The 144,179-nt window shown below is 41.1% G+C and overlaps 4 protein-coding genes and 2 long non-coding RNA genes across 6 annotated transcripts in view; 2 read left to right on the top strand and 4 right to left on the bottom strand.

Annotated features, from left to right (window-relative positions):
* Positions 1-8,434: 8,434 nt before the first annotated feature.
* LOC103719549 (syndetin-like) lies at positions 8,435-101,699 on the bottom strand. Its single transcript, XM_039126810.1, is given in 25 exon segments — positions 8,435-8,784; positions 8,877-8,927; positions 13,478-13,555; positions 13,640-13,759; positions 15,648-15,720; positions 19,729-19,791; positions 23,367-23,437; positions 23,837-23,962; positions 27,808-27,995; positions 28,143-28,245; positions 28,339-28,402; positions 28,493-29,046; positions 31,603-32,093; positions 33,495-33,631; positions 58,143-58,171; positions 66,128-66,247; positions 69,708-69,791; positions 70,035-70,121; positions 70,250-70,339; positions 72,550-72,639; positions 72,797-72,861; positions 89,063-89,141; positions 90,328-90,402; positions 93,277-93,444; positions 100,958-101,699. Coding segments are annotated over 25 exon segments (3,327 nt in total). The 5' UTR covers positions 101,168-101,699; the 3' UTR covers positions 8,435-8,673.
* On the bottom strand, positions 36,634-36,968 carry LOC120110877. The gene is made up of 3 exons (XR_005512004.1): positions 36,927-36,968; positions 36,763-36,838; positions 36,634-36,670 (listed from the first exon to the last, which is right to left on the bottom strand). It is a non-coding gene; the product is annotated as an uncharacterized LOC120110877 (long non-coding RNA).
* Positions 45,056-45,626, top strand: LOC120110878. Its single transcript, XR_005512005.1, has 2 exons — positions 45,056-45,500; positions 45,575-45,626. It is a non-coding gene; the product is annotated as an uncharacterized LOC120110878 (long non-coding RNA).
* Positions 101,700-125,234: 23,535 nt separating the features above from the next.
* Positions 125,235-127,715, top strand: LOC103721461 (probable glucuronosyltransferase Os03g0107900). The gene is made up of 3 exons (XM_008811685.4): positions 125,235-126,169; positions 126,255-126,496; positions 126,955-127,715. The coding sequence occupies exons 1-3, from the start codon at positions 125,510-125,512 to the stop codon at positions 127,436-127,438; spliced, it is 1,386 nt and encodes a 461-aa protein (XP_008809907.2). The 5' UTR covers positions 125,235-125,509; the 3' UTR covers positions 127,439-127,715.
* An 8,841-nt stretch (positions 127,716-136,556) lies between these two features.
* On the bottom strand, positions 136,557-137,843 carry LOC103721460 (cytochrome c-type biogenesis protein CcmE homolog, mitochondrial). Its single transcript, XM_008811684.4, has one exon. It carries the CDS (start codon positions 137,702-137,704, stop codon positions 136,958-136,960), a length of 747 nt encoding a protein of 248 aa, XP_008809906.1. The 5' UTR covers positions 137,705-137,843; the 3' UTR covers positions 136,557-136,957.
* Positions 137,844-138,788: 945 nt separating this feature from the next.
* LOC120110939 overlaps positions 138,789-144,179 on the bottom strand; it is a 5,801-nt gene continuing 410 nt past the window's right edge. Inside the window, exons 1-3 of the mRNA XM_039126992.1 lie at positions 144,045-144,179; positions 139,518-141,915; positions 138,789-138,794 (exon numbers count right to left, since the gene is read on the bottom strand). The exon at positions 144,045-144,179 is cut by the window's right edge and continues 410 nt beyond it. Coding sequence (XP_038982920.1) covers positions 138,789-138,794; positions 139,518-141,915; positions 144,045-144,179 — 2,539 coding nt within the window. The remainder of the gene's footprint in view (positions 138,795-139,517; positions 141,916-144,044) is intronic.

Here is a 144,179-nt window from a genome sequence, read left to right on the forward strand (position 1 = left end):
TCTATACTCTATTTGCTCCCTATCCGGTGGAGTTGGAAGGGGCACGAGGTACTACCACTAGCCTCCCTCTTGTGCCGTCCCTAATATGCCCTACACCGAATAGTTGGGTCAAATAGTGTCGGGTACTACCACTAGCCTCCCCATTGACACCATCCCTATGATGAGCAATATAGAAGGGTTAAAATGTTCACTTCAAACTTTTCTTGTAATTAATTACGGATTTTATCTCTTCCAAAGGAATGTTCATATTAGTCTCACAAATGTGCCAAATATATTATGCTTGTCTTGCTTTTCCTAAAGATTGGAGCATTTGCCTTTACTTAGATTTTACTTTTCTTGAATAATTGTTCATTTTCTTTTCTTTATCTCTCCCTCTTTTTATTATTCTCAAGTAATTTACATGAAAGAGCAGAATAAAGAATTAATCTAATATGCTGCATATAAATGTATATCATGCAAACAGCATTTTCATTATGCCCAATGATTCATAGCTTATCACAAGTTATTTTGAATTAGAGATTTGAGGCATAAACTTGTGTATTTCATGGTTATGCATTATATAGAAAAAAATAAACTTCAATTTAATCACACCATGAAACAATTATCACTAGCATGAGAATGAAGCATGATATCAAGATGATCAGCAATTAAAGGTTTAATCATGCTACCATATAATTTCAGACTATTGATTTTGCTCAACTAACTCACAAGAGAAGAGTTTAGATTACCAGTGCATTTAGCATTCTTCAAGCCAAATACCTTTTAGATTCTTTACACCCTTGGCTGAAGAAAATCTCCTTTTTTTTTGTTTCCAAGGGAATGTTTATTGTATCTTTCATCGAGGTGTCCTTCAAGTTGAAATTTCTTGCTCATAAATCCTGTATCATTAGCAAAATCTTTTTTCTTTTCTTGAAGGCAATTCATTAGGTTCTTTAGGATACAAAAACATTCATACAACATATTTCTTAACTAGATGACTCAACATGATACATGACAATAATTGAATTTGAGTCACTTTACTCAAGAGATTGTCTAAATATAAGCAAGCACATGTCACTTGAACTAAAGAGATAGTTTCATTAACCAAGATGGTTCAAGAACAAGCATGTGAGGCAATAGGAAGATTTATCAAAGTCAAATCAATTTTTTTGTTTTCAGAATCAATTTAGCTTAGATTCTATTTGCTTAAGATAATTATCAATAAGACGTGCTAGCTAAGTTTTAATCAAATTATCTTAAACAGTTGTTTCTTTCAAAATTCAGATTGTTATATAGAATCAAAATGATAAACTATATTCTCAATAAAGGATCTAGTTTTAATAAGAATAGTTTGAATTGATATTTCTACAACTAGTATCTTTTCATTGAATATTCTATATGCATTGCTTGGAGAGTAATATCCAAAGAAACACTGTTTTATCAGATTTGGCATATCTTTCATTGTTGAGAGCATAACATGTACAATTGAAAAACATAAAAGTGTGCAACATTTGATTTTCCTTTTTTTTTGAGTTCACAAGGGGTTTTCTTCAAACATAGATCTAATAGAAACCTTATAATATGACAAGCTGTAATGATAGCATTAATTAAAAGTTACTATCACAAAGCATTGTTATTACACAAATTTTTCAAGAGTTCTATTTTTATGTTTTTATAACCCTATATGCAATGGTGTTCTTGGTGCAAGCACAATTGTATTCAATACCATTTTCTGTACAAAACTTATCAACAAATTGATTTTCAAAGCTGTTCATGAATTTTCACAGTTTGCAAACCTTTTTCATTTGAAACCTTTTGTAAGTTTGTGCCAAAGCAGAAAATATTTCAATTTAAGTGCCAAAAACCAACATTAGCTTTGAGAAATCATCCATAATTACAAAATTAGAGAGCTTATCTCCTAGGTTCACAATCCTAGAGATCTAAATAAGTTCTTATGGAGAATTTTCAAAGGCTAAAAGGTGGAAACAATGTTTTCAGATTTAGAAATGATTCTAGTTTATTTTTCTAGATGATATACATAGCAAACTTTGACCTTGCAAAAATTAATCTAAGTGAACCAATGACAAGGTCTTTTGAGATTAAGTCCATACTAGTATGAGTTGATTTTATATGCCAAAACTAGACTCTTTAATCTTGGTATTCTTAATGCATATATTTAAAAAATATACCAAGTAGACATTCTTATGTTTATGATCAATAGAAGATAATGCCATGGATAAGAACTCTCAATCAAGCATATAGAGAATTTAAAGAGTTATTCTAAGAGTATTTATTAAGCAAATTATCCATTAATAACTGAAGCATAATATAGAAAGATGGAGTGATTTGGATATATTTTCTTTTCATGCCAAAAGTATCACTTATATCACAGAAATGATTAATACTAGCTACAATTTCAATATGAGAGGATGCAAGGATTACTAATTTCATTATTTCTTCCATTTTAGTCACTCTTCTTAATTACATTTTAAGTTTCATTCTTTAACATGTGTTTAGAGAACCCATTATCTAAATTAACATCTTTTGTTGGAGCCTTGAGTGCTAGACACACCTACAGAAAATATTTAGATTTTCAACTTAGGAACCCAAGCTCTTTTGGATCCTTGTAGGTTAGCTATTATTGTTCCTTTTGGAACCCATATTTTCTTAATAGCTATTTTGTCCATAGGCTTGCAGATTTTAGGATTACAAGGAGTGTATTTCTGCATCCTCTTGTTAAATTTAACATCAGTAGTAGATAAACTTATAATTTTCTGTTTTTGCCTATTAGGTTCATCAGAAAAATTAGAATCTGTTTTAAGATAGATAGTGGAGGATTTAACACATATGTTATTAAGGAATTTTTGTGTGTACCAAGATTGATATCCTAATCCAGCCTTTTCAAATTCAGCTCTTTGATTATTTATCATTAAGTTCAGCTTTTCAGAGCTGATAGTAATTTTTTCAACTATAGGCTTAAATTTGTTAACTTCTTTAGTTAACCTTTCATTATCTTCTGAAAGCAATTTATTATTTTTCTGAATTATATCATAGCTTTCAGCAAGAGATAGATTTTTCTGATTTAGCTTTTTATTCTTTAAACTAAGCTTCTTATATTCTAAGTATAGATCAGAAAAAGCATCATGAAGTTCATCAAATGTAAAATCAGATTGAGTTTCAGCATGTACTTTATCTTGGAATGAGAAATCACTTTGTGTTCCAATACATACCTTATCTTCATGTGCCATAAAGCAAGAATTTTTAATTTCAGTTTGCTGCTCTTCTTCTTCAGAGCTAGTTGCAGATTCACTAAAAATGTTAGTGCATTCATATTTACCTTCAAGCATATTCCAGATTTCCTTAGCAGTTATGCAAAAAGATATGCTATTAAGTTCACTATCATCTAATGCACAATATAGAATATTCATGGCTTTTGCATTTTGCTGAGCCATTTTCTTATCATGATTAGTGTTTGTGTGTAGCCCGTTGACTATGATACTCCATAAATCATAGTCATGTGCTTGAATGAAAATGCGCATGCATGCTTTCCAATGTGTGTAGTTTATGCCATTAAATAGTGGAGGTCGATCAATTAACTGTCCCTCTCCTAGGAAACTGTCTATTTGAGTTGTCATGATCTTTGGCTCTTTGACGGTTAGGTCAAGATCAAAAAGGCAAGGAATTATAGAGCACCTGCTCTGATGCCACTTGTTGCCCAAGGTGACAACCCAAGAGGGAGGAGGGGGTGAATTGGGTTTTTCTAAATTTTTAGTACTTTAAAAGCATCCTTAGTTGAGTGCGGTGAATGCTTTCTTAAATTACTTCAATGAATTAAACTATAGCAAAGATGAAAGATAATGCAAGAACAATCACAAGTGAGTCCACAACACAAACACCACGATGTATAGTGGTTCGGTGCACCCCAAGGCACCTACGTCCACTCCCCAAGCGTCCCCTTGGGAATTTTACTATAACCCCTCGGATTACAGTAGGATTGGTTTTTCGGGATCACCAAAAACCTATGTTGGTTTTACGGGCTCACCAACGAACCTTCACAATTGGTTTTACGGGTTCACCAACAACCTACGTTGGTTTTACGGGCTTACCAACAACCTACGTTGGTTTTACGGGCTTACCAACAACCTACAATGTTGGTTTTACGGGCTTACCAACAAACCTTACAACAAGAATAAATAACAAGGAACTAAAGCTCCTAAATGAGCAAATAAAACAATTATGAGCTACAAAGAAGAGTTTAGAATATAGTTATCCCTTTAATAAGGCTCTTCTCTTCTTTGTCACGATTGCTTCACTCTTCAAGGGTTGGTGGAGCTTTTAATGCCTCTTGGAATCTGCTCAACCACTTTCTTTTGGCTCTTTGAATGAAGCAATTGAATGAAGCTTGCCTTGCTAGAGTTTTCTCTTGAATGCACTTGATGTCTTTTCCCAAGCTTACTTCCTCTGATGAATACTCCCTCTTAAATACTTCTCCAACCTCCAAATAGTCCTTTCTAACCGTTGGATTGAAGAAACTAGCCGTTTATAGCCGTTGGGAGTCCAAAAAGCACTTCTGCACAACTAGCCGTTATGCTTCTGCCCGTGCTTGGGTCGGCTCAACCTGTCCTTGGGTCGACTCGACTTTCACTTGGGTTGACTCAAACATTCCTTGGGTCAACCCTCTCAGAAATACAGAAACTTGCAATTCAGCCTTCCTTCACTTGGGTCGACCCAACCTTTCTTTGGGTCGACTCAAGGTTCAGTTGGGTCGACTCAACTTCTTCTTGGGTCGACCCTAACAGGGTTTCCAGAGAACCTTTTCTGTCTTCTGTTCTGTCTTGCCTTTGGGTCGACCCACTTAGGGTTTGGGTCGACTCAAGCTTGGGTCGACTCAACTTCATCTTGGGTCGACCCTCTCAGTAAATCCAGAGAACCATTTTCTTGAGTTGTTTTGAGGATCTTGATGTTTGGGTCGACTCATGCTTTTCTTGGGTCGACCCAACTCACTGTTCATCTGTGCCATTTTTGCAGAAGTGTGCCAAATACTTTCTTGATGTGCCGGGGTCGACCCAATCATCCTTTGGGTCGACTCAATCCACACTTTGCTGCAACTCAAGGTTAGATCCATCTATATAAACAATGAAATGCATCTTTATCTTATTATACCAATTGTACTGAGAGTAACAGACTTATAAATGATGTATCAAGTTAATTTGCATTTCTAATTTGATATAGCCTCAATAGTTGTGTTAATCATCAAAATAACATTATCATCCTCACGCATTTAGTAACATCTGCATGCGTGCCAACTTAGAAACAAAAGAAGAGAAAATCTATTAGAATTTAGAAAAAAAAAGAGTTTGCAAAATGAGCTAAAAATAGAGCTGGTAAAATATAATCTAATCCATTAATTTGATCTATATTTGATTTGTCATAAGCATATTTGAATTTAAGCTAAATGAATTCAGGCTGTAAATAGTTCGACTCGTTTAACCCGTTTAATATTCGGCTTAAGTGTTTAACCTGTCTAAATCTATTTAATCCGTTAAAAATCTACTTAACATGTTTAACCTATTTAATCTGACTTGACCTATTTAATAAACAGATATTACAGATCGAATCGAGTTTCCTGTTTAATAAATAGTTGGGGTTCAGATATGAATTTTTGACCTATTTAATCCGTTCTTTTCAATTCATCTGAAGATTCATGATATCATGTTTCTCTAAATGCCACTTTTCCAGAGAAATTTTGAAGAAATTTAAGACAATTGCTGGTGTTCAAGTGTGCCCTGGTTCCTAGAAATCTTTCTAGAGAATTGGAACATCCAAGAGTGGAGGAACATCTTATGACTCCTTTCGTTTGTAGGAAGAGGATGGAGAGTATGGCTAGCAGAAAAATGAAGAAATATCTTTTTTTTTAATTAGAGTTTTCAAAAAAGAGACAGCGAATTGGCTTTTCTATGAGAATAAGATTACCATATTTTATAGGAAAAAAATCCATGTGGAACATAGAAATCTCCATTTTTCACCGAATAGAAATTGAGATAATTTTATTTCTAAAAATACTATTAAGCTTTTACATAGAATAGAATAAAATTTCTCTTTATCAAAGGCATAACTGGTATTTTATGCAACCTTTCTAAGAAAGTAGATGTTCAACTAAACATAAGACACTCTGTAATGTATCACTTTCTCATGGTCAACTAAAAATGCAAGAACCATTTTTTTCAGATATCATATATCCGGATATTAATTTTCTAGAAAAAATATTTCAGTAAAAAAAATTCTTTTCTGATGAGAGAGCCATATCTCAATGACCTCGCTGTTCTCCTCCAGGGTACAGTCTCGGCACTAGCAGTGGACCTCCGAGGTGTGGAACGATGAAGTGGTGACAGGGGAGGAGCGGTACAACGTGCTGTGCTCCATGGGGGATGCGAGCATGGAGGCCTGCATGGATATCACCGCATGTTTGGATGGAATATGAGATGGAGCTGTCAGTCTTCAAGACCACCTTAGATGCTGGTCCAAGCCCTTCTTTAGATAGCCGTTTACCAGTAAACACCTGGTCCAATATAGCCATCAAACTAGAATGATCCATATATGATATTAGATCCGAACCACCGTCACCTCTGCTCTTACCAACATTGAGCATGTTCCATTCTTGCCTTTCTCCCTAAAGGAGAGAAACATGAACTAGCCCAAAATAAAACTTTATCTATGTTATATTAATAACCAAAAAAAAGTGTGTCCACTTATGTCCATGTTTCAACTTACATGCACAATGCTTAGTGCATTAGACATGCCAAACAATGGGACTTAAGCAAAACCAATCAGTTTAATAATTATATATATATATATATATATATATATATATATATATATATATATATATATATATATTCCTTTTTTTTCATCCAAAAAAAATAGTTCTTTCAATTCTATGAGCCTTTCTAAAATATTTTTCTCTTGAATATCACTCAAAATTTTTTCAGATTTTCCAGTATTCCACCAATTAGTAACCCAATGTTTCGGACATTTATTAGATGAGAAAGACCCACCAGGGCAAAAAATATTATGGATGAAATATGCCCAAGGCTTTTCTCTCTTTTTTTCATGTACATATATATATATATATATATATATATATATATATATATATATATATATATATATATATATATATATATATATATATATATATATATATATATATATATATATATATATATATATATATATATATATATATATATAACCACCTGTTGTCACCTTAAGTAAAAAACGAACTCTGCATTGTTAGCATCAAGATAAGTCATGCATGTGTATGCTAGTAATGAAAGAGGCTCAAGCTCCCAAACCTGGTGACCATAGTCTTAGAATTTGATCCCAGGTCTCTGTGTGACTACCAAAGACTTCACCAGCCTAACCACCTGGCACCTTCAGCGGTTAGAAACATTTAACTTTTTGAGGTGTGTGTAAAAACATTTTATTGAACATATCCACACATATATATCCTCAAAGGCAGAGGAAAATGACCTACGAATTCCGCAGAATATGAGAGAGACTTTTCCAGATAAATACTGTATTTTGCGTAGTCTAGTCAAACATCTAAGTTTCAAAAATTCAAACTATGAAATTTTTTTTAAAAAATCTTTAATTTAAAATCTAGTTCCACAATAGCATGCTGCTGCAAGAAAAAACGAATTCAACAATAGTATTTGGCTACCTCAATCATTATACCATAACACCAGATTCAACTGAGACTTTGCATGATTCATATCATCACATAGGCATCAGGTCTCATACCTCGTATCTAATGCAGGACCCAACTGAGCCCAAGATGCCATTTATTTGGCTAGGTCGGATGCAGAATCGACCAATTCCTACTTGTACATGCGTGCGGATCTTCCACAAACCAGGGACTAACCATGCTTCAATGTCCTGTGGCCAGCTTTTATAGAGAGGCTAACAGGATAATGGATTAGCTAACCAAGTTAGACTTCATATCAGTAAACGGAGATGCATAAGGACTTTGCTTCATTCATCAGTCATCACATTGGACCTCAGCATCAAGCATAAACAACAATGTTGCAATAAATGACAATACCTGTGACCCAACTTTCAAAAAATGAAAGGGGAAAAATAGGCTGCTCCTAAATAAACACATCAACCAGTTTTATAAATGTTTAACAATTATAAATATTAATTTTATGCGGTTATCTTTAGTTTAAACAGTCACACATATTCTCATTCATTTTTTTAAGGGGAAGAACGAATCCCTTAACAATAAATTTTTTTTAAAAAAAAATTACAACTAATGCACCAGCAGGGAATCCATTTTAAGAACATAGATCTTTGCTCTAATTCAAAATATCATATCCATTCTCACCTCTGTGAAACGATAATATAAGTGTTTTTTCTCATACACATTTTATGTAGTAGTTCTCTGCACAAACAGTTTAACAGCTAATGTGAATGGGAGTAATCTATATTATTGACTGACAGTCCACAGTTAAATACACCTGATATTTCTCTTTCAAGAAGACTATAATACAAAATTATAGTTTGGAAAAAAAAAATAATACAGCTAAGAACAATGAGACTAGGAGATACCTATTTCAGATCTACAGAAGAAATAAGAGGAAAACCAATAAATCACAAAAGACTTTACATGCTGCAGAAAATTGCACACCAACTCTAAATGCTGGCTTCAATTCTCTCTAGAACTTCCAACCTCGTCTTCCTTTTCCAGCTTTTCATAGTAGCAACAAGGTTAATTAACCCTACAATTTGGCTTTTACTGTATTCCTGCAGATTAAAAGCAACATACTATCAAGCTACAAGAATGCGACAATCATTGCAATGTAAGAATAAATAATAGCAAAGAAACACCATCTTACTGGATGAGATCGTGCCCAGTGCACATATTCAGTCTCGGGAAGATAGTAGGCCTGTTTGTGTGGAGAAAACAACAGTAGCTTATGAATAGCCAGGTAATATTGGTGACATGTAATAACGCGGAGCAATGTAAACAAAATGCTGAATTTTGGATGCAAGCGGCAAGGCCTAACTGAAGAATAACAAAGCAACATGAATGTTGAATTAGGTTACATTAATACCATATGCTATCAGGAGCATGTCCATTTGTTTGTTTAAGATTGTGTAACAGATTAAGTCAGAAGCAAAATTGAGACAAGAAGCATCCATGACACTTCTCCAGGCTAAAAATATGTCCCTATTCATGCACAGATATGAGGAACATCAGACTTGCTCTCCCTGGCCAAGATCCTAAATGGGAAACATCTGATGTTCTTGAAGACAGCAAAAGAAATTCAGGACGCCATGAAGAAGATATTGTATATGTGGTATAGATATGACAGATATTTCATCAATCTCCAAGATCCTAATTGGGTCCATTGAGTCATACGATTGTAGAAGGCTTGGACTGACAAGCGCAATGGTGTGGCTTTGTTTCCTGGGGAAGCCACTTAGTGCAAAAAAATGCCAAAGTGTTTCCCATTGGCCTGCCTAGCCTAAATTCTGCTAAAGGCCCATCCTCATCTTAGCCTAAATCCTATTTGTGGGCCAGTTGGCCTACAGAAAGCAAAAAAAAACCTCCATGGATCTTTTTTTTAACTCCCATAGAAATTGGGCTGGAAGGTATAGGATTGACATGGGCCTTCTCAAATAGACTGCCCACTCCATGAATCCAATACGAAATTCAGACCAATCCTGCTGGATTTTCTAAACAGGCCCTCATCGTTTCTTGCTTGTGTAGTCTACTGCAAAGTTCAAAATATGTTAATCCCATCAGATAATGAAGTTACGCTAACATTCACATAGCGGCCATAGTGCATGACAAGAATCATTATCATAGCAATAAAGGCTAGCCAAAGAATTCCTGTTTTTAATCAACCAAGCTCCATGGCAAGGCCCAAATAGACCAAGCTCCATGGCAAGGCCCAAATAGGCCACGCTCCCTGACATGTTTCTGATAGTGCAGCTGGTGTGAGAAGTATAAGTCTGCAGTCAATTTTCCTGTTCTTTTTTTTTTTTTGGGAACAAGAACAGTCTTGACCACCAAAGCCTCACCCACATCTCCTTGCAATTCTGGTCATCCTCTATGCCATAACCTTCATTATAGAATGGGCTTTTGATCTTGGTCCTCATCATCAGAATCATCCTCAATTAGTAGCTTCCTGCTAGGATGACTATTGTTTTTTCAACAATCCTTGGTAAGATGACCCAATTTTCCATGTTGGTGGCAACGAAGTTAGGTTGACTTTCTTATTGCCTCTTGTCTAACCCTTGGTTTGCAGTTCGAAAGGCAGGGGTTGGGCCCTTCTATTTTCACATTTTGAAGATCACTACCACAAAGCATGCAGATTCAGCGCGTCCTGGATTGATTAACAAAGGCCACCAATGTATCTAGCAACTTCTTGTTCCATCTCCATCAACTCGTTCTGTGTAACAAGTTGATTGAACTCTTTGGTCATGGTCATGAAAAATCAACTACCCTATCGAAGATTTTGTAGACATTGATACAATGTTTAAGTGTAACTGAAGGGCAAAAAAATTGCAGTGTCAACTTTTTCACGTGCTCCGAATCAGCATTTTATTTTCCTTGCATTGGTCTTTCTTAACTGATCCCATTAGGCAGAAGCTCAGACCTTTACTTAAAGGACAATGAGGTTTACCTTCCTGTCACCGAGCACACCCTCATATTTAAAGATGCACTCGACCATGTCCAACCAGTCAAGAAGTCCTCACCTATAGGCTACCAGCAAACCTGGATAGATCCACCTTGATGCTGGTATCCCACGTACTTGCAATCTGATTGGTCGGCTTGATCTACTTGAGTCAAAGGCTCCTTGCATGCAGCTCAGCCATGGAGGGAGTTCTCAAAGCCTAAATACTCAAAACCATGGTTATCATCACCATTGCGATCCTGAATCTTGACCATGCAGCTCAAGAACTTGACATCTCAATTTCTCGATCTCTCTGTCTCACAGTTCATGCTCTTGTGTCTGCAGCTTAAGGTATGCTGAACTGACCGGAACCGATCGGTTTAGCCTGTACCGAACCGGTGCCGACATATTAGTTTTTTTTTTTTTCGCGTCCGCGCACGGACGAGTAGTTTTTTTTTCTCGCGGACACGACGCGCAATTTTTTTTCGCGTCCCCGCGCGTCTCCAGTTCGGTACCGGTGCCCACCGGTACATCGGTACGGTCGGTCCGGCGAACCTTGCTGCAGCTTTTCATGAATAGCTGGCCTAGTTAGTTTTGGCTCTAGTTCCTCCTCCAACCACCTACCATTGTCTTCCAACAATGCACAACCAGCATCGAGCAATTAGGCTCTAACACTAACTGGTGTAGCCCTAAAGAGACATGTTGAAGAGAAAGGAGCACAAAGATAAAGAATTAAAGTGTGGAACAAACTATGCTACTAAGATTTCACAAAATCAAATTCAAAGTTCATCATCAAGCTAAGCTGAGGCCACCTTACATAGCGAGCCCTTACAAATGAAACAAAAGTAGAAAATTTCTCCCCAAAGTTTCTAGAAATAGAAAGCACAAACAACGTAGAACACATAGGTGAAATCCTAAGATAATTTGAATTTATTTGAAAAAATTAAGAAAATAATTTTTCAAAAATGGAAAGTTTCCATTTTTGGGCTTTTGTTGGTCCCAAATATAATGGAATTTCATGACAAAAAATGAGGCTATTGACTCTGTTTGTTGGTGGGAATGTTGAGATCTGAATATTGCTTCTGAATTGATGCCTCATGGCATTTTGAAGAGTGGATTGAAAGTCATGCCTAAATTAGTGAATGCTAGGTAGAATCAAGTATCTCGTCTATCAATCGTGCCTTTCTCGCTCCGATCTTTATTCCTCAAATAATCCACTACTATAATGGCCAATTGAAGTTGTAATTGTACTAGAACAAAATGAACTATTTGCACCAGTATTGATGTAACACAGGATGCAACCAATAGGTACTATGATCAGCTAGACCATGCCAATCTTCTCACGAGTCAGCAGATTCGCGAGCGAAGACTTCAACAAGCATTTGATTCAAAGTTTTTCACCAAATTTTCCTATAAATTTTCCATTGGCAACAAGATCTTTTTTTAGCCAGGTTTCTATATTTGTAGTGAAATAATTCCAGCATATCTCTTCATTGATTTTGTATTGGGTTTAATACCCAACCTATTTCTAAGTGTCTATTTGAATGCTAGAATCATCAATCTTTGGCCTTGAATATTCAAAAAGAGCGCATCTTGATCCATTTAAACAGCCAAAGACTTTTACACGTGTCTTCTTCAACCTAAACAACTTTATTAGGCATTCCTTGCATTCAGCCTTAGCATAAACTAGAAGTATGACATGATAGTGGCTCTACTCAAAGGCAGACTTGTACATTAACTTGTTGCCACTCTCAAGGGCAACATGAATGAATTTGCACTTAGTCCAACACATGAATAAGCAAGTAAAAATTTTCCTATTATTAACTTTTCCACTTCGAGATGGTTCCCTATGAGACTAGCTTCCTACAATACTAGTCATCTAACCAAAGAATTCCCCGAGATAAAATGTAACATCAATACTCTGAGCCAAATGCAAATCAAGATTTGACAAAGAATCAATTTTTTCTAGGGTCTTTCTCTCCAACACCTTGATACAACAAGGTAGTCATCATGGTATGCCCATGTTCTGCCAAGCAATAGACAGTTAATTATAACTCCCATTTAGAACTTTTACCTTTCAAACATCTCTTTCAAATCTGCACCATTTTCCGTGCAACCTCTAGATTCCACAAGACGTACATCAAAGTTAAGTCTTATGTATCCATAGGCTACAAATAATGTGTTAAATTATCGATCCATACAGTTGACTGGTTAATGTCACTGACTTGGGGGGCAATTTCGTCTCTTTACCTGTGTAAGTCAAGAAATGGAAGATTTTGATCTCTGCTGCAATATATTGCTACAACAAGTCATAGGGCTAGAATAAGAAATTCTAGAGTTGGCAACCCTTGTACTTTCTAAATGCTAACTCTGCCAAGCAGATTTTGAACTAATCTGAATCACAGAGCTCTTGCGAAGGATCCTAAGGAGTGTGACACCTAGCATGTTCATCTCTTCAACCTCAAGTAGAATACGAAGGGTGATGGAATTCAAAACCCTTGCAGAACACTAGCCCACCACCTCTCCAATTATATTATAAGTTCAAAGCATAGGAATTTGGCGAAGTTGTGAGAACTTAATGGAACGAATTGCACAATTACTACAAAATAAGAAGACAATTGTTCACTATGATCATGGTTCTCTAAATTTCTCACCAGCTACCAGTTATTATACTTACAAAATTTCATACCCAAACTGAAGATTCACCATCTTCATTTTCAAAATTATTGCCCTAAAGGACATACAAATATTTGTGAAACATAGGAAACTAATCAGACTAATGTACCAAACTCTAGAAAGAACACCAGGGTTACCTTGATAAATGTTTCAACAACTTGCAGCTTTGGCTTCACATTTATGGAAACAAAGTGCTGTAGTCCGTTAATTAAGACCTGGGAACAGCAGGGAGAAAAATGATGTTAATAACTGTAGGTTTCTGTTTAATTACAATGGAATATATGCATAGATTCTAAAACCTGAAGGTCTAATGACATTAAGACCCGTCCTTCATCTGTGCATCTCTTTACTCGTGATAGGCCTTCAATAAGTACTTCTGCAACATTTTCAAGTCCATATTCCAGGAGGAGATCCTGAACCTGGCACACGAATAGAATTGAAATGCTCATATCATAAAAGAATTTGATTACTGGAAAGTCTTATTTTTATAAGCAAGCAATAGTAAAGAACAACATACCAACTGACTTGCAGCTATTTAAAACAAGGTCTGCCATACCGACTCATACCGACCATACTTGAAAGATACCGATACAATACCAAAATTCGATTCTGGATATAGCCAATCCAGTTTGCACCAATCTGAATTGAGCGGAGCCACTTTGTATTGCCTAGTGTCGCCTGAACTAGGGTATGTACCATTAAGATTCGCCGTCTAAGTACCGGACCCTATACCGATACCATCCTTTAACAGTGTCGATATTCGGTACGGTACGAGATGGTGAGGCATACTGAGTGTCGGTACGGTCCAAGACTGCGTACCAGTTTAGTACCGATATAGTACGATACCGGCCAGAACGGTAAACCTTGCATACTATATTGTATTGACCTAGACGACCTAGGTTTGGGTGGTACCATGACAAAAGGTAAGAAAAGGGCCACAAGCTGCCTCAGTACGAGGTGTGTACCATACCGTACCGACTATATTGTATTGAATCGGTTGAGATTGCGGACCTTAATGAAAATCCATGTAGAAGACATAGAAGTGGTACTACTAAGTACTAACTATTATATAGATAACAGACAGTGCTAACGATATGGTCTTGCCATAGAACCTTGCGTTCTTTTCCTTTTGTTAATATTTATTTTACATTCTAGAAGGTCTTCTAGTAAAATCATGAACAAGGCATTTCATTCTCAAAGAGCAAGCCAAATTAAACTATTTCAGCAAATCGTCTACCAAAAACAAGCACAATTATATTAATTTTAAGACTTTCAAAAAATATTAAAAATTTGGTCCTTTTTAACTAATGAAGACTTCTAAGTAGATTACAATTCCTCAGCAAATTTATTAAACTTACTCGAGCAATTAGAAACAAATCACTAAAGTTGAGAATGTATAAACTATTTAAACCATATGGATGTTCCCATTACTTTAACTAAGGACTTAACTTTTAAAATGTAAAAGAACATGCATTTCAGACATTTGTTTCATTAGGTAAAATGAATTAAAAGACTCTTGCAAAGATATTTCTCCTTAAATTCTACTGTAATGGATAACAATTAAAGCAAGTTTTCTTCCGCAAACTTGATTTATTACTCACTGACCTACAAAACCTTGCTCCAAATTACCACGTACCTTATGACAATGATCATGAGCCCTAATGCAGTCAAGCTCGTATAATAAACATAATTGGCGATAACAACATTAGCTATCATTAAATCGCATGAAAATCCTTTCCTTCACAGCAAACAACCTACAATGGTTTTATTTTCACACAATCTATTAGACTAAGATGGTCTGATCATAAATTTTCAGTTAGCTAAAACATATTCCAGAATCAGGCCAAACAAAATTTGGCAGTTCACCAAACTTTGCTTGTAAACATATTCAAATATCCATCTAAATGGCTTACCAAAAGCATGCACATGATATTGAAAATCAAGTGAACAGACCTCCACAGCACCTTTTCTTTTGCCCAGGTCTAAATCACATACTCTTTGTTTTTATCCTTTTCTTGTAGTAGGTTCTCTTTGTCATTCCACAAGATTTGTACCAAGGGTACTTATTTTAGTGTTTCACAGTCACTACTTTCACTGATATGAAAGAACAGTCTTAGGAGCCAACCCATTAAGTCATTGAATGTGATACTTTGAATGTGATGCATGGTATATATTTACTAGTTAAGAGACATGCAAAGATGAAATTAGTTTATCGTAAATATTTTTTATGCACAAGAGACATGAAAGTTGATTGTCATTGACCAACATAGTTTGAGCTGTGAAACTTGGAAAGGTAGATGTTATTACCTCCTTAGAGATTCCACCATGTGCAAGCCTTGTTTTATAATGTTTAAATTCTCCCAACAACAAGTCAACATACCTATTAATGAAAGAAAATTGCCATGCACATTACTGTAGAATCTCAAAATAATCACAATAACCAAAAGCTACATAACAAAAAAAAAGGGAAATGTAAGCAAGCAACAAAAATTCGTAGCATCATTATAATAACTTTAGTTGTCTCTCAGTAGCAATGATACAGAATGGGTCTGTGTAAGCCTTAACTATAAAGTTGAGACAACATTAGCGCAGCATACTGCTAAAGTACACATCTCTATACTAGATATGAACAACACCAAAACTAATTGAATTGATCAAACAATGGGTTCCCAAGGATATTTATGAAACTTTTGAATGTCAAATACAACGTTAATGATGTTGAAACCTGCGAAGTATTGCAAGAGTTGAAGATGCACAAATATACATTCCTATATGCAATTATCCAATATATGTAATCATGTTATGTAGACCACTTCCTATAACATGCAAATGCAATCCATGAAAAAAATTACATGTACATACAAATACAACCTTTTTGATATTATCCTACCACTATATAAAAGTTGGAATAGCTATCAACTTTTGAATTTCCATAATAACCCTAATTAGATTTTTCCATTAACGATGTTCCCACTCTCAATGTCGGCGTGCTCTTCCTAATCCTGCATCCATTATCACTAGAATTTTAGCAATCCTAATTTGCCTCTCCGCCCATCCAATTTATAGTCATAAAAGCCCCTCAATTTTATTGTCAGTTTGGTAACACATGACCCTTCGCTCGATTAACCCATTGGAGCTTCTCTCTAGCTATTTGTAGAGAGAGAAGCTCTGGGATCTCCATTTGGACTCCTTGGATTCTGGCAAGGGAGTCCCCCTCCTGGTTTCCCACCCTTTCTCTCTTCTACCTTTTCCTCTGAACCTCTTTTCCTTTCCCTCACCTTCCCTCTTCTCCCTTCCTCTTTCCCCCCTCTTTGCTTCCCTTCTCTTCCCCCCCCCCCCTCCCCTCCTCTCTCTTTCTCTAACGCCCTCCCTCCCATCATCTCTCCCCTTCTCCTTTTTCTTTTCTCCCTTTTACCTTTGGCATGCGTTGTTGTCCAATGTCATTCATCAGCAACCAATGAGGGGCAGCATCTAGAATATGGTGATCACCTAGGCAGTCCCACTTGTGACTAGTGAGGGCATAGCAGATGCTAAGCAAACTTTCTTGGTGTAGGTGTTGGTGGAGATGAAGAGGAAGGAGAGGAAAGGCATGGTGGATTATGAGTGGCAATGCCAAGAAAGATGTGGAGAGGACCATGACAGACTGAAGATTCTTGGTATAGGGGTTGTTGGTGATCTAGTGGAAGGAGAGGAGGGGGATGGTGAAGAAGGAGATGAAATGATTGAAGATAGAGCACCTATTCAAGATAAACAGGTTTTTGAATTTGAAATTCAAATCTCTAGTTTGGACATAGTTGGGTATTTGGATGGGCCAAGTAGACCTATGCTACAGATGGGTTTATTTGGTATATCAGCTGATTTTTTGTCGGGTTGAGCTTTGGTGTTTGGGCTGGATATGTTCCCTAGAGCCCCTCGCAGGTACTAAAAGTTGGAATCGCTTTTCTTTTCCCCTCAAAATAGTATCTTCCCTGTCTTTTCGTTTCTTCCTTTGTTTCTTCTTCTTGCTCTTCTTTTCTGATTTTTGTTTCTCTTTTCGTATGTGGTTCTTGACTCATTTTGCTGATCAATGAAATGTCAGATGGCTTCCCATATGGCTCAAAAAAAAGGACCCCTCGCTCAATCATTTTTTTAAAAAAATTAAAGCTTAGTTAGCTTACATTTAAAATCACTACAATCCACATGCATTTGCATGTCTATATCATTAAAATACCCCAAAAATTCACCATGGATCACAGACTTAAGTTTTGCAGAATGTATAGTCAAAGAAAACAAAGGTTCTTTGTGAAGAAGCCCACAAGATGCTTTTAGATTGTAAGGTAATGATACGAAGTAGATTATAAATAAAGTAGCAATCAATCTTGATGCTTTCTGCTTTTGCACAAAAATCTAGTCCAACAAAGTAAATACTACTTGATAGTTTGATTATATTAACTTACAGAAGCATGAGGTGTAGTTATAGTTAGATACCCAATTCATATAGAAGATCTAGAAAATGAAAGGGAACTCCATAGGAACGCAAGCCATTACATAACATTCAGCCTTGGTACTGAATTATGAGACAATTTTAATTTTTGTTCCTCTTGAACTAGTGTATCCCTAGAAGTACATAAAATACTGATCAGTAGCATTACATATGCAAAGCATATGTTTAACATATTATTGGACAACAATGACCATAAGTATGACCATATTTTGACCATGTTCTAGCCTCTAATGGATGATTTTCTGGCGATGTAACTTCCAAAGGCACAAATCTTCTTCATGGGAACCTTCCCATTGCCTCTCACTGCAATTATCACCTTCAACTGGAAGAGGGGGGTTAAACTTCTGCTTATTCCTGAGTGGTTAGAGCTCAATTTGGAGTCAATCCAACCCAACCCATCACAAACTAGGCATTTGACATCCGGTTTATCAAAATCAAAGCACATAGAGCCCATGTATGCGCCTATCCTAGTACCGGGCTGCTACAGCTGATTTATTGAACCATGGGAACAATACATAAAATATAAAGTTGTGCGGCAGGCAAGGCAAATAAGCAACAAACAGAACATGGTGATGGGAAGAATGCTTGGTGAGACCTCCTACTAAGACTCAAATCAAAAGTCACAACCAAGGTTTGCCATGCCGACCTATACCAACCGACAATACTAATAAGGTACTGGCAAGGTTCGCCGTCTCGATACCAGACCCCGTACTAGTGCCACACTAGCATAATGTCGGTACGGTACGATACGGAGTTTTTTTTGGCATACTGAGTGTCGGTATGGCATCCGTACCGGATACCAATACCGAACCGGTACGGTACGTTCCATACCATAGGTACGAGATTCAGTTTGGTATATGAGTTGAACCGGTCCATTCCGGTCCGAACCGAGCAGAGCCATCTTGTACTGCCTAGTACTGCACAAAACTAGAGTGTGTACCATACAGTCCCAACATGCACTGCCCGATTTTAGGTGGTCCGCTAATAAAAAGAAAAGTGCAAGGTGCGTAACTCGGTACGAGATTGTAGACCTTGGTTACAACAAAACAAGATAAGCAATGCATCTGTCCAAAGAGTGCTTGGAAATGTTTCTTTCCAAACAATGGGAAACTATAATAACGAAAATGCGAAGTGCTAGAAAAAAGATCCTCCAAGCATCTTGTTTCAAGGTGATTGTCAAACGGCTTTAACAAATATGTTCTTTAGATAGAGATTTGAGCTACTTTCTCTTCTCAACTGAAAAGTCAAATTCTTCAACAAGGGTTTGTTGTCCAAAATTTGCAAGCAAAAATGAAGTGCTAAACAAATCCAGATCAACATTAGACAGCTTTATGAGATGTCATTATATACAATTCCATGAGCTGATGATGTTTAACAAATCAAGAACCTAAACTTCTTATATAATAGATACAATAATCCATTGATTAATGCTTTTATACACGTATAACAATGTCTTACTGCAACGAAATCTTTAACATGATACATGCATGTAACATGAAATATAGTACATGTTATTTATATTGCATCAACATCAACAACCAACATGCTGGGATTAAAATTAAAAAATTGAAAAGTTTTCAGTAGTAATGCTTCTTTTGAAATGTTGAAAGATGATCTCATGCATGTCTAGGATTTTAATCTTTTATTTTAAAAAAGTTATGCCAATGCACAAGATGATATTGATATACTGTTTACTTAAAAAGATAATCAAATGAAAATGGAATGATAATAGCCAAAAGTAAACACTAAACCAACGAGAATACATACATCCTTTTAAAAGGTTCATGAGCACTGATGAAGATAAAATTATCACTAAAAACTAAAACAATTCTTAAGTTTAAACCGTAGAATTATGGAAATGATAGAAAAAAATGGCCATATCATCCAAACAGAAATAAGACTTACCCATTGTGCTCTAACCCAAGATCTTTCACCTCCCATTTCGCATTTGTAATCTTATCTGCATACCTGAGATATAACAGTAAACATATTTAACATGCAAAACCAAAATACCTAAATGAACAAAGAATAATAGCTGAGAGATAGCAAGAGCAACACTGTTCGGAACATGAACTCTGCTTATATATCTTGTGCATGCATTATGATGTAAGAAAAGATGATAGATAAATTGGAATCATTGACACTTGTGCCAACTAAATGATGTTGATGTGTACTTCAACCTAGACTCATAGTTTATATATTGTGAAATTTGCAAAACTTTCCTTTTTCTTTGAACATCTGGAAAACATCCAAAAATCAACCATTCAAAATTATAACATACTGTGTTCGTATCTAAACCAAGGATTTATGTGCCTCTGGTACAAGGCAAGACAGCCAGTGAGTCGCACGACACATCCTTTTATGTGCCAAAACTTTTTTTCTTAAAAAAAAAAAGGATTTTTGGTTTGGTATTGAGCAAATTAGAATGGGTTGATATGGACAGGAACCCCCTGGACCAGGGAACAACCCAATGCTTAGCCTAGCACATTACATGACAGCTAACACATATCGACACCTAAATTATTTTATAAACAAGAAATAATCTGAAAATTTAATCAAAAAGACACTATGGTATTAAATGAATGAAAATTGTTATGTAGAGGGGTTTTCATATTAATACTGCCATGTGATAATCAGTCCTGATAATATTTTAAACCCAAACAAATCTTCAGTTCCCCAACTTCATGGTCAGCAGAGAGTCATGGGTCATCTTCACTTCCAAATCTGCCCCTGGTCTCTCTGGTAAGTAATAAATAATTGCACTCACTTAGCAGATCTCTTAGTCCCATTCCCATAAGAGAGAGGGAGAGAGAGTGTGTGTGGCAACCATGGTTTTATGTGCCGATTGGTGCAGCATGAATGGAATTTTACATACTGTGCAAGAGACTGGCACACCGCACTGGCATAGTCCAGGCTGCATGCTGGTACTAGGCATGCTAAAAGCCAGCATATGCCAAGTACTTCGATTCTTGAATGATCCACATTCCGCATCACTTTTCTGGTTCTATTCTAATAAAAAGATTCCCCTCTTATGCAGACAAGACCCATATTAATAACTATGATGACAATTCCTCGGTATCCTGTTTAGTTGCAACAAAATATTTTCCGTTTGCATTAGTCAAAAAACATATTAGGTGATCGAGTCACGGGTACTTGATATATCCACACCTAAGGATTTTACACAAAAGTGGTGACAAGATGTATTACTTGTACAAATCTTTTCATTTTCCAGTTCAATCCAATCCATTCGTTCATCGAGCTATCTATTCGATCACAGATATTTACAGCTCGAAACAACACAGCATGGAAAAATATATATATTGCTATAGCCAAGCCAACATGCTATTGGCAAGGGAAACTTTAAACTTTGGTGACAACAGATGTATATTTAATATACAAAAAGAAAGAGCATTCTACAAACCATTTACAGATATCACAACCTAGAGAGAAGTTGGACAATGTTGTGTATCAAATTAAAATCTAGAGTTCGCATGTAATTGCATAAGCCTAATGCTAGTCCTGGGAATAAAGAAGAATACTATTAATAAATTTATAGACAAGGACAATAGAGATTTACCACTTTAGGAGAAAAATTGTGACAAAACTGGCACTCACATTTTGTGAATGGACTCAAGTAACAACAAAAGCAACAAAAAATAAGAACTAGGCAATGGTTATTAAAAGTAAATATTAGATAAAGGGCATTATCTGCAATTAGTAAATGACTGATAACAAGTTCAAAATCCCACTTTTCAAACTAACAAATCATTTTCCAACATCTAAAGTATGAGCATAGACCATGCCTATCTGGCACTATAAAATATTCTTTGCATATTAAGTTACAGTCGATCCAGTTTTGGTTAGTACCACTTAACTTTGTAGCTTTTCACCTCATACACAAAGATGCCCTAACAAACAATGCGATAATTTTTTATAGTTGATAGTTATTAAAAACTAAAATATTTTTTTCATTTTAACATTGTCTAGCCCAAATGATGTTATATCATTGTTGGTTTGCAAAATGGGACTGTCAATATAGTGCAGTGGATAACAATTTAAAACAAAAATACAATTCAAGTGGGTTCCTAGATTTTGATTAGTTCAAAAAACTAAACATTTACTTTCTAATTATTTGACATTTTATGGATTTTCTATCTGTTATTTGGAAAAAAAATCAATTAAACTTGTTCATGGCCCAGGCAGGGCCAAGCTTTACCCACATTTCAACACAATTTACTTAGGCCCAAGCCCAGCCAGGCTTGGCCTTCGGGCCTACCTTCTAGGCCCAAGCCTGGTTCTTACTTGGGCTTCAGTCTTCGAGCCGGCTTCGGGCTTCATTGCCATTTTTTTCTAAAAAGACCAAAAAATACAAAAAGGCTTAATGCTAAAAATAAATAATTTAATATTGCCAACAACCTATAACATGTTTATTATCCATTAAGTTTACATATCAACAACAAATGTCAATTAAGTCTACAAACACATCAATCATAAACAAAAAACACCAAAAAAAGAAAAACATAACAGGCTAGACAGGGCAAGGGTTGGGCTTTAATCCCCAAGCCTGAGCTTATCCCGTTTATTAAACAACACTATTTTCCATGCCCGAACCAACATGCCTATACCTTTGGCCCAAGCTCGTCCAAATGGCTTCAGGCTCGAGTAGGCCGAATGGGCCGTCTGACCCGTGAATGGGTCTAAATCAATGAAATTATATGAAATTGCTGAGATTGAAACTCACTGGGCATGGTTAAAACCAAAAAACCAAAACTGAATTTTTGAACCATGTCCTCAACATGTCTGTCCTTCACTGTATACATTAGTGAAAATTAGTTTTCCTAGCATATTTCCCCTAGACTAGCTATTAAGAAGATTTTATAACTTAGTTTATTTTTAGTGCAAGATAAGTGTTGATATGGTTACACATCATGTTATTGTGACAAATCTCAGTAGGATATGCAAAACTTGAAAGTTTATTTCTATACTCTCGTAACAAGAAATGATCATAAACTTTAAAAGAACTTAAGGTAAAAATAAACCCTAAGATGTAAACTAGACGAAATACTTGTATGAGCTAATACCCAATGATTTTAAGAAAAACTGATAAATGCATAAATACAACTGATAAATGCTTAAATATAAAAATACTTACACGGTATTGAATAAATTAAAGTCAATACTAACCCAATGATTTTATATTCCCTTCCATTCACAGTATTCTACACACTACAAATTAATTAAATTCAGAACATATATCATTTACCTCAAATATAGATCTTATAACATAAATATAAATACTACTGTCAGATCTATTTTCCACAATACAACAACCGGCACCATTACACTATTGATAAGTTTAAAGATTGCACTATTGAGAAAACACACTGCAAGATAGATTATAGTAATATTTTAGGAAAACATGGCATATAATTCACAGCTCAGAGGATCAAGAATTGCTAAAGCAATAAACAATATTTCTTTTATAAACATCTAATTTGTTTAACTCGGGAAGCCCATGAGTTAAGAGGTTATCAAAACTCTACCCATTGATATGTAGAAGCATACTTGCCGTTGTCCTATGAATGTGCTCGGACAGATCTGGAACAGAATCCACCTGAAAAAAGAGTGAAATTTTGTCATCTATAGGCTATCACCAATATCACTTAACATCTAAAGATTCAGAGAACAGATCTAACAGTATCCAAGCTAATAGCTAGGCAAGAAGCAGATGACATGATTCGACCTCTAAGGTATCAAGGTAGTGCATAACAGGGTTTATGTGCCAGACTCTGCCAGTCCAGTATCCAGACTGGAATAGCATCAGCAAAGCATTCATTTGAACATTTGTTAGATTTTTATAAAAAAAATTGTTCTGAAAACATTTTAGTCCTTTTAAGGGTTTTTTTTTGTTCCAGAAGAGCAGCGCATTCCATTGACACCGATCTTGAAACCTTGGCACATAATTAAAGTTCGGGCTTAACAATATTTCAGTTGTCAGTGGAAGTAAATATACCAGATTACCAAAAAAATCTTCAACTATAGTTGCATTGTGCTGTAATAGCATTGACTGGAGATGGTTTTTTGATCTATACAATACGCGTGCAACTAATGATATTGTTTCAGCACCTGCACATCTTTCCTGTAAAAAGTGACAAGTTATCAGTGCATGAAACCGCTCTTACTGCACATACATATGGATATTTACTAAACTGCAGTAATCAAAGTGGCAAAGGATGATCCATGAAACTAAATCAGTACACATCAACAAAATAAACAAAACCCCTCTCAAGCAGTGTTCTTTAAGTCTATGTGGCCATATATGTGGATGCAGTCCCCTGACTGCACTGCATTTCTTTTAGGCAGTTGCTTATGTGGTCAGATGTATGGGCTGAAAAGTAGTACGTAAAGCATTATACGGCTGCATATGCTTCCTGCTTAGCATTATGTGGCTGCATGTGTCCTGCTTGGCATTGTGCATCCACGTATGCAGCCCATTCTTATCTGGGGCCATGTGGAGGGTTCAAGCTCATGGTTGGGTTAGATGTGGGTTTTGGATTGGCTGGACATACATATTATTGATATTGTTAGTATGTCAATCATATTGTTTGCTATCAAATATGATGTACCAAGTAGTAAACACTTATTGTTAGCTGCTATAGTTTTTAACATTGCTATTGTTTATCAAAAATACCCCAAGTACTATCATTGTTTTTATTATATTTGTTTTACATATTAAAAAAAATAACTGCATATGCGCAATGCAGTCCCCTGACTACCTGTATACGGTAGCCATCTTTTTAAACACTGCACTCAAAAATTCTGCTACAGTCATTAAATAGTTACATCTTTCATGATTACTTAAGTTTACTCCAAAGACAAAATTTATCAGACATAAGTATTGTATTTTGTCTGAGGTTATTAAATATTATAACAAGGTGATTCTTTCAAACTCCAAACTCTCAAATAAAGAAGTATTATAAAACTATCGGAGAGAATGAATATAATAAGTAATCTGTGCAACCATTGGCATAATAACCTATATGAGGGGAACCACAAAAGTCATTTCCTTTTAGGTGACAATGACATAGATCATTAATGCAAGGTAAATAAACTGGAAGTGCACCATCCCATTGACATATGATCATAAAATATAAATGACTTGTAGAAAGAAGAATATATAACAAAGTTTTCAACTACTTCAGCTGAATCGATAACACTGTTGGAAAGAAAAGATGCCGTAGTACAAGTTCAAGATACCAGAGGTCAGCACACTTGTGGTGTATGCTTGGTAACATTAGGAAAGACTGAGTTAGAAACAAGTGCACTATTTGAAACAGGAGTAAAACAAAAAGAATGATGTAATCATGGCTTGAAGTTGTAACAACAGTAGACCCATTTATTCCACCATGTTTCAGCCCACAAATATTCATTCTTCATACTCAATGGGAAAATAACCCCATTCTAACAAGAGCTGAGCCTAAACAGTACCGTAGACAGTTTTGCTTCAAGCAGCAAGACATAGTTTTCTGGTTCACCTTCACAATTTTCTTGCTAGTCAAAATCAAGACAACAAAAAAGCATGCATGTTTATAACATGGTTAACTTATTTTGTTGGAGAGTTATATGTAGTTTCAGTGATTTACTTTCAAGCCCCTTTGCATTTATTAAATATTATGAACCTGCTTTTAGCTTCAGCATATAATGATCATTACAAGAAGCCGCCTCCATGTAAGCCAAACAATTTCAAGTGTTGATTCACTATTATATACATACATATATACGTTTATGCAAGGTTCGCCGAACCGGTACCAGAGGTCAGTGACTGGTTCAGCAGGGTAGGGGTCCGTACTATGCCACTCTAGGGTATATTGAAACAAGGAACGCCAGAGAGAGGCGAAGAGGGGAGAAGGAGATAGGAAAAGAGAGAGGAGGGAGAGGGAAAGAGAAGAAGGGAGGGGTCGAGAGGCCGACAGAAAGAGGGCTCAGAAGTCCTCGTTGTCATTGTGGGGGGTGGAGAGAGAGAGAGAGAGAGAGAGAGAGAGGGAAAGAGGGAGAGGGCCGAGGAAAACCCTAACCCTAGTAAGGAGAGAGGGAGAGGGAGAGGGAGAGGGAGAGGAGGGAGACACTTACCGAGCACGATCGAGTCATCGGAGGGGGGGTGCGCAAGGGGAGAGAGGGAAGGACGATCAAGCAGGGGGTGTTCCTCTCGCATGGGGGTTGGAGGGATTTGAGGGGGGGTGAACAATCCCGAGATGTCTACCGAACCAAGAGGCGAGGGGGGCAGCCAATTTAATCAAACAGCTTGAATCAAGCCCCTTTCTTCTCTCAACCTATTTACCAAGCAGATACGGCGAACTGTCCCGATTCCCCATTCGTTCGAGGCCGTACGACCAACACTACAATTATGCATATGTGTGTGTCTGGGAAAATAATGATAACATTCATAAATATTTGTGCATATGCCAAGTATGTCCCCATGCATAATTGATGACCATGCTCTTCATCACAATCAACATCACCCAAAGTGCTCAAAAAGCCCCAAAATAGAATTCCTCGAGTTTAATAGGCTTGTCGCTATGAATCTCATCAGAAAATAAACAATTTTCCAACAATTAGAAATTACTTTTATGTTAACATTGCTTGGAACTATCCAAAAATTTGAACTTTGATCCCAAGGTATGCCATCTCGGTATCGAGCTCTGTATCGATGCCATCCTATCACTATGCCGTATGCCTAGTACGAGGACCAATTTGGCGTACCAAGTGTCGAAACGTCTCCCGTATCGTGTGCCATTACTGAATCAGTATAGTACGATACACCCCATACAGCTCGGTTCGCTATAGTATGGCATACCATGTTTGACCATATCGTATTATGACAAACAAGTATTGATAAAAGCTGGGGATTGGTGAATTACTTAGCAATCATGCATTTTCGCACACTATAGTTGGTTGTGCCTGAGACCATGAATGCTGCTCCTATATATCTTAAAACATGTGTGCATACCATACTGCATGTTGTATGGTATCTGCATGATAATCGATGTACTTTCAATATTATGGTATAATTGCCATGGTGCTGACTGCTTTATTTGTTACACAGCCTCACAGCCTCATTTGTGGACCGAGGCATTTTAGGTCTGATTAAGCTGAGTATTACAAAGTTATTAGTGCCTAGCATACTTTTCTTATCCATCACGGTGTTCTTACAATTGTGGATACTGAACATTTCTACCTACATATGTACATTCATTACCTCTTCCCAAATCTTGTTTCATTTGTTACATGGTATCCGAGCAATTGCTTACCATTGTCGCTTCCCATGCATTGCTCAATTAGATGAAAATACAAAATATCAAGGTTTGCTATCTCGACACCGGATCCTGTACCATTACCATCCTATTATAGTATCGGTACGCAGCACAGTACGGTAAGTTTTAGTGTACCGAGTATCGCTACGGTACGGTACTACATACTAATTCGGTACTGGCATGGTACGGTACTGACTAGTACAGCAAAAAAATAGTTCCACATAGAGACATACATTGAGCTTACAGCATGCCTATCAAATTGAGGTATTTTTAGCAGAAAAAAGGTTAAGAGTAGCAATAAGTCTGGCATAATTAATTTTGAGATGCCACCTGAAAGAAACCTTGTCCTTGGCTTAGATTTTCTAACTTAAAGTATTGATTATCAGTAGAAGCTCACATTATGTCCCATCAACTAAGAATTATGCCATAGTTGGAAACACTTAATTGGGATTATGACATCTAATGTACTTACTGCATAACAGATGATCTGAAAATAAAGCAAAAGAAAACATCAGGTACATGGACATATATATATATATTCAAATCAAGGGTTGCAATTTTCATCTTCTGTAATTTTAGTTCGTCCAAATTCATTTTCAAAACAAGAAATCAATATTTAAAAAAAAGAATATATGTTGACATGGTATGCACATATAATGTAAATAAAATATACCTTCAACCCAAATAAAGTACTTGGTGCATGCCCGAACACGGTGCTAGGAGGTATAGTAGGCATTACATCCATATGTGTGAATGTCGTATTTAATGAGACAGGTGATGAGGGAGAACATGATGCATTTTGGGGTCTGATCCACACATCACAATCTTGCATAATTTTCGATAAGGCTGTTTTAAGCCGAGCTGAACATGATAAGAAGATTCACAAGTTTAGAATTAATGAATATGCATGCCATATAATAGATCGCTGAAAATATAGTATCATTTAACACCTAGACATGCACACACACACACAGAGATAGAGAGATGATAACATAAGCAGCTGCTCACAGGATAGAGTATCTGGTAAGAATTTTCCACTTTGATTTGTGTCCCGCTGGCCAAATGTCTCAAAAATATGATGATAAAAAATCCCAAACAGTTGGCAGATTCCCTGCATTAACTCAATGAGAACAAAGTAAGAGATTAAATAATATTCCTGTAAAGGTTTAAAAGCAGTAAAAAAGAAATGTACACAAAATGATACCTTGAAGAACTCAACATTGACTATTTCCAATTTCTGCATGAGCCTGGCATATTTGTCCATTAACCTGATTCATTTCAATTCATGTAGCTTCAGTGATTAAAAAAATAAATCTAGTAAACATGATATTTCTTTTTTGACTTTAGAAAACAGTTACCTCAGTAGACAAAGTGAGGACCCTGTTTGGGCTGAAACCTCTTCGTCATTCCAATTTGCAGAATGTTTTCTAGCAAGTGTGTGTTTAGATATTCGACTAGGAAGCTGACTATCTTCATCAATAAAGTCAGCAAGAAGGTCTTCATTTTCATCCTCTAGAACAGAATTACTTCCATTTACATGATTACCATAATGATTCTTTGCAGAAATACTGTTATCATGTAAGAGATCAACAGCATGCCCATCAGTTAAACTTGAAGCCCTTGATTCACTGAATAATAAATGAGCCTTCGGTGATTCCTTAGAGCCAGATGCCAGCTTTGAAGAAAATGGATTTTCTAACTTAAGCCAATAAACAAATCCACTATTCTGCTTGCCACTAAACGCTGGATCATAAGACTTTTTAGAGTGAAGTGCTGAAACAGTGGAAGTATTACTGACAAAAGGAACAATCAAAGGAGAAGCATCACCAATAAGGCCAGCCAAACTGATTACTTGCAGTGCCTCCGCTGGCATTTTCACCCAAGACTCTTTCTCCAGGATCATCTTAAGTGCCTGGTACAGAGCATACATTTAATAGAACATATAAATCCGGTCATGATCTGATAGCAATTATATATTAGCCATTTTTCATATTTAATAAACTGTCATGGCTGCAGCTCCTAATAATATATAGAATATGGTATGCCATACCGTTCCGAACCGGATGGTACGGTACGGTACCGGTTCAGTACCGGTATTATGGTATGGAGAGCGTACCGACACTCAGCACGTAGAATCGGACTCCGTACCAGACGTACCGACACAGAGACAAAATGGCACCAATATAGAGCCTGGTACTGAGATAACGTACCTTGATATAGAAACTAGTAAGACGTTCATAAACAAGAATGTTATGAATTTAGTAAAATGAGAATTGTCTAGCAAAAATAGAAAGAAATAGTATAAGAATGCGCTTAGACGCATCTTACAGGTTTAAAATTAGATGATAATAGAGAAAGCCGATGTATTATATTCTATAGAACTATTAAATATATACATCAAAAATCCAATAAATGTCACAAAAAAGAAACAGATATATTAAGAAAAAGCTAAACAAAGTCAAGAAAATAAACTAGATATCATCTGCAGTACTATCTAATGCGAAAGAACGACACCACCCACACATGGCATCTGACATCATCTTTTGTTTTCCTTATATGTACACACACACACACATATGTATGTATATATATACATATATATGTACATATGTATATACATACAAATACATATATATACGGGCGCGCGCGCGCGCGTATATATATATATATATATATATATATATATATATATATATATATATATATATATATATATATATATATATATATATATATATATATATATATATATATATCATATACATATATATGCATATGTATATGTATGTATATGCATATGTATGTATATATATATCAATGAAGACTGGGCATCTGCATGTCTCGACCACACTCTCCACCTCTAATAGGTATCTATCCTTAATAAGTACACCTCATTTAGTTCAATTCTTAATTCCAAGGGAAAGAAACATGAGACATGAACTCCCATATTATGGAGTATATTTATCAAATTATTTAAACAATGGAACATGTAATTAGATGCAGAATCACAGCCATCAATACTTCCTCTCATGTGCATCACACATGCTGATGACAAGTTTTAGAGACTACCGCATCGTTTGGTATCTTTGGCTTATAGCATTGTCAGGTTCGCACTAAAGTTGATAATGATAACAGAATATTCATTTAGAAAATCATGTTTCAAATTATTTTTAGAGTGTATATATGTGTGCATCACTTTATTATTTGGTGAATGACAGTCTACATGTCCATGGTATTTAAGCCATAACCATCATTATAATCACTCAGCCTTTCCTTCTCACGAAAAAAAAAAAAAAAATCCAGCCTTGTCCAAACTATTTGAGGTCCGGTTTATGGATTGTCATTTGCCAAGCATTCCTCAAGGTGACCTCTTATGTTATTCCAAGCTTTTCCATTTCTCTCTCTCAACCTCCATCCATGTTAGCTTAGGTCTTCTAATCCTTCACCCTTCAACACAAATTAAAGTACCCCTCCTAAATTGAGGCCCCTCATACCTTTGTTGTTCATTCCCACTTCATCTCGATAAATTCTCAATCACTCTGTCCCTAATTTGTGCTTAAATAAGATATGAGAGAGAAAAAGAGAGAGAGAATCAGTGCCAACCTGGCTTGAATAAATTTGGTCAGTAGTATTCAGCCGGCACAACGAAGTCTTCAACTAATATAATAATTTGCCTCAAGTAAAATTTAGAATTTATAATAGTCACCAAAACTGCAACCTGAATTAGCATAACGTGGCATCTAAAGAATGACTGGAATATGAAAGAACACCAGCGGTCAAACTGAAGTTACTGAACCAAAAAATTATGATCCACTCCAGTTACAGCAATGCTGTTGATGGTCTTCCATTGAACAGCGACCCTATTTTACTGATGATCCAGTAAGATAGCCTAGTAAGGGTTTCAGAATATTTGCTTAATGACATATATCTTCAATGAATAGATGGAACTCATGTAGTATGACTTAAGGTTGTTATCAAGGTTATGAAACGACATGTGCAAGGCACAAACATGCGCATATTCATGTAGCATCCACATATCTGCATGTCCGCATGTGAATGCATGTCTTACACGTGAGATGCAAGTGTGATAGTGTATATTTACAGCAAAGTAGTTGCTATACTTTCAGATGAAAAACAATCAGCAACTACCTAAGAAATCAACTAAGAAAGAAAATTAGGTTATATTTCCAAAGATCTGGAAACAAACAAAGAAGCTTCTCGAAAAGATAAAAGGAAAACAAAGAAAGAAAATCAAAGGAAAATGAAAAAAACAAGAAACATCGAAATAACTGAAAGAAAACCACAGCAATCTTGCATCACTAACAACAAATGCACATAACAGCAAATGCAGGCTAAATGAACCTGTTATTTGATCATCTAATTGATGTTGACGTAGAAAGTTTCAATATAATTGATTCACAAGGTAGAAACTTTCAAAAAAAGAAAGATGAATGGAAATGATACATACATGAACATTTTGAAGGTGAAAGGCTGTCACATAATTTTCACAAACAATTTTCAGTTTCTGCCTGAATTCGACAGCTTTCACTCCACAGAATGCTTCACCAGCCAAAATAAATACATTAAGATCTTCATAGTTCCTCAGGAATTGGTAATTGCTAGTTGAGCAGATGGCTGAACAAGATAGCAAGACAGATAAACGACTTGTCATAAGTTGCCATAGATTTTTTCGCCCTTTCTCTAGTGTGTGAGCAACAATCTCTGTGGCATCTTTTCTCAGCAGATAAAAGGGACGACCACTGCTTGATGTGGCAGTTTCACCATCATTTATCTCAGTAGATGATGTACAAGAATGTAAAGTTGTTGATCTCAGATTTTCAGTTACACCAATACCAGACATACTATTTGCTGCATCAAAGTCTTCCTTTTTTGGCAGAGACTCAGATTTAAATCCATTCTGTACACTTGAATTGCTTGATATCTGTGACTCTGAATCAACTACAATTCCTTCAAAGAACTGAGATGTGTTTCTTTTCTTCAGCTCATTGTTTAATGCTTGAGGTTCAAATTCCTGAAGGAAACAAATAAGTGCAATAGGAAAATCCCATTATGGAATAACAAAATCTGGTATGGTTCTAGTAACACAAGCCTTCATTGCTCATATATTGACATCCTCAAGGTCCGCCGTACCGGTACCGGTCGGCGTACCAGACCGGTACGTACCGGTTCCATACCGATCCCGTACCGGTCCCATACCAGTTCTCCAACGATAAGCTACCGGTACCGGATTCCACATTGATCCGATACCGGTCCCAGGCCGGACCGGTACGTATCGGCCCGTACCGACTGGTACGGCAGACCATGGACATCCTTGATAATAAACTTGATGTTCCCTCAAAAAAATAAATAAATAAACTTGAGGGTACATAGTTCTATTTTATACATCATACCCTAAAATAAATCTTCTGAAATACAGATCCAGGTACATAACATTCAGCAACATGGAAACATCCCAAATTTTGAGGATGACAAATAGTTTTAGAAAGGAATATTTAAGTAAAATCATATAATCCTATTAAATTACCAATTAGTACAATAATATATTAAATTTTCACATGTAACAGATACCACTGACTTTTGAGTACAATCATATATCGTTTAAGACTCTTCTAATTAAATAAAAGGATGCAAAAGAACAAGTCTCCTTATTCAAGGCTTTACTGCATACAAGTTAGGAACCAGTCATCTTAGCTGGAATTTTTCAAAATTCAGAAGTGACAGTGATATTCTTATCAAATTCATGTGAATCTAAATGCTGATAAACTTTATCACGGTTCCTTCTTTTTCCCTTTCATTGATAAAAAAAATAGGAGAACTTCCTTAGAATTACATTAGTCAAACATCTAGGAATCATCTCCCAAGGTTCAAATTCAGAACCTTCTCCTAATCAGAGGGTTGCAATCACCAGAGTAAGGCCCAGTTTGCAATGAACTCTCAAACTTGTGATAAAGGAGTCAATAGCTCTAATGGACAATTAAGAATTATGGTAATAAACAGTGAAAAATGACATTAAATGATCCCCAAAAAATGTAATATGGCTCACTTCCAGCGGTCATAACTATCATCAGGAAGCATACACCAAAAAACTATGGAAAATTCATAGGCTTTAAATGAAGCCAAATGCAGGAATAGCATGAGGAATAGATATAAAAGATCCAAAATGCAATAAGCTGGCAATATAGCATGGAAGAAAGTAATGCACCACGTTAAAAAAAGGAAAGAAGAGATAAAGGTGCCAAGCTAATTCATTCAAGTAATTAAATTAGCTAAGTGTTATCATTTTTAGCAAAAAATTCTATAACAAGAAGAAGTGAGCAATGAAATATGAACCTAACTTGCTTACCTTTTCTTCTGGTCGAAAGCTCATGATAGAATAATATCAACACATCAACTTAAATAGGGTATCCAAAGTTTTTAACAAACACTTCCGAAATTTGGATTCAGGTATTTGAACACAGAGATCACTGTAGGTAAGTCTGAAGAAGAAAAGGATTAGCAACAGAAGAGAACAAAGGAAATTTTATGATCAACCACAAGCTGCTCATTGCAGCAAACATGCCAACATTCTAATTCATTGACCAATTGATGAAATCCTTGCAAGACAGAGAAAATGATGATAAAATATAAAAAAGGGACAATAAATGTCAATATATATTACAATTATGACCATAAACAAGATAATGACATGCATAGACAATAACATAACCATCAACATGCATCTCTTCAATAAAATTGCATAAAAATGAGAATGCACACTGTTTGGGGTCATATCTAGCATTCAGAGTTTGCCTCGATTTGGTACCGCTCTTGCGGCCCGCACCAAAACAGTTCTAAAGAACGTAGATTACATCCAGCTACATTTCCTCTGATAAAAGAGATGTAGAAAATGTTCAGAATATTTTAGGTTGAAAAAACTTCAGATACTATCTCAATGGATGAACAATAAAAGAGAATGGCTTTAAGGTTTTCCACAAATAGAGAAATTTTGAATAAAGACTAATTGCAGTAGTTTAGGATAATAAGTAACATTCTCATTTTAAAATTGATCCTTAAAATCGTCAAAAGTTCCATTATTTTAGATCTGTTTTTACCATATGAAGCCTTTTATAAGTTCCAATCAAGGTGTTCTTATGCATTATTGATTGTAATTGGAGCCTATTGAATTAATTGATCTAATAACTACATTGACTCCTCTAAGATGCTTGCTCCAATGGTCATATTTACTACCTTGTATACAGCACCTTTGCAAATCACAACTTTGAGTATATAATAAGCTTTGCCCTTGTACCATTTCCTTTTTTAAAAATTTTCCAATCATGTTCCCCTTAATCTGACATCATACAACACAAGTTAGCATTGGGTATGATCCCCTACTTAGGCACTCTAGTCGCTCATTCAAATAGTTTGAGGGCAGTCCATAACTGCTTTCAATTATTTTCTCCAAATATTCATCTTCACATATCTTCCAAATTCACCTACCCATTTCCCTCTAATCTGTCTCATAAGGGATTTTTCAGGACCTACAAGAGGCCGAGCCAGAGCTGTACGTGGGTAGGCATGAAGGCAGCGGTCAGAGCTTATGTACAGCAATGCGATATGTGCCAAAGGGCGAAGGCGGATTCACTGCAACCTACGGGTCTACTTCAGCCTTTACCGATTCCTTATCAGGTCTGGGAGGATGTGTCGATGGACTTCATTGAGGGGCTGCCATTAGTTCGAGGGTACTCAGTGATCATGGTTGTTGTGGACCGCCTCAGCAAGTATACCCACTTTTTGGTGCTCGCACATCCGTTTTCTGCTCGGCGGGTGGCAGAGGTCTACATACGGGACGTTGCTCGATTACATGGTATGCCTCGGACTATTTTTTCTGATCATGACCGCATTTTTGTTAGCACATTCTGACGCACTTACTTCAAACAGCAAGGGACGAAGCTTGCCATGAGCTCGATTTACCACCCTCAGACCGATGGGCAGACGGAGGTGGTAAACCGCTGCATCGAGCAGTACTTGCACTGTATGATTGGTGATCGGCCCCGAGAGTGGCTTTCTTATTTACCTTGGGCCGAGTATTCGTACAACAACGCTTTCCACTCAGCCATAGGGATGACATCCTTTGAGGCGGTGTATGGACAAGTACCACCGACGCTGCGAGTCTATGATCCACTGCAAGGTCCGCCGTACCGGTCCGGCTCGGCGTACCGGTCGCCGGCCGGACCGGTACGGTACCGGCCGGGCTCCGCGAGCCAGACTTTTTTTTTTTTAATATTGTCTCTGTTGGATCTTAAATTAAATGAAAATTGATGTTTTTTTATTATTTTTTTCATGATTTTTGATATTTTCATATTTAAATTTAGGGTTGAAATTTGAAACATATATGATGCATCATTGCATGTTATGTTTTCCTCCCGTTCGAAATGATAAAATCATATACATAAAATATCTTCGAATTAAGATACAATCATTTACATACATTTAAAGTACTCTAGGATATCTAAAATCGGGACGAGTGCCGATGGCTCTCGTAGATATCTGGATCATAAGTATAATCAGGAGGAGGCAAATCAACCCAATCAGAAGGAACACGCGCCAGGTTATAAAAACTGTCGGATCTCTCGCTCACGCTCTGGCTCTGAGAGGTGTCCTCTGATTGTGTAGGGGCCCATCCAAATATGGCGGAAGCAAAATCCAATGCACCATATCCGTATTCGTCAGGCTGAGGCTGTGGATAATAGAATCCGTATCCGTATGTCCTCGGATCTGCAGTCGTATCCTGTCTTCCTGAACGACCTCGAGGAGCCCGTCTTCTATATCCAATAATATCCTCACGATCTCTATCAGGTGGTCGACCGTGGTCCGTATCCTGTGTAGCACCCATAAATTGGGACTCACCGGTGAAATAAAGACCACCCTCCGGCTGTGTCTCATGAGTACCATACTGTCCTCCGCTCCCTCCATGGCTAGAAGATCCATCACCACCAGAACCTTCATCGCTGCTAGTCCAAGTCTCTTCCTCGACACTCTCCATTGGGATTCTTTGTTTTCCTTTCCTGGCCCTCTCTGTCTGGCTCCCCTGTGCCTGCGGCTGATCAGCTCTGGGAGTGCGTGGAATATTGCGCTCAGCCCATTGCTCTGGATCGACCCCAGCTTCGGTGGCTATGAAGGTAGCTGGTCGTGGAGGCGATCCTGGCTCGTCAAGCTCGGGCTCCTGCTGCTGGCCTACAAGCCAGCCGAGTAGTGGATCATCGTCATCAGCGGTGAAGGACCCGTAAATCGGATCTGTATACTTGAGCTCCACTTCCTCCTGGATGCACTTTAGCTCAACCGCAAATTGTAATGCACATAAACAAGGTCGTTGAGGCGCTTTTGCGTCAAACGGTTTCTTTGTTTGCTGTGGATAAGGGCGAAGGTGGACCAATTGCGCTCACATCCACTAGAGGAGACTGTTTGGGAGAGGATCCGGATAGCTATCCGCTTTAGATTTCTCGCGGATCCGCCAAAATGCACCCACCATTCAGCTGCAAAAATATTTATGAAGATTACATATATGATAGTTCCATAATAGTAACTAAGTAACACCAGGTGAATGTTATGCTGATGTGTCACGTACCTGGATTCATATTGTGTTTGCTGACGACAGCCGCTCGTTGGCCAAAACTGTAGCTGCCCTCTCTAAATAATTTGCTCTGTAAAAAATAAGCATAAGAAAACCATGTTAATAATTGAAGATGCTGATATACTTACACATGCTAGTAATTACTAAATCATAATTACCTCTTCAAGACATAGGGCCGCTTTTTCTGGATCTGCCTCCATCTTGTAAATCACATTACGCAAAGCATCCAGAAGTGTTTCATCCATACCAATTCCATCTATGCTGTACTGAAACCGGGGGTTTAGGTAGTATGCTGCACATATACGAGACTATCTTAGCATAATTATATAATTATATCCATCACTATAATTGTCACTATAATTATATCTTAGTTTACCTGCTAGATGTAATTCCGTACTCATTTGCGCTCCCCACCGTTGCTCAATGATGTTGATGTATGACCGGCCATGTGCTGGATCTGCCTCCATAATCTGATCCTTTGCCTTGACCATCATGTGATACAAAAACCCCATCTGGGGGTAGATCTCGCTATCTACGGCCCGCAGCACTTCATATAATGGTTTGATAGCCTTGACTATTGTAGTAGCCCGCTGCCAGAATGGCTGTCTCGTCACCAAGTCTTCTATCTTGCTTCCTTCAGTGCCGGCATAAGAATATCTACTATCATACCACTCGGGACTGGCAAACATCTGACGTAGGGCTCCTCTCTTCTCGAGTATGCTATCAAGTGCGATGAAGTTGGTAGCAAACCGTGTGACTCCTGGTCTCAGAATCTCTCCCCCTGCATACTTTCTCATCAATGAAAGAACCCAGTTATGGTTATAAATATACCTCGTAATGCGTTGGGCTGTCTCCACCGTTTGTTGCACCCTACGGATCTTTCCAATGTCCATCAACATAAGATCGATACAATGTGCAGCACATGGGGTCCAGAAAATATGTGGCCGCCGCTCCATCAAGACCTACCCGGCAGCCTTATATTGCGGCCCATTATCAGTGACGACCTGCACGACATTCTCCTCTCCTACCAGATCAATCACATCCTCCATAAGTTTCAGCATGTACGAGGTGTTGTGCACAGAAGCCGAAGCATCAATCGACTTGTGGAAGAAGGTCTTAGCATCACAGTATGTCAGGAAGTTGATAATGCTCCGCCTGGTCGGACCGGTCCAACCATCGCACATGATGGTTAGTCCATATATGGGCCACTTGCTCTTGTAGGAGTCAATCCAATTCTCCAGCTCCTCCTTATTGTTGTCAAGAAGCTCACCGTATATATCCTTCGGGCCTGGAGGAGCTACACCGGGACCGGCAGCTTGTATGGCGGCAATGGCAGACCTGTAGTATGTATTGTCTGCCACATTCGCTGGGATGTGGCTGAAGTGAAACCAGGATCCAATAGCTCGCCACATAGTTTTCTTCTTATCCTTCATCCACATTGTGTCTACCCTCTGCTGCCTTGAATCTCTACTGGGGAGAGCATGCGGATCTACATCATGAATTGTCGCTCCTTCTGCAACTCCTCTAGATGACTTCTTTCGGCTACCAAAACCACCCAGCATAGATGCAATCCGGCCACGTTCTTTGCCGACGCCCTCCCTTACTGAAGTTGTCCTCAAGAACTCTGGATCTTGTCTAGTGCTTCGAGAACCGCCGCCCGACTCGTATGCAGAGGGCCCAAATCGAGCCCTATGCCTAGCCACCTCCTCCTGCTGCCACTGATCATCCAGGCTTGCATGCATGGCCGCCTGAATATCTGCCTCCTCATCTAGATCCTCGACCTCCTCTGGCTCCCTTGAGTGATAGGAAGGTGGCTCTGCCGCTTGGCGATCGACCTCCGCCCTCTTCTTGGAAGCCATCTCCTTCGCTTCTTTGGCCTCAGCAAGATTCTGCCTCATCAGCACACGAATCTCGTTAGGACAATTTCGGCACGTAGCAACCTCACCGGAATTTCCGGCTAAGTGTTGCTTCAACCTGGTTACCCCTCCTTCCTTGAAAACCTTGTCGCAAAACTTGCATTGAAACTGGTGTCGTTGCCCCTCACTTCCCAGTCTTCGCCCATAAGACCAGCCAATATGACGCTTTGCAGGGTTCGTTTTTCTTGATGGCTCCATTTCTATCATAAAAGGACAACTTATCAAAAAATTAAGCTAATAAAGTAAATTTTTGCATTATCTTATTATTTAAGTAATTTATAAACTATTTTTTTTAAATAAATTATTAACAAAATTAATGAAATAATATAGGATAAAAAAACCGCACCTTAAATAGTCTCCGCTGAATTTTTTAGGCAGGACCTCCTCCTCGCTATCTCTCAAATCTTTCCGTCTCCGCACCTTAAATAGAACCTCTCAAGTCTCAACCTCAAATTGTTTGGGAAAGAAGTGAGCCTCGTTCGGTTTTTATAACCGAATGAGAGGCTTAAAATCGTGCTGTTAATCCCAGATTAACAGAAAATCCCAGCTTAATATCGTTAAATTGGTACGGAAAGAAGTGGCCGGTCGGCCACTTCCTTGGTTTTTAATGGGAAGGAGTGGCCTCCGGCCACTCCTTTTCCCATTAAAAAAGGGAAAAAGCTGTGGCCTGTCGGCCACAGCAATTTTTTATTTTTTTTTTCTTTGAAAGAAGTGGCCGGTTGGCCACTTCCTTCTTAAAACCACGCGCGGCGCGTGGTTTTTGAAACCACGCGCCGCGGTGGTTTTGGGAACCACAGCGCCTCGCTGTGGTTCCCCAAAAAAAAAAAAAAAAAAGTGAAAGAAGTGGCCCACGGGCCACTTCTCCCTTAAAACCACGCGGCGCGTGGTTTTTGAAACCACGCGGCGCGTGGTTTTTGAAACCACGCGCCGCGCGTGGTTTTTGAAACCACCGCGCGAAGCTGTGGTTTCTTAAAAAAAAAAAAAACACCCGTACCGGTGCGAACCGGCCGGTTCGCACCGGTACGGGCTCCGTACCGGCCGGTACGGGCTCCGTACCGGCCGGTACACAATCCGGTTTTCATCTGTCTCCGGTACCGGTCAAGCACCGGACCGGTTTGTACCGGCCCGTACCGGCCGGTACGGACCGGTACGGCTTTCCTTGATCCACTGTCACTTGCGGACCGGACAGAAGCAGATTTTGAGCTCTTAGACCGCGACGCTACCTTGCGGCGGTTAAAGTTCCACATAACGACTACGCAGAACAGGATGAAGCAGCTGCATGATCGGAAGCATAGAGATCCAGTATACGAGGTGGGCAACTGGGTATACGTCAAGGCGCAGCCTTATCAACAGTTGACACTGCGGCCTATGGTGAACCAGAAGCTCTCTCATCGCTTCTACGGACCCTTTCGGATCTTGGAGCGCATTGGACCCGTGGCGTATCGCTTGGACTTGCTGACTACATCGAGAGTTCATCCGATATTCCATGTGTCGCTTCTGAGGGCCCGGCTTGGACCCAAGACATCTGTCGGCCCGATCATACATGAGCCACCGGAGGACGAGGTAGTGGAGCCGGTTCGAGTGCTGGCAAAGCGCAGAATACGAGTAGATGGACGACTGGAAACCCAGATACTAGCGGAGTGGCTGGGGAGAGCAGCAGACCAGGCCACATGGGAGTTTGAGACTGAGATACTTGATCGTTTTCCTGACTTCCGACCTTGAGGACAAGGTTAAGGGAAGCGTGGTGGAGTGATGCGGTTGGATCCACTAGACCGTCTCGGACTGAATCATTTGGTTATTTTTGCTTTTGAGTCCTTGATGTTAATTTTATTTCAGCATAGCCTTGCTCGAGCTAACCGACTTGGCCTTTATTAGAGTCGCTTGGGGTTTAGTTGTTTCTTGAATTCAATTAGATCAAGTCAAGTTAAGGGATCAGGTAGCCACCTATAAATAGATGTGGTGAGCACCTATTTCAGCATGGAAGAATTAATTGAAAGGCTTTTGCCCTAGCTCTCCTTCCTTCTCTCCATCTTCTTGCGACGCCTTCCTCCTCTCCCTAGGCTGCCGTCCAAGGCCGCCGCCCCCTCCATCCGGCTGCACCACCTCTGTCCCGAGAGGCCAGCCACCTCTCCCTCTCCTCCTTGATCCCTACCAGCCTCTACCAACAACTCCATTCCGTCAAATTATCAGCTCGTCCTCCCTGCGCAGTCGTCAGTCGGAGGCTAATATCTCGAGATCCCGACATCCCCTCTAGACCCACGACCTACCGTTGGAAAGCTAACGTGGAGACCTACAACATATCCAAAATTGAGATCGATCTGACGGGCGGATCTTCGAGAATCGCACCCGCAAGCAGGTCGGAACCACCCTCCCAGAAATCAAGAAGAGTTAAGAATCTTGAGATACGGATCGAATTCTATCGGATCGCATCAATGTCAAGGAGGAGAAAAAGGAATATATGGCAAGCAGAAAGGACCAAAAACAGTAAACTAATTTGTTAGAAGATTATGATGAAAATGAAGAAGAAAAAGAGGATGAAGATGATATTGTAGAGGTCGATCATCATGGGAAAAGGCCTTTGAATTCAAGTGCAGGAAGCACCAAGTCAGTCCAATCCAAATTCAAGAAGCCAAAGCCAAATCAAAAGCCAAGGGCCCTATAAATTTATATCTTCGCCCTAATGTGGAAGAGTAAGTCGAGGAAAGAAGAAAAATCAAAGCTAACAATAATCAATAACTGCTTCAAGAAAGAGTTAAGAAAAAAGGCATGCAAGGACATAGTAATGTGAATGTATGATGCAGGAATGTCTTTTAATGCAGTCAAGTATAAATACCTTCAAAGTGATGATTGAATCCATAGGGAGATATGGAGCTCATATGGATCCACCAAGCTATCATGAGGCCAGAGTTTCTTTTTTAAAGAAAGCAGTGGAGCGAACATAACAATCAAAAGAAGGATCATAAGGAGGAATGGGCATGAAGTGGTGGTTCCATCATGTCTAATAGATGGATAGACAAGAGAGAAAGAACTCTCATTAACTTTTTGGTAAATTGTTCTAGAGGAACTATGCTTATAGAGTTCATTGTTGCCTCTTCATATGTGAAGACAAGGGACAATCTATTTTAGCTACTTGACAGTATGGCGGAGCAAATCAGGGAAGAAAATATTGTTCAAGTTACTATTGACAGTCATTCAAGTTATGTGATGGCCAGTAAGCATTATAATATCTTTCTATTTACTTTTATTGATCATTAATGATTAGAAAATTTTAAGTTATTAGGTGATTCATTGATTTCTTAATTCTTTATGTGCTTCTTAATGTAAAGGGAGATTATTGGAGGCAAAGAGGCCACACTTGGATTAGACACCATATACCACATATTGCATACATTGAATGTTCGAAGACATAGGAAAAATAACTGACATCCAGAGGATATCACGAAGGGAAATTCTCATGCAAACAAGTCTTTTGTACAGGAGCTAAAGAAGTTAGTCAAGGACTAGACTATAAATAAGACCTTAGGTATGAATCAGAAAAAGTAAGGGACAAAATAGCTAATACTAGAAAATTGTGACAACCTCATGTTTAATACCACCTAATGCTCATGACCACTGCATGCTTGTTTATTGGCTGCCACCTCATACTTTTTGTTTTTGGTGAGCTGCCACCTCATGTATACCATTAGACCAGCACCTCCAACTTGCACCATCTCGTGATTATGCTGCCACCTCATATCGGTAATTAATTGCCACCTCATGAAGCTTTGCTTTAAGCTGCATCCTTGCTTGACGTGTCATGCTTAGGACTATTAAAACAGCCACCTCGTGCTTACTAATCAAGGACCCAATTGAACGCTAGCTTGGAACCCAGCAACTATTTGGTAGCCAGACACCTCATGCTTACAAGACCACTATAAATTGGGGAGCAAAGCCCTCATTCTACCATTTCTACTATCCCAACAAATCATCCTCCTATAAAATATGAAACTAGCAACGGGAAGAGAGGAATTAGAGAATAGAAAACAGCTAGAAAGAAACGAGAAGATTGTAGTAAGAATTTCTACACTAGACATCTGTAAGTACCCTCACATAGTTAACAACCTAATTCAAAAATGCTGGGTTTTGGCCTGCTGATTTCAAAATCTGTATTCTCAAGATTTCAGGCTACAGTCAGTTCAAAAGGTTTTGTCTTATGAAATTACTTCATGGAATTCAAACATTGTAAATTGTTTGGTTACACGCCAATGAAATACTATATGTCCTACGTGAAGTTAAACCGATCATAGTTTTCATGATTTTCTAATGTTTTCTTTAACATTTTATGTTGAGTGAAATTTGGAAATTTCACATTTTAAATAACAATTTGAAATCTGAATTTAACAAAGTTAAGCTATATATTGAAACTATATCACTATTTAAAGAGACTTCTTTTGATCTAGCATTTGAAATGTTCGTTAATCGTCATAATGGCTAAAAGTGAATGATATTTTGTTTTATGAATTTAAATGAAACTTCTGGTCAGTCAGTGCACCCTAATTTGAGGACAAAATTGTTGACTGCAGTGAAATCTAGCCAACCGGAATAATAGTTGGCATCAGTGAACCCCTGCCAGTGGGTATAATAGTTGGTCTAAGTGAATCCCTAAATTAATGGGCCTAATGGTCAGTTAACCCTTGACCAGCAGGTATAATAGTTGGTTACTAACAGGTTGGTATTGACTTGGTTCAACAAAGTAATTTCAAATGTATTCCAATGTTTTTAAACAAAGTGATTCTAATGATTTCAAGTGATTGACCAGTTAGTATCGAATTAATTATACTGTGTTTTCCAGTTTCAATGAATTCAAGTGAAGTCACCAATGCATTTAAGTGATCCCAAGTATATTTTAATGTTTCCACAAATGAGAGTTTCCAACAATATTGAAAAAGACATACATCTTGATTGTATTAATTGTTTAGCATTCTAGTGTATTTTTTCAAAACAAAGATTTACTAGCAAATGTACTTATTTCGACCACTCTTATAAGATATCATTTCATGACTACTTGACTTTTCAATATGTATAGATCCTCACTGCTTCATTTTTCTACTTTTTCTTAAAACTATATTGTTTGCAATGTTTGGCAACTAATTAAGTTATGTAGCTCACCCGTTTACCTATTACATTTCAATGTGGAGACCTATTGGATAAGGCTACTAAAAGGTTTGAAGTACTTTTTGTACACACATCGGAGCCACTACTTCAGAAGTGGGACTTAGCTATTCTTATGTATGGTATGTAAGTTCATTCAATTTCTTGAGGTTATGAGATGTAAAAGTTTAATTTGGATGAGATTTTAGTTTTCTCTGTCTAATCAAGCAGCCATTTATTTTTGTTAATAAGTGATTTTGAGATAAATTTTAAAATTATTCTCTTGCACGACCAATGATCGATTGAAGTTCAAGCCATTGATTGACCACAATTAGTTAGGGGCACTCGGCAGAGCCGAGTTTCAAGTTGTGAAATGGAGAGCCTATACATTACACTAGAAGGGCGTCATGCGTGAGGTCAAAAGCAAGTAGCCAACATTCAAGTTTTAATGCAAGAGTTGATATTGATGAACGCAAGGCTGCCTCAAGTGAGACCAAAGAGGAAGATGGAGAATATAAATCTGATGAAGATGAAGATGAAGACAATGTTGCACCTGATGATGATGATGATGATCCTTAGGGATTAGCTCTTCTATAATGCCTTAATAGTTTTGGATCAGATTTTATGATAGATATTTTGATCTCTTTGTACTTGCTTCTTGGGCACTTAGGCTTATACATTTGCTTTCATGTTTTGACTTTTTAGTTTAGACAATTGATCTTTAAAAACTTTAACTTTGTTATGGTCTAATATTTATATGTAGTTCAGTATTTCATACTTAGTAGCAGTACCATAGAAGTTATTTTCTTGTGGCTGATTATTGCCTTGTTATATTTGAAATTTTGATATTTGACATGTGATATCCTTGATATATGTATAAATTTGAATTCTAATATTCCTTTTATTTGTATTTGTTTTCATAGATTGATAATTCCAAGGAATGCCGTACCGGCCCGTACCGGCCGGTACGGGCCGGTACAAACCGGTCCGGTGCTTGACCGGTACCGGAGACAGATGAAAACCGGTATATCCGGTTTTCACCTGCGTACCGGCCGGTACGGGCCTCGTACCAGTTCGCACCTGTACGGGTTTTTTTTTTTTTTTAAGAAACCACAGCGCTTCGCGCTGTGGTTTCAAAAACCACGCGCGGCGCGTGGTTTTAAGGGAGAAGTGGCCCACGGGCCACTTCTTTCCAAAAAAAAAAGTTTTTTTTTTTTTTGGGAACCACAGCGAGGCGCTGTGGTTCCTAAAACCACCGCGTGGCGCGTGGTTTCAAAAACCACGCGCCGCGCGTGGTTTTAAGAAGGAAGTGGCCAACGGGCCACTTCTTTCAAAAAAAAAAAAAATTGCTGTGGCCGACAGGCCACAGCTTCTTTTTCTTTTTTAATGGGAAAGGAAGTGGCCTCCGGCCACTCCTTCCCATTAAAAAACAAGGAAGTGGCCTCCGGCCACTTCTTTCCCTTCAAATCAACGAAAGAAGTGGCCGAAAGGCCACTTCTTTTCTGTTAATATGGGATTAACAGCACGATCTTAAGCCTCTCGTTCGGTTATAAAAACCGAACGAAGCTCACTTCTTTCCCAAACAATTTGAGGTTGAGAGGTTCTATTTAAGGTGCGGAGACGGAAAGATTTGAGAGATAGCGAGGAGGAGGTCCTGCCCAAAAAATCCAGCGGAGACTATTTAAGGTGCGAAGACGGAAAGATTTGAGAGATAGCGAGGAGGAGGTCCTGCCCAAAAAATCCAGCGGAGACTATTTAAGGTGCGGTTTTTTTATCCTATATTATTTCATTAATTTTGTTAATAATTTACTTTAAAAAAATAGTTTATAAATTACTTAAATAATAAGATAATGCAAAAATTTACTTTATTAGCTTAATTTTTTGATAAGTTGTCCTTTTATGATAGAAATGGAGCCATCAAGAAAAACGAACCCTGCAAAGCGTGATATTGGCTGGTCTTATGAGCGAAGACTTGGAAGTGAGGGGCAACGACACCAGTTTCAATGCAAGTTTTGCGACAAGGTTTTCAAGGGAGGAGGGGTAACCAGGTTGAAGCAACACTTAGCCGGAAATTCCGGTGAGGTTGCTACGTGCCGAAATTGTCCTAACGAGATTCGTGTGCTGATGAGGCAGAATCTTGCTGAGGCCAAAGAAGCGAAGGAGATGGCTTCCAAGAAAAGGGCGGAGGTCGATCGCCAAGCGGCAGAGCCACCTTCCTATCACTCTAGGGAGCCAGAGGAGGTCGAGGATCTAGATGAGGAGGCAAATATTCAGGCGGCCATGCATGCAAGCCTGGATGATCAGTGGCAGCAGGAGGAGGTGGCCAGGCATAGGGCTCGATTTGGGCCCTCTGCATACGAGTCGGGCGGCGGTTCTCGAAGCACTAGACAAGATCCAGAGTTCTTGAGGACAACTTCAGTAAGGGAGGGCGTCGGCAAAGAACGTGGCCGGATTGCATCTATGCTGGGTAGTTTTGGTAGCCGAAAGAAGTCATCTAGAGGAGTTCCAGAAGGAGCGACAATTCATGATGTAGATCCGCATGCTCTCCCCAGTAGAGATTCAAGGCAGCAGAGGGTAAACACAATGTGGATGAAGGATAAGAAGAAAACTATGTGGCGAGCTATTGGATCCTGGTTTCACTTCAGCCACATCCCAGCGAATGTGGCAGACAATACATACTACAGGTCTGCCATTGCCGCCATACAAGCTGCCGGTCCCGGTGTAGCTCCTCCAGGCCCGAAGGATATATACGGTGAGCTTCTTGACAACAATAAGGAGGAGCTGGAGAATTGGATTGACTCCTACAAGAGCAAGTGGCCCATATATGGACTAACCATCATGTGCGATGGTTGGACCGGTCCGACCAGGCGGAGCATCATCAACTTTCTGACATACTGTGATGCTAAGACCTTCTTCCACAAGTCGATTGATGCTTCGGCTTATGTGCACAACACCTCGTACATGCTGAAACTTATGGAGGATGTGATTGATCTGGTAGGAGAGGAAAATATCGTGCAGGTCGTCACTGATAATGGGCCGCAATATAAGGCTGCCGGGCAGGTCTTGATGGAGCGGCGGCCACATATTTTCTGGATCCCATGTGCTGCACATTGTATCGATCTTATGTTGATGGACATTGGAAAGATCCGTAGGGTGCAACAAACGGTGGAGACAGCCCAACGCATTACGAGGTATATTTATAACCATAACTGGGTTCTTTCATTGATGAGAAAGTATGCAGGAGGAGAGATTCTGAGACCAGGAGTCACACGGTTTGCTACCAACTTCATCGCACTTGATAGCATACTCGAGAAGAGAGGGGCCCTACGTCAAATGTTTGCCAGTCCCGAGTGGTATGATAGTAGATATTCTTATGCCGGCACTGAAGGGAGCAAGATAGAAGACTTGGTGACGAGACAGCCATTCTGGCAGCGGGCTACTACAATAGTCAAGGCTATCAAACCATTATATGAAGTGCTGCGGGCCGTAGATAGCGAGATCTACCCCCAGATGGGATTTTTGTATCACATGATGGTCAAGGCAAAGGATCAGATTATGGAGGCAGATCCAGCACATGGCCGGTCATACATCAACATCATTGAGCAACGGTGGGGGCGCAAATGGGTACGGAATTACATCTAGCAGGTAAACTAAGATATAATTATAGTGACAATTATAGTGATGGATATAATTATATAATTATGCTAAGATAGTCTCGTATATGTGCAGCATACTACCTAAACCCCCGGTTTCAGTACAGCATAGATGGAATTGGTATGGATGAAACACTTCTGGATGCTTTGCGTAATGTGATTTACAAGATGGAGGCAGATCCAGAAAAAGCGGCCCTATGTCTTGAAGAGGTAATTATGATTTAGTAATTACTAGCATGTGTAAGTATATCAGCATCTTCAATTATTAACATGGTTTTCTTATGCTTATTTTTCACAGAGCAAATTATTTAGAGAGGGCAGCTACAGTTTTGGCCAACGAGCGGCTGTCGTCAGCTTAACACAATATGAATCCAGGTACGTGACACATCAGGAAAACATTCACCTGGTGTTACTTAGTTACTATTATGGAACTATCATATATGTCGTCAGCTTAACACAATATGAATCCAGGTACGTGACACATCAGGAAAACATTCACCTGGTGTTACTTAGTTACTATTATGGAACTATCATATATGTAATTTTCATAAATATTTTTGCAGCTGAATGGTGGGTGCATTTTGGTGGATCCGCGAGAAATCTAAAGCGGATAGCTATCCGGATCCTCTCCCAAACAGTCTCCTCTAGTGGATGTGAGCGCAATTGGTCCACCTTCGCCTTTATCCACAGCAAACAAAGAAACCGTTTGACGCAAAAGCGCCTCAACGACCTTGTTTATGTGCATTACAATTTGCGGTTGAGGCTAAAGTGCATCCAGGAGGAAGTGGAGCTCAAGTATACAGATCCGATTTACGAGTCCTTCACCGCTGATGACGATGATCCACTACTCGGCTGGCTTGTAGGCCAGCAGCAGGAGCCCGAGCTTGACGAGCCAGGATCGCCTCCACGACCAGCTACCTTCATAGCCACCAAAGCTGGGGTCGATCCAGAGCAATGGGCTGAGCGCAATATTCCACGCACTCCCAGAGCTGATCAGCCGCAGGCACAGGGGAGCCAGACAGAGAGGGCCAGGAAAGAAAAACAAAGAATCCCAATGGAGAGTGTCGAGGAAGAGCTTGGACTAGCAGCGATGAAGGTTCTGGTGGTGATGGATCTTCTAGCCATGGAGGGAGCGGAGGACAGTATGGTACTTGTTACGGGGGAACTTAGCCACCATGCCCCACGTGACCGGCACGCGCGCCCAGGAAGACTACGGCTGCCCCTTGATCCAGCAATCCGACCTCGGGTCGGATATCTTCGGCTCCGCAGCCCGACCCCGAGTCGGCTGCCCCTTGATCCAGCAATCCGACCCCAAGTCGGCAATCTCTTGACAACAACAGACTGTTCCCCTGAGGCACGCCGCGGCCCCCTGCTCCACTACTCCCTGCAACGGCCGTATCCGGCGCTGCCCCACGATCCCCTGTAACAGCCGTACAAAGCGGAGCTCCACTACGCCCTGCCATGGCCGTACCCAGCGCTGCCCCACGACGCCCTGTAACGACCATGTCAGTGGCAACCCCATCGTGCCACACGATGACCAATCCCCAAAAAAACCCCCCAGCCAGATATATATGCGGCTGGAGGGAAAGGGGAGGGGAAGCAAGATTTTCCAGAGTATTATCTTACCTGCTACCTCTTCTTCTCCTTCGATCTCCCCTAACTTGATCGTCGGAGGGCCCCCACTACCCCGGTGGTGGTGCGAGGCTTGCTTGCAGGTTTCCCGGCGGAAGGCGGAGCGCAACCGAAGTAATTCCAAGGGAACCCCATTCACACCGCTGTGCCAATCGTTCTCGGTTTGGACCCCCAGCAACAGTTGGCGCTAGAAGGAGGGCACCGGATCTCAGAGCGATCGTAATGGCACGGCGAGGTGGTCGTGGAGCTTCCAATGCTCCCGGTCGCGGGGCCTCTCGCGCCTCTGGCCGGGAGGCCGCTGCATCTCCAACACACTCTCAGCAACACTCCACCGCCCCACCGTCCATTCAGACGGTCGAAGCCGCCCAGTTCGACCAGCTAACCCAGCAGGTTCGCACCCTCGCGGAGGCGGTACAGAATCTGCAGGGTGCGATGTCCCGGGCGCCGCAGCGGGCTCAGGAGCCGCCGCTGCCTGAGCGTTCGCCTGTCCTCCTCAACCCGCGCTCCTTCCTCTCCCATAGGGAGGAGCGCCGGCGCGAGGAGGATTCTCGAGCACGCTCCATTCTGCCGGGACCTTCCCACCGGAGCTGCGCGGGGTACGAGAGGCGGGCCCGGGCGCGTTCCCAGACCCCCCAGTCCTCGAGGAACCCGCGCTCCAGTCGGTCCCCCTCTCGCCGCTCCTTGTCTCCCACCCACCGGTCGCGCTCCCTGGACCGGCGGGTGGACGATCTCCACCGACAACTCCAGGTCCTGAAGGGCCATTCCAAAGATCCCTTCGCCGACTTAGAGATCTCCTCCCAGCCGGCGCTTGCCTCGAGGATCCTGCGGACCCCGAATCCGTCGGGGTTCAAAATGCCGGCGATCGAGCCCTATGACGGGGCGGCGGACCCGCGGGATCACGTCGAGAGTTTCAGGACCCTTATGCTCATCCACGGAGCATCAGATCCCCTTCTCTGCAAGGCTTTCCCGGCAACCCTCCGTGGCCCGGCGAGGGCGTGGTTCGCCGGGCTGGAGGCTGACTCAATCCGGTCCTTCGACCAGTTCACCCGCCTCTTCATCACTCATTTCGCCGTCAGTAGCCGGCGGCGACTGGTCTCCGACTCCCTCTTTGATGTCCGGCAAAACGAGGGAGAAAGCCTGCGGGATTATCTTACCCGCTTCAACAGGGCTACGCTGGAGGTCCGGAACCTGAGTCAGGAGGTAGCTCTTTCAGCCCTGAAGCGTGGCTTCCGGAAGGGCAGACTCACCTTCTCCCTGGACAAACGCCTGCCGCGGAGCTTCCCAGAGCTGTTGTCCCGGGCGAACCAGTATGCGGACGCCGAGGAGGCGGCCGCCCACCGGAGCAAGGAGGCCGTCGAGATCCCTCCAAAGCTTGGGAAGAAAAGGCGGAAAGAGGCACGCCAGAGGAGGAGCCCGACGCCCCAGCGTCGGCGCAGAAGCCCGTCGCCGGCGAAGAACCACGGCGCCCCACGCCCTCGTTCTCCGCCCCGACGTTTCAACCGGTACACCCCTCTCCTGACTCCCCGGGCCCAGATCCTTATGGAGATCAAGGGGCGGGAGGACCTCCCGGCCCCGAGACAGATGCGGAGGATACCTGGGAAGAGGCCCTCCCGGGCGTACTGTGAGTACCACCGAGACCACGGCCACGACACAGAGGACTGCTTCCAGCTTCGGGACGAGATCGAGGCTCTCATCCGTCGGGGGCGTCTCGGTCGATATGTGAGCGACCGACGTCCCTCCGCAGACCCGCGTCCGGCCGACCCGGCTCCTCCGGAGCCTCGGGAGCAGAATCGACCCGTTGCGGGCGTGATCCACACTATCACTGGGGGCTGCCCCCGGCCCGTTAGGAACGCAGGGGGCTCGACGGAGGCGTCAGGGGCGGCCGTCGCAAAGAGGCAGAGGGTCGGCAATGTAATCACCTTTTGTGATGAGGATGTAAAGGGGGTTCAGACCCCCCACGATGACGCCATGGTGATCTCCCTCACTATGGCAAACTATGATGTAAGGCGTGTTCTTGTGGATAGTGGAAGCTCAGCTGATATCTTGTTTTACGAGGCCTTCCAAAAGATGGGCTTGTCCAGACAATTGTTGCACAAAATATCCACCCCCCTCATAGGATTCACCGGTGACGCTGTCCCGGCGGAAGGTGTCGTTGAGCTGCCTGTGACTGCGGGCGTCGCACCCGCAGAAGCCACGGTGCGACTCGGGTTCTTGGTCGTCCGTGTTCCCTCGGCCTACAACGCTATCCTCGGACGACCCGGACTGAACGCCCTTCGCGCGGTGGTCTCTACGTACCACTTGCTCATGCGGTTCCCCACGGCGGTCGGGATCGGGGAGGTCCGAGGCGACCAACCGACCGCACGGCAATGTTTCCTAGCGACCCTCAAAGGGAAGAAGCCCGCAGAAGCCCTAAGCGTCGAGTCCCTTGATGCCAGAGACGAGGTGGCCTTACGGCAGGGGGAGCCGGCCGAGGGTGTGGTCGAAGTTCCCCTCGAGGAAGGCCGCCGGGACCGGGTGGTCCGGGTCGGCGCCAATCTCGACCCGGGAGCTCGGGCCCGGTTGGTGGAATTCCTCCGAGCCAATGCCGATGTATTTGCCTGGTCGGCGGCCGATGTACTTGGGATCGACCCGGAGGTCATTTCTCACGCCCTCAACGTCGACCCGACCCACCGGCCAGTGAAGCAGAAGAAGAGACACTGTGCCCCGGATCGGATCCGGGTGGTCGACCAGGAGGTAGACAAACTCTTGGAGGCAGGATTCATAAGGGAGGTGAGTTACCCCGAGTGGCTGGCAAATGTTGTACTTGTCCGGAAGGCGAGCGGAAAGTGGAGGATGTGCGTCGACTATACCGACCTGAACAAGGCGTGCCCTAAGGATAGCTTCCCGCTTCCGCGGATAGACCAACTGGTCGACGCGACTTCCGGATATCAGCTGCTGTCTTTCATGGACGCCTTCTCCGGTTACAACCAGATAATGATGGCCCCACAAGACGAGGAGAAAACTGCCTTTATAACGGACCGGAGGCTGTACTGCTACAAGGTAATGCCCTTCGGTCTGAAGAACGCTGGCGCCACTTACCAGCGCCTTGTCAACAAAATCTTCAAAGAGCAAATCGGCCGGAACATGGAGGTGTACGTGGACGATATGCTGGTGAAGAGCCGCCAGGCAGACCAGCACATCGTGGATCTGGAGGAGACTTTCACCACCTTGCGGAAGTTTCGCATGAAGCTGAACCCAGCGAAGTGCGCCTTTGGCTGTTCGGCCGGGAGGTTCCTCGGTTTCATTGTCAACCAGCGGGGTATCGAAGCCAACCCGGACAAAATCAAGGTTATCCAAGGTATGTCCCCTCCGACCAAAGTGAAGGAGGTTCAGGAGCTCGCTGGAAGGGTCGCCGCGCTCGGACGATTTGTGGCAAAATCGGCCGAACGCTGCCAACCATTCTTCAAGGTGTTAAAACGCCCGAAAGACTTCCTCTGGACGGCCGAATGTCAAGCAGCGTTCGACCAGCTCAAGGAATACCTGGCGTCTCCTCTCCTGCTATCCAAGCCGCAGGAAGGGGAGATGCTCTACCTCTATCTGGCGGCCTCCCCAACCGCGGTCAGTGCGGTGCTGGTTCGGGAAGAGGCAAAGCTCCAGAAGCCTGTGTACTACATCAGCCGGGTCCTACGGGACGCCGAGACGCGGTATACGAAGGCTGAAAAGATCGCCTTCGCGCTGCTGACCGCGACCAGGAGGCTCCGCCCCTATTTCCAGGCCCATTCTGTCACCCTCTTAACTGATCAACCGTTACGACAGACCCTCAGCAGATCGGCCCGAGCCTCCATGTACTTCGCCTCGGCAGCGACGCGAGCAGCCTCAGCCTCCTCCAGGCGCGAATGAAGCTCCTGATTGCTCGCACGAGTCCCCTCAAAGGCCGACTCCAATTCGGCCAGCTTGGCTTCAAGAGATCGGGTTCGGTTGCGGGCGTTGTCGGCCGACTGCTGGGCCTTCTCCCACCTCTCCCGGAAGTCGGCAGCCTTTCGGGACTGCTTTTCGGCCCGCTCCTCCGCCTTCCTGATCTCGCTTTCGAGACCCGAGGCAACCTTGAGTTGCTCCTGAGCCTCCAACAGTTGCCTCTCGAGGGCGGCGAAGCCGAGTGCCCGCTCTTCGGCCACCTGGAGCCTCGTCTCGAGGTCCCTGGTCGTCTCCCCCGCCGCAGCCCGGCCTCCCTCCTCTACAGCTTTCAATCGGCTCTCGGCCCTCGCCAGAAGCCTCGCCTGTTCCTCGTGGCTCTCCTCCAGGCGGATCATGTATTGGGCGAGCTAAGAGGTAGGAAAAATGAGAGCGTCAGACGGGGATCAATAGAGCCTATAAATGACGAAAGCGACCAAAAGAACACTCACCGACATGAGACAGACGCAGCTGGCAGCTCCAACTTCAGGGATACCCATCTGCCGGACCTGCCTACGGTCCCCCTCCAGCAGCACCGTCTCGACGAGGTTTCGGGCGCCGGCGAAAGTGAAGGCCGACCCCGACTTCGCCCCGGAGCCGGATGGTGGTTCTGCAGCCTTACCCTTACCCATCGCTTGGGGGAGAGTCATGCCGACCGTGCTCGGGGCGGGGGCCGCGCCAGAAATCGACAGGGTCCCGCTCGGCCGGGGCCTCGGCGCGCCCCTCCTTCCCGTATCATCCGAAGCCGACCGAGTCGAAGGCCGGGCTGGGGACCGACCGCGTCCGACCCGGCCGTCTCGGGCGCGCCCGGATGACACCTCCAGAAAAACGGTAGTCTCATCACCGGAGGGCTGATGCGGCGTCAACTGTCGGTCCGAGCCCGCGGCGTCCCCCTGATCGGTGGGCCCGGACCCGTCTGTCGGCGTCGGAGTCGCCTGCTGGCGGGGCTTCTTCGCCGGTGGGACCCCGCTCGGAGGAGTCCGTTTCTTCCTCCGGACCGCTTCCAGTAGGGACGCCCTACTAACAGCCATTGCCTTATCCGACTGCATGACGTCGTCGATTTCTGCAAAAAAGACGAGATGGTTAGAAACCGAGAAACTGATGGAAAGAAGAAATGAAAGAGGAGAAAAGAGCTAAAAAGAAGAAGTGGTGGCGGGCTCACGGTCGGCGGGGACCGAGCTCAGACCGACGTTCACCAAGGCATCCTCGGAAATAAGGCGAGCCACCGGGGGGAGCCGGCCCTCGGCAACCAACCCCCTCAAGACGGCGACGCCATCGGACTCCTCCCTCGACAACCTCGATAGGCCGATCGGGGACTTCATCGGCGTCTCCCAGGTTGTCCCGATTCCCCAAGAGGGATCTACGTCGATGAAAAAGAAACGCTCCTTCCAGCCATGAATGGAGGAAGGAGCCTCCTTGACGAGGCCGCACCCTCGCCGCGCCGCAAAGCACCACCACCCTCTGTCCCGGGGGTGGCCGTTCAGGCCGTAGCATTCCCAAAAGACGTTCAGGGTGGCGGGAACCTCGTGCATGCGGCAGAGAACCTGGAAGGCCGTCAGGGTACGCCATGAGTTCGGCACCAGTTGCGTCGGCGCCACTCTTAAACCTCGAAGCACCTGCACGACTAAGTCCGAGAGGGGAAAGCGAAACCCAGCCCGAAGGATGTCCTCATTGATGGCGACCTTTCCTGGAGGAGGATGGGACATCCTCTCCTCAGGCCCCGGAAGCGTAATGTTGCAGGCTTCGGAAAGGTGGTACCGGGCCACGAACCTATCTAGGTCTTCGGGGACCAGCTCCGACTGAATGCGGTCCGCTCTTACTTCGTCCATCCCTAACGGCCAGTGAATCTACGGTCAGGACGGGGTCAAGAGGGGAGAAGGGACCGGAACGACTGGGGTACACTAATACGAAAGGAGAAAGTACGGAGAGCCCTAAATTGAAGAGTGGGGCAACTCACCGGAAGGAAAGGAAGAACGGCTCCGAGAGCGTCAAAGGAGGAGCGAACGAACAGTCCGACGGCAACGGCAGCAGCACAAGGGAGAAACTCGAGGATGCCTGTGAAGAGAAAGGCGGACGGGGGAGGGCCCCCGGTTAAATAGGCAGAAAGGCGGGTGACGCCTCGGTGACGCCAGAGGACGCCTGGCTACCGAAGGATCGTTCGCGCCCCAAAGGCGAATCGACGCCATTAAGGAAGGATGTCCGCCGAAATCCGCAGACCGCCAGATCAGCGACAACCGCCATACGCCATAAAGAAGGCGGGGAGCTCGGAGCGCGCGCGCCTTTCCGAGGGATGGCGGCAATCTCGAAGCATCACTCCCTTCACCCGTTCCCCTCCTGGTTCCAGGCTCGGAAGTGGGGGGCTACTGTTACGGAGGAACTTAGCCACCATGCCCCACGTGACCGGCACGCGCGCCCAGGAAGACTACGGCTGCCCCTTGATCCAGCAATCCGACCTCGGGTCGGATATCTTCGGCTCCGCAGCCCGACCCCGAGTCGGCTGCCCCTTGATCCAGCAATCCGACCCCAAGTCGGCAATCTCTTGACAACAACAGACTGTTCCCCTGAGGCACGCCGCGGCCCCCTGCTCCACTACTCCCTGCAACGGCCGTATCCGGCGCTGCCCCACGATCCCCTGTAACAGCTGTACAAAGCGGAGCTCCACTACGCCCTGCCATGGCCGTACCCAGCGCTGCCCCACGACGCCCTGTAACGACCATGTCAGTGGCAACCCCATCGTGCCACACGATGACCAATCCCCAAAAAAACCCCCCAGCCAGATATATATGCGGCTGGGGGGGAAGGGGAGGGGAAGCAAGATTTTCCAGAGTATTATCTTACCTGCTACCTCTTCTTCTCCTTCGATCTCCCCTAACTTGATCGTCGGAGGGCCCCCACTACCCCGGTGGTGGTGCGAGGCTTGCTTGCAGGTCTCCCGGCGGAAGGCGGAGCGCAACCGAAGTAATTCCAAGGGAACCCCATTCACACCGCTGTGCCAATCGTTCTCGGTTTGGACCCCCAGCAACAGTACTCATGAGACAGCCAGAGGGTGGTCTTTATTTCACCGGTGAGTTCCAATTTATGGGTGCTACACAGGATACGGACCACGGTCGACCACCTGATAGAGATCGTGAGGATATTATTGGATATAGAAGACGGGCTCCTCGAGGTCGTTCAGGAAGACAGGATACGACTGCAGATCCGACAACATACGGATACGGATTCTATTATCCACAGCCTCAGCCTGACGAATACGGATATGGTGCATGGGATTTTGCTTCCGCCATATTTGGATGGGCCCCTACACAATCAGAGGACACCTCTCAGAGCCAGAGCGTGAGCGAGAGATCCGACAGTTCTTATAACCTGGCACGCGTTCCTTCTGATTGGGTTGATTTGCCTCCTCCTGATTATACTTATGATCCAGATATCTACGAGAGCCATCGGCACTCGTCCCGATTTTAGATATCCTAGAGTACTTTAAATGTATGTAAATGATTGTATCTTAATTTGAAGATATTTTATGTGTATGATTTTATCATTTGGAACGGGAGGAAAACATAACATGCAATCATGCATCATATATGTTTCAAATTTCAACCCTAAATTTAAATATGAAAATATCAAAAATCATGAAAAAAGTAATAAAAAAACATCAATTTTCACTTAATTTAAGATCCAACAGAGACAACATTAAAAAAAAAAAGTCTGGCTCGCGGAGCCCGGCCGGTACCGTACCGGTCCGGCCGGCCACCGGTACGCCGAGCCGGACCGGTACGCCGGACCTTGGATAATTCATTGTTAAATGTGTTTGAAATCATGTTTCACTATTATTTACATGTATTTTGATATTTTTGCACCTCACTTCATCAAGGTGCATACCTTGCACTGCAGCTTGTGCATAGCTCCAAGAGGTCTTGGCACCATGGTGTGCCTTGAGCCTTTGACAACTTTGTGTGAAACCTTAAGTGAGATGTGGAGAAATATTCAATTAATAACTTATCAATAATAATATGTGGATCAAAGCTTCTACCCAAGGGTATTGGTACTGGTACACATACTAATAACTTAATAGTACGGTATAGTAGCATACAAACACAATATGCCTCTTGGTGCTAGCACAACATAATAGAGGTGAAATACCATATCTTTATACAATACCAACACGGGAAATGTACTGGTATTCATTTCTTGTCATTGCAATCTGACACAGCCAGTATGGAGCAATACAATTGGTACTTACATCCATGCTTCTACCAATAGTAAGCTCTCAATGACGAGCAAAGGCCAGATTGACGAAAATAATAAAGGAGATGCACATTAAAAAATTGTTAGAACTGTGCACAAACAAATGAAGTTTGACTCCAAAATACTTCTACTTTTTAGAGTTGTAAAGGAAATCCAAAATGATGTCCATTAAATACTTAAGAATAAATTCAGAACCACAAAATATTAACCAAAATTATGTAAAGTGACTTTGGGGTTGAAGGCAACAAAACTGTCGCTTTGAGACACAAGATTAGGTCATTCAACATAAATCAAAATGATATAGATTAGGGAAAGATAACCAAAGCCTTAAACTAGTAATAATCAGTACACAAAATACTGGCTGAATAATACAATCAGCTCATGATGACTCCTGATGCAAAGTCAAATGAAGGATTTAAAAAAGAAAATATTGTTACATCATGTAAGCATACAAAATGCAAACACATATCCAACATCTTCAACGAAAAAACCAATATAGTATTTAATGTTTCAAACCTATGCCTTGGAACCTGGGATATTCTTATAATAAATTAGTATCCAGACAATCACAGAAGCAAAAAGTTCAGGTTTTAAGTTGATATGAACCCGCATGCTTGATTATTGCCAAAATCAGCCAGCTCAATTTTTGGAACAACAAACTCAGCAGCATTATATTAATCATCAGTGATTCAAGTTTACAAGGATTATTTACATTGAAATTTAAAAAGATACTGAAGACAACTCAAATGTAACAGAGAAATGAACAGTGGAAAAGGTATATTACCTAAACCTTAAACTTATTCCATAATTTGCATGCTTCTAATACTTATATGCCAAAAGGGAAGAGTATTGGGTATTTAAGACGCACCTACTTCTCTGCGTTGTATTTCCAATTTCCTGCCATGGTAATCAGTCATTTAGAAAATTTTTAAGAAAAGAAAACGAGCAATCTGCTTTACAAGCAAAAAAGGAAGGGAAAAGAAAGGACCAATTAACAATTCTAATAGATCAAAAGGCTAACAGGGAATTGAGAAAAAAAAAGAAAGAAAGAAAGAAAGAGAGAAAGATACACAAGATCAAAAGGAAGATTTGAAAAATACATGAAAACTAATACATCAGCTAGATACTGTGAAAAGTGGTGGTGTTTAATGTTCTAATAAATGCTAAATTTCAAATTGGATTTTCTATAATGTGATGACAATGTTATTGTTAAGCTAACAACACAAACAAGTAAAGAATTTATGCTAGTGTTTTACCAACATAAATGCAACTAAAATTTTATATGAATATATATTCAGCTATTCCCTGAGGTCAACAATGAATATCCTGGTGCTCTATCATCTCAACAAGACAAATATTTGCAAGAGGCTCTTGCATTGCTAGGCCTTTACACCCAACATGGAGGGGAAAACTCAGGCCATATAGGTCTGATATGTCACTGAAGTCATTTACAACTAATTGAAAACAATAAGTTGCCATCATTTACAACTTGTTTCCTGCTAAAGGAATTAACTGCATAAAAACCATAAAAATGAAACATTCAACTCTGTGAAGTGTCAACTATAGGCATTATTAATGTCCATTCAAGCATTGACTTCTTTTGTTGTTTCTTTCACCTATGAAATTCCCACAAAAATTTTCAAACAGAAATCAAGCTTAGAACAATTACCTTACAGCAGAATTTACATATTAGATAAAGTATGTTTATCATGTAATTTAACAACCTAGAGTCAGGTGGTCAAAATGCAGAATAGATCATCAGACATATGAAGTTCAATTTGGGGATTGGCTAGATCTCAGTTTTGGTAGATCTTGAAGTTGGCTGTAAGTTGTTTATCAATATCAGATATATTACAAGAGTATGTCAGGTACTATAGCTGAATGAATCTCCAGCCACTCAGTTTACAACATCAGAATACACAAACCAATGGTTAATACGGAAAAGACACAAGGTGAGCCATTGATACTCTCAACAAGGCAAGGTTTACGCCACAACAATGCTTTGGGCATAAGCCTCATGGATTTTGGAAATGAATTTAAAAAAATTAAGAAATATAGTATGAAGATAAGCTATATAAAGGATGGTGGTGTTATTCTTGAACTCAGTCACAATATTTGCTGAAGAAAAGATATTCCATATGCCAAGTATAGAATAAAACATCTAACATAGTTTTGGAAATTTCAATCTACATACATCATGCAAAAAAATATGAAAAAATGTCCATCACTTCCCTTCCATTGGTTGTGGAAATAATCAAAGCCAAATATTAGAAACACCCAATGTCTGTCGAACAGGGCCGAATTGCCCGTAACGAGCCAACCCGGTGCATGACTAGGTCGATTCGCCAGTGGGATTCGGATTCGAACCCAAACTGGTTGAAACCAGTCGGAATTGGTCCCGAACTGATTCTCCGTCTCTTCCTCTCCTTTTATATGATGGAAGAACTGTTGGAAAGGCCTAAGAAACTTCTCAAGCTTTCGTTCAATACTTCTTCGAACCTCCCCACCCCTCCGAGGCCAAAAACACGACGATTCAAGACGATTCAAGAAGAATCCAACCCAAAATAAGGTTTGCTTTACCTCTCTTATCTCATTTTCTCTTTTCTTTCAAAGCCAAAAAAATTCTTCGAAATTTGCAAAATAAGAGAAAATCATGCCAAAAATTTTTATTTTGGCATGATTTCATGATGTGTTGTAGATCTATGGATGATCTACACAATCCCACAAAAATTTTTAGTTTACGGATTATATATAATTTTTAAAATTAAAAAATATATTTTTGGACTAAAAATTTAAAAAATAAAATAAAATTCAAAAAAAGACTATAAAATCATCAGCTTATTTAGAGGTATGGAAGCTACTCTCCAGCTAAATTTTGTGTCCATTTATTCAAATTTTGACGAGATCATGCACACAGCGGCCTAGGCCTAAATTAAAAAAAATTGAGAAATAAGTAACCTTTGATGCATGTCTATTGGCCTAAAAAAATATATGTAGGATCCATTATAGGGTTCTACATGGATATGAGCTCAAATTAATTTTTTTAATATTTATATTTAAAAATTATTTTTTATTTAAAAATAATCAAAAATATATAATTAATACCAAAAATTCTGAAAAATTAGTAGAACGTATTACATACTTCAGAAGTATTTTATGAAGTAAAAAATATATTTTTCTGAATTTATGATATTTAAACATATTTTTAAATTAAAAATTATTAAAAATATATAAATAAATCAAAAAATATGAAAAATTAGTACTATATATTAGATAAGTCAGATGCATTTTCTAAAGTAGAAAATATTTTTTTAATTATACCAAAATTTTGCTAATTTTGAATAATTGATAAACTAACATACTTGATAAATCTGCAGGAATAGAACCATCAAGGAAAAAAGACCAAGGGCGTGATTTGGTTAGGATCAGGGACAAATGCTCTCAAGTCCGCACCACTGAAAGTGCAACTAGTGCAACATAGAGTTCAAGAGAAAAGGAGTAACCAGATTGAAGCAGTACCTAGCCAGTGGTTATCCCGATGTATCTATGTGCCGAAAATTCTCATAGAAGGTTCGGCAGTTGATGAAAAAGTACTTTACTGATTTCAGAGCAGCAAATTAAAGGGCTGCCAAAAAGAAGGCATGGTTGGACAACCGAGCGGTAGAGCCACCTTCCTATCACTTTAAGAAATCAGAGGAGACGTCCACTCTAGATGACGAGGCACAGATCCAGACTGACATTCAGACGAGCCTCGATGATCAGTGGCAACAGAATGAGGTGGCCAAGCATAGGGCTCGATTTGGGCCCTCACACTACAAGTCGGGCTCTGGTCTGCGATCAGCAGAGCAGATCCAGCTCACACTACGAGTCGGGCTCCGATTCTGCAACTAGTAGGGCAAATCCAAAGTTCAGAAGGACCTTCTCCGTTAGGGAGGTCGTGTAGGTAGAGGCGGTGGTCGTATTGCATCTATACTGGAGGCTTTTGGTAGCAAAAAGCACTGTACGAAGTGCTTCAGGTCGTGGACAATAAAAGGTATCCCCAGATGGGCTTCTTATATCATATGATGGAGAAGGCAAAGAATCAGATCAGATAGACAGATTCGACGCATGCCCAAGAGTACATCGACATCATTGAGCAGCGGTGGGACTGCCAGATGGGTATGGATTTGCATCTAGCAGATAAGCAAGAATAGTAAAAATTAGACGATTCCTATATTTATACAATTTTACTAAAATAATTACGAACTTTATCAGCAGCTTACTACCTAAATTTGAGGTTCCAGTATACCGTACTTGGAATCAATATGGATGACGAACTTCTAGTCGCTCTGCGTAATGCAATTTATAAGATGGAGCCTGATCCAGAAGTCGTGACTTTGTGTCTAGAAGAGATAAGTTAACTTAAGTGACATGCGTGAGTTAACTCGTATCTTCAATGATTAATATATTACAATATAGTTCTTTTTTACATACGAAAATATTTAAAGAGAGCATTGACAACTTTGGAGTCTCGGCAACTGTCGTAAGTAAAAAAGTATGAATACAGATATATTACATATCAACGATAACTATTATCTGATGTTAGATGGTTAATAATATGATACTAACTTACATGTAATTTTCTTCAATATTTTTGCAACTGAATGATGGATTCATTTTAGTTTGTCTGCGAGAATTCTTAAACAGCTAGCCATCCGAATCCTCTCCCAAACGGTCTCCTCGAGTGGCTGTGAGCGCAAATGGTCCACCTTCGCCCTCATCCACAGCAAGCAGAGGAACTATCTGACACAGAAGCGCCTCAACGACCTTATATATATTTATTAATCACTACAATCTGAGATTGAGGCTGAAGTACATTCAGTAGGAAATGGAGCTAAAGTACACAGATCCGATCCATAATGCTTTCGTTGGTGATGAGGTTGATCCTAGATCGGATGACTTGTGGGCCAGCAGCAGGAGCCGGAGCTTGATGAGCCAAGATCGCCTTCATGACCGATCAGTTTTGTAGCCAGCAAGGCTAGGGTCAATGCAGGGCAATGGGCAGATCACAACATTCTACATATCCTTCCAGCTGATTAGTCACAGCCACCGAGGTCATTAGGAAACTGGTCATCCCATGACTTTTTATCTGAGGCATCCTTCTAGAGATATGATCTTGAGTTGCTTAGACGAGGCCACCATGCTACCCAGTCAACCCAGTCAGAAGGGCGACATCCATCCTCCCAACGCAGCCAAGCAGAGAGGGGAATAGAGTAAGTAAGAAGCTACTTAACATAGCAAAAAAGAAAAAGAAAAGGCATTAGCAGTCCCGATGGAGAGTGGAGTCAATTCAATCAGATTCAGAGACCAAGAAGAGCAACGATGACATTTCTGGTGGTTATGGATCTGCTGGCTGAGGGAGTAGAGAACATAAGACGACCGTTTATGAGAAAACCGCAGGATGTCTTCGATTCACCGATGAGTCCCAGTTTACACATGCTACACAGGATAAGAACCATGGTGCATGATTTGGAAAGGCCCATAAGGATACGATTGCATATTGAAGACAAGCTCCTCGAGATCATTCAGGAGGACACGCTGCAGCTATAGATTTCAAATCGTATACTAAATTCTATTATCCGCAGCCACAAGCAGCCTATGATCCATATGGATATGGATAGGGATATGGTGCGTTTGAGGCATCGTCTTCTGGTGGCTACTACCCTACGCAACCCAGAGTATCTTACATGTCAGATTTTACTGTCAACATATTCGAATGAGGCCCTCCACACCATACTATCAACCAGAGGATACCTCTCAGAGTCCGAGCTTCAATAAGAGATCCGAGAGTGGTTATAACTCAGAGTGTGTTCCTTATGGGATGAGCATACAAGACTACGACGCTGCTTGTTTAGAGAGGTGGGTTGATGTGCCTCCTGATTATGTTAATGATCCGAATATCTACGAGAGGCATCACCACTCGACAAGATTTTAGATATCGATATGTATTTTGTACTTTAAATATATGTAATTGATTATATTATTTTATATTTTGTATCTCATTAATTGATTTTAAGATATTTCATGTTGCTTCTTGTAACATGCAACATCTCACTAATTATTTTTTTTATCATTGTAAAACAACAAGTTGCATCATTTAGGTTATATCAGAATTATACAAACATCAAAAAATATCAGGAAACATCAAATTATACTTAAAATCATTGAAAAAGTTGAAAAAAAATGATTTACCAATAAATCAAACCTAAAAAGCATTGAAAAAAAAATGTTGTGCCGGTTCGACTCATATCTTCAATGATTAATATATTACAACACAATTCTTTTTCTTGGAAAAACTTCTACTAGATACTAAATATCAGTTATAAAGTTGCCATACAATTGGAATCTGATAACGTTGAATGATTTGATGGTTAGATTTGTCAATTCAATGAAATTTAACAATGCATATGAAATTTAGGCAACTGTCTTATAATAACTGGTTAGCCGCACAGCTTGTGAACATTTTTGCATCAGATAATAAGAACTAGGTATAGCTTAGTGTTTGCACTTCTCCTTAAGGAGGTTTTGGGCTCAAACCAAGGTATGCTGTGTCGATACTAGGAACTGTACCAGTTGCCTGGCAATTAGGTATGTACAGTACCATGCCGCTCCGTTCCAGGCCATACCAACAAAGCTAGAGCCGGCGAGGGAGGGGGAGAAGGAGAAGGAAAGAGATGAAAAGAGAGGGAGAGGGACGAGGAGGAGAGTGATAGGGAGAGAGGGCTTTCGAGCCCTCGTCCTCCATTTTCCGACTTAAGAAATTTTAAAAAAAAAATAGGGGTGGAGACCCTATTTTATCTGGCCCACCATTAATAGAGGATAAGGGACAAGGGCTCGAAAGCCCTCTCTCCCTCCCTTTCTCGACCTCTCTCCCTCCCTCTCTCTTTCTCTACCTCTCTCTGCTTCTCCATCTCCCCCTCCCTTGCCAGATTTCTGTCACTAAGGGACGGAGCCATGCCGGTCCGCCCTCGGTACAGTTCAGTACGTCCCAAACCGAACAGTTCTGGGTGGTACAACATTCCTTGGTTCAAACATTGTGAAGTGTCTTCCAAGTGTTTGTCTCAAGTAATTTACTCAAAGAAAAAGATAATGCAATTTATTTTTGCCAAATTAAGCTTCATTAGCACTTCAAGCAAGAAATCCTATTCAATTTAATTGGTGTTGCATTGAAATATGAACATGACCAGAAATATGCTTTAAAATTAACTCACATCAAACAAAAAGATCACAAAAAAAGAAATGATAGTTATGAGCATATATAGAATTATATAATGTATTGAATGTGTTATATGTTTTGTACAATTCGTAGAATGTTTACCACCATGGCAAGCATTTATGTGGGGAAAAAATCTGAAAAATGGAAATGTTGGGAGATCTCTTCATAGTTCAAAAACAGTAAAAAGAGGAGAAATTAAAATAAGTTCATTAATGAAAGGTCAAAGGGGGACCAAGGAAAAACAAAGTGATGTTAAGTGGAATAAAAAACCTGAGATTGCTGGGACGTGCAGCAAAAGACAACTTGAAACAATTTGTCCTAGACAGGTTGCTAAAGAAAAAGGCAGATTCACTTGATGTATCTAATGGTAACATTAGAGATGCAGTGCTTGCCCTAATCAAATGTCTTAAGGGATGTCTGCATTTGTATGGTCATGCCATTTGGAGATTGTGTCGCACCATCTGGCTAATAGATTTTGTCCCACAAATAAATGGGGTTCTCATTTTTGTATGGAATACAGATGCTTTCCACATCTGTGGGAACTTAGAAGGTTTGCTCCCTTGTTTTGGGAGCTTAAATTGCATAACTAATATGGTAGATCTACATACCCACGAACTAGCATTCAGATTTGAGTTTCATGGATGGCCACTCAAATCTAGAGTAGCCTTAGCACGAATCTGGAAACGAGAGGGTTGACATCAAGCTGAGAGCTGATCAAAAAACTTCCTCAAACTTAGATGAATCACATCGACCGATTAAACCATGTAGAGACAGTTGAGGATAAAGGATGCAATTAAAACTCCCAGAACAAGAACAACAAACATATAAATCTAGTAAATACAAAGCATGTGAAAAAATGTATAAGGAAATAGAACATTCCTTCCCATTCCTTTAGTAATGTCCCTTTCATTTATTAAAAGGAAAAAAGAAATCTATGCAAGGATTGTCTACCCCGCTTCAGTGTTTAGCATGCATCAACTATGAAAGGGAACAACAAATATAAATAAACAGTAAGTATGGAAAAATGTTGTAGATGAAGATACAACAAGATGCTAGAGACAGGAGTCAAACATAAAGCATGGCAACAAGCAGCTGACAAAACAAGTATTCAGTTCTTTTTCTAATAGAGAATATAACCGTAACAAGTCATTAAATCCATAGGAAGAAAACAAGAAGCTTTATAAATTCAAGGAATTGGGAAAGTGAGTGATTTTCAAGAATATAATCAAGTGATTTGACATAGCAATGCCATAGTACATTGCTTTGCAGATTCCTAATACCAAGCTCTGCAGACTACTATTTAATGATCACAATCCATATAAGAAATAAATCACAATTGAGAATTTAGCATTAAGCTTGATTTACAAAAGCCCATTAAGCTTCAGAAGAGGCAAAAACTGCATCCTCAGGGACTATATATAATACCCTAATAATATCTGAGGCTTGATTAAGATCCTAAAAAAGAATACCTAGTTTAAGTGCCTCATATTTTCTATCATATTGATACTTATATACAAGAAAAGGAGCACCCAGAAATTGATCAGAGAACTGAGAGGGAAAAACTTGTAAAACAGAACTGAGAGTCAAAACCAAATTACCTCTTGCACCAAATCTTTCAGTACAGAATGTGTTCCAGAGAGAATTTCTTGCATATAGAAACTCTGTATTTTTTCAGCAAGCCCAGCAACATCCCCCATTAACGCATATGCATCAACTGCCTAAAGGGAAACATATTTTCAAGACTTGCAAACAAAAACAGAAATGAAATTCAACTCTTGATTAACAAGCCCTAAAATTCACACTCAGTAAGCTCGGAAGTTCAAGCAAAAGACAAAGATCATAGTCATGTTGAAGAATAGTAACAGTGACCCACATAAAAACCACAATGTATTATTGAGCAAAATTATCACAGATGATTGACATGTCCGGATCCATAGGTCAGAAAAGATGTATTTGTTTCAATATTTACAAACTTGCAAATACTGTGATTTTGAAAGATATCATGAAGCAAAACTAGATTACAACCATGGTCATAGTAATTTAATTGGACTCTATAAGAATTTCAAATACAAGATTTACAGGTAAGAATTCATGCAAATATATTAATATTGCCTCTATCCAGTGAAGCTCCCCCTTTGGTGTCTGCATAATTGAGTGTCCTTGGGGATCAACAACCACCACCAATCCTATCAGTCAGACTAAGAGAAGATGGCATCAACTGGAAATATAACTCAAGTATGCAAACTGCATCATTTAAATAGTCCTAACACATTACAACACAGGAAGAATTTTTAAACTAACAGGCAGTTACAATGACTTACATGCCTGAACAAAAAAAAATCCCTGGTTCTTCTTGTAGCAAATTATTCATATTATTATAAACTTATTTTGTGCATTAAATGGTTTAGTTGATGCACATGGTAAGCATGTTATGCAGTGTCTGTTGTGCTGGTACCGAGCCCCAGACCGGTTGCCCAGCGGCACGGGTCGGTACGGGCCTCGCCATGCCGTACCGGGCTTGTACCGACACAGTAGAAGAGGCGGGGGAGAGGAAAAACAGAAGAGAGGAAAAGAGAGAGAAGAGAGAGGCCGAGGGAAGCCGGCGAAGAGCCAGCGGAGGGCCGGAGAGCCGCCGTGCGGAGGAGGTGGAGGCTGAGGAGCCACCGCGTGGCGGAGGGGGAGGCCAGGGAGCAGCCGCAGAGGAGGCGGAGCCCCTATTCCGCGGCTCCCCGACCTCCACCTTTCTCTCTCTTCCTTTCCCTCTCCCTCCCTCGCTCTCTTTCTCTTTTCCTCTTTTTCCTTCTCCATCTCCTCCTTCGTCACCGGTCTCATTGTCGTTGCCGGAACCATCCCGGTCCGCCGTTGATACGGCTTGGGACGCCCCAAGCTGGATAGTTCGGGACGGTTCCGCCGACCATGATGTTACATATCTTTTTTTTCTTGTCAAACACAATGCATCACAATATGCATCAGAATATTGTCCACAGCTAGAAGCAATGACGCGATGCAATATTCTGGTCATATTTTTTTAGAGAATCTTGTTTTTTATTATACGTTTATATCAATGAAAAGATATTAATCTATATATTTAGAGTATGTGATAGTACTCAATGATTTCACATGTAAACATTCAAATTCAAGCATATACATATGGTTCTGTACACTTTAAAAAAATGCCAAAGAAAGGTAAGATAGTGTCTTATCAATATGCTTTGGAAAGTAAATCATGTTTGTCGTCTCGATACCAGACCCATATCAGTACTATGTTGGTACAATGTCAGTATGCCAAGTATGGAGGTCAGTTCGGTGTATGGAGAGTCAATACCCCCCCCCCCCCCCCCCACCAAGTCTCGATTCAATCCAATGTGGTACGATATGCCGCTATGAGGCAGTATGCATTGGTACAACGATCCATTACAGTTCCTAAACCACTAATAACAAACATAATATGTTATTTACTCTCCTAAAACATAGGAATGTGTCTTTATATGAACTCATTGAACACATACTATCTCAAATGTCATATACATAAAGCAGGCATTACGCACTGCATACAGATGTATATATCGAAAATCTAAAAGAGTGCTTCTCAAATTTACCAATCTGAAATATCAGAGTATCTCAAGAAATGCGGAACCGTCTCAAACTGGACGGTTCCGCCCGTTTCGAGCCGTACTGGTGGCTTACCAGTACGATTCTGGCTTTGAAAACAGTTCGTTGTCAGAGCCAGAGAAGAAGAGAAACAAAAAGCGAGCGGAGGAGGGAGGAGAGTGGCCGCGGACGCCCGCAGCCTCCGCCGACCCTCCGCAGGCATCCACGGCCGCTCCTCCCTCCGTCCCCCACTCGCTCTCTTTCTCTTCTCCTTCTTCAGCTCCGGCTGGTTTTCTCTCTCGGTACGAGCCCGGCACAGCCCATACCGATTCGTGCCGCCGGACAACCGGCACAGTGCCCGGTACCGGCATAGTAGACCATGGAGTATCTCATTACATCTTATGCATTACTAAAAAAGTAAAAACAACAGTTAACTATTCCTATTTAAGCACATCACATCAATTCATACAATCAAAAAATATGGTCATGAAAAGCCCTAACTACAAGATGAAGCAGGTTAAAAAGAGTCACTAAATGTAATTTAAGTGATGTGTCTATCACATAATGTCAAAAAAGAATAGGTAGGTGATGTTTGGGAGATCTAAGGATGACTGTGGTGAAAAGTGGGGGTGGGGAGGGGCAAGAAGTAATCATTGGAAACAGGCAATCTTGCACTAGATAGGCAAAAGTATATATGTAAATGATTTTGACTGAATTAGATAACTATATTTGTTCAATAACAGTAGACTTCTTGCCAGCCCTACTCATAGGGGCAGTGTGATACTTCTTAGAGGACACTGTAAAGCAAAAGTATAGATCATTAGAGTGAATGTGATTTTGTAAAAAACAAAACAAATTTTTAAAGTGCAGCCTTCATTTTAGACAAATGTCGTAAAGGAACAGGTAAATTGCCAAATCTCTCAATGGAAGGCTCTTGACACCAACCCTGCACCAAACTATTGAGTTGATGTTGAAGATTATTTGAACTAATATAGGACAGCAAAAGAAATCTAATTAAAGCCAAGTTGTCATATAATCATCGCCAAAATTGTCATGCAATTGCATATCCTTTTTCAAAAATCATATAAAAGTTGTAGGAAATTGGAGCCAATCCTTAGCTTAAGGTTGCCAATACCAAGTAAGATTTATTTATGAGTCATTTTGTATGTATTCATATAGAATTTTCAGTTAGAAGAACAACCTAAATTTGGGAAATCCATTATTCTAAAATTCATTAAAAAAGTTCTGCACATTCCTTCTCCATTGCTGCAATGTCTATCCTCAAATAAACTTCACTATTGGGAAAAACACATCCTATTTTGCACTTTCATTTATTGAAATATAAATATATAATACAACAATTTACTGGTAAAAAACAATAATATCAATCAAATGCCCTGCAAGATGAAGTGTAAGGAAAATAATTTGTTCAGCTTTACACAAAATAAGATAAATATGTGATGAAATGTAAGAGTGGTACTATCTTATATGTATCATAGAATAAAGAACAACCTCAAGACTTTAGACACAGTATCCATTTAAACAAAAGAATGGTGAGTTTCTTTGCCAACAGATAGGAATACTGACAGTTATGTAGCTTTCCTCCTTGAACATCTGGCAAACTCCTAGTAAGTGTGAATCCAGCTTCTGAATTGTCCTTGCTAACCAAGCCTGCAGGTATAGCAAGATTAATAACACAAACTATTACAATTGTAAGTCCTAGCAATAGGAAAACAAAGATGGAATTAGTATAAAAAAAATATACAAATGAAGAAAGTAATACCAGATTTAGTTTCTCCCAATTTAAAATACAGGAAATGAAGATTTAATTGTGCATATAGGAAAAGCACAGAGATTCCTTAAGTACTAGCAATCATCTGGCGATGAATTCCTCTAATGAAGCAAAAAACTGACCTCAACACCACATCCCATTTCTTGAATAGCAGAAAGTTCTGAATAGTTCTCCAAAACTTGCAAGTACTCTGGTAATAACTGAAATGCCTGTCATAAGAGGCGAGCAAGCCACAAAGAGCATGAAAAAACAATTGTCCCAAAAACTTGTTCCATTGCAAGAAGCATCTAAAAAACTTAATTATAACCAACATAGAAAGAAATATATTAAAATATACCACAAAGTAATTTCCATTCTCAACTAGTGCTTCAAGTTCCATTTGCATGTCTAATGCATGACGAAGTTCTGTAAGAATTGGAAGCATGTCCTGCATTATGCCCAAGGATATACTTAATACTTATTCATATACCTTGAAATATTAACCAGAGATCAGGTCACATCTTATATTTGATCACCGTCAACTTTAAAGCATAAGCTGCAGACCCTCATGTCAGTAGATGATTTATAATCTTTAACTAGAGCACATGACATACATAACCATATAAATTATAAAGATTTGAGAAAATAATATGGAATATGGATAAACAATAGTGATGTCGTAGAGGAAGGTGTTTGATGTTTGTTATGAGAAGATAGCATAATTAGATGGAAAGCCAAAAGGCCTTGAGAAAAATTGCATAGAAGTAGTACTACAGGCACTTCAAAAGCAAAACACTTGCAACCTGCGACAGGGGGGGATTGGAAATACACACGGAGAAAGGATAACAATGCTAGTTCATGGAGGGAACAAGATATAAGGCAATATGTGAGTCATAAAAACACGGGCATACAAATGCACACATGCATGTGTATGTTCTTGCATATACAAAAGTATATGCAATCACTAGAACCGACATGAACCAGATGGTTTGGCCTATACCGAACCGGAACCGAACCAATGCCAAGTAAAAATGTTTCAGCACTCTCGCTCAGTTCGCTTAATAACCCTCCCTAGGTTCAACGATTCAAAAGCCTTCAAGGCTCTCTCTCTCTCTCTCTCTCTCTCTCTCTCTCTCTCTCTCTCTCTCTCTCTCTCGATGAACCCCCCTCTTCGATGTGAAACCCTTGTTCTACCCAAGCCATCATCTCAATTCGAAGAAGGTTCCGGCGAGTCTCTCACTCCCCCTCTCCTCCTCTCTCTCAGGGTCTTCGTCGCCAAATCCGGAGCTCTCAAAGCTCCCCATTGACAGATCCGGCAGATCTCTCTCCCCCTCCCTCCCTCCCTCCCTCTCCTGATTCCTCTCCCCCTTCTCCCTCTCCCTCCATCTCCTCCCTCTCCCTGTTTCGATACGCTCCAAGGCTGTACCGTAATGAACCGGTCGCCAACCGGCCGATATCACTCCCAATACCAGTTTGGCATATGTTGATATGCATGCTTTCACGCAAGGTTCACCGTACTGGTACCGGACCATGTACTGATGCCGCACTAGATAGGCGTACCGACATTGGCATACCGGTACCGATACCCACCAGTACCGGTACAGTATGCCCAGTATCGACCGGTACCGACTGGTACAGCATACCATGTTTCATGCATGCATGTGCACCTATTAAAAAAAAACATGCCACATACATTAAATGGATTACAAATATTTGAGATATCCTAGTCAAATAACTAGTGGAGTGTCCTTGCTAATACTCAAGTCGATGGATGCTTTCATATTTATCATAAATGATATACAATAACACAGTTAGTATATCGAGTGTCTCAACTATCAAATTAGACATGTGCATATACCCTACCTTCAGAAAAACATGACTATGAATGCATCATAAACTAAAAATGATATTAGATACATTGTATATACCCATTTAGCTGTATTCAAGACAAGCCACTTAACTATGATCATCAAAATTTACCAAAAGATGGATTTGATATTCTTTTGGTGTAAGGATTTAATCTGTGTTACCACATCACTTAAACATAACAGGATTTGGTAGCAGGCAAATCACAATCCTTCAGTGTCATCTGATGCTGCAAAAAATACAAATCAAACAGGCTACCCGTGAACGCTAAGCCCCAATTGAAAATGAAATTCAGCTGGAGACAACTGCAATCAAGAACAGCTGAAACATCTATTCCCATCCATACAAGAGAAGATTAAATACAGAGAATGTTTAAGAAGGAAAGAAAAATACCAGTACGTGGTTCTTTTTTTTTGGTTTGGGGGGGGGATGGTTTAGGCCAAAGGGACAGGTAACATTCTGTTTGGTTCTCTTTTAAATGCTTGGTGGGTATTAATGGCATCAAAATTGCTTGTAAAATAAATGTGGTGGTATTAGAAATTATAGCCACAATGTTCTATGGCTCGGAATGATGGGCAATATAGAGGACCCAAGAAGATAAATATGACAGGAATGGGAATGTCAAGATGGATGTGTAGTAAACAATTGGGCAGAATGTTGCAAATGAGGAATGGACATGATACTTTGCAAAGCACCCTACATAGAATTAACAAGCATATGGTTGGAATCTTCTATGCTATCTAAGAAACATAGTACCAAAAAAAGCAATCTGAAGTCTGATAATATAGTTACCAATAAAGCTTGTTTCTTTTTCGAATGCGAGTTCACAACAAGATCCCTTGAGACCTCTTGCATTGACGAGGCTATATGTCTTCTCCCATTCTACAAGTTCGACCATAGGGATTACATTGGGGGAAAACAGAATGAGAATTGAAGTATTAGAAAGATCAAAGAAGGTTTTTAAGAATGTATTTAATGATTATATGTAAACACTTATTCAGAATGTAATTCTCTGCTAAGAACATTATGATAACCTTACCATGCAGATGACATTTGCAACTTTCAAATCTTGCTCCAACTCCATCACCAATTGCATCCCCTTCACTGATCATAAAGAAGCACTATATAGTCAAATATTACATTCAAAGTTGCATGATGAAAATCATGGCATAATATAACCATAAAAAAATGAATTTGGATAACATCAAGTATGCAACAAAAATTGATATCTAATCTAGAAAAATGGAAAGAAAAGTAAAATGTAGAAAGTAAAATGTTTAAGAGTACCATTACAAAACTAGGATTCAAAAAACAAAAAGCATTTGAAGAACATAATGAGGATATGGCTCAATTATAGCACTTACATTGTTGAAAGGCTCAAGGAAAGAAGAAAATTACAAAGGCTTATCTGGCTTCTTAGAAAATAAAACAACATAGCATCATATGTAGTTGGCCTACAATTACATATCGCTCCAATTGATGGTCATAGGTAATTCGTCTGAATGATGGACTAAAAATATTGTAGCAAGCTGAGTTCTACTTCAAATGTAAGCAAGGAGTGAAATATCGCATGCTGGTAGGATACAGGAACGGCACTAGCATGCTACATACTAGGCCTTGCTGTGTCGCGCTAAGATGTGCAAGTGCCTGTTACACATTGGCCTAGTACCATGCCAGTAAATTGCAAATAGCATGGTTTGCTATCCCCAACAGTACTGCCAAGTACGGAGCATACAGTTTCATATTGGGTGCCGAGACTTGAATGCCGCATGTACCAAGTGCCAATATTTAGGTATGCACCACATAGACACCAGTATGGTGTCCGATACCACGACTCCAAATCTTGGCCAATACCGTGCCACTGTTACATGCCAATAAGGAACTGGCATCATACATGTCATGTCGTACCATGTTGTGCCAACCAGTGCTTAAAAGTATGATTTTAAGGGTTGTTGAATATGATGAATAGCGTGGATCTTTGATTTAGATAGCATGCAATTCTTCGCTAGGGCATAATTACATGGCTCATAACCTAGAAAGGTATGGGATTTGAGATTGCAAATATCCAAATTTGGCAAAAGTTCAGGAGGAATTCAAGAAAGCTCAAAAATCCAAAGTGAAAGTAAGAGACTTAAGAAAAGATTAAGAGAAAATCAATGAATAGAACAAAGTAAGAAAATTCTCAAAACAATCCAAGAAATAACAAATATCACAAGTAACAATCATATGTCTTCAGAAAGCCATATAATCATGATTTTTATTTACTTGGTATAAACTTAAGAAGAAAAAAATTATGGAAAAAACAAATAGAGAAATTTTGATTTAATTGAAAATCATGTCTCATGAACATTAAAGCGAACCTGTATATAGCCATATATCCAAATATACATGCATATATATAAATATATATGCTTAATATATATATATATATATTTATGGATATTCTGTATATATACACGTATGTGAGTATTTGCATATATTTGTAAACATGAAAAATGATTTCATAAATGTTGTTTTTATATATAAATACACAACGATATAATCAAGGTATGTTGAACCTTTTTTTTTGTTTTTTTTTTTTTTTTTTTTTACGTCCGCGCGTGCGCGGGGCCACGGACAAGCACGTCTCAACTGGTACCGAACCCGTACCGTACCGGTACGGGTGCTCACCGATACGTCGGTACGGTCGGTACGGTCGGTCCGGCGAACCTTGGATATAATATTTAAGAATATGTGCATGTGCATATATGTGTATGCATTTATCAACATATGTTTTTGTATGAATTTAATGTACATATATGTATGAGTTCATACGTATTCATATGTATGTGCTTATATTTATGCGGGTTCCAACATGTGTGTGTTGTGTCTACAGAGGGGTATGTGGGTGTGTGTGGGTGGATGTGCGCGGGGGCTGGAGAGAGAGAGAGAGAGAGAGAGAGGAATCAAGCTAGAAATCTTCATGAAAAATTGAGCCTAAATACTGTCAATTACATGACGGACCATTAAAATTTAGATTGAAAATTAGGGATCATGTTCTACAACATTTAAAATACTTAAAAAACATAAATTAGTTTTCTTCTGGAATTTATTATTTAAACAATTGGATGGAAATAAAAATGAACTTCTTTTTATGTAAGGTAAATTAATTGATATAATGTTGGTTTGTAACAATCCAAGAATTTCCATCCATACATGTTTTGAATAGCCCATCATGTATAATTTTAACATAGCACAACCAGTACCAATCATTTAATGACCACTTGATCCAAAGGTAAGAAACCTCCTAACATTCAACTTCTGATTTCTAGGCATTTTGGATGTTGTCAAGATCAACTGTGCGGACCCCATATTGAATGGCTGAAATATAACTTGCAGTTATAGGATTCAGACCCAAATTACATCAATAGAATTCTAGCCCATATACCAAAGTCCACCATCTTGGTATCGGACTTCGTACCAGTGCGACACTAGCACAATATCAGTACAGTACGAAATTTTTTAGGCATACCAAGCCCATACTGGGTACCGGTACCGAACCGAGATAGTATGGTACGCCTCGTACCGGCCCAAATTCGGCCCAATTCAGGCCGATACGGCATACCATGCCATATACTATTGTCTATGTGTATGCATGTGTGTCAACAGCAAGAGTATCATGTATCAACAAAGGAAAAAAAAATTAGCTAGTAGGATTGAAGCCCTAATCCTATTAATACAAATAAATGATAGAAAGTTTAATTTGAGGATCCACCCTGCTGACAATAACTAGAATGCACGCAAACAAAAAGTTAAATACTTTGGAGCTTTTTTACCGGTGCATCAAGTGGACGCAAAATGGATGGAAGTTTCGTGTAATAACGTATAAAGTATGCTATATAACTATAAAATTCAAATCATCAACCATACCAAATTTATATACAAATAAACATTTAGAAATACAGAGAATATACTAGATTCAAAATCATAAAGACGTGCTATTGTACAGACAGGAAGGAATAGATTCAAAGTGCATTTTAATTTTATGGTGATATAGGGGTTATCTTCTTTTTCTTGAGCGCACTCCATCCATGTGGCACTCTAATGATACAAAGAATAAAGTCAATTATTGAAGAAAAGGAGTGATACTGTTAGATGTATACCCTAGAAGCCAATTTGGCTGACACATTGTTGATTCTAGGGACATAATTTTGTACTTGACTATTTATTATTGAATAAATAAAAGGCATCTTTTCATTCATATTGTTTATGTGTCTATGAATCGTCCAAGAAATTAATAAGATGATGATACATATTCTCAAGAGTTGAGAATTTGAGCCATGTATCATTGGTGATTAATTTCTAAATGCTCCTGATCAATGGATCATCACGAGGACGGTGATCGATCCGATCAGTGCACAGATCACTTTCCTTCTGGATGGACGAGACTTGAGTCCACAGTGTAGGGACACTGAAGTGATAGTGCAGGTGCTTGTTAGAGAACAAGGGTACTGAGCGTGACCAAGACAAGAAGTCACTTGGATGTCTATCCACTCGTCAGTGACTTGCTTGATGTTGCAGTAGTGTGACTGGTCCTTTGACCTGCGGTGCTTCGGCTACTCACAGTGAGGTTATTGTAGTTTGACTGCACACATACATGGTCTCTAGCCATATGGGTCCATGCAGTGGAGATTGGCTGCAGTAGGCTCACTGTAGGAGTAGGGTATGCACCTATAAGGAATCTATCGACCTTGATAGAAGAGGAGTGATCCTATGTGATTTGTTAGACTGAGTTCTAAGACCTTGGCCAGGGCGGTAATATAAAGTGGAAAAGAAGTTTTCCACTATCGAACTCAAGTCGAATAAATCTTGACATATGACAGACGATGGGGTTTGACGAGTTGTCCATGACCTCCGTCCTGTAGGGATCCACGATAGTAGGACTGTATCACACGTTAACTGCACCTAGAGGTTCATCATTCCATTCTGCTGGGTAGCCACTACATGCTGCTAGGTGTCACTGGTGGATGGTGGGACTCATAGGGATTATCTTGATGATCGATAAACCCTAATGAGTAGAGTTGGAATCGTTCCAACCCATTGAAAGGAGTTTTCAATGATATTGAGATAGAGATCACAATATATCTCACTACCAGTCAGAATAGAACCTATGGGGTCACACACAATAGAAGTATTGACCGATCCGATGGTTGAAATCGTGATTAGGAATCACAAGAAATCAATTCGATTGATATTCGGTTGAAGAAGGAACAAAGGGAATTAATCAATTGGACTTAAACACAAATCCTACTTCGGGTAGGATTCCTAGAGTCCTAATTGGATTAGGACTGGGAATCCTAGTTGGAGTAGGACTGGGATTCCTACTTGGAATAGGATTCCTACAATCCTAATGAGATTAGGAATTTTGAATTAAAATAGAATTCCTACTTGGAGTAGGATTCCTAGAAATCCTAATTAGATTAGGACTTCGGATTCAAATAGAGTCCTAATTGGATTAGGACTAAAATTAAATACATCCTAATTGGATTAGGATTCCTTAAGTCTAAATTAATTATTAATCTAATGAATCAACATGACTCCTAATTGGATTAGGATTGAAGAGTTCAATTGAGTCATGGTTCATTCAAGTCCTAATTGGATTAGGACTAGCATAGATTGAACCCAATTTGGCGAATCCTAATTAGATTAGGATTAAACCATGAGAGAGGCACCTAATCCTCTTTGGAAGAGGATTAGGTTAACCAAGTAAGAGGGGCATCAGCCCCTCTCCACATGGCTAGGGCGACATGAAGAGAGGGGGCCGGCGCCCCCTCTTAGGTAAGTTGTCATGGAGCTCCTAAATGTTAGGAGCTCCACTCCCTTTAAAAGGAGGCTAGGGCCGGCACCCTAGATGAATCCATCCCTCTCCTTGCAGCCGTGGCCTCCTCCTCTTCCTCCTTGGTCTTCAACCGAAAGCAAGGGAGCAAGAAAGATCTCTTGGCGGTCCTCTTCTTCCTCCTTCGTTTGGGATTCGAAGCAAGGGAAAGCAAAGGTTGCATCTAGCCTTCTTGTTCTTCTTCAAGATCCCTTCTTCTTCCTCCTCCACTCAAGCACAATCAAGGGTTGATTGAAAGAGAGGAGATCAGCCATCAAAGCTATCTCTGCAAGGGAGCTAGCACCCCGGTGAGATAGAAAGCTTGGATCGGTTCCTGCTTCGTGTGGATACCCGTAGAGGCCGGACGTTTGAACGGCTTCAAGCGAACCCTCTTCCAAAACCACGAATTCAGATTTGCGGTGATCATCTACCCGCGCAAGGTGAAGATTTGATCTTCCTAATAGTTTTAAAAGTTTTAATTCTTACCTAATTACGAAAGGTCTCGAAACAACGTTCATGTGATGAACGTCGATCCCGCACATGCCTCTTCCGCTGCCATCTGATTTAATTTTTGAAATATCAGCGGCATGGGCGGGTTTCCAACAGTGGTATCAGAGCCTAGGGTTCGTAGATTAAGGTAAGAATTAAATATCTAAAGGCATATTAGATCTGAAAATTGAATGATCATTCATGCTGAAAAATTCTGCATGCAGATTTTTCAGGGGTGCTGATTTTTTACATGCTGATTTTTATGTGATAAAAAGATGATTCTAATTGCATTGTTAATGGGATTACAAAGTTTAGAATCATGATTAGCATGATCAGCGACCTATGTCATGATATAATCAGTTAGTTTTCAGATCTGAAAATTATAATTGTTGCATACGGTGATGATCATAGGATTCAAACCCTTTTGGTATCAAATGTAATGACCTGCGATGTGATCTGCGATGTCATGTAATTTTTCAGATGCTTGCATGCATCTTATTTGATGTTTTGAGAGGCCTGCGTGCCTCCTAAAAGGAGATGTAATTTATTTTTATTTTTATTTTACATCTGGTTGTATTTCTGTGATGTGATGTACATCAACGATCAAGCTGAAGCAAAGGCATGAGATGAAAGGTGATCTAAGCGGTTGATGGCGATGGGATCAAGAGTTGATCAAGGATCGAATCAAGGTGGCTTAGAACCAATTCAAGAGTTGAAGACCACTTGATCGATTGATGTGCATGTGCTTGTAATACGACCTAATTAGAATCCATGATCATCACCTATTTAAAGTTTAACTTTATTTGATGCTGCGATTATAACTGCCTGTGATGTACCGTTTGCATGAGATGTGAATGCGAGTCGGGTAGATAGGTTTACATGTGATGTAGCAAACCCAATTGAGACCTAAATCAAAACCTCCTCAATCAAGTCGAGAGTGAACCGACATGAGCAAGTCATATTAGATTAATTGATCTAATTGGTGTCTAGGAAAGCATGAAAGGTGGTTACTTAATTAGGACCTTACTCTCTGAGTAAGGGGAGCCTCCCACCTGCTTACCTGGCCAATTGTTCGATTACCTCTTATGAAGGGCTCAAGTTGCAAACACTAAGACCTGATTAACCAATATTAAGTCAATAGGTCTTCCACTGTAGTAGAGCTGCTAAGGCCTTTCTGATGTTGATTTGTCTCGGCTGGACACAGTGGTCAAGTTGCATCGGGGGGCTGGACCTCTCTATAGACATGAGATGTTGTAGGGTAAAGGTGGGGTTGGGCACCAATAACTGTTAGGTGAGGACCCAATGACGACTTTATTCCTACGGTTATACGGTGGGTCTGACTTAACTAAGAAATGGGACCAATAACTGTTAGGTGAGGTCTTCATGGCTTAGAGACCAAGTAACACTGCAACATGCTTGAGAAGCATTGTACAAGAGTTGTACACTCATCCATCTATGTGTCACCAATAACTGTTAGGTGAGGTGGCATGTAAATCGGTGGGACCGCAGTACCCACTAGAAACCCTAGTCGTGTGGGATTTCCGTTTTCCTACCAGGGGAGTGTGAGGGATTCGAGAAAATAGTGGGAGTTACATTTGTTCTAAAAGACCTTAGAACAGATTAGGATCAAGTACAAAAGTCTAACTAGAATCTTTACTCTCTGCAGATACAATGTCAGCTTCAAACCCTTTGACCCGTATTCTTGAGACCAACCGACTGACCGGAACCAATTACAAAGACTGGCTTAGAAATCTCAAAATTGTTTTAGACTGTGAGAAAATAGGCTATATACTCGATTCAGATATCCCCACACTACCAGCACGTCCTACTGATGTTCAGCGTGAGATGCATAAAAAGTGGTTGGATGATGACATTAGAGTAAAATGCTATATGATGGCATCCATGTCTAATGAACTCCAATGCCAGCATGAAAATATAAAGACTGCTAGGGAGATACTGGCACACCTGCAAGAGTTGTATGGTGAGCAGAGTCGCACAGCTCGTTTTGAAGTGTCCAAGAGGCTTTTCAAAGCGAAGATGCGCGAAGGGCAGTCTGTCCATGATCACGGTCTGACCATGATCAAGGACCTAGAGGAGCTTGAGAAGCTCGGTATGGACATGCACAAGGAATTGCAAGTGGATTTGATCCTACAGTCACTTCCTGATTCATTTGGTCAGTTTATAGTAAACTACCACATGAATAAGATTGAATGCACTAAGACTGAACTAATCAACATGTTGGTAACTGCTGAGGGAGCCTTGAAAGGTTCAAGGGGCAATGTCCTTGCTGCTGAGTTGACTTCTGGTTCCAAGAGAAAGTCTACTTGGAAGAAAAAGAAGCCTGCAAAGAAGCAGAAGAAAGACAAGAAGCAAAAGAAGGAAGTTCAAAAGAAAAAGGCTAACGACAAAGGAAAATGTTTCCACTGCAATGTCGAAGGCCACTGGAAGAGAAACTGTCCTTCATACCTCGAGAGCCTAAAGAACAAGAAAGGTGACATACCTTCAGAAGGTATAGACTTGCTCATAATTGAAACTAATCTAACGGTTTCTTCTACTTCTAGTTGGGTTATAGATTCTGGTTCTAGTGCTCATTTGTGCACTACCATGCAGGGTCTAAAGGAAAGTAGAAGGCTGGCGGAAGGTGCGGTAACCCTTCGGGTTGGCAACGGGGCAAAAGTTGCTGCTGTGGCTGTGGGCACCTACCATCTGCGACTACCGTCTGGATTTAGTTTAATACTTAGAGACTGCTATTATGTACCTGTTGCTAGCAGAAATTTGATTTCTGTTTCATGTCTAGCACAGGAAGGTCATGTTTTTACATTTGACAAAGACTGTTGTTCTATTTATTTGAGAAATAAAATAGTCGCACGTGGTTTCATGATTGACAGTCTCTATCATTTACATATGGATGTATCTGTGAATGTTACCGAGCAAGATGTGAGTGCCAAAGGATCCAAAAGATCCAGAGATGAGATAAACCAAAGATATTTGTGGCACCTCAGGCTTGGCCATATTGGAGAGGACAGAATGAACAAAATGGATAAAGATGGGCTTTTAGGCTCATTGACTTCCGAGTCATATCCAGTTTGCGAGTCCTGTCTTCAAGGAAAAATGGCAAGACTGCCCTTTGTAGGACATGGGGAGAGGACCACTGAATTACTTGCCCTAGTACATACAGATGTATGTGGCCCATTCGATGTGCTAGCCAGGGGACGTTATTCTTACTTCATTACCTTTACCGATGATTACTCACGGTATGGGTATATGTATCTTATGAGACACAAGTCTGAGTCTTTTGAAAAGTTCAAAGAGTTCAAGAATGAAGTAGAAAAACAAACTGGAAAACCTCTTAAGGCTCTTCGATCAGATCGAGGAGGAAAATACCTTAGTAGGGAATTCCAGGACTATCTCAAAGAAAACGGCATAGTCTCACAATGGACACCTCCGGGTACACCTCAACTCAACGGGGTGTCAGAGAGGAGGAATCGGACCCTATTGGATATGGTCAGGTCCATGATGAGCTTCACTGATTTACCTATGTTCCTTTGGGGAGATGCCTTACTCACAGCGATTTATTTATTGAATAGAGTTCCCTCTAAATCCGTTCCTACCACACCGTATGAGATATGGCATGGTAAGAAACCAAGTCTGGGTCATCTCAAGATTTGGGGATGTCCGGCCCACGTCAAGAGACTACAAACAGACAAGTTAGAGGCTAGGACCATAAGTGCTCGTTTTATAGGATATCCTAAAGAGTCATTAGGATACAATTTTTACATCTCAGAGGATCACAATGTGTTTGTGAGCCGTCATGCCATCTTCTTGGAAAATCAGTTTATCCTTGATAGAGGCAGTGGGAGGAAAATTGAGCTTGAAGAGAAAGTCTCTGAAAAGCAACGAGTCATGGATCCTATTGAACCCATTCATACAGAGACAGTACACGATGTCCCTCGACCACCTCGTAGATCTAGTAGGGTCTCCCATCCTCCCGATAGATACTTAGGTATACTAGAAGAGGATACCGAGGAAATGTTCCTAGTGGGAGATAGGGATCACATACAGGATCCCAAAACCTACAACGAGGCGATATCTGATATTGATTCCGAGAAATGGCTGGAAGCAATGAAGTCAGAGTTAGACTCCATGCGTTCCAACCAAGTCTGGACCTTAGTAGACCCACCAGAAGGTATTGTACCTATTGGATGCAAATGGATCTACAAAAGGAAGATAGGTTCGGATGGAGAGGTAGAGACCTATAAGGCAAGGCTTGTGGCGAAAGGGTATAGTCAGCGCGAAGGCATTGACTATCAGGAGACCTTTTCACCTGTAGCCATGCTAAAATTCATCCGAACATTGCTTGCCATTGCAGCATTTCATGATTATGAAATCTGGCAGATGGATGTGAAAACTGCTTTCCTGAATGGATATCTTGATGAAGATATCTATATGGAACAGCCTTTGGGTTTCACTTCCAGTGATGGAGATCACAAGGTCTGCAAGCTGCAAAGGTCCATCTATGGACTAAAGCAAGCATCTCGGAGTTGGAACACTCGTTTCGATGACGCAATCAAAACGTTTGATTTCATCAAAAACGAAGAGGAACCATGTGTTTACAAAAGGGTTAGTGGGAGTGCTGTAGTTTTTCTCGTACTGTACGTAGATGACATTCTCCTGATTGGGAATGATATTCCCATGCTAACCTCGGTCAAGGTCTGGTTGTCAAAAGAATTCTCCATGAAAGACCTTGGGGAAGCATCCTATATTTTGGGAATAAAGGTCTATAGAGATAGATCTAAAAGGATGCTTGGCCTTTCACAGAAGATGTACATAGAGGAGGTGCTGAAGAGGTTCAGCATGGAAAACTCCAAGAGGGGTCTCTTACCCCTAAGGCATGGAATTCATCTCTCCAAGAAGATGTGCCCCAACACATCTGAAGAGATTCAACGCATGAGCAAGATTCCTTATGCATCGGCAATAGGAAGCCTCATGTATGCCATGCTATGTACACGACCTGATATAGCTCTTGCTGTGAGTGTCACAAGCAGATATCAGTCGAATCCAGGTGAAGAACACTGGACAGCTGTGAAGAATATTCTTAAGTACTTGAGAAGAACTAAAGATTTATTCTTGGTTTTTGGAGGATCATCAGAGTTAAAGGTAGAAGGGTACACAGATTCAGACTTCATGACTGATGTCGATGACAGGAAGTCAACATCTGGATACGTGTTCTTGTGCAATGGTGGTGCGGTGAATTGGAAGAGTTCTAAACAACCGATCATTGCTGATTCTACTATGGAAGCTGAATACATCGCCGCCTCTGAAGCTGCTAAGGAAGGCTTCTGGTTCAAGAAATTCATTGCAGAGTTGGATGTGATGACATCGGATGCCATAACACTCTACTGCGATAATAATGGCGCCATAGCCCTTGCTAAATACTGTCAATTACATGACGGACCATTAAAATTTAGATTGAAAATTAGGGATCATGTTCTACAACATTTAAAATACTTAAAAAACATAAATTAGTTTTCTTCTGGAATTTATTATTTAAACAATTGGATGGAAATAAAAATGAACTTCTTTTTATGTAAGGTAAATTAATTGATATAATGTTGGTTTGTAACAATCCAAGAATTTCCATCCATACATGTTTTGAATAGCCCATCATGTATAATTTTAACATAGCACAACCAGTACCAATCATTTAATGACCACTTGATCCAAAGGTAAGAAACCTCCTAACATTCAACTTCTGATTTCTAGGCATTTTGGATGTTGTCAAGATCAACTGTGCGGACCCCATATTGAATGGCTGAAATATAACTTGCAGTTATAGGATTCAGACCCAAATTACATCAATAGAATTCTAGCCCATATACCAAAGTCCACCATCTTGGTATCGGACTTCGTACCAGTGCGACACTAGCACAATATCAGTACAGTACGAAATTTTTTAGGCATACCAAGCCCATACTGGGTACCGGTACCGAACCGAGATAGTATGGTACGCCTCGTACCGGCCCAAATTCGGCCCAATTCAGGCCGATACGGCATACCATGCCATATACTATTGTCTATGTGTATGCATGTGTGTCAACAGCAAGAGTATCATGTATCAACAAAGGAAAAAAAAATTAGCTAGTAGGATTGAAGCCCTAATCCTATTAATACAAATAAATGATAGAAAGTTTAATTTGAGGATCCACCCTGCTGACAATAACTAGAATGCACGCAAACAAAAAGTTAAATACTTTGGAGCTTTTTTACCGGTGCATCAAGTGGACGCAAAATGGATGGAAGTTTCGTGTAATAACGTATAAAGTATGCTATATAACTATAAAATTCAAATCATCAACCATACCAAATTTATATACAAATAAACATTTAGAAATACAGAGAATATACTAGATTCAAAATCATAAAGACGTGCTATTGTACAGACAGGAAGGAATAGATTCAAAGTGCATTTTAATTTTATGGTGATATAGGGGTTATCTTCTTTTTCTTGAGCGCACTCCATCCATGTGGCACTCTAATGATACAAAGAATAAAGTCAATTATTGAAGAAAAGGAGTGATACTGTTAGATGTATACCCTAGAAGCCAATTTGGCTGACACATTGTTGATTCTAGGGACATAATTTTGTACTTGACTATTTATTATTGAATAAATAAAAGGCATCTTTTCATTCATATTGTTTATGTGTCTATGAATCGTCCAAGAAATTAATAAGATGATGATACATATTCTCAAGAGTTGAGAATTTGAGCCATGTATCATTGGTGATTAATTTCTAAATGCTCCTGATCAATGGATCATCACGAGGACGGTGATCGATCCGATCAGTGCACAGATCACTTTCCTTCTGGATGGACGAGACTTGAGTCCACAGTGTAGGGACACTGAAGTGATAGTGCAGGTGCTTGTTAGAGAACAAGGGTACTGAGCGTGACCAAGACAAGAAGTCACTTGGATGTCTATCCACTCGTCAGTGACTTGCTTGATGTTGCAGTAGTGTGACTGGTCCTTTGACCTGCGGTGCTTCGGCTACTCACAGTGAGGTTATTGTAGTTTGACTGCACACATACATGGTCTCTAGCCATATGGGTCCATGCAGTGTAGATTGGCTGCAGTAGGCTCACTGTAGGAGTAGGGTATGCACCTATAAGGAATCTATCGACCTTGATAGAAGAGGAGTGATCCTATGTGATTTGTTAGACTGAGTTCTAAGACCTTGGCCAGGGCGGTAATATAAAGTGGAAAAGAAGTTTTCCACTATCGAACTCAAGTCGAATAAATCTTGACATATGACAGACGATGGGGTTTGACGAGTTGTCCATGACCTCCGTCCTGTAGGGATCCACGATAGTAGGACTGTATCACACGTTAACTGCACCTAGAGGTTCATCATTCCATTCTGCTGGGTAGCCACTACATGCTGCTAGGTGTCACTGGTGGATGGTGGGACTCATAGGGATTATCTTGATGATCGATAAACCCTAATGAGTTGAGTTGGAATCGTTCCAACCCATTGAAAGGAGTTTTCAATGATATTGAGATAGAGATCACAATATATCTCACTACCAGTCAGAATAGAACCTATGGGGTCACACACAATAGAAGTATTGACCGATCCGATGGTTGAAATCGTGATTAGGAATCACAAGAAATCAATTCGATTGATATTCGGTTGAAGAAGGAACAAAGGAAATTAATCAATTGGACTTAAACACAAATCCTACTTCGGGTAGGATTCCTAGAGTCCTAATTGGATTAGGACTGGGAATCCTAGTTGGAGTAGGACTGGGATTCCTACTTGGAATAGGATTCCTACAATCCTAATGAGATTAGGAATTTTGAATTAAAATAGGATTCCTACTTGGAGTAGGATTCCTAGAAATCCTAATTAGATTAGGACTTCGGATTCAAATAGAGTCCTAATTGGATTAGGACTAAAATTAAATACATCCTAATTGGATTAGGATTCCTTAAGTCTAAATTAATTATTAATCTAATGAATCAACATGACTCCTAATTGGATTAGGATTGAAGAGTTCAATTGAGTCATGGTTCATTCAAGTCCTAATTGGATTAGGACTAGCATAGATTGAACCCAATTTGGCGAATCCTAATTAGATTAGGATTAAACCATGAGAGAGGCACCTAATCCTCTTTGGAAGAGGATTAGGTTAACCAAGTAAGAGGGGCATCAGCCCCTCTCCACATGGCTAGGGCGACATGAAGAGAGGGGGCCGGCGCCCCCTCTTAGGTAAGTTGTCATGGAGCTCCTAAATGTTAGGAGCTCCACTCCCTTTAAAAGGAGGCTAGGGCCGGCACCCTAGATGAATCAATCCCTCTCCTTGCAGCCGTGGCCTCCTCCTCTTCCTCCTTGGTCTTCAACCGAAAGCAAGGGAGCAAGAAAGATCTCTTGGCGGTCCTCTTCTTCCTCCTTCGTTTGGGATTCGAAGCAAGGGAAAGCAAAGGTTGCATCTAGCCTTCTTGTTCTTCTTCAAGATCCCTTCTTCTTCCTCCTCCACTCAAGCACAATCAAGGGTTGATTGAAAGAGAGGAGATCAGCCATCAAAGCTATCTCTGCAAGGGAGCTAGCACCCCGGTGAGATAGAAAGCTTGGATCGGTTCCTGCTTCGTGTGGATACCCGTAGAGGCCGGACGTTTGAACGGCTTCAAGCGAACCCTCTTCCAAAACCACGAATTCAGATTTGCGGTGATCATCTACCCGCGCAAGGTGAAGATTTGATCTTCCTAATAGTTTTAAAAGTTTTAATTCTTACCTAATTACGAAAGGTCTCGAAACAACGTTCATGTGATGAACGTCGATCCCGCACATGCCTCTTCCGCTGCCATCTGATTTAATTTTTGAAATATCAGCGGCATGGGCGGGTTCCCAACAGATACTACATAATTAAGAGTTCATTCGTCAGTTTCAAAACCAGTAGGTTGAAGATGATTGCAAAAACAATAGCAAAATACAGCCTGCTTGTCAGCATAATAATAACATAGGTACTTATAGAAGACTAGATATGTGCACACGTGCATACACATCCCATTCATGAATATAATTATTCTTCATTTATATCTAAGTATTCTCCTTATAAACACCCATCCCATATACGAATACACTTCTTCATTTCTATTTAAGTTATCTCGTGTATCTAAAAAGGTTAGTTTGCCTTTCGATTGACAGTGCTAAAAGAACATGCAATGTGGAAATTTTTATAAAGTTATTTTTATGCACTAATAATTTATCGAAAGATAAGTATTAATATGAATTTGGCACAAATATGTCGCTAATTCTTTAGAAACTAGTTAACATGATGCATCAACCAACCTAGTAACATTATGAAATGGAACATTTTAGTGCTTTTGACGAGCATAATTTCGCATGTATATGTTTTTCTTTCTTTTCTAAGATACCTTCTAATAGAGTTTATTGCATGCAAAGTAATCCTTACCAATTCTTTTATAGTTATATCAAGTAGCCAAAAAATGTTATTTGATATATGCAAGTTGCGTTTAAGAATTTGAAGGTTAATGTATGCCTCGAGAACCCCCAAGCATCAATCGGATTAATGATGATCACATAGTTGGATGGTTATGATTCAGCTATAGTCCCTAAAAGTAGCGAGAGAAGAGTGTGCTTGAAGAATTTAAGATACATAGATCTGCTTATTCTCCACCTACTCTCTAAAACTTCTCAAGCACTGCTTGCCCATGCTTAAAACTTCAACTTTTAAAGCATCTCCTGGCCCTGAACACACCCCTAAAAAATATCATATAAACCTTTACTTAAATACATTTCTTAATAAACTATTTCCTTTTCACCCACCACCCCTGAAACCCCCTAATTATTCTTAAATGACTCTCAACCAACCAGACACCATCACCTTGCAAAAAAAAAAAAAAATACATGGATCATCTCTGGCTCCTTAGAAAACCCTCCATTAACCACCAGCCCCATTCACTCCATTTCTTGCATCTTTTCTGGGATACAGATTTAAAGCCCTGCTTCGCTTGATGACTTCAATCCTTATAACTTACATATGGGAACAACTTTTACAAATCAAGTTAATTTTTTCCTATCTTCTTTAATAAGATATTTAAAAAAGGAAAACATTCAAAAAAGATGCAAACGTAATTCTCTAGTGAGTCAAGGCTGAGTTGTGAAAAATCACAAATGCAATAAATATATACAGGGAGATGAATGTCTATGTGTGTATATTCATATAAAAAACAAAAACATTTTTCGTTTTTGACCATGTATTAATCATGCCAAAATTGCCAACACCTAGTTGGAGAAATTTAATTTGTTTTAGTATTACTGAAGCCTACCTCATGACTGAGGAACAAGCATCATGAATAATTTAGCACAGTACACTACTATGGTAAGTCCTAGAAATTTCAAATCAATATATATCTGATAATTATTGAGAAATTGCATAGTCTACAAAAGTGAATTCATCTTTTACCTTTGCATTCTTTCATTGCTAAACAAAATTCCTATTCAAGATCAACTATAAATCTGACAAAATGATACAGTCTCCAGGACTTAATTGGTTCACATAAAGCTGTGTAATATGATGTAGGGAATAAATCAGATAACTGCTCCACGTAACCACCGTATACAACAGTTATTAATAGGACAAAGGAAAATACTCTGTCAATAAAAATATACTGTATAAGATAATTGAAATTGGAGGATTTGCAATATGCATTATATCTCTACACTCAATGCTGGTGGTGCTTGCATCACAGTAAAATAAAAACATAATTGTCATAGATTCTAAAAAAGGCAACTCTTCTTTTCTGCAGAAAATATTTGTATAAAAGTGGGTCTTTTGCTACAGAAAACAAACATGAAAATCACATTCAACAGGCACTGACTTAATCAGATATAATAAGATATTTTTATTCTTGGCTCTAGCTTCCAGATTAGAAACATACCCATCTCTTCATGATGCTCCATAACATGACGTGATAACTGTTCTGCTATCTTATCAAGCTGGGCCAATCTAAGAGTGGACTGTAGTAACACATGACTAATCTCATATCAAGAAAAGCATTTTCACAAATGTTGAAAGAAAGGACTTTAGCATAAATAATAAATTCTTAGTTCTTGGTAGCCATGATACATATAAAAGAAGACCAAAAAAGATTGAAATATGACAAAAATTACCAAAGGAAGATCAGGTGCATGCTTCACAACTCAAACAACCATATCATATATTATAGGGAAAATTACTGAAACACCCTCTCAGCTTAGGGTCACTTTCATTTAGTACCCCTTGAGTTTAAAAAGTTTCAATGTGGTTCAATGTGGTCCCAAGCCCCATCTGGCATCCAACGCTATTAAAATGCCATCATAAAGGACAATTATGCCCACAAGAATAGCTTATTTATCAAAAAATGCCTTCTATTCTCCTCTCATCCCTCCTCACTCCCTTGACCTCCTCCTCCAACACTTCCTCCGCATCTCTAAACCTTGTCGTCGTCCTCATCCTTCCTCTCTATCCCTCCTCTCTATCTAACCCGTCCAACCTAAGCCTCCATCCACTCCCACCACCTCCTCTTCCAACACGTCCTCCTCCTCCACTATAAATCCTGCTGTTGTCCTCATCCCTCCTCTCCATCTAACCTGGTCCCGAGTCGCACCCAATCCCCACCAGCTCTCACCATCTCCTCTCTAAACCCTACCATCATCCTCATCCCTCCACTCCATCTAACCTGATCCCGAGCCCCACCGGTTCCCACTATCTCCTCCTCTTCCAACACTTCCTCCTCTCTAAACCTCCTCATCCTTCCTCTCCATCCCTGCTCATCTCTTCTCCCCAATCCCCCTCTCCATCTAAACCACTCCTCACACTAGAAGTCTCACATGACCATCATAAGATGGCATCCCGTGAGCCCAGGTAAATGAAGATGGATGACGGGACCACACTGAACCACTTAACTAAATTGAAGGACCACTTTGAAACCTTTTAAACTCAAGGACTATTAAGTAAAGCTGGCCCTATATTATAATAACATATTCAACTGAATCTACGAGGATATTCACATGATCTTAACAAGGAAAGAAAAAAATTTTGGAGGAAAGGAAAACCCAAAAAAAGTAAAGCAGTAATAATATCAACATTATACGGATGAAATAACTATATAGATGAAATACAAAATAAGTGTAAACATTCACCTTAATTAGTCTATATACTAACCTTCTGATCAAAATAGGTAACATCATTTTCTTCAGATGGAATATTTTCCAGAACATGCCTCACTGGATCAAAATCCTGGAAGTAGATGATTATGGAAATTGAATTTGAGAAAATGTGTAGTGGTAACAGAAATACCAACATCATCAAGGTAATATCCTGTTTTTCTTCCTTAGAAAACAAAACTGTGAAATATCAGAATGATGAACATAAGCAAGCGGTGGCTGTTAACAGAAGATAACAAAAACCACATCGAGATATTGCAGTAGATGGTGGAACCAATTTAACTCTCATACAAAGCATACAGAAACCTGATAATACCGATAGAAGAATATTGAAATTTAAAGTGTCTGGGCATAGGGATTCTTTGATTGGCTGTGAAAAACAATATAAAGAACCAACAGCAACATCAAGCAAAATAAAATAAAACTCATATACCTGTAGTTTCACCTCGCAGCATGGTGCCAGCAAATGCAACCGTCAAAAAGGAGAATGACAAAATACCATGCCCTAAGAGTCAGCATCAGCAACTGTTACACTTATCCTCATCTGTCTCTCAACATGGATCCATTATTTTTCCTTCAGATACAAGTAATAAGCCCATACTTCCAATTATTTAATATGTTCCATGGTTATTTATAAACTAGAGTCATTTAACCAATCTCTTTATTCTCAATTCAATTTCTCTTAATCGTGTGCTTTGTCCAACACATGTCTAGGCCCATGCAAATAGTTGGAACTTTCATTTGGACCATCTTCACATTCCCCTCTATCCCTCTATAGAATACCTTTCTTTCATTTGCAGTACTACCAACTTTATTTTCCTCTAACTACTATATGTTGGCCATATATCTGCATCTGAAATCTGAACTCTGCTTCATACGACTTTTCTAAGCGAGTAAGCATTGTATCTTTTCCTCGACCAAACTATAAATTCCAGGTTAGCAAAGCAGTTGACATCCCCCTTTCTCTGATAAACAAGGTCCTCCACATCTTTCAATCTATTATGTGGTATCATGCACCCTCAGGGCCTCACCTCTTCAAAGGTTAAATTTAGAATTAGGTCTGCTTCATAGACAACCTGATTACCTGCGTCCTCATGCATCATCAACCTGAAGTGTTGTTGCAGCTATAGATACTTGAATGCTAAGGCCTACAACTAATTCGGCAATCTCCATCAAGTCCTCTTTCATTCTGATAATGCAGAAGCATCTCTCACATTAAAGTCTGGCATTGTTGACACAGTACATCACCTTGATAATCATGTCCTGACACATACATTAAGTAGGGTTGTTGAGAGATCATCATTACATTCTTGAGACTACTCATGCACATATAGTTGGGGTCCATGCCTCACTTTCTATATCCTTAAGCTTCTAAACTTTATCAAACTTTGCAACTACACGCCCTTTATCAATCTTCAAGGTGCTTGTTGAATAAGTATTTACTGTTCTTACACTTGTGATAACCCTAGTACCTACAGATGCTTGTTCTTAACTAAAGAAAAGAATTATAGGATGTTAAAAAAAAAACACTATTCTTAACAAATGAATGAACTCATGTAAGAAAATTCAGCAAAAGCATCAGAAGATTCTGTTTAGAATCTAGGGTGATAATGCTGTCATATATAAATGAGCATACATCACCAATCTTGCAAAATTAAAATTAAATGTTTGTGGCTCACCATGACAATTATAATAATTCTTTGTGGATTGCATTAAAAAGCAGAGGGAAAATGCCATAATTTACATTTACCCAATAAGAATTGCATTAAAAATGAGAGAAAAATAAAAAATAAAACAAAATTTTCTACACACTAAGATATAAATGCTCAACATGTCCCATAATTAAAAACAAGAAACATCTCCAATCAAGGTTTGTGATCTCAGTACCGGATACCATACTAGTATATTATCGGTTCAGTATGGTACGGTCAGTACGGTACAGTACAAACTCCGTACCGAAATAGCCATTGACCCCTTTTTCTCACTTTTTATCACGATATCATCTGAAACTAGATGACACGAGTCGGTAATGGTATGCATCCCAGTACAAGGCGATGCCTCTTGGTTCGGACCGTTACAAACCGCCATGGACTAGTTCGGGGCCTGTACCGAACTGAAACCCCGTCTAATCCTGATTATAACATGTTACAGGTTAGCATACCTCGAACTAGGTGGTTCAGTACGAGATGGCAATCATTATCTCCTATAATTACAAACAAGAAACAAGAAATCTTTTCAGGTACCTCCACGAACTAGAACCTTGATAAAACACTATATAGTTACAGCATAATGAACTAACAATATTAGATGGATGGAGAATGTTAGTACTCAACGCCTCATTTGCAACATTTCTTGCACACTCTTTCAAGCAGCATTGCATCAATTCCATTGAACGAACCTCCTTAAATTTCCATTCTTCCCATAGTTTAGTAGTCCGACACTAAACATTCAACTTTGGTAGGACACCGACACTTAAATTCCATTCCACTCCCAAATCAACTTATTAATGTTCCCATTACCCTCTTTGATCAGTTTTCTTTTCTTGTTACCATATTTCTATCAAAAATCTATGTTATTTATATTCACTGTATAAATTTCTACAAATCATTTTCTTAAAAAAAAATTGATGAGTATCTCCTTAGAACATAGACATCAAATGACATGCTTTCAATAATTTTATGATTATTAATGTCATTTAATGCCTATGCTTTGCTTTTACATTTTAAATACTAAAATCTCCATGTTCTCCCCAGATTCTGCTCTCAAATCTACTTCCTCTCCCAACCTAAGCATATAAACTCATCAAATACACAACGATCATTTTCCAAAATCTGGAATAAAAAAAATGAAAGTCATCAAAATATAGGATGAGGATCTAAAGTTAGCCTCCATACAGTCCTTATTTAGGATCAGAACATATAAGAAAGAAGGTTCAGAAAAGCAGAACCTCATGATAGAAGCCTTCCTCAAGCTCTTCTATGACCTGACCTTGGGATCTGATGCCATAGATTGAAACCAATTCTTCAGAATTTGATGGAAGGGTAATCCTTTGATGTGGGGGAAGTCCTGCTAGAGCACGAGCAGCAGCAGCAGCTGCTGCTGCTCGAGCTGGAACCTGCAGCAACGAATAAAAGAACACGTTAAACAACTCAGAAAACTGTCTTGTGTTTGAGAATATGCAAGTACTGGAGTTACAAAAGAGTGTGAGTTAAAAAAAGGAAAAAGATAACCTAATAATATTGGGAGAAAAACAAAGAAACTAGAAGAAATCAAAGGGACCTAAATATAAAGAAGAAAACAAAAATTAGTAAATATTCAATTCATTATTTTCTGCGGCATATGTCCAGGTATATCCAACATACAAATAGCAAACTATGTGAATCCAATCCACAAAGCCAAAGACAGCCAAGCCTTTAACAGTGCCCTTAAATCTCTTCCCGACTGAAATACGGCCTCCCAAGAATTTCCTGCTGTTTGTTTCTGTCTGTCCATAACATCCTGGCACAGAGAAGACCCCCCCCCCCTCCAATAGTGCTCTGTTGTTGTCCTCACCTGATCATCCATCATTCTAAACCCTTTGATCTTGTGCTAAACTTTCCTTCAAAAGAATCTTACATTTCTTTCATCCCACTTCCCGGCTTACAAAATCAGCACATAAACAGCACATGTTGTCATATTATATGCAATTTTATCTTCTTTGACATCCATTTACTGGATGCCAAATTGAAGAGTCGCTCGCTATCTTCCCAGTTTATCTGATTACACCGCAATCCCCTCTCTTGAAGCTTCCTTTGAGTTAAGTACTTTACATGAAAGGCTCTCTAAACAGCAAACAAACATTTCAGAATTGTCCACCCATACCATATGAATAAACATCATTCAACCCCTTGTTTGCTAATAATACTAAGATAAACCAAACAGGTCTGAGTGAAAACTGGCCTTCATTCTCTAATTCCCAGAACAGTTCATCTTTGGGAAGGGTTTGATGGAAGATGCACTCTTCTCACCAAGTTTTAGACATGATTCATGTTCGATGAAACTGAGAGGAGTTCCCAAGAACCATCCTGTATAAACATACAGGCTCTGTCCATGATAGGCTCTTCCTTCAACTATGACACAATCTCCCCAAATAACTAAAGTGATATGCTAGCAATGTCTTAGTCTAAACATTGTTTTCCAAATGACAGGATCAACGCCCTGACAGTCCAAAATCCAGATATCACCTTTGTAACAATTTTCCTGAATCATTCAACCCATAGACTTGGTTCATTGTCATCATATTCCAAAAATTTTAAAAGCAACCTAATCAACATCTCTTATCCTTTTATTTCAAACCTACCATTCAATTTTCGAAAAGCAAACAACCTCCCACTTAACAAGAACAATTCCATTTTGAAGTAGAAACTTGCTCATCCAATATAGCATTCTTATTTTACAAGCAAATATCTACCTACCATTAAAAGGAAATGATAGAACCAAGGTTCAAATTGCTTCTAAATAGGGTTCGCTGAATCCTACTAAACCGGCCGATTCAGGGCATATCGAACCGGACTGATCCATTACCGACACGGTACGATTAGTTGAATCGAGTTAAATATTTAAATCCCTCCTCAAAGACCTCTGGCACTCCTGATGCCCTCAAAAGTCGAAACCCTCACCTCCCCTCTCTCTCTCTCCCCCTCCTACCTCCTCCAGCGGCCTCTGTTCTTAGCCACCATCCGACAATGTCTCGTCCACATCTGACGACTTCGACAATGTCTTAGATAGTTGAGTCCTCTCTCTCTCTTAAGGTCCCCGTTGCCTGGTCTGGAACCGTCAAATGGCTCGAAGCCCTTATGAAGCCCCGCCTCCCATCTCTCCCCCTCTCCTGCATCCTTCTCCAACCTCTATCCTCTGATGACCTCGGCCGACAACATCCCATCCATGTCCAATGACGACGATGACATCCTAGCCCGGTGAATCCTCTCTCTCTCGATCTTCACCGTCAAATCTGGAGGCCTCTACCTCTCCCTCCTCCCTCTCCCTCTCCCTCTCCCTCCTCTAGTTCCACTATGCCACGGTTCGGTACAATACGTACTAGTACCGTACAGGTCTGGTTGTTGGCCGGTATGACTCTTGGTACCGGTTCGGCGAACCTTACTTCTAATCAAATTCATCCAAGTTGAACAACTCTTATTGTCTAGCATCTCGAGTGAAAGGGGGATTCCCAATTGGTCTCCTATCCAAAATACGAGCCCAAAAACCAATCAACAGTGAATATCATAATACAATTTATATAGCTACCCTTAGCACCATGAAGTAACCCTAATCAGGGTCATATCCTTTATTCTGAAAAAACTCATTTCAATGGGGAAAAGGTTTAGGATGACTGGATCCTCCTGTCCCCAACAACAATTAACATGGCAGACTTCCCCAACTCCACCAGTCAGCAGTATTAGAAAAGAGGGTATCCCAATGCTTTCTAACAACCATGTTATCCATTATTATTGAAATTCATCTTTCTTAGCACCTATAGTATCGAATCCTTTGTCTACTCTATCATAGACCACAATATATCCATCTTGAGATAGAAACTAGCACTATCTCAGTAGTTAGTACCTTCTCCTCTTAACCTTCTGGATCATCATGGAGATAAGAAAGATATTGGCAGTTATACTCCTTCCCACTGTGAAAGCAGGTTTGCTTTGACTAGCGCAGCACCCATTATATTTTAAAAGTAAATTATGTTGTGATGGTACTTTAGACAAAATTATCCAGAGAAATTCTGAAATAAGTTGACACCTCTGCCTTTGGAAATCAGCACTACAGGGGTGTGATTTATCTGCTCTAGAAGCCCTCACAGTCCAACGAAGTTCTTATAAAGTCATTTTCTGATAGTTGTCTAAGTAGCTTTAAATATACCAGCCAAGAGACCATCCAGAAATGAAGCTTTGCAATTATCAGCCTACATTATTACTTTCTAAACTTCAACCATAAAAAACAGACTTATCAGCAACTCTTCAGTATCACTTGTTAGATTCTTTGTTGTCTTAAATTCTTCCAAGAACTCCCATCCCAAGACTCTAATGTTATTTCTGGTTTTTAAAAAAAAGTCACTTCCTCATTGTCCTCTCTCATTCCAGCATGAAGAATTGATCTTCCATATCAAGGCCTCTACTTAGATTCAAATTCCTTCTTGCCTTTCGAGCAACATGGTAGAAGTCTGAATTTGAGCGTGCCTTTATTGGTCCAGTCTAATTTTGCTTTTTGAATCAGCATAGATTCTATCATATTATAGATCTTTCATCTTCAATTCTTCATCTTTACAGTTAGCTCCTTACGTTTCAAAATATTCTACAGACTAGCTCAAGTAGTTCTGCTTGACACTCTTAACAAAAGCACTCTTGACTATTCAGTTTGCTAATAAGTATATACATTGGGTTATCCCTGACTGGTTCCTGCCAAGCTTTGTTCGTCATGTTCTAACATCAGCATGCTTGGTTTAGGCATTCAAATATCTAAAGAGAGGGTGCAGGCACAAAACCAAGGGCAAATGACCACTTATATCTCAGTTGGCAGCTCTAGGATCAATCCAGGCATGATGGATCAAAGAAAGCTCTATCCATTTCAAGTGTTCTTCTCTTAACCTATAGCATGATTACACCCAGTCCAACTCAAGCAACTCCATTTCGAAGTTCGAGTCTTGACCTTTTGGAAAGTTTTCCACATCCTCAAGGTCATCAACCTCTACTAAGCATTCCACTCTTTTCTATTTCAAGCAAGGAAACTTGCTAAGGTAATAGCATAGCAATGTTGTATAACCCAGTAGACTAGCCCGGTCCACTTGACCGGCCCAGTCATTTTGTCCCAACGAAAAGAAAGAAAGAAAAAAAAAAAAGAAGAAGAAATGCACGTGCCGCGCACATTCGAGCTGGGAAGAGACTCCCGATGAGAATCATCTTGCTCCTCGAAATCACCAGACATAATCCGACTCTAAATCAAATTCTGGTTGCGTCCAGGCCTATTTAAAGGCCCTCCCCGATTCCTCTCTCACCCCTACCGGAGATCCAGCCTTGATTTGAGCTCACCAGCAGCGTTCTCTTTATTTTTTCTCTCCAAACGTCGAACTCGACACCCTTGACTTATCTCTCTCCTCTTTCTTTCAAACTTCTTAGAGCTTTGATTTCGGCTGGTGATCGCCATATTTTTGGCGAAAAAGGGCAATCCCCTATTTTCCCTGTTTTTGGACAATTTTTCTTCCGATTTTGGTTGCCTCCATCGTCGGCACTTATCGTCGAAGGCTTTCTTTGATCCCCTGCGGTGGCTAGAAGCTATGGCCGGAGCTCCAGCCATCGGGATGCATTGAATCCATGGTTTAAGGGGTTAAATCTCCTATTTCTTTTATGAGTTTTGGCGTTGTCGGCTGCCTGTTGGCCGGTCGTGAGTTTTGCCGTTGCGGTTGAGGCGTGCGGTCCCCCCTGCGCGTTTCTGCCCGCGGTCGCGCGGCGCAATTTCATGGCGCGCGGAATCACCCCGCATGGGCCATAAATGCCACAGAGTGGCATTTAGCTAGCTCTGGCGCGTCCGCGAGCGAAGGCGGAAACGAACCAAAAAGAAACATTTCGGGCACGTTCGCGCGCGTTCGTGAACCCAAAAAAAAAAATAAACAAAGACCGGTTCGTACCGGACCGGTTCCAATACAAACCGGTCTCGAACCGGTCTGGTAGGCGACTGGTATGCCTACCGGTACCGGTTCAGCATACCTTGCTTCTAACAATACTTTGTTGCAACTTATGTTTTACTTTGTTGTCTATATTTTGAGTTCATTAATGAATGATAATAACTTGTGGATCTGTTACTTTAAATTTCATTATTGTCATGGTACTTTAAGAAAGGTTTACATATTAAAAGTGATTCATGATATTATCATTTTATTAGGTTAGCATCTTATACCATGTTAGAATGTGCATTCAAATAAGTGTGAATTTGTATACTTAATTTTTATTATTTTCTGAATTTTATAGATTAAATTATAATCTTCAACCATTTATCATTTAGGTTACATATTATTTATTTTAAATATTAAAACATACAAACTGTACATGTGCCCACATATGTGCCCTACATACCGCATATGTGCTATCGAATCCTCACTTCAAAGTCCTAATCTAGTGGTGTACCTTCACTTGTCAGAAGTGGGGCGAGGGCAGGTGCAGGAGTGGGTTCAGTATAGGTAAACTGGATCTCTGAAAAAAATAAGAATAAGAAAACACTTCAAAAGCGGGTTAGAACACAAGTTTCCAAAGAGAGTATGCCACCCTAGGTAGAAGTTCCTGCTCACTAAGAGTGACCTTTTCACCTAAATGCTAGCATTGCCCATTTTTTATGAACTCCAAGGAATTTTTCCAATTAACATGCTTCTTAACAGCCTTTAATTAAACTCTTAAAGCATTCCAGATCCATCATATCAAGATATGCCGTACCGGCCCGAACCGGATGGCACGAAACGTATCATACCATACCGGTTCAGTACTAATACCCGAAACCGGTGACGTAACAATACTCGGTATGCCAAAAAAATTATGTACCATATCGTACCGACACTGTGCTAGTATGGCACCGGTACGGGGTCCGGTACCGAGACAGCGAACATTGAGCACAAGCACGGTGCCCCTTTAATAAATGATCAAACAACAAATTTACTTGCTTGGTTGACAATTATTACAAACCTTACCAAAAGTTCTTATACTTACCTCGACTTCTAGTTCATCACTAGTTTTAGTTGAAAGATTCCCATTGCTCGGTCCTATGGTCTTTATCCTCCTTCCGCATTTGAATAATTTTTTTTTTCTTGCTTCCCCATAGGTTTCACGGCCCAATAGGTGAGGTTGACCATCTCTTAATGAAGTGGTAATATGCCCCACTTCCTTGCAAACTATTGGTTTCTATTAACAATCCGCCAAGCCCCTTTAGTTCTCCATTATAAAATTGACGGCCAATCGCATGGAGTACTTCTTTAACATCAAATGCAATACAAACTCTCATAAAGACAAGCCTTTTTATTTCCACTGGTTCTGTAAAACATTTGTTCCCAATTATACTTGAGAATACTAGATGATCTTTTTAGCCAATAGGTGGAGACCATGGAATGAGAATCTCACCAAAATGGGAAGTGAACGTAGAAGGAGTTCCTTCGATTTTGTACCATTAGTCCTTTTCCTACCACTGTATGTTCCCTATAGCTCCAACACCCGACTACACCCCTCCCCTCACTAATAACAATCCTTTCCACAACACCTCCCTCCCCCTCCCCCTGCCACCAAAAAAAAAACATACAAAAAAACAATCCAATACTTAAAGAGATTTTTTTTACTTCACCAAAACACCTTTGAGACTTCAATTTCCCCTGACAAGTTTACATAACAAATTGCATTCTAGCCTCATTCCCAATATGACCAACTAAAGTTTGCCTCCAAAATTCTTCAACTCCCTGAGCTCCTCCTTATCAAGGATAGCAATTTTCCAGTTATCCCTCACCTCAGGGGAATGACAAAAAGAAAACAATTGTAAACCTCAACTTCTACCACCTTCCACCAAATAATGAAGAATTCTTGCAACTATAGTCCATCAAATGAATGAGCACTGATCTACCCGCCCTCCCTCCAACACAAACCACCCCCACCCCCCCAACCCCACCCCAGAAAAAAACGAAAAAGGACCAAAAAACTAGAAAATACCCAAACCTGAATACCTCAGAAAAGTTTTAATGCTCAAGCTGCTCTAGCTGTCTCTACATCCATTACCACCCCCTTTCATTAAATTGGATGAAGAAGGGAAGAGCCAATCAAAATCCTGGCAAAGCACCTGTCTTTTCCCCCCCGATACAGCACATATTTTTCATTCACTACCCGTTCTTTGCTTGCATGGAAAGAAACCAACATGGCAACCCCTCGTCAAGTGTATTAGAAGGACTCCAAACCTTACAATCCACCAAATGCATAGTCACAGAATGAACACTATCATGTGTTTGAGTGGTAAACAATCCAAGCAAATATAGGAGGAGCTCGAGAAATAACATTTTGATGCATTGAAAATTATTCATTGATGATGATTAAAGAAGCCATCTGAAGTTCAATACTTTGGCTCAAGTCTTTCCTTAACAAGATTCAATGCTTTCAGCAGTTGCTAGCTCCAGTATCAATGCTTACACCGTATGATGCAATCACCAGCACATATCAAGTGTCTAAATTTTTTTCGTTGTCAGAATTTCTCAAATATTTTAAGCGGTCCTATGAATCCGATTAGCAACCAACCCCTGGCAGATCAATGCACAGAGAAGTGGTGGGCGGTCTGCCTGATGCACACTTGAGATGCTTTCGTGGGGGTTATTGGACCACGTTAGCTCATCAAGCACAAATGTTGGTATCAATTAGAGTACTTCACTCCATCAAAGACCAGATTTTTATACCCAACACTAATTTTCCAAGAAAACGAAATTTTTAATAAATGAGTCTCCACTCTTTTACTGGCGCGTGAAAATCGAGCTCAAACCCTTACCATTTCGCGGATAATGCAGCTACCACTAAGCAAATCAAGAACGAAACGAAAACCAAAGCAACGGAACAAGAAGCTGGTCATAAATATCGTACCTCCGGACGATCGGACGCCGGGGGAAGAAGCCCGAGAGATCTCGCGGAGCGCACGGAGCTGAGGAGCTTCTCGCCGATTCGGGACAGATCCATCCCTCCTCCCTGGAGGAAAAGCAAGGGAAGGAACAGCAAGGGCCCCGGGTTGTCGAACTCCTGGATCGGACGGCCACCGTCGAGGAACGAGGGGATTCCCGACGGATCCTGCCGCATCTCAGCTCCCGCGTCCGGCGAGATAAACCACGCCGACGCCTCTCCCGCCTCCCATCAGACGACGACGACGACGCGAGGGAGGGTTCGTATGCCTGCCGGCTTTCCCCGGAAGAGGGGGGGGGGGGGGGGGGGGGGGGGGGGGGGGGCGTTTCGCTGGCGATCGGTTCGGGAGTGAGTGAGGAATGGGGATGATGTGTTCGACGCCGGAGATCAGAGAAGAAAAAGGAGAAACACGGTGACAGAATGGAGGCGATGGAGACTAGTGATTGTTTTGGCCTCTTTCTTAGATGGAGATTGCGGTGGCTTTTTTTTTTTTTCTCCTTTTTTCTCGTCCTCTCCGGTTAATGGATAGATGGCAGGTGTCACCAGGCAGAAATCTGCTCACAAATTTTTTGCTTGATCCCTCTCGGTGCGGCGCTAAGTCTCAGACTTAGCCAGCCTTCCCAATGCCCAAAAGCGTATAAAGATTCTATCTCCCTTCTATGCACTTGATTTAACACTCTTCACCAAGACCAGATCATCCTTCATGCAAACATTTCATAACCAAACACCAGGATAGAGAGAAACAGAAGAATCTTCTTTCATTGAACTAAGAAAGGTTACAAAACTTTTAGACACCTCACTTCCCTTTTGGAAACTCCACTTAAGAGCTACTTACAAGTGAACTCGAGCCCACACTTGGCTCTTCCTCTCACTCTAGGACCAACTCTTGAACAACCTCTCTCATGCTCTCTTTCTCACTCAAAAAGTAGCACACTAGGGACCCAACTTCACTTCTCTCTAGAGTTCTCTCTGGAGTCTTGCCCAAATGAGAGCTACAATGCCCTATATATAGAGTTGGGGAAGCTCCAATCTTCCTGAAGAAGCTTCAGCCACCTAAGCTCCAGCTAGGTGCCACATAAGCTAACCAACTTAACCACTTCAACCACTTCTAGTTAGCCAACCATAATTCTGGTTCAGCCCAACAGAATTTCAACCACCTTTTGACCCAGCATAACCTCTGGTCAAAGTCGCCACATTAGCGCCTAATCAGCATCCCAATTGGTTGCCACGTTGGATTCCAAGCTGCTGCCCAAAGTCCAGCTATCTTTATGGATGTTTGCTGTCCACTGCAATTTAGCAACCTGCTGTTGTTGCAGTCCGCCCAGCAATCCACTTGGTTAGCTTTCTCCCGCGCACACAAGCTCCGCCGCTTGCTGCCTTGCCGAGCATCGTGCCATAATGCTTCGGCTGTCTCCCTACATGCGGTTGCTGCACATATCCCCAGCAAGTTCATGCCGCGCACCAAACCGGCTGCGCACGCTCATGTCTTGCGCACATTTCAGCATGTTGCCAAGGCTCATCATGCCTTAGCCGTCCAGCCATGTAGTTGCTCGTGCTCTCCCACTTGTGCGTATCCAACGCCCGTGCACATGCCGTGCCAAAACTTGCGCACACCCGCGCATGTCCGCATGCCCCGTGCACCTTGCATACACCCGCGCATGCTCGCGCGCCTCACGTGCCAAGACCTCATGCTGCACGCCCATTCGTGCGTCTAGGTCCACTATGCCGCGCATCTCAACTTCATTCGCCTGATGTGCGAACACCAGGCCATGCGCCCATCCGGGCGCGCTGCCGTGCGCCCCAGACTAGGGCCGTGACAATCCTCCCGCGCCAAAGCTTGACGACGCCCTCGTCGGGAAGTTCTCGAGGAAGAGTTGCACCATGTCTTCAAATTGCCAAAGGTTTGCCGCCTTCTCCCAAGTTGCATCGGCCTCTTCTTCACCCTCCCAATGGATTAAAAATTCGGACCTTCGGTTGGATGAACTTTCTCCGGCCGTGCGATGGTCAAGTATTTTCTTGACCCTCGTGGCATACTCCTTTCGGATTACTGGTGGCGCTCTTTTAGGATGAGTTCTTGCTGCATCAACATCCTCATGAAAAGGCTTTAGAAAGCTAACATGAAAAGTTGGATGAATTTTTAATCTCTCCGGAGGAGCGAGCCGGTAGGCGACATTGCCAATCCTCTTCACCACCACGAACGGTCCATCATAGCGCTGGATAAGTCCCTTGTGGTAGCGACGGTCAGTGATCTTCTTCCAAATTTGAGGAGTAAGTTTCAACAATACCTTATCCCCAACTTGAAACTCCAAAGGCCTTCGATTGCGGTCTGCATATTTCTTCATTCGGCGTTGAGCTTTCTCTAAACTCTCCCGCGCCGAATCAAGGAGCTCGGCCTTGTCCCTTGCAAGCCGATATGCAGCCGGACAAACCCCTTGGTCCTTTCTCTTGGCCACTTCCAACGGTGTAGTTGGCTGAAAACCTAAATAAAGCTCCACTGGACTATGCCCTTTAGAAGATGACCGGTGGCAATTGTAACAGAACTGTGCCACATCCAAGAGATCAAGCCAATTGCGTTGGCTTGCAGTCATATAGTGTCGTAAGTACTCTTCAAGAAGTGCATTCACTCTCTCAGTTTGGCCATCTGTTTGAGGATGATTTGCAGTGGAAAACTTCAAGTCTGAACCCAGAAACTTGAATAGAACTATCCAGAACCGTCCTGTGAACCTTGCATCTCGGTCGTTCACAATATCACCAGGCAAACCGAAGACTTTGACGACATGCTTCAAAAAGAGTTCTGCCGTCGTCTCAGCTGAACACGGATGTGGGGCTGCAATAAACACCGAGTATTTAGAGAACCTATCAACAACAACTAGAATAGATCTCATACCTCCCACTTTCGTGAACCCTGAGATAAAGTCCATTGAAACTGACATCCAAGGCTTCTCGGAAATAAGCAAAGGTTGCAGTAGGCCAGCTGCCTTCCTCCTCTCCGTCTTGTCTAACTGACATGCAAGACAAGTTCTGACATAGAGTTCCACATCTTCTTGTAACTTCGTGTTGCCCAAGGTGACAAGCCAAGAGGGGGGGTGAATTAGTTTCTTTTAATTTTAACTATCTTACTTGTGTTAAATGATGTGTTAGTGAACTTAAACAAATCACAATGCAAACAACAAGAAGTATAGTGGTTCGGTGCTCTCCTTAGCACCTACGTCCACTCCCCAAGCGACCCCTTGGGAATTCACTATAATTCCGCGGATTACAGTTGGATTGTTTTCCGGGCTCACAATCCAAAAATCTTTACACCTTGGTTTTCCGGGTTCACCAAAAACCTATGTTGGTTTTATGGGCTCACCAACGAACCTATGTTGGTTTTACGGGCTCACCAACGAACCTTTACAATTGGTTTTCCGGGTTCACCAATCAACCTATTCCGTTGGTTTTGCGGGCTAACCAACCAACCTTTACAAGTAGTTTAACAAATAAAAAAGGAAAATTTAAACTCCTAGATGAGCAAATAAAACAATATAATCAACAATGAAGAGTTTAGAAAGTATTTATCGCTTGTAGTGACTTCTCTCTTCTTTGTCAAGGATGCTTCACTCTTCAAGAGAGGATGGAGCTCTTGATGACTCTTTGAATCTGCTCAACCCCTTTCTTTGATTCTTGAATGAAGCACTTGGATGAAGAAGATTAGGGCACTTTCTCTTTCTTGTGTACTCTTTGATATTCTTTGGAAAGGATGTTCTATCTGATGAATAGTGCCCCTTCAAATAGTTTCCTACTTCCATTGGACAAGCCCCAATGGTTAGAATTCAAAAACTAGCCGTTACTCACTGTTGGAAGGACAAAAAGTACATCTGCAGAACTAGCCGTTATGCTTCTGCCCGTGTTTGGGTCGGCTCAACCTGTCCTTGGGTCGACCCAACTTTCACTTGGGTCGACTCAAACATTCCTTGGGTCGACCCTCTCAGAATCCACAGAAACTTGAAATTCAGCCTTCCTTCACTTGGGTCGACCCAACCTTTCTTTGGGTCGACTCAAGGTTCAGTTGGGTCGACTCAACTTCTTCTTGGGTCGACCCTAACAGGGTTTCCAGAGAACCTTTTCTGTCTTGCCTTTGGGTCGACCCTCTCAGGGTTTGGGTCGACTCAAGCTTGGGTCGACTCAACTTTATCTTGGGTCGACCCTCTCAGTAAATCCAAAGAACCATTTTCTGAGTTGTTTGAGAATCTTGATGTTTGGGTCGACTCATGCTTTCCTTGGGTCGACCCAACTCACTGTTCATCTGTGCCATTTTTGCAGAAGTGTGCCAAATGCTTTCTTGACGTGCCGGGGTCGACCCAATCATCCTTTGGGTCGACTCAATCTACACTTTGCTGCATCTCAAGGTTAGATTCATTCATATAAACAATGAAATGTATCTATATCAATTTATACAAATATACTGAGAGTAATAGACTTATAAATGAAGTATCGATTTAACTTATAACATACTCTACATAATTGCTTGTTAATCATCAAAATAACACTATCATCCTCATTCTCCCCCTTTTTGATGATTACAAAATAAAGAGTATGAGCCTATTGATACTTATCTTAAAATCAGTTTTTGAAAGGGCTTAACTTGCTGAATTTCAGCTTTTCATATATAAGAGTGAAGTCTCCCCCTATATCATTCAAATATTGCCAATTTGACTTTTTCAATTGCTCCCCCTTTCATTTATAATTCATTAAAGATGAAACTCCAAAAATTTGAGATAAAACATGAGTTTCAGGTTATGTATCGAGGTGTGAAAGGTGCGTGCCAAATTCTGAAATTCTATGTGCCAAATTCTGAAATTTGATAGAAATTTTTGACTTGATCATTTTCATTATTGCAAATTGCTCCCCCTTGGATGTATATGCTTTCCTATATGATTTTCAATTTGTTTTACAAGTTATTTCGTTATTTCTCCTTCTTTCTTTACTTCTCTTCTTATCACTCTACCTTTACTTCTCCCCCTATTACTCTTTCTTTACTTCTCCCCCTTTTTGTTATCATCAAATAGATGCATGGGAAAAGACACAATAAATAACAAACATTCAAACTTCATTGATCAAAATAGGAACATTTTAGTACATTCATGCCCAAAAACAAAAACAAATACAATGTTCCTTAATCAAAGTTTAAAGATACATGATAAAAGCAAAATACATATGAGAACTAGATATCTAGCCTAGGCTCTAAACAGAAATGCTAATATCAGCCTAGGGAGTGTCTAATGGCTGGGATCTAGTCCTCATCCTCCTAGTGTACGTGGCGAGGGGAGGTCGAACCTGGTGAGACTGTGTCTGGCGTGGAGCACGACGAGCTGGATGACTCTGTGCCGATATCTCTGACTCAGCAGTCTGTGGCACAGAAGGTCCATGGGTCTCTCTCTCTCCGGAGTGCTCCTACCTGCTGCCTCAGATCACTGATCTCCGCAGTCATGATGTCCAGTCGGCTCGTCAGCCCATCAGTGACAGTCCTCGCCTGAGCTGACATAATATCCAATCTGCTCGTCAGCCCGTCAGTGATGGTCCTGGCCTGAGCTGTCATAATCTCAGTCATCATACTCCAGAACTCATCTGTATCTCTCGGAGGAGCAGATGACGATGGTCCAGCCTCGGAAGGTACAGTAGGATGATCCATATGCTCCTCATCCTCAGGGATAGGGTCTTCAATATCTGGCGCATCATCCTCTGCCTCACCCTCTGGTGCCTCACCCTGAATCCCTGCTCCAGTATGAATCCACTGCCCGTTCACTTTCTCATAACCCATACGTATAAGTGTCCGTGCAGTGTATGTGTCAGTATGAAGCAGATGCCTGGATACCTCCCCCTCGACAGATATGCCGTGCTATCGAAAAACCAAAGTGAGTATCATACCATAAGGTAGGGATACTCTGGAGTTGCAGATCACTTTCCTCATCTGCTTCAGTATCATGGCCGGGAGATTCAGGGGAATACCCTGAATAATATACTCCATTACTACTAGATCTCGCTCAGTGATGAGATCGAATCTCCCGCTCTTCGGAAATAAAATCCTATTTATGATACTAAGCAATAATCTCATTTCAGCAGATAAAGAGCTTGCTATTACCTTTTCTGAGAAGTCAAAGCCCTCATTTTCCATAATCAACTGCAGAGCTCTCATCTTGTTTTCTGGTTTTTCCGGAGTGGCTCCTTCGCAGGGTAGATGAAGTAGCTCACTCAAACTTTCTTCGGAAACTCGAACCCTTACTCCTCGAACTTCCGAAACAAGCCCTCCCATTCCAGTTTTAAGGAAGGCATAGAACTTCCGAACCAATCCGGGGTAGATCATCACATCTAGGGAGCAAAGATACTCCCAACCTTGCCTTTGGATCCATTCCCTCAACCTAAACCCTTCTTGATCAAAGAACTCGGAATGGATCCTTCTCTCCGTTGTAACCAGTCTCCCCGAAAATCTTGCAAGTATAACTGAGGGGGAAGGAGGAGGAGGTGGCTCCGCACGTGCCTCACGTTGTGGAGACACGGTAGATGGCTCTGTAGGTTGCCTTTCCTCACGTTGGATCCGTGAGACTCTTCCGGATCTCTTGGCTACGGCTCTTTTGGGTCCCATTTCTCCAAGATCTTAAGATAATCTACTGTTTGGAGGAGTTTGGAGGAGTTTGGAGAGTGGGGATTAGAGTATTCAGAAGAGGACAAGGGCAAACAGTGCCCTAATAGTGCTCTCGGGTCCCCCTTTAACAGTGGGGTCCCGACGTTGGGTCAACTCAAGAAATTTCTTGGGTCGACTCAACGTTGGGTCGACCCTATTCTGGGTTGGGTCGACCCAAGTGCAGAATTTTTCTTTTCTCTTCCTTTTTGCTTCTAAAAATTTTTCTTGCTTCCAATCCTTATAAATTCTTTCTGGGACAATGATACATGAGTAAGGAATCTATAGATAACAAGTGTGACTCATGTTTCATGGGTTTTTAGAAATTGGAGGAATGTATCATGAGACTACTTGCTCCCTTTTATATTTCTTCAATAAAAAGGATCACATATGCCTAATTCCCTCCTTAGCGTGCAGAATCTATCTTCACTCAATGGTTTTGTGAATATGTCGGCTAATTGTTTTTCAGTGCATATATGCTCAATACATATGTTTCCATTTTGCACATGATCCCTAATAAAATGATATCGTATTTCTATGTGTTTGGCTTTAGAGTGCTGAACCGAATTTTTAGTAAGATTGATGGCACTAGTATTATCACACTTAATAGGAATATTATCTAGCTTAACTCCATAGTCCTCTAGTTGTTGCTTAAGCCATAGTACTTGAACACAACAACTACCAGCAGCTATATATTCAGTTTCAGCTGTTGACAGTGCCACTGAATTCTGCTTTTTGCTAAACCATGATACTAAGTTGTTTCCTAAGAATTGACATGTGCCACTTGTGCTTTTCCTATCTAATTTGCATCCAGCAAAATCAGCATCTGAGTATGCAAGCAAATCTAGACAAGAGTCTCTAGAGTACCATAATCCAATATTTGTAGTTCCTCTTAAATATCTAAGGATTCTTTTAACAGCACTTAAATGTGACACCTTAGGATCTGATTGGTATCTAGCACATATTCCTACACTAAATACGATGTCTGGTCTATTAGCAGTAAGGTAGAGCAAGGATCCAATTAGTCCTCTATAAAGCTTAATATCAATACTCTTCCCTTTTTCATCTTTGTCTAGCTTACTAGTAGGATTCATTGGAGTACCTACTCCCTTATGATTTTCATTCCCAAACTTCTTTAGTATTTCCTTTGTATACTTAGTTTGATGAATGAAAATGCCTTCTTTAGTTTGTTTGATTTGTAATCCTAGAAAGAAACTTAGTTCTCCCATCAAGCTCATTTCGAATTCTCCATGCATTAAATCAGCAAATTCTTTGCAAAGAGTATCATTTGTGGCACCAAAGATTATGTCATCTACATATATTTGTACCACTAATAGATTTTTGTCCTTTTTTTTGAGAAATAGTGTTTTATCTACATTTCCTCTACTAAAGTCATTATTAAGCAGAAATTTGCTTAATCGATCATACCAAGCCCTAGGTGCTTGCTTTAATCCATATAATGCCTTATGTAGTCTAAACACATGATTTGGCAATTCATGATTCTCAAAACCAGGAGGTTGCTCTACATATACTTCTTCCTCAATAAAACCATTTAAGAATGCACTTTTTACATCCATTTGATACAATTTGAAATTCATGAAACATGCAAATGCTAGAAGTAGTCTAATGGCCTCTAATCTAGCTACAGGAGCAAATGTTTCATCAAAATCTATTCTTTCTTCTTGATTGTATCCCTTAGCTACAAGTCTAGCCTTATTTCTTATAACTAACCCATTTTCATCTAATTTATTTCTAAATATCCATTTTGTTCCAATTACTGAGTTATGCTTTGGTCTTTCAGTTAATGTCCATACATTACTTCTTTTGAATTGATTTAATTCATCTTGCATGGCATTTATCCAATTAGTATCTTTTTCAGCTTCTTCATAAGTCTTAGGTTCTAATTGTGAAACAAAAGCAAGATAATCATTTAAGTTTCTAAGAGATGATCGAGTTCTTACCCCTTGAGATGGATCACCAGTGATTAAGTCTTTAGGGTGTCCATATGCATACCTCCATTCCTTTGGCAAGCTTTGGGATTGTGATGGCACGCAATCATCTCCCTTATCTTGAATTGACACGTCATCAATATTCAACTTTTTAAAGTCGATAATTCCTGTATCATCATTAACAATATTTTCTTTCCTAGCAGACTCACTATCAGACTCATCAAATATAATATTGACTGACTCTTTCACTACTAGAGTTCTTTTATTGAATACTCTGTATGCCCTACTAGATGTGGAGTATCCTAAGAAGATACCTTCATCTGACTTGGCATCAAATTTACTTAGATCCTCCTTGCCATTGTTTAAGATGAAACATCTACATCCAAATACTTTAAGATATTTAGCAGTTGGTTTCTTATTCTTCCAAAGTTCATAAAGAGTTTTCTTGGTTATTGGTCGTATTAAAACTCGATTTAGAATATGGCAAGCAGTGCTTATAGCTTCAGCCCAAAAGTACTTTGGAAGATTTGACTCACACAACATCGTGCGTGCCATTTCTGCCAATGTCCTATTTTTCCTTTCAACAATCCCATTTTGTTGAGGCGTTCTAGGTGCTGAAAATTGATGTGAAATACCATTTTTAGTGCAAAATTCTTCAAAGTGTTGATTTTCAAATTCAGTACCATGATCACTTCGAATTGCTACTAAGGTGAGTTTCTTTTCATTTATGATATTATTATATAGTTTCAAGAATTCTGAAAATGCTTCATTCTTATGTGCCAAAAATGAAACCCATATATATCTTGAAAAATCATCAACAATAACTAGTCCATACTTCTTCCCTCCTAGACTCGCAGTTCTAGTGGGTCCAAATAAATCCATGTGTATAAGTTCAAAAGGCCTAGTTGTTGATACTATATTCTTTAATTTGAAAGATGATTTAGTTTGTTTTCCCAATGAACATGGTCCACAGATTTTGTCCTTTTCAAAAATCAATTTTGGCACATCCTTTATTAATTCCTTCTTGACTAGTTTTGAGATTAATTCCATACTGGCATGTCCTAGTCTACGATGCCAAAGCCAACTTGTTTCATTTTTCTTTTCTTCATTAGTAATTAAGCATAATCCATTTTTCTTGCCTAAATCATGAAGATCTACCAAGTATATATTTCTTTGCCTTTGTCCTACAAGTACAATACTATTATCTTTAGGATTTGTGATTATGCATACAGATGCTTCAAATGTGACTTTAAACCCTTTATCACAAAATTGACTTATGCTAAGCAGATTATGTTTCAATCCCTTAACTAATAAGACATTTTCTATAAAAATAGATGGAGTAATGAAAATTTTACCCTTTCCAATGATATGCCCTTTACCATTGTCTCCATAGGTTACTACTCCACCCTTCTTCGATTCCAAGGTGACAAATTGATCTACGTCACCGGTCATGTGTCTTGAACAGCCGCGCTATCTAGATACCATCGTTTTTCCATTTTATCAGCTGCAAGACACCCCTCATCGTCATTGGCCATATGACACATTTGGGCCGTCTCTCGATGATCTTTCTCTTCCGAACTTGACTCCTCACTTTCACTCCATTCAGCCATAAAGTTCTTCTTTTTCAGTTTTCTTGCCATCCATTTCAAATCTGGGCAATCTATCTTATAATGCCCGAGTTTGTTACACTCATAGCAAATAGGAGTTTCTTTTTCCTTTTCTTTGTCCTTAACCTTTTCTTTGCTTGAGCTACCTTTGAGGAAAAGTTTCTTTCTATAAAATCTATTCTTACCTCTCATAAATTTTCTGAATTTTCTTCCAAGCATAGCCATCCCTTCTTCATCAAATTCATCATCATCATCTGAATCTTCCGATTCAGTTTGTTGTTTAGGGGTGGTAGTCTTTAGGGCAATGGGCTTTCTTCTCTTAACCTCATCTTCCGAATTTTGCCTCATTGTCAACTCATGGGTCATGAGTGATCCTAGAAGCTCCTCTAATTGCAGTGTGTTGAGGTCCTTAGCTTCTTGAATTGCGGTTACCTTGGCCTCCCAAATTCTTGGTAGAGACCTGAGAATTTTTCGCACCACTTCAGAGTTAGTGTAAGACTTTCCTAAACTCTTAAGCCCATTTATAATTTCAGTAAAACGAGTAAACATATCAGTTATGGACTCAGTAGATTCCATTTTAAACAATTCATACTTGTGTACTAATATGTTTATCTTTGACTCCTTAACTTGATTGGTCCCTTCATGAGTGACCTCAAGTTTGTCCCAAATTTCTTTAGCAGAGATGCAAGTAGATATTCTATTAAATTCACTTACATCTAATGAGCAATAAAGTACATTAATAGCTTTTGCATTTAACTGTGCCAATCTTCTATCACTTTCATTCCAATCCATTTCTGGTTTGGGTATGATAGTGCCCTCTATATTAAGTGTGGGTGTGTGAGGTCCTCTAGTAATGATATACCATAATTCATAGTCTAAAGCTTGAATGAATATCCTCATCCTAGCTTTCCAATATGTGTAGTTTGTGCCATTAAATAGAGGTGGTCTATTTGTGGATTGCCCCTCACTCATAGAACATCCCACTTGGGTTGTCATGATTTTTAACTCTTGATTGTGAGATCAATGAGTACTATTGGAGCACCTTGCTCTGATACCACTTGTTGCCCAAGGTGACAAGCCAAGAGGGGGGGGGGGTGAATTGGTTTCTTTTAATTTTAACTATCTTACTTGTGTTAAATGATGTGTTAGTGAACTTAAACAAATCACAATGCAAACAACAAGAAGTATAGTGGTTCGGTGCTCTCCTTAGCACCTACGTCCACTCTCCAAGCGACCCCTTGGGAATTCACTATAATCCCGCGGATTACAGTTGGATTGTTTTCCGGGCTCACAATCCAAAAACCTTTACACCTTGGTTTTCCGGATTCACCAAAAACCTATGTTGGTTTTACGGGCTCACCAACGAACCTATGTTGGTTTTACGGGCTCACCAACGAACCTTTACAATTGGTTTTCCGGGTTCACCAATCAACCTATTCCGTTGGTTTTGCGGGCTAACCAACCAACCTTTATAAGTAGTTTAACAAATAAAGAAGGAAGATTTAAACTCCTAGATGAGCAAATAAAATAATATAATCAACAACGAAGAGTTTAGAAAGTATTTATCGCTTGTAGTGACTTCTCTCTTCTTTGTCAAGGATGCTTCACTCTTCAAGGAAGGATGGAGCTCTTGATGACTCTTTGAATCTGCTCAACCCCTTTCTTTGATTCTTGAATGAAGCACTTGGATGGAGAAGATTAGGGCACTTTCTCTTTCTTGTGTACTCTTTGATATTCTTTGGAAAGGATGTTCTATCTGATGAATAGTGCCCCTTTAAATAGTTTCCTACCTCCATTGGACAAGCCCCAATGGTTAGAATTCAAAAACTAGCCGTTACTCACTGTTGGAAGGACAAAAAGTACATCTGCAGAACTAGCCGTTATGCTTCTGCCCGTGTTTGGGTCGGCTCAACCTGTCCTTGGGTCGACCCAACTTTCAGTTGGGTCGACTCAAACATTCATTGGGTCGACCCTCTCAGAATCCACAGAAACTTGAAATTCAGCCTTCCTTCACTTGGGTCGACCCAACCTTTCTTTGGGTCGACTCAAGGTTCAGTTGGGTCGACTCAACTTCTTCTTGGGTCGACCCTAACAGGGTTTCCAGAGAACCTTTTCTGTCTTCTGTTCTGTCTTGCCTTTGGGTCGACCCTCTCAGGGTTTGGGTCGACTCAAGCTTGGGTCGACTCAACTTTATCTTGGGTCGACCCTCTCAGTAAATTCAGAGAATCATTTTCTGAGTTGTTTGAGGATCTTGATGTTTGGGTCGACTCATGCTTTCCTTGGGTCGACCCAACTCACTGTTCATCTGTGCCATTTTTACAGAAGTGTGCCAAATGCTTTCTTGACGTGCCGGGGTCGACCCAATCATCCTTTGGATCGACTCAATCCACACTTTGCTGCATCTCAAGGTTAGATTCATTCATATAAACAATGAAATGTATCTATATCAATTTATACAAATATACTGAGAGTAATAGACTTATAAATGAAGTATCGATTTAACTTATAACATACTCTAGATAATTGCTTGTTAATCATCAAAATAACACTATCATCCTCACTTCGGCCAATAATAATCCCTAGAAAGTAAGGCAACCATTTTTTCTATTCCAGGATGACCCGCCCATTGCGAATCATGAGCCTCCTTAAGAAGTTCCCTCCTTATTCCTCCCTTTGAAGGAACAAACGATCTCCTTCCTTTTGCATAAAGCAACCCATCCTCTAGCCAAAATCTTCTTACCCGACCTGCCTTTACCTCCTCGACAAGTTTGGTGTAGGCGGCATCATGTATGGCTTGCCTTCTCACCCGCTCAAGGAAATCCATTTGAAAAGTTGAAATTGCAGCAACATACCCTTGAGCTTGCTTCCTACTTAACGCATTAGCCACCTGGTTGAGCCTCCCAGGCTTATGTACCCACCGGAAATCAAATTCTGCAAGAAATTCTTGCCACCTTGCTTGCTTGGGTGTTAGTTTCTTTTGTGAAGAGAAATAGATGTTGGCCACATTGTCGGTCATCACCAAAAATTTGGTTCCAAGTAGGTAATGTCGCCACTTGTCCAAACAGTGTACCACGGCAGCCATTTTCTTCTTGTGGGTGGAGTAGTGTTGCTCAGCCTCCTTGAGCTTCCTACTCTCATAAGCGATGGGATGGTTTTCCTGTACCAAAACTCCACCAAGAACAACATCTGAACCGTCAGTATGTACCTCAAAAGGCTTGCCAAAGTTAGGTAAGGCAAGGACTGATTCAGAAGAGACTGCTTCTTTAAGAATGTTAAAGGCCGCCTGACACTCCGAGGATCAATTCCACTGGCGATCCTTCTTCAATAAATCAGTGAGGGGTGCTATTTTCTTCGAATAACCAACTACGAATCTGCGGTAGTAGTTGGCTAATCCCAAGAAGTTACGAAGATCCGTAGCCTTTGAAGGGGTCGATCACTTCATGATAGCCCGTACCTTGCTGTTGTCCATTCGAATCTTCCCTTGGCTGATCACATGCCCCAAGAAGTGGATCTCTTGGGAAGCAAAAATACACTTCTCCTTCTTGACGTAAAGTCTGTGTTTTCTTAACTTTGAAAAGATCTGTCTCAAATGACTTACATGGTCTTCTAAAGACAAGCTACAGATAACAATATCGTCCAGGTAAACTACAACAAAACGATCAAGATACTCATAAAGGACATCATTCATGAGGTTACAAAATGTAGTTGGAGCGTTTGTAAGTCCAAATAGCATTATAAGGAACTCATAAGACCCATACCTCGTGACGCAAGTCGTCTTCCCTTCATCACCTTCCGCGATCCGCACTTGCCAATAGCTGGATCTTAGATCAAGTTTTGTTAAGTAGGAAGACCCCGCTAATCTGTCAAACAAATCAGCTACACTTGGTATAGGGTACTTGTTTTTAATGGTTACCTTGTTTAGCGCTCGGTAATCCACACACATCCGCAAGCTACCATCTTGCTTCTTTTGGAAAAGGACCGGTGCGCCATAAGGTGCCTTGGAAGGCTGAATGAGTCTGACCTCAAGCAATTCCCCCAATTGCTTCTTCAGCTCAGCCAATTCACATGGAGCCATTCGATAAGGGACTTGTGCAAGTGGTCGTGCTCCAGGTTCCAGCTTAATTTTGTGATCTACGGCTCTCCTTGGAGGCAACTCTTTTGGCAATTCAGCCGGCTCACATCCTGAAAATCCTGCAGAATTTCAGCCACTTGATCCGGCACTTCCACCACTTGATCGGGCTTTAATTCTACCAAAGCCGCCACATAAGTGGTGTTTCCTTGTTTGACTCCCTTCTTCAATTGACCAGCTGAAACAATAGTGCCCTTTCCTTTATCTTGATCAGCCCTTTTGATGCTTTGAATGTAACATGGCTACGCTTCATCTCCAATCAGCGCACCGCCCAAGTATGGCATGAGAGTCACTTTGGCCTTCACAAAAAACTCCATGCCAAGTATAAGATCAAAGTCATCTAAAGGTACTACCATAAGACGGCACTCACCTACCCCAGTGCCTAACCGAAGTGAAACCATAGCAGCTCCAAACACCGGCATTGCCCTAGAATTTACAGCCTTTATCCTGCTGCTGCTCTTGCAAACTGTGAGTCCCAAAATAGCCACTATCCGTTGCGACACAAAGCTATTTGTTGCCCCGGTATCCAGCATCGCTTGCACCATCTTCCCATTAATTTTCGCTGCCACGTACATCAGCCCAGAGTACTCCTTTGGCTGTGATTCTGCTGCCATTGCATTCAGCAACTGCAGTGGATTTACTCGGGAAGTTGCAGCAACTTCACTTTCTTTTCCAGCAGCATCATTCACTAGGGTGTTGATAGAACCCTTCCTTGGACACTCCCTAGCAAAGTGTGAACCTCTACAGATAAAACAACTGAGATTTTTGGTTTGGGGATACCCTTTTGGACTGTCATTTCACTGCAGTTTCTTGCCCTTGTTGTCCGCAGCAGATTTTTTTTCCCAGCCAACCGTTGGCTTGGATTTCTTCCCCTCCACCGGCGGTTTCTTCTTCTTCTCGGCCGTGGATGTGGAAGAGTTGCTGCAGTAATCCACAAGTCCTTCAGCCGCTGCTATAACAGTGGGAAGGTCTTTGACGCCTTGCCTCCTTAATTCAGCCTGCGCCCATCCTTGTAGACCCGACAAGAAGTTGAATACCTTGTCTTCATCGGACATATTGTGGATATCCAATAGTAAAGAGCTAAACTCCTTCACATATTCTCTGATTGAGCCCATATGCTTTAACTTCTTCAGAGCTTCTCTTGCCAACCATGATATATTTGATGGCAAGAATTAATCCTTCAACTCCCGCTTAAGGGACTCCCAATTCACAATTTGAGATTAGCCCGAACTAAGATCCTCCGAGACCCTAGTCCTCCACCAAAGTTTTGCATCGCCTACAAGAAACATAGAAGCAATGCTCACCTTCTCATGGTCCGGCACCTTGGTGGCCTTGAAAAATTGTTCGATGTCCCACAAGAAATTCTCAAGCTCCTTGGAATTCCGCAGCCCTTCATAAGGTTTAGGCTCCGGTACTTTGAGCTTAGGGATGGATCCCTCGTCTCCCCTAGACGAGATCAAAACTTTTCGAAGAAAAGCTATCTCCTCTTCCATAGCTTTCATACGAGCTTCATTGTGCTCTTGCTCCTCCCGTTGATGATCATAACGGGCCTCAAGATCCTGCATCAAATCTGAATGCGAACCTTGCAAAAGAGCAATCTGATTATGGTGCTCCTTGCATTGAGTCACCAAGTCAACATAATTCTCCGTAGGATCACCAACAATAGCCTCTAGACGGGTAATCCTTTCTTTTGCCTCTACTAGAGTCATCCTCATCCACGGTAGAACTTAGAGCAAAAGAAACAAAAGCTCCAAAGAACCTCAAACCTGGATTGGAGAAGCTCTGAAACCTCTTGACATCGGGTAGAAATCTGCTCACAAATTTTTCGCTTGATCCCTCTCAGTGCGGCGCTAAGTCTCGGACTTAGCCAGCCTTCCCAATGCCCGAAAGCGTGTAGAGGTTCTGTCTTCCTTCTATGCACTTGATCTAACACTCTTCACCAAGACCAGATCATCCTTCATGCAAACATTTCATAACCAAACACTAGGATGGAGAGAAACGGGAGAATCTCCTTTCATTGAACTAAGAAAGGTTACAAAACTTTTGGACACCTCACTTCCCTTTTGGAAATTCCACTTAAGAGCTCCTTACAAGTGAACTCGAGCCCACACTTGGCTCTTCCTCTAACTCTAGGACCAACTCTTGAACAGCCCCTCTCAAGCTCTCTTTCTCACTCAAAGAGTATCACACTAGGGACCCAACTTCACTTCTCTCTGGAGTTCTCTCTGGAGTCCTGCCCAAATGAGAGCTACAATGCCCTATATATAGAGTTGGGGAAGCTCCAATCTTCCTGAAGAAGCTTCAGCCACCTAAGCTCCAGCTAGGTGCCACATAAGCTAACCAACTTAATCACTTCAACCACTTCTAGTTAGCCAACCATAATTCTGGTTCAGCCCAACAGAATTTCAACCACCTTTTGACCCAGCATAACCTCTGGTCAAAGTCGCCACATCAGCGCCTAATCAGCATCCCAATTGGTTGCCACGTTGGCTTCCAACCTGCTGCCCAAAGTCCAGCTGTCTTTATGGGTGTTTGCTGTCCACTGCAATTCAGCAACCTGCTGTTGTTGCAGTCCGCCCAGCAGTCCACTTGGTTAGCTTTCTCCCGCGCACACAAGCTCCGCCGCTTGCTGCCTTGCCGAGCATCGTGCCGTAATGCTTTGGCCGTCTTCCTACATGCGGTTGCTGCACATATCCCCAGCAAGTTCATGCCGCGCACCAAACCGGCTGCGCACGCTCATGTCTTGTGCACATTTCAGCACATTGCCAAGGCTCACCATGCCTTAGCCGTCCAGTCATGTAGTTGCTCGTGCTCTCCCACTTGTGCGCATCCAATGCCCGCGCACATGCCGTGCCAAAACTTGCGCACACCCGCGCATGTCCGCATGCCCTGCGTGCCTTGCACACGCCTGTGCATGCTCGCGCGCCTCACGTGCCAAGACCTCATGCCGCACGCCCATTCGTGCGCCTAGGTCCACTGTGCCGCGCGTCTCAACTTCATCCGCCTGATGCCCCGAACACCAGGCCATGCGCCCATCCGGGCGCGCATGCCGTGCGCCCCAGACTAGGGCTGTGACAGCAGGCTAGCACGAGCACATGCAATGTTGGGTCCCGCGACTCACGACTGCTTTTTTTTTTTTTAAGCGGCAATTTATATAGCTCTTAGTACATCCTACCAAATCAATAGAAAATAAATAGTACAGTATATAGAAAGTATCTCCTGTAGATGTCCTAAGAAACTCCCCAAAGTACCCGACAACGAAAAAGGCAACCCAATCTACTGCTCGGTTTGCCTTCCGAAAAATATGTGCTACCTGGAGACCACCCATCTTCCGAACCAATCTGCAAGACTGTCAGATGAGAGGATGGCCATCACCATACCTATCCAAACTTCGAATCCAGTCAATCACCACAGAAGAATCTTCCTCGAGATGCACCCGCTCGGCATCAAGACACCTCCTCGCATATGACAGCCCCTCCTATGCAGCCCGAAGCTCTGTCCCTATAACAGTGAGACCAGGCGTACGCCAACCCCCGGCTGCTACCAACCTGCCAAGAGAATCTCTGTTCACAAATCCAATACCCCTATATACTCCATCCACCGACGTACTACCAGCGAAGTTCACTTTAAAATGACCAAGGGATGGGGGCACCCAAGAAACAAGGGCAAACTCACGATTGCTGCTTCGAATACGAGTAGAGAGCGATCCATTTGGCACTCATCGGTTAATTGCTTTGGGTTGGCTGGTGCAATCGAACCGCATAGAGTAGTTAGAGGCTCGAACTTAGGGGTGGCAAAATATGATCTGACCCGCCAATCAGATCTGTATTCAACCCACCATAAACAAATTTGGGTTTGGCCTAAACAGGTTCGGGTTGTAAACAAGTTGAATTGTTGAACATGTTTATTAATTGGGTCAGATACATATTTTAGATGTCTGATCCGTTTAACCCGTATAACATGTTTAACTGTTGAGATGATAGATAAGGGCCATAGGCCCACAAGGCCAATCGCGAGCGAAAGCAATGTATATAGCGAGAGAGAGAGAGAGAGAGAGAGGAGATGACGTTTTAGAATCTGGATGGAAACCGCCGAGACTATAAAACCCTAATTCCCTTCCATAAAGCCCCTCCCAAGACCAATCAATCCAACGAGAAGGTCAGAGATCGAAGTCTCGAGATGGCTCCGGCCACACGACGAGGAGGAGGAGAAGGAGGAGAGGCCGCGGAGGGGGAAAGCTGAGCAGGAGGAAGGGATGGAGGTACTCGGCTTACCTCCGGCGACCAAGCTGCTTCAAATTGGCCTGTGATTTGCATGCGATGGTTGACAGTGGAGATCAGAGGGTAGACAAAGGAGGCGGCGAGGAACGGGAGCAGAGGATCCCAACGCATCTGGTGGTGATAGTGAATGGCATCATCGGAAGGTCTGGTACTGCGGGGTGGATCGATCCCCTTTCCTGTTCCCTTTTTTTATTTTTTTAGTAATGATTTTGCGATCCTCTGGTTTTAAAAATCTCATTGTTTTGATCTCTCTCATGGCCCCCGCTGGCCCCCTCCATATTTTGATCCCAACCCCAGCATCAAACCCTATATGTCTCGCACCGCCTCTTCCGGTACTGGGCCCCGGATTTTTGACTACTCCGCTGCTCATCCCCCGCCGCTTCCTGGTCCTGCGATCTCCTCCTCGCCCTTAACAACTCCAACTCCACGAACCCCATCCTCCCTCTATTTTTATGGGGCAGAAGGCTATGTTAGGGCTAGGGGTGGCAATCAGGTCGGGTCGGAATGCAGATCGGATCAGAAAATCATAAACCTGAACCCGGCCTATTTATTAAACAAGTTAAATAGGTTGGATCGGATTATCTATTTATTAAACATGACAGGTTCAGATTGTAATTTCTGACCTATTTAATAAATAGGTCAGATTTAGGTTTATGATTTTCTGACCCGACCTGCATTTGACCGAATCCGTTTATGTCTGACCCGACCCGATTGCTACCCCTGCTCAAACTTCACTCAATTCAAAATATCTAGATTCAAAATTCGATTTCAATCGAGTTTTAATATTCAAATTCAAATTTGATTCGATCAAAAAAAAAAATAATACTTGACATCGAATCCACTCGACCCAAATGTCAACCGATCCATACTCAAACTGGAGTTCAAGCTCGAATTCGAACCTTGGTGACAATTAAATCATATGATTAAAATAAAATATTTATATTATATTATATTTTTTTAAATACTAAATTAATAATATATAAATAAAAATAATATATATATATATATATATATGACTAGGTTTTTTTAGCTTTTGAGAAGAGTATTTTGCTACTCGAGCTCGACTTATTTAAGCTACTGGAGCTCGACTCGGCTATCACCGAGCTTGAGTCGAGCTCGAGCAGCTCGCAAGTTGCTTAGCTCATTTACGCCCGTAGTCAACTCTCTCATTTTGCCCTTTTGGGTCATCAATTTTGTGGTTGTACCTGAGGTCATCAGAAGCTAAATTTACTTCTAAGATTTTCATTAAAGAGACTTTTGAGGTGAATTTAGATGTTGGGGGCATAATTTGATCTTAAACTTGTTCATGTCCGATACTAATAACATTCTATGCACTAACATCTTGCGCCTGTAGTACTTGTGGACATGTATTATACATGGTTAATGAATGGTCAAAATATCCTTAATGAATGGTGAGCGTGCAAGATTTTTTTTTGATTATTTCTTGTCTAACGAGGCCAAGCCCCAAATCTTTTCTTGCAGTAAGAAAAAGCAATAGAGGATGGCTAAAAGTATTTTGAAATTTTGGATAATGAAATGTAATGGGATAAATTACTCTTTAAAAAAAAGAATTTAAAATTTTGGAACGTGGAGTTTATTGAAAAGTAGTTATTTTAGAAAAAAAGAGAAATATGGTTGTTAAGAGGAGGGGAAAGCAAGTTGTTCTGGTACATTAACTAGCACATAGCCTGTGCAATACGCGAGGTATAGTTTTTCTCCTCTTTCCAGCTAATCCTAAAATATAATATCGAATAAATATAATAGAATAGCTAACAGAAATAGAAAATTATAATAGATCTAAGAGCCTAATTATTTTCTAAAATAATTTTTGATATTAATATAATGATATACTATCACTATACAAAATTCTAGTAGTATATATATATACATATATATATATATATATATATATATATGGATATAGTAAACAAAATAATGAAATTATGATCCAACTTGCATATAATAAGATAGAAAAGTATTGCATCTAGAGGGTATTTAATTGCAACATTACTTGGTCATTAGAGGTTGTGCTTTCACTTTTAAGTAAAATTATTATTATAAAAATGCAACTAAAATTAAGAAACACTGGGAGGGTATAGTATTAATAAAAAAATCATTAATATTGTCATATTAATAATGTCATTGATTTCTATATCAATTTAGTAGTAATAATCAAAAGTTCTTTATTAATACAATTTAATAAGCTAATAAGCTTCTTAGTAACAATTTTATATTATTATATTTTAATAAAGAAATGTATTAAATAAGAGTCATATTTATTATACAAAATAAAGAACTCTATTAATAACATTATTAATATATTCCACATGGAAATGGAAAGTTCTCCACAAGCAATACCTCCATTTTAATATATATATTAGATGCAACTAAAATTAATAAAAATTAGTGCAGTCTAACGACCTACACAGGATATGAGCATGGTACAGTACTAACAAAAGAATATTTTTATTAATTTTTATATTAATTTAGTAGTACTAATAAAAAGTTTTTTATTTAATATGGTTTAGTAAGTTAATAAGCTTCTTATCAATAATATAATATTATTATATTCTAATAAAGAACTATATTATAAAAATCTTATTATTATCCAAAATAAAGGGCTCTATTAATAACATTACTAATATAAACATCCACATGGCAAATGGAGGGCTTTGCACAAGTAGAGCCTCCATTTTAATAAATATATATTTGATACAACTTAAATTAATAAACATTAATTAGTCAGAGAGCCCGAGCAAGATAAAGAAAAATTACAATACTAATAAAAAATATTTTTTACTAATATCATCATATTAATAAGGTCATTAATTTCTGTATTTAGTACTACTACACTACAAAAAAAGTGAGATTTTCCGACGCTTTTTTTCCGACGCTATGAAAAACGTTGGAAAATTTTGGTTAAAAAGCGTCGGTAAAACTTCAGAATCGATGATGCTTAAAAAACATCATCGAAAGGCTGGACCAAATCCATTCAAATATCAGCCCCCTCTCGATCAATGCCCTAGCTCTTATAAGCGTCTCCTCTCCTCTCCTCCTCCCTCCGGCGCCGACATCAATCTACCGCCTCCCCCCGCTCTTTCACCTCCTCCGGTGCTCTTATAAGCACATGCTCAGCATCGTCTACCGCGACCTCTAGTCGGAGAACATCCTCATCCGCTCCGACGACCACATCATGCTCTCCGACTTTGATCTCTCCCTCCAGTCCACCTCCTCCCCCACCCTCAGGCCGCCGCCGCCTCCGACGGCGTCGACTACCCCTCTTGCCTCCCCGATCGCCTCTTCCGCCCCCGCAAGCCGCCCCCCTCCCTCCCCTCCTGCTGGTTCGTCGCCGAGCCGGTCACCGTTCGGTCCTACTCCTTCGTCAGCACCCACGAGTATGTCACCCCCGAGGTCGCCGCCGGCTGCTTCCATGGCAGCGCCATCGACTGGTGGGCCTACGACGTCCTCCTCTACAAGCTTCTCTACAGCCTGACCCCCTTCGCCGGCCCAGCAACGAGGCCACCCTCCGCAACATCGTCAAGTAGCCCCTCGCCTTCACTTTGGCTCGTAGCCCGGCCAACTCCGCCACCCAGAACCTCATCTCCGGTCTGCTCGTCAAGGACCTAGCCTCTCGACCTTCGCCCCCCCCCCCGGCCACGAACACAGATTCACTCCCTCCCCTCCCCCCCCCCCCCCCCCCCCCCTTCTTTTTTTTCTTAATGTTCTCAAAATTACATTTTCCTTGTAATTTGTTTAATTTATCATCTTAGGATCTTCCAAGTTGAGTTCGTGGGTGGTTTTTGGGTTGGGATGGGGAAAAGAGGCTATCTTATATTCTAGTTTCTGAGTAGTGGAGTCATTAGGAAAAGGACCTGGCACCAGACCTGAGGTAATGCCTAAAACACCTCTTCTTCTATTCGAGGCTCCTCTCTTAAGTGAGTAGAAGCAGTAGCCAGGATCAATTTCTCTCTCGACAAATTACTCTTAAACAAGAAGAAATGAGAATGTTGAAGAAAATAATTTTTTTAAAAAAATTGAAGGCTAAAGTCGATGCTTACAAACACCGGTTTAAGATTTTTAGTGACGCTTTTAAGCATGGCTAAAAATTGATCTTTTATAACGCTTTTCAAAAGCACCGGAAAAAACTTTTCTCACTCAGGTATCGCCGATGCTTCTGCGATGTTTTGTTTAGCATCGGCGGAACTTTAAGCGACACTTATAAGTATCGTTAAAGGACTTAAAAAATGTCGAAAAAGATATATTTTCTTGTAATACTAATAAAATATATTCTCGATATTAATTATTCTGATCGTATATTTATGGTGGAGTTGGAGCAGCCAGTTGCCGAGACCAATAAACGTAATGATCTTTAGCATTACTCTATGTCTGGACCCACATAATACATCGGCCAATACCGAAGTCATTCATCCCGGTCAAAGTCGAGGTCAAAGAATTCTCCCCATCAGATGGTATGACAAAGTTGGGAGCTGAAGGAGCGACCAAGTTTGGACAGGTTGTAAGAAGGCATTGTTATGACCAACAGATGGAAGTGACGAGAAGGATGACGAGAAGGATGAGGGGCTTGGAGCCATGTGGTGGCGCCACCGCCGAAGGAGCGGTGGTGGTGGGATGGACATGGGGATATCCGAGGCATGGATGGAGCCATCGTAGGCTTGAGAAGGAGAGGTAATGTTTTATTTGGAGCTAGTTTGGATTTCTCGACAAGCTGGTTTGGATTACCAGACAAGATGGTATTGTTGGTGGTCGAAGGTGGCAAGATTTTAATTTGAGCTGGACTAGTTACGGGGGGCAGTGGGATGGAGAGACAAGAGGAGGAAGGATGCAGTCTCTTCTCTAAGAACTAACAAATCTCCATCCTAGTGTTTTCATAAATGGCATTTATTACAGTGACTATAACCAGCGAGGACGGCAGGGGCGAGCCGAAGGCTCGATGGCTGGTAGGCTGGCAGCCGTGGAGATCGTCGTTATCCATGCAAGGTAAGTTGTCGCGAATAAGGGACATGGTGTAGATCACTTCACGGCGGTGGCGGGAGGCGTGGCATGGTGCTCATGGCCGTCGATCATCTCGCAGTTGACGAGGCAGATGATTGGGCAGATGCGCTTACCACCGCCGCGGGCGTAGCACATTGAGCTACTCGGCGGCGTTGAGGGCCCAATTCACGGCGGTGGCATTCTGGAGCATGTAGCCCTTGAAGTTGATCTCCACAGACGCCACCGCGGAGGAGGAGGCAGCGTTGACCTCCATGATCGCCGCCCAGGCAGGGTGGCCGCGGACGGACGGCTATCTAAGGGCAGCGGCGGAGGCGGAGGCGGGCGGGGGTGGGAAAGATGGGGAGAGGAAGGACGAGGAGGAGAGGGCGGACACGTCGGCCTAGGAGCCCAACCGGGTTACGTGAACGGTGTCCGAGAGCGGTGGCGTTGGGGGAACCCGGCATTGAATATCAACAGGAGAAAAAAAAATAAAACAACAGTGAATATCACATCCAGCCCACAGCCATTGACCAGTCCTAGGACCCACTGATAAGTATGTGACAACTAAAAGAACTTTGAAACTTCACCTAAATTAATTAGAAAAATAGTCCAATAATAGAGAAAGTTCCACTCCCCTTCATTTCACCTTCTTCCCCTTCCTCGCCCTCTGGATTTTGGTAAGCTCCAGCTCAAAATATCCAGACGCATCGCACCAACCGGACCCCATAAATGAAGTGAAAAGAAAACAACGCCCCACTTCTCCACCAACCCCTCTTACATCTCTCTCTCTCCCCTAATAATTCTCTTCTAATTCCCTTCACCACCACTCCACCTCCTACTCCCTCCGAAAACACCACCCCACCCTCCTCCAAGTCCCCCCAAACTCCCTCCCTTTTAACCTCCCATGCCGGAGCTCAGAGCTTCTCACCATCACTCCAGAAGCTATTTTTCCTCCTATTCCCCCTCCCCTCACATGAAGCTCCTCCCCAGAAGAACACACCTCCACCACCCCCACCACCACTACGAGAAAGCCCTCTGCCTCAAGAAGTACTCCAAATGGCTCCTCTGGCTCGGTCTCTCCATCTACCTCTTCTCCTCCTCCTCTTCCACTCTCTTCCCTCGCCCCACCCCGACTTCCCTCCCCAAAACCACCCTCCCCCTCAAAACCACCCCTCGCGCTCTCATCGAAGCTCGAAATACTTCAACTTGTCCTCCCTTCAAGATCTATGTCTATGATCTTCCCTCCAGGTATAATAGAGACTGGCTTGCCGACCGGCGGTGCGAGACCCATTTGTTCGCGGCAGAGGTGGCGCTCCACGAGGCGTTCCTCGACTCCCCCCGCCGCGCTCTCGACCCCAACGATGCCGATTTCTTCTTCGTCCCCGTTTATGTCTCTTGTAATTTTAGCACTCCGAATGGATTCCCTTCGCTTGGCCACGCCCGCCCCCTCCTCGCCTCTGCCGTGGAGCTTATCTCCTCCCAGCTCCCCTTCTGGAACCGCTCCCGCGGCCGCGACCACCTCTTCGTCGCCTCCCATGACTACGGCGCCTGCTTCCACGCCATGGTATTATTCTTCCCTTTTCCCACCTTATTTTAAATAATTAAATTTGATTTTTAGTGATTCTTATTCTGGTGGTTAAAAAAAATAGGAGGATAGGGCGATACGGAATGGGATCCCGGAGTTCTTGAAGGAGTCCGTCATATTGCAGGCGTTTGGCATGCGGACAACGCACGTGTGCCAGGAGGTGGAGCACGTGCAGATACCTCCGTACGTGCCGCCGGATATTGAACGGTGGCCAGCGTCGGAGACGGTGAAGAGGGACATCTGGGTGTTCTTCCGGGGGAAGATGGAGGTCCATCCCAAGAACATCAGCGGCCGGTTCTACGGCAGGTAAGCGGTGACGTTTACTTATCCTACTCCGTATAATTTTTATCGATTAATTAGAGCCGGAAGAAGTAGTGGAATTCTTCAGGACGGCCGTCGTCTCCAATTCTCAATGTTTCCTTGAGGATAAATTAGAATTCAGAAATAGTTTGCTGTTAAACAACAGAACAGTTTTCATATAACCGAAATAGCAGATATCGTTTCCTTTTTTTCATTTCCTATTTGTGGAATAAAATGATTCTTAATATTAATTTACTTAGAATTGTAAAATATATTTTTTTATTGGAAAGAAGAGGTTTGAGCTCGTAACGCTGTTATAACGATGAATAAAGGGATTTTTTTTTTTCGAATTGTAAAAGATGACATCATCAAATAGCAGCTAGATTTTTGTTGAGGTTAACAATGGCGCTTGAAAACGTAGTCGTTCGACGGAGAAAGTAACGATGTGTCATTTCGTGGTGCAGGAGGGTGAGAACCGAGATATGGCATCGCTACGGCAACAACCCTCGGTTTTATCTCCGGCGAAAGCGGTTCGCCGGCTACCAGTCGGAGATCGCGCGGTCGGTGTTCTGCCTGTGCCCCCTCGGGTGGGCCCCGTGGAGCCCACGCCTAGTGGAGGCGGTGGCGCTGGGCTGCGTCCCCGTCATCATCGCGGATGGAATTCGCCTCCCGTTCCCTGAGGCGGTCCGGTGGCAGGAGATCTCCCTCACGGTGGCGGAGCGAGACGTCGGCAATCTGGAGCCCATTCTGGACCACGTGGCGGCCACCAACCTCTCCGCGATCCAGCGCAACCTGTGGGACACGGCCAAGCGGCGTGCGCTGCTCTTCCACCGTCGGATCGAGGAGGGCGACGCCACGTGGCAAGTGCTGAAGGAGCTCGAGGGGAAGCTAGATCGGTCCTGGCGGTGGGGGCAGGATCAGCAGTTGCGGGTGGCCTCGTGGAGTTAGAAACTTGGGGGCGCTTTTCCCGACGTGCTGGCTGTGGGTTCGGGGACAGCTGGCGGTTCGGAGCGGTGGCTGGAGGGGAGGGTGGTGGGACCCACTGAATTATTGCTGGTTCGGTGAGCTGGCACTCCTGATTGGTACGATCAGAGAGACTGTACAGGGACCACGAGAAAATAGACATTATTTTGTATTTTTTCCACAGAGAGAAGAATAAATAAGTAAATAAATAGATAAATAAATAAATAGAGGTATGGTTTTCTCATTTGGTGGATTAACATTTAATAATGGGAAATGTTTGGTTGGATGACGATACTAAAGTGCTGGAGAGTGGGTTTGTAAAAGTGGACAGGGATATAATAATAATAAATTAATTTGATATAAATATAAAAATGTGGCAAGTGTTTTTTTTTTTGTGATAAAACAATAGTGAAAAAAATTATGAGTTGAATTAGATGCACCAACTCAAAAATAGATATCCAACCATAAAATTTTTGGTTAAACCAATAACAGCGACCAATTTAACCAGCAACATTTACAACTATGCATGAGCATATATATTATTTATTTATTTATTTATTTCTCTCTTTTTGTACTTATGTTTGTGCATATTATTGATTTGTAGCAGGTAGATCTAATTTAACTAATAATTTTTTTAAAATTAAATTATTTTTATATTATATTTTTTATTTAATATTTCTTGGTGCTTTTATGAGGGGAACTTGAATCATCTTTGTAACGGCTGAGGAGGGAAGAATGGCCCTCAGCGATTGTTTAATTAGACATTTGAACTCTTTTTTAAACAAAAATTATATGCGCCTTCTGCATCCTACGTACTATACTCTGTATGTTTGGCTGCATCTTTACATTTGGAAAATTTGATTAAATAAATAATAACAGTAGTAAACTTGAATAAATTAAGCAGATAATAAAACATTCTTGGAACTCATAAATAATTTAATAATTTTAAATGGTATTAAGTAAAATATTTAGCATTTTGTTCCGTTAAGCATTAGAGCCGGCTTTGCTTGTAATGAGTGGATCTCTGGGCTGCTGCGAGTTGGATTTGAGCTGCCATTCATGGAGAAATCTGCAGTATGTGGGGAACGTGGGATCTTCGCTACACCCCCTTTCTTGAGTGCGGGGCGGCGTCCACCTACCAAAAGACAAACGCATCATCCACCGAACTATAAGAAGTGCATGGCGTGATCAAACTAAGCTCATCATACCCACCTGTTGAAAGACTGCCAAGTAGGGGGCCATTTATTTAAGGTTATCTCTGTCCCAAAGCGATAAAGAGGCAAGTTTTTGCAGATCTACTGGCCCATCAAAAGAACCTATCGAGCTTTCTGAAGAAATTCCGTATAGGTTTGGAGCTTTTCGTTTTGATGAGGTTTTGGATCGAATTCCTAAGGCTAAGAATTGGATTCAAAAATAATGTAGCACGATAGGTTGGGGTCGTATCTTTCGCACTGAAGAAGGATTCATCTTTCTTTGCAGAAATCCAGTGTTGGATTGCATAATAGCCACTTTGAGATCTTCGTAGATGAATTAAGTTTGAAGTATTTTGAGATCTATGTAGGATGAGATTCAACTATTGACGCTTTGAAAAAAAAAATCAATCATTTTTTCGCTAACCTCTATGTTAACTACTGTGCTGTATAGCATGTTCGACCTTCTTTGGTCTTATATCCGAGGCAACCCCCCACCAACTTAAAAGTGATATTTAAAAGTCTCTTTGGCATTACTTTTTTTATTATTTCCAAAAAATCTAAAAAGAAAGTTGAACTTGAGTTGACAGACATGTTCCATGAAACCTTTTTGTTTTTCAAGTTATTTGCAAATCTCTAAGAACTTTTGATGGCAAAGTTTTGTAGCTTCAAGAAAAGGGTGAAATTAAAGGCATTGGAATAAGTCCTATGTGGAGATGATGTCAATCTCCATGTGGTTTTTCGTTAATTTGTAGAGAAACAAAATCTGAAACAATCGTCACAGGTATGATTAAAGTAGAAAAATAAAAAATAATTTTTATTTCTAAAAATCTGAAACAATCGTCACAGGTATGATTAAAGTAGGATATAGATATCATGGAATTCAGGTGTCGGATTCTTTGTCGAATAATACCTAAAAAGTTCACGTGGACCACAGCCATCATGCTTCACGGGCGAAGGGGACGGCTATGCTTTCCAATTAAAGTGGCAAGAAAGCATCCCTTTTATACGTGCTAGCGTCCGGTTCTTCCCCTTGGGCCTTGGGAAGGACAGCTTTTTTTTTTTTCTTTTTTGGTATAGCTCATGTCAAACGAGCATGAGCGCTACTCTCAGCAAAAATGATATAAAGATAACGGAGCAACTACAGTCTCAGTCCATAACATTTCTCTGAAATGATGAGTAGCAAAAGAGGCAGTTCAATTTGCAGCCTTGTTTGTCTCCTGAAATATATGGACAACCTGAATTGAACGGCAACCAGACATCTATGTTCCTAAGTACAGGGTGGCCATCCCTCCGACGACGGATTGTGTTGTCTTCTTTAATTTGGCAGAGGAAAAATGGATTCTATAGGGGGCAAAAGATTTTTAATATATTTGGTGATAATATACGGACTAATGTTTCGCAAATGGGAAGCAGGTGAAGAAAGCTGTGATTATCCGTAGTGATTATCCATAAAAGCATTTCTAATATGCTATAGGTTTTATGCCAGGCAAAGATAAACTCGATGGTTTTTGGATCATTTGTATTATGCCATTATAACAATTTTTATATTGAGCAAATAACCAGATGGAGAATTTAAATGTTTATATTTTTTTATAAAATAATAAATTGTAGCCCGATGATCTCAAACTTAAACTTTATTCATTTTTAATTAGGTTTTCAGACCAGACTGATATAAATTTTGATATTTTCTATACTCAGACCTGCTCTGATTAGAAGGGAGAGAGTGCCAACTGGTCAAGTTAGTAAAGTCTTTAGAAATGGTGCTAGAGACTTTGATTTATGGCTCATGTTCCCTAAAGCTTTTGGTCTCCATGAATTATCAACAAATATAAAATAATTATATTCTCCTTTTGTATCAATTCCCTTGAAAGTTTTATACAAAAATATATCTTTAAGTACAAATAAATGCTAAAAATGATTTCAGGATATTAATGTAAAAAGATAATGGAGGCATTTTGTATTAAATCATTGTTTATAAATATCATTAAAAAAAATCTAATGCGATGAGTATTGTTAAGAAAACATAATGAACTGAGAGCCATATATATATATATAGACACACAAATAATGATGTTCGAGGTGCAAATATGCAATAAATCATATTTGTATGGTCATATATATATTTGTATGATCATATATTTTTGGGTAAGATTGCTTCCTTGCTCATCCGGCTCTTTGTCGTCTTCTTTTCTGCATTTACTACATAAATGAAACAGGTAAATCATGCTCATGAACTCGTAAAAGATGGAAGTTAAGATATTTTCAAAGTTTATGGTGACATTAATATGCTCATGAACTCCAAAATCCAAAAGGTAACAGTTGACAGGTGGGATGCCTGTAAGAGCAAAGCATGTGAAGAATTTTTTTAATTAGTGAATTTTGTATAAAAATCCATCTAATTATTGATTTAGGAAAGAAAAAATCAAATTAATTTTGTAGAATGATATATATTTAAGGATTCTGAATGATTTTCTTTAAGTTTATATATTTTATTACATATTTAGCAAGACTCCCACTCTTACCAAATTAAAAGCAAGAGTTCCACATGTTCATGAACTCTCATATTGTCAAGGAGTGTAATTAGTAGATGGAATTTTCAGAAAAGAGAAAGTGGTGCTTGGGAACCTGCATCATAAGTTTCTCTTTTCTAATATTCCTTAAACTAATTAATTTTTAAGAATTTAGCAATATTTTTTTCTTTGTTATCCATGCATCTTACGTGCACTATACATCATACACGTATTTTGAATATTCAATATTATACTATTTAATTAACGTCCACCTCACACTTAGATCCAAGAGTAAAATTGTCCGGAAACTCCGATTCCATATCATTAGGCCAAAAATATCTTTCCTTGCAAATCAACAAATTAGGTGGAATTTTATGTAAAATCTTTTTTTATTATTTACCTTTTGACCTTCATTCCTCCCTTTCTCTATCTTTGTTTCGTCCAGTCTCTTATGTTTTATATGTTAACAGCACCAAAAGTTAAGGTGGCAATGCTTAACCATTGAATCTATTGAAGTTGTTTCAACCTACTCTAGATCAAGTAGATTACCTATCTAATAAAATAACCTACCCTGAATTTGGATTTTTAAACTATTTAATAAATAGATCGAGTTCGGATTGAAATTTTTTTGGATCTAACATGTATCCCACCTAATCCATATCTTATCTAACCTACCTTGTCCAAATTTTGGCTGCTACATCCATCTTTGCTGTTGCCTTTGCCCTTCACTGCAGCTCAAAAAGGTAACACCCTCCTTATGTTGGAGAGTGACTGCTGAGCTCTACAGGCCTGCTGTTACAGGGTTCAACTGGGATTTTCTCACCAGAATTTTGGCTACTTTAATCACGATTGAGATTAATACATGTTTTTTTTTTGGGAAAAACATGCTATGCCCGTTATAAGGAAACTAATTCAACTAGGTCAACTGTTATTCAAAATATGCGCACCATGTCTAAATAAGTAGCACCATATCCAAGATAATGTCCAAAAAATGCGCCATCTCTAAAGAAAGCAGAAACAATCTTTGAACCTGATACTAAGTTCTTTTCCAGAGGGAGAGTCCAATTTAGTGCATACCTAAACGACCATCAAAATGAAGCACAGGGATCAACTGTAGTCTAGCCTACACCAGAAAGCTGTCAAAATACAACATTAAGTGATTCCTTAACCATATCCCAACATGTCAGTTACTTTCAAGGTTCAGGTTTCATCTGTCACATTATGGTTTAGATTATAAAATATTCAAGGCTTTGTTCCTTTTTTCTTCTGAAATTTGGATTTCCTCTTCAACTTTATCATTTCTGCGTCCTTGACGTTTCATGTTGCATAAGGAGATCATGGCTCAGGGGGGGACTGTAAGGATATTATGGGGGTAAAGAATGGCTTGAGTTCTGGTTTCAGTTTTAGCTAAAACTGCTCGGAAACTAGGGGTCAGTTTTGGGGTCTCGACTGAAACTATTTGAGGGTCAAATTTGTTACATACTAGTTGTTTCCGCTAAGTTTTTATTCCTTAAATTTTAGGGAGTATTTTCTTTATATTAAAATTAGATTTGGTGAATCTTGGAAGATATTTGAAAACATTCTGATGTCAACTACCTAAAACATTTAGAAAAAAGTAATTTTTTTGACAAAGATTCGACTAACCTAGAATCCAAAATAAAAACATTTAAATTGTAAGTTATATTGACTTTAAATTAGAAAATGATATATTACATTCTGAACACAATTTTTTTCGTATACATATTTAAAAAAAAATCAAAAGGTCATTTACTTTACTTTTTTTCATTTTGTCTATTTTTCTAATTATAGTTCATTTTTTTATTTTCAACCAAAATTGCTGAAATTAGAACTGGGACAACCAAACCATCAAAACTACTGAAGAAAAAACTCATCAAAACCGCTGGGGTCTATAAACCCCAGGTAACAACCTCCGATAAGGTTGTCAATTGAAGGCAAACATTCAACCCACTCTTATATTTTCTCTCCAACCTCTTAACAATTTTGACCAAAGCTTCTCTTGTTTGTTTAATGATTAAAAAACTCTACCACTAGTATTCTTGTAAGGTAGCTGAATATAACATAGAGTCTATCTTAAGTAATTTAATCATTAAGGCTACCATGTAGTAAATGGCCTCACTTAAAATTAGAAGAATACAAGTTGTCTCAGACTAGAGAAGTCTTGCTCCAGGTTTTCGCCCCTAGGAAAACAAAAAATCATTTCTCAAAGGCTCACCACCATGCATGTATGTATGTTCAAAGAACCACCCCCGTTTTATAACTTCAAACTGGTTTTTATGAGAGTGCAAGCCCAGCCAAAAACCAACCCTCCCTGCTAAATCAAATTATACAAATAAGCAAGATGAACGAAAACAATTCTACAGATTTGAAAATAAAATCCAAGACCTTTAGAAACTCTGATGACTATAATACTATATTTCTTTAGTAGGGAAGTGCTGCTCCAGGTTTTCACCCCCAGGAAAGCATAAAATCATCTTTTAAAAGCTCACCACTATATATATGTATGTTCAAAGAACTCAAACTTGTTTTTATGGAAGTGTAGACTCAGCCCAAGAAAAACGAGGAAAATGGTGTACCAAACAGAACAACGAATGACAACTCCTGTAAGGATTTCAAAATCAGATCCTAGACCATAAGAAACTCTGATGACTATAATGCCTGCACAAAATAAAACTTCCATCTCGAACCCTGAATGAAAGGACTTCTAACAAGTGGTTCTCACTGGTTTTTCATCACTTTCTATCCTTACCTCAAACCTATCCTCCACAATTAATCTTCCACTTTGACTTGCATTAACCAATCTTAGCAACACTTTTTATCCTCGTATTCACACCAAGTCTAAAGCACTTGTTTACTCTAAAATCTCCTTTGTATCTGCATGATTAATCACACTCAAACAACATTTTCTTCAATATGTTACCTATTTCTACTAATCATTTCAGAAGCCTGCTTGCTCCCTGTAAAATTTATACAGCTATCTAACAGAAACATATCCTTTCTTCACATGACAAATCCTCTCTATCCAAATCCTCATGCATCTACTTGATATACAAGTTCCTGGTTCACAAACAAATTCCCTTGTGTACTATGATCCTTTACCAGTACTTCAATATTAGTAACGAAGATTGAACTTTTGCCACTGCAGAAGCATGGACCTCAAGAAAAGACCACCAGATAAAGCAATACGGCTCTGACTAAAGTCATAGTTAACAGGAAAGAATTTAATCTTCCATTTGTCAGTACCTTAACACAGCTTTCCACAAAGTGATGCGCTCTTGATTTCTCAACATTAAATATCAGATGGAAAAATAGCAAATTTTCCCAAGATCACAGGAAAGTAGATGAATCAGTAGCATCTTTCAGTTGCCTAGATAAAATAATGAGAAAAGGTAAAAGAACGCAGATAGCATATGTGAGGGGGATGAAAGCTTTTTGCCAATGATCTCAACCCCTTCTCGAGCAGGACCACATGCACGTCGTGAAAGTTTTTAAGCTTTCAAATAAAATCTGGAAAAATTAAAAAAAATTGTTTAAATTCTAACACTATCTACAATAGGTTGATAGAAATATACTGCCAATGCCTGAAAAATTAAAAAAAATTGTTTAAATTCTAACACTATCTACAATAGGTTGATAGAAATATACTGCCAATGCCTGAAAGGACAAATAAGGCTCTCTCACTTTAGTACTCTTTTTTAAGAACCTCCTCAAACACCCCTCAACCCAGACAAAACTATTACCCAACTAAAAGGGGCGTGCCTAATGGATATACAAATGATGCAAATTTCACAGAAAAGGTATTCCTCCATTTAATTCACTGCTCAATGCAACCTTTTCTTACAATAACTAATCTCATATACTCCAAGTTCATATTACCATAGGATTCATCAAGGTCAATTTTGAAGACAAGTTCAGTTTTTCTTTTAAGGAAAATTGCGGAACTTCTCCCTATCAAGATGACCTACAACTTTCTCATACCTCTAACCCTACTCAAAAATACCTCAATCAAATTCATCACTTTATACATAAGGTGCAGCATTTCATCCTTATTGAGATAAAGCAATAGAAGTAGCATATATCCATAAGAATTATTCTTCTATGAAAGATAAAAAATTACATAATCTCATAATATCAACTCACAATATGCTAAAACTTTTGAAATATGAATACAAGGGAACTGGTCAGATCCTGTACCTTTTCTACCTATAGTTCACATACCACTTCGAATGGCTATCTCCTTACAATTCTTCATCAACTCTTCTTACTTCTATGTGAATCTATAGATGCAATCAGAGTCTCAAATAAGGACTCACCCCATGTCCATTTCATGCTAGTCCTTTTTTACCATTGCTTCTTTTTCTCCCATTTTGCCATTCTGTAAAAAATTGTGTTTTATCACCATCTAGGAATCATCCTTAATCTTCTCTAAATGCCTCATATTCAACATTTTGCATGAACAAGTGAGAAATAAACAACGGAATTAGTGAGAAGGCATTAAAACAATGAGGAAGCCTTTCTAGTAGCTAAACTTATATAGTTCCTTCTAAGTAGTTAGAGCCCAAACTTCTCAGACAACCTAAAATAGATGCACCATTGATGATATGATCTTGTTTACCTCTGGAGAGGATTGCATGATATGCAAACTCAAGATCCAAACTCGATCCTTCAAAGAGGCAAACCACTTCCAAAAACATTCAACCGAGCTTTATTCCCTCTTTCTTGATGATTTAAAGAAATTCCATAAGTTTTGGCCTTGATTACGCTTACCATCAGTGTTACATGACAATAATATCATGAATGATCAACCATGCAACAAAAGGATATGATCTGTGGAGTAACATATGTAATCATGTTTTTCTTTGTTATCCAGATGCACATTCATATTCAACGATTGTCAATGTATTTTTAAATTTTCAAATTATTCATGACCAAAGGAATATTTATGTTTCATCTCATTAAATTTTACACCGTGCAACAAACTAGCTGAAACACTTTTAAATCAACATTATTGAGGGACATAAACCTGTGTCACGGGAGGTATCAAGAAGCCCAAATCTCAAAAGAAAGCATGTGATAGGAGAATACATTACACGGCTACTAGCACTAACAGTTAACCGTCAATCAAAGAAGGAAAATGACAAGCATTGATGTTTATTGAATTTCTACATTCCTATCAAAGGAACTCCAGCCAACAAAGTTGTCTAAAATATCATAAAGTTCATGCTTCTCTCAAGAATAATACACATCAGAAACACACACTTGGAATTCAGCATTGAACCTCTGCTTATTAGTCGAATTCACATTCCAACCAGACGAAAAACACAAACATCCCACGAAAAAGAATAATAAATATATGCAAAACAAGATATCCCACAAACTCTGAATGACTAAATTCTCACATTATAATATATTCCCTTAGCTAATCGAGCAATATTGAAACACATGGCCTTTGGCATTCAGGTTACACCAATAACATATCACCATTATAGTGCCAACTGAGCATCATGTATATTGTTAACTGAAATTTAGAGAAACCCAAAACCAAGAGAATCCATTACAATCATAATGTCAATACCGAGCACATAATATCATCCCGTTTCTCTTCCTTATTATTCTCAGCTATTTCTATGGTCAAAAATGGCAATAACACCAAGCTACAACAACATGGAGCTGGTGAACATCAATCAATCTGTATAAAAACTAAATCTTTTACTCTCTAAACGTAACAAAATCGAATGAAAAATCAAAACTTTGAAGTTAACCTGGACCAGAATCGTTTCTTCTCAGCTCCTCTTATCAATTGCAGCAGCTTCCGCCTCAGCTTCAATCTTTTTCTTATTCCGCTCGAGCGCCACGGCCACCTCCTTAGGCATGTACTTCTCGTCGTGCTTCGCCAGCACCTCGGTTGCCTTGAAGAAGAACTCCCCACTCCTCGCCTTCTCCGACACCTTCGGCCCGTTTGTCGCCAGCGGATGGGCGTCCGCGATGGGCTTTATGAAGCCCTCGACGACGACAGAGTGGCCCTCGCGGAAGAGGTCGGGGAGGGAGCCCTCGTAGCGTACGAGGATGTCGGTGATGAGGTCGGTTACGACGAACTCCATCTCCGGGGACGTGGCGGAGGGGTGGCCAACGCTACCCTCGAGGACGAGGCCGCCGAGGCGGAAGCGGTTCTTGGAGGGGTTGGCGGCGAACTTTGTGAGGGCGTCGGTGGGGGTGACGTAGAAGACAAGCTGGTCCTGGAAGTTGCTGAGGACGATGACGACGAAGCCGGCGACGCAGCTGAAGGTGAGGGCGTAGGTCCAGAGGCGCCGGTTCTGGAGCTGCCGGGCGCGGGCGCCGACGTCGACGCGCGGCCGGGAGGGGTGGCGTCTGGCGGCGGCGGTGGAGAGGTGGCGGAGAAGGGCGTCGAGCCGCGGCGGCGGCGGCGGCGGTGGCAGCGGCAGCGGGGACGGGTGGGGGTGGAGGGCAGCGGCGCGGAGGAAGGGGGAGATGCGGGATCGGAGGCTGGAGGCGAGAATTCTAGAGGCCATGAAAGAGGAGGAAGAGATCGAGGGGGTTAGGGCTTTGGGCGGTGAGCGGATCCCCCTTCCTCGCCTCTTTTCTTCTAGTTCTAGAACTAGACGGGCAGGAGCGCAGAGACCGGAGGGCCGCGTGGATCTCCGGAAGACGGCAGTTTTATGGACGGTACATCGATTGGACGGTGTGAAACTCTCGATCACGAGAGGGCTTAGATTTGGTCGGATGGTCAAGATGAGATCTTAAGAGTATCGTTTGAATATTGAATCGAGGTCGGCTTGTCGGCTACGGCAATCGAACAGGAGAGAGAAGTCCATCTCTCCGTGCTAGCGTCTCCCGAGCACGTGCCATGCATGCTTGAGAAAAACAAAAACAAAATTGTATAAGATAAAAATTATTGAAAATATTATTTAAAAAATAACATTACTCTAAATGTGTCGCAACAGGATAATTTTTGAGTTCGAGTTAGCAAATAAATGACGTTCGAGTCCTGACATCTATGTTTTCATTTTATTCAAATTTAATCATAAGTACCACGATCGGATTAACCACATCAGGCTAATAATTTAAATCCATTCAAATCTAATCACAAGCACCATGATTGGTCCATTGTCAGCCAACTCGTGCTGCAGTGTCCTCTAATCCACATATACTATGGGCCGAATTAGCTATGATATCATTTCTTAGTTCTGTTTAAGTATTCAAAAATTTTTCGATAAATAATTGATGTGAAACTAAATATACGCTCACACGTATTTTTAGACAAAGGTAATACCCAATCTAAAAGAAATACCTTTGCTTTTTTTATTAGATTGAACACATACGCGTGTCTGGGTTTGAGGTGGGGGAGCGGGTGGGTAGATGGGTCTGCAGACTTTGCAGGAGCGTGTAATGAACTGAGCACCTCGAGATTGGCTTGGACTTGCTTAGGAAACGCGTGAATCAAGCTCAATTTAAATTTTGGCAAGCCCAGATTGACCCAATAAAATAGGATGAAAAATAATTTCAGGTTGAGCAAAAATTAATCTTAGTTCAATGATGGATCATTAATTAGAGTTTTAGCTGATTTATTATTTTTTGAATTAATTAAATGTTATTCTAGATCTAAACCAAAGTTGGAACCAAAACTTGCAATCAAGAATCAATTTTTTATTTAAGCTCGAGTCAAGCTTTATTCGATTTTGAGTTGATTTCATTTTGATTTAAAATATCAAGTTGATAAGAACTCAATTTGAAATTAGGCTTGAAATATTGATAGAATAAATCTTGATCTTTTTTTTTTTTTTTCTGAAAACGGATATTTCATACAATACGTGTACGAATACATCCAAGAAAGTCAAAATACAACAACTCACGGAGAGCCTGTGGAAGCTCCCCCTCCCCTCCCCAAAGAGTGTACCCTGAGTGGTGGGCCGCATAGGTCGCCACCCAGTCGGCCGCCCCATTAGCTTCCCTAAATACATGCTTAACCAAAAAAGCCCTCCCATCTCCCATCATCATCCGTATATCACGGGTCAAGGGATGGTCTGCACCATCAGCCGTCTCCCCCCTCTGGATCCACCCGATGACCGTGGCCGAGTCACCCTCCAAAATGATCGAGCTAGCCTGCAGGACCATCCTCGCATGGCGCACGCCCGCCCAGGCAGCTCGAAGCTCTGCCTCCGGAACTGAGATGTCAAACAATTGGCAGCCACCTGCTGCCACTACCCTGGAGTGCGGGTCTCGTATGATAAAGTCTGCACCGCCCCGCGTGCCACCATCCAGCACCGACCCATCAAAATTAACCTTGAGGAAGCTTGGGGGTGGGGGCTCCCAGGTGAAAAACACCATCTGGTGAGCTGCCGAAGCAGAAGGGGGGCCCCAGGTGCCCTGAGCTGTCAAAGGCCTATCTGAAGAGTGGGTGGGCATGATCTCTGAAGCCTGTACACGAGCACGCTCCGCAGCAAAACGCGGTGACACCCTGCGGTCACCGAGGGTCCGAGCGTTCCTTGCCAGCCAAATCTGATGCGCTGTGCAAGTCGCTCTAATGGCCTCCTGACTCGTCCTCGTGCTGGCTAGCCACTGCCGTATCGTGTGAAGAAACTGTAGCCGCTCACTCCGAGCCTCCTGCGGGACCCCGGCCCACTGCCATGTGAGCCTCGCCCATATACACTGGAAGAGCACATGGTCCACTGACTCCGCGGCTCCGCATGTCCCACACTCTGCGGGGATCCCCCATCCACGCCTGCTCAGTGCTACTCTCGTCGGCAGGCGGTCCCAGAAAACCTTCCATAAGAAGAGGGCTACCCGCGGGTGGAGGCCGTACCTCCAGATCCAAGCACAATCTGGCCCCCTATCCTGCTCTGGCTGGATGACACGGGTGAGGTCTCCCAGCCTGACCCTGGCCCGGCTCGAGGTACCCCATACCCTAACATCCGATCCTGCACATCCTGGTAACGGGATGGACCGGATCCTCGCTGCTAGATGTACCCCAAATAACTGTCGAAGTCTAGCGTCATCCCACTCTGCTCCACCTGCTGCCAAAAGGTCGCAAACCCGTAGTCCCTCTGCTGCCTCTATGCTAACCATGATCGGCCACCTCCTCAATGGGAGGGTGTCCACCCACGGCTCACTGGTCACATCAATGCTCCTGCCGTCACCTATCAGCCATCTGGTGTTCGCTGATGCAGTCAGCAGATACCTTCCAATCTCGCGCCACATGAAAGAGACTCGGCGACCCCGCCATACTCCCTCTAGGCCCCCACGGCCATATCTAGCTGCCATCACCTGACTCCACAGGCTGTGTGGCTCAAGCAGGAACCGAGCCGCATGCCGAGCAATGAGAGCCTCACGCCTCCCCATCAAAGATTGCACCCCCAGGCCACCCTCACTAGTAGGACGGCAAACCTGCTCCCAAGCCACCAAATGCACACCATGGCCCCCACCGTGTGATCCCCACAAGAAGCTCCGAAGAAGACGCTCGATCCTCAACAGAGTCGTCTTTGGTATCACAGTGTGAGCCATGAGGTACAATGGTATGGAACCCAATACTGATCTAATCAAAGTCAGTCTCCCCATCATGGATAGGGAAGACGCTGTCCATCCCTCAAGCCTGCTCTGGACTCGCTGTACCAGGCTCGAGCACTCTGCTACTCGTGGCCGCCTGCCACTGATGGGAACTCCCAGGTAGGTCAGCGTCCCCTCCTGCTCTGGTATCTGCAATATCCCTCGGATCTCCTGTCGGACTCTAATATCCGTGCTGGGACTGAACGTGATAGCTGACTTCATGAAATTCACTCTCTGGCCGGACTCCATGCAGTACTCCGTCACCACCCTGCGAAGAGCCCGTGCCTCCGTCACTCGTGCCCTGGTCAAAAGAAGGCAATCATCAGCGAAAAATAAATGTGAGAGAGGTCGAGCCCCCGGTGCTGGAATGTACGCCTCCAGCTCCCGGTCGGCGCAAACTCTCTGTAGGGTTCGTGATAAGATATCAGCACAAATAATAAACAAGTATGGGGATAAAGGACATCCCTGCCGCAATCCCAAGGTGGACTCGAAGAATAGTGTGGGTGTGCCATTGATCAAGATAGAAAACTTTGGTCCTCGGATGCACCCCATGACCCATCCAATCCATTGCCTGTGGAAACTGTACGCCTCCAGTGCTCGCTTGAGAAAGCTCCACTTGATCCTGTCGTAAGCCCTCTCCATATCCAACTTGATGGCCATCAAGCTGCGCCTCTTTGATGCTCTTAGAAGATCCCACATCATTTCCTGAGCCAACAAAATATTGTGTGAAATGTTTCTACCAGCTACAAATGCCCCCTGCTCATGGCTAATGATACCAGGTAAAAGAGGCTTCATTCTGCCCACCATAATTTTTGCCACAACCTTATATAAGGTTGTGCACAAGCTAATAGGCCTGAAGTGACTGGGCTCAACCGCATCCTGACGCTTTGGTATAAGCGTGATGAATGTGGCCTTCCAGTCCTCGGGCATCGCAGCCTGGGCAAAAAAACACTGGATAGCCTCCACCACACCTCGGTGGATAATGCCCCAGTACTTCCGAAAGAAGAAGGGAGGAAAACCATCGGGCCCTGGAGCCTTGTCAGCAGCCAGCGCCCAAACTGCCTCCTGTACCTCTTGTGCTAATACCGGTCGAATCAAGGAGGCCATCTCAACATTGCCAATACCCCTGTCCACCCTCAGAGGGCGGTCACCGTGACTGGCCTCATCGTCCTCCGTCCATCTGGCTCGGAAAAAGTCAAAGAGGGTCTGCCGAACCGTCTGCTCGCCCTCTACCCGATGGCCAGTCTCATCTCGCAAGGAATGAATCAAGCTCCGCTGCCGCCGAATAATCGTCGACCGATGGAAGAACCTAGTGTTGCGATCACCCTCTCTCACCCATTACACACGGGATTTCTATCGCCAGAAAATCTCGTGCTGCCGTAGCAACGAATGATGAGTCGCTAGCAACCCCCGAAGGTCGGACATATCGTCCTCCATGAGCACCCCTCCTAGGTCTTCCTTCCTCTGCAACTCCGCAATCGAGGACTCAACCCCTTCCAAACGCCGGAATATGTTACCCACGACCTCACGATTCCACCGGCATAAACGCCTTTTAGTCAATTCTAATCGGCGCGAGACCGCCTGCATGGCATCGCCGCGTACCGGGGTGCGCCACGCGTCGCGGACTACATCCCACGACTGGGGGTATGATAACCAAACCTTCTCAAAACGGAAAGGACTATGATGGGCGTGTACCGACGATGTGGATAGAAGCAGAATAAATCTTGATCTTAGAAATTAAGTTTGAAATTAATTTCAAATCAAGCCTAATTAGACCTAAACTCGTTCGCTTAGACTTACACTATGGACATTTTTTTCTTTCTTCTTTCCCTTGTTTCTTTGCTATTCACCCAATTTCCCTCCTCATACAAGAGCCCCTTTTTTGGTCTTGTTCATCTTCCCATGGGAGACGATGGATGTCTATCTAGTGGATGGTGGATTTTCCTTCAAGTCAACTTTATAGTTTATATAGTAGGTATGTAAGAATAGCTTGCTCAATGAAAAAAAGCAACTTCCATTCTGGAGGGTTGCATCTTCCTCAAGCATCTATTATCTTGGTAAATAGATGGAGGAAATAAAGAATCGGATATTTCTGAACAATTAAAAAGAAAAAAAATAACCTGTGATGTTTTAGGCTGGATAGAGTCACAGACATCAACCTCCCCATGGGCTCAAGTGGTAAGAGCAAAGTATAGATTTTAGGGTTCATGGCACACCTGTAAGAAGCCCAAGGGCTGTTCTTCCATGTTGGATGTTTAGGCCTATGGTTCAATTTCAGTTTTTATGGTCCATTGGCAATGGATCCTCCATCAACATGCCTTGGGACCCCTAGATTTCTACTATTCCTTTGATTGCTTGGCCAATTTATATCAATATGAACATCGATATTTCAAATTTGTAGGTGGATAAGCTTATATCTAATTGCAGCATGTGGGATATGGAGCAGTTAGCTGCATTGTTGCTGGCTGAGATGATTGTGTGAAGACATTCTGGTGGCAGCTATTATGGAGAAAGTTGCCCTGCACGAGTGTTCTTTACAGGCGAGGCATTCTTGATATAAAGCTTCTTAGGTTTGTGATCTTTGTCCCCATGCTATAGAGAGAACTGTGACCATGTCGTTATATCTTGTTCCTGTGCAACCGCCTGTTGGCAACAGGCAAGACTTTTACCTTTCTTCTTCTTCTTCTTCTTTTTTGGGTACAACTACGGCTCACACGCGGTGGATGTGAGTGTAGCCAATAAAATTTAAAAAAAAATAAAATTATACAAAGGATAAGCCGCAAAGGATGCCACCAAGTCAGCAGCGCTGTTCGTCTTCTTGTAAACATGTGTGGCCCGATAGAGACCATACTTGTCTAAGAGCTTGCCAATGTCGTAGAGTAGCGGTGTAGAGCCAACGCCACATCTTCGACCCCAGATCTACTCGATCACCATGGTCAAGTTACCTTTGAGGAGGATGCGATCCGCGCCCAGCACATGCTTCACATAGGTGATACCCTCCGATGCAGCTCTGAGCTCATCACTAATTACCAACGTGTCGAATATCCGCCGGCCTCTCACCGCTAACAATCTGGCATCGTGGTCTCTAATGATAAATTGCACACCACCAAGGCTCCCTCCCTCGCCAACACTGCCGTCGAAGTTTACCTTGAGAAAACCAGAGGGTAGAGGCTCCTAGGAGACCAGTACGGTCCCGAGCGCTGCAGGAGTAGAAGGGGAGCCCCAATTTCTCTGGCCATCCCGAGAGACGATGATGCGGCAATGTAAATGACCTCCGCCGCATGAAGGAGAGCCCTGTCCACCACTAACCTCGGATGCACTCTGCTGTTCTTGAAGACCCGGGCATTCCTATCTAGCCAGCAGTGGTAGGCCAGGTAGGCAGCCCTAATCCCCTGCTCCTCAAGTTCGAGCCTCTGAGACGATAACTTTAGGAAGTGCAGAACT

This window comes from Phoenix dactylifera, chromosome 5 (genome assembly GCF_009389715.1).
Source record: "Phoenix dactylifera cultivar Barhee BC4 chromosome 5, palm_55x_up_171113_PBpolish2nd_filt_p, whole genome shotgun sequence".
NCBI lineage: Eukaryota > Viridiplantae > Streptophyta > Magnoliopsida > Arecales > Arecaceae > Phoenix > Phoenix dactylifera.

What these genes read in the sequence shown, in the direction of transcription:
- LOC103721460 (XM_008811684.4), bottom strand. Translation starts at nt 137,704, where the DNA reads ATGGCCTCTAGAATTCTCGCCTCCAGCCTCCGATCCCGCATCTCCCCC.
- LOC103721461 (XM_008811685.4), top strand. Translation starts at nt 125,510, where the DNA reads ATGCCGGAGCTCAGAGCTTCTCACCATCACTCCAGAAGCTATTTTTCC. An exon ending in GCGCCTGCTTCCACGCCATG is followed by an intron (nt 126,170 to 126,254) that starts GTATTATTCTTC and finishes TAAAAAAAATAG; the next exon opens with GAGGATAGGGCGATACGGAA. An exon ending in AGCGGCCGGTTCTACGGCAG is followed by an intron (nt 126,497 to 126,954) that starts GTAAGCGGTGAC and finishes TTCGTGGTGCAG; the next exon opens with GAGGGTGAGAACCGAGATAT.